Source organism: Coregonus lavaretus (genome assembly GCF_964263955.1).
Source record: "Coregonus lavaretus genome assembly, chromosome: 1".
In the NCBI taxonomy this organism is placed as follows: domain Eukaryota; kingdom Metazoa; phylum Chordata; class Actinopteri; order Salmoniformes; family Salmonidae; genus Coregonus; species Coregonus lavaretus.
In genome coordinates, this window is record NC_139988.1 from 69,021,178 (window position 1) to 69,165,356 (window position 144,179).

The following is a 144,179-nucleotide window of genomic DNA, read 5'->3' on the forward strand; positions in this document are numbered from 1 at the left end:
AGGGGATGCCGCCGTGAAATTCGAGGCATTATCAAGTGCTTGTCAAATTGTGAATGAGAGACCATTGGAGTATGTACAGCCTGTGCAGAAAACAAAGCAGAGCTCATGCCTTTCAAGCGACTTATTTCAAATCATTATTAGAGTCTCATCATGCAGCCTTACAATGTATTAAAAATCTAAACATATAGCCCAATGTTTGATGAACAACTAAAGTTACATTAATAACTCTAAACTAAGCATATAGGAGTACCTATTTATTTGTTGACCAATCAACACAGAATAGCTGCAAATCGTTTGGAGAAAATGTTTCTATTTTATTCAGCTTTGTTCAATTGTATTCATACTATAACATAACAAACTAATGACATGGAATTATAAGCAAATCTTGTCTGCTAAATGAACTAGTGTAGCCCACAGCCATTTGGCATAGCCACATCAGGACCTAACATAAGGACAACTCAGAGTATTGTATTATTTTCTTCTGAAATAGACTACATTTTCTTCATATCATGCTTCTTTAGACCTGTCTAAAATAAATAATGGATTTATTGTGAAGGTGTAGACTCTATTACATGGATTTATTAGACTTTTTTAAAATAGCTTGTAGGCTGTGTGGAAGCCAGGAGATGCAAAATGTGTTTATGTTAATTAACGGTCAATTACCGTGACACAGACAGTTATTTACTAGACAATCAACGGCTGATGAAATTTCGTGACCGCCCTAACCCCAACCCTGGAAACTACATTGCTGTTGATCCATCCTCAGTTCTCCTATTACAGCCATTAAACTCTGTCACTGTTTTAAAGTCACCATTGGCCTCATGGTGAAATCCCTGAGCGGTTTGCTTCCTCTCTGGCAACTCAGTTAGACAGGACGCCTGTATCTTTGTAGTGACTGGGTGTATTGATACACCATCCAAAGTGTAATTAATAACTTCACCATGCTCAAAGGGATATTCAATGTCAACATTTGTATTTTTACCCATCTACCAATAGGTGCCCTTCTTTGCAAGACATTGGAAAACCTCCCTGGTCTTTGGACGGAATCTGTGGTTGAAATTCACTGCTCAACTGAGGGACCTTACAGATAATTGTATGTGTGGGGTACAGAGACGGTCATGTTAAACACTATTATTGCAAACAGAGTCAGTGCATGCAACTTATGTGACTTGTTAAGGACATTTTTGCTTCTGAACGTATTTAGGCTTGCCATAACAAATGGGTTGGTTTAGCAACAAAACCTGCTGGTGCACACCTATGGGGCAAAACAGACAGGGTTGGCTTAAATTGTTGACAACATGTAAACAATATTTAATCTCCAATGTTTATTGAAAACATACATTTGCACAATGAGGACTTGTTGTCTCTCAAATACATCATTACAGTTGTTGGTTAGCTAGATAGCGATTTTAAGCCATATACATTTACATTTTAGTCATTTAGCAGACGCTCTTATCCAAAGCGACTAACAGTTAGTGAGTGCATACATTTTCATACTGGCCCCTGTGGGAAACGAACCCACAACCCTGGCGTTGCAAGCGCCATGCTCTACCAACTGAGCTACAGGGGACCCCAGCATTGACATTAAATCAGTCAAAATACCTCAATACATGGTATCAAGAACAAGATGAAATGAGCAATTTACATTCCCCACATGGCAGTTTGTCATTCTTGCTAGCAATCTGGCCATCTTGAATCACAACAACAAGCTGACTCCTGCCCCATGGAAGCGCACACATAGTTTTCGTGATGTTGACACTAGTCTACGCTTCACCTGACGCTGCTGCTGCTTCTTCTTCTTCGGTATATTGGCGAGCACACAATTTAATATGCATCTCGCCACCTACAATGCGGAATGGAAGCAGGATTCCCCGAAAAACTGAACCCGGACACAGACTAACCTACAGACTTTAAGTTAACACAAAGTTTGCTCAAAATAATAGCCTCTTACATAGGCTTCATTTTCTTTACTAGAGGGCGATTTTTACGGGACGCGATGGAAGAAGAGGTAAGTTTGGCATGCCTGTTCCACCATGGAAGCTTTGGTTCATGTCTGCTACAACTTTGAGGCAGGAGACACAGTTCATGTGGAGCGGTTGTAGGATTTTGAGCGCAATATAGGCTACTCGTGCTTTTTGATATAATTCGTTCATGCTCATTAATCTATACATGTATCTACACAGCCTCACGGCATGACATCGGTGAATAAATACCAACCGGCGGAGTTGAGAGTCAAAGAAGAGGAGGACCATGACGATTTAAATGACCAAAGTAAGAGTTGGTGGCTGGGGATTATTACTGGATAAGTGTTGTGGTAAAAATAAATCCTCAATAACTTTTTTTTCTTAATTTGCTATTTACTTTAGTCTTATGATGTTAAAGAGGAATCGAAAGATTAATTATGGGACAACCCACCTGGTTAATTGCATTTTGATTACTTAGAAAAAAGAAATCCAGGAATATTGGCAAAATAATTGGGCCACACTATTGCAAGGGTAGGTAATCCTGTTCCTGGAGTGCCTTCTTCTGTGGGTTTTATGGCGGACTAGATCCACAAATAGTATTGCTGCCACCAACTGGACATTTTTGAAACCAAAAAAATAAAAATAGAAATCCATACTTAGTGATTCTAACAATCCACCTTAATAAAAATAGTACATTGCCAAAACAAACAAAACTCCCACTTCTTCCTTTTAGTTCTCCATATCTCCCTTCTCAGGCTCTAGGACTTTAGAAGGTAATATGACTTTGCTAATATTCCATGTAACTCCTTTCCTGTGAAATCTTTCAGCCCAGGAACCGCTCTGCCGCAATCACAATGATTTCAATCTTCCTAGATCTTTTCTCCACCTTGGCAGTGCCATTTATCACCATTGTGATAAAGGCCACAAAGTCCACCTTTTTAACCTTTAAAATGTCAGGATCCTCTTGGTGTAATAATATAATAATATAATATGCCATTTAGCAGACGCTTTTATCCAAAGCGACTTACAGTCATGCGTGCATTCATTTTTTTTTTTGTGTGTATGGGTAGTCCCGGGGATCGAACCCACTACCTTGGCGTTACAAGCGCCGTGCTCTACCAGCTGAGCTGCTCTACCAGCCTGCAGTGAAGGCCTATCCACTACCATGGACTCTTCTGGTGCAACATTCAAACCCTCAACCCTTTTCACAGCTTCTGCATATGAAATGCTCTGTACAACCCTGACTTTGGCCACCTCATTCTCCTTTACCCTTGTGGGGCATTCAGAAGACGTGGCTTCATGATTCCCACCGCAATTACAACATTTTATAACACATAATATGATCTTTTCCACATCTTGTACATCTCGGCTTCTCCCTTCTGCAAAGACTTTCTACATGACCAAAAGCTTTACAATGTTCACACTGCATTGTTCTTGGGATAAATGCTCTAACTCTGTAGTTAATATACCCTAACCGCACTTCATTAGGGAGAGACTCCATTTAAAAAAACAAAAGAACAGATCAACTCTTTCCCCATTCACCACTCGATTCATCCGACGTGCTTCAATCACTCCAGGAATATTTTTAATATCTTCCTAATCTACTTCCCACGAAACGCCAGATATTACCTCCTTAAGGGGTGCCCTGGTCCGAAGCGACACACACAACACTTCAAACGTATCAAATCAATTAAGACAACGCATGTTCCTTCTGATCCGCAGAATCACAAAAAATCTAAACAAGCCTGCCTCTCGTGATCCTCACATCCTTCACTTTACCAAGCACTCTCTCCACCAGTTTGGATAACTAAAATGGTTTCTTCAAGATTGGTACTCTGCTCAGCTGCTCCTTATTACAAACCATACTCCTACTAGATACAAAGGGTCATTCATCACTTTACCCTACTTTGCTCAGTTTTCCATTATTCAGAACAATAGTCCAATTCTCCTTGATTCTACCGCCATTGTATTCAGATTCCACTTCTTCATCCGCTTCCACCATCTTCACCAACGACCCATGCAACCCTTCCTGGAGTGCCGCAGGTACTGCTGGGTTTTGTTCCAACTAGGCCCTAACCAGGGGTGCGTTCAGTTCGCTTGAGCGTTTGCTACGTTGCGGAACGTTTTGTACTGAACAACACGTTTGCTCCGTTCAGTGGGTGTGCTGGGGTGTGGCTTGAAGCAACGAGTGACGTATTTAAAGGGCAGCGGTGCATTTTGAACTCACAACCAAACCATTCCCGGTTTTTCAACTGGACGTTCAGTACAGCATGGCTTCCGTTCAATTGAACTTTCTATTACGTTTTTATGTACTGAACACAGCCCTGACCAACTGAGCTAATTGATCAGTTCAGTGATTGCCTAAATTCAACACACCTGGTCTTCCAGGTCAGTTAAATCAAAAACATGAAGTGCCTGCCGCACTCCAGGACCAGGGTTGCTTACCCCTGCACTATCTTCTTTCCCTCCCATTGAAGTACAGGTCCTTCTCTGAGAAGGGAATTTGAGAGCTACAGTATAAGGTTCTATCTGCAAAAATATGATTGACATAATTGGCTTTAATGTTCCGAACCTTCATTGGTTTGAATGTTGTCAGCAATTTCTTGTATTCTTTTGAACTTAACATGAATTGGGGGTATTTCGAGTACAATATAGGTAGAGAACATTGAACAGAACAAGGCTATGTCAATAACAATTCACTTGATTGATGAATTAAGGTCACTAATTAGTAAGGAACTCCCCACACCTTTAACAATGCGGAGGTTATGTACAGCTCCGCGTTGACATGATTGGGTGATGGAAGGCGGGGGCGGGAGGTCCTGTATAAACACAAACTCACTTCCTTGACAACTTCCTTGACAACAGCTCTGCGCTGCTCTGAGAAGCGCAAGAAGTATGAATGCCCTGACTTCTGCAGAGGCTGTATCACCATAAATGCTGCACGGCCAATGCAGACGTGGGATTGACCATGCAGCGCCTTTTACCATGCAAGGTCCAGAGAAATGCTGATTTTCTGTTCTACCTGATAATGAATTGTTCCCACCTGTTGTCCCAGGTCTAAATTAGTCCCCTACACTAACTTGAGCCTAGGAATAGGGAGTCTAGAGCCATGATTTGGATTGGTCACATGACAATTTATCATGTGGAGGATTTACTAAGATCTATTTCGTTAACTCAAGATCTTGTTTGTTTTTGTCAGGGCCAGGAGGGAGCCCAAACTCACACCCCGACAGTGGGAAGACTTCCTCGGAGTCAGGGGAAGCAGAATCAAATCAAATCCCAAATCAGGGAGACCGTACAACTGTTCTCTGTGCGGAAAGGGATTTTCCCAATTGGGACATCTGAAATTACACAATAAAACATACAGGAGAGAAACCCTATGGCTGTATTCAATGCGGGAAGAATTTCGCAAGGTCAGACTATTTAAAAACATGTGAAAATTCACAGTGGAGAAAAGCCATACAAATGCTCTGTGTGCGGGAAGGTATTTGCTAGGTCAGACATCTTAACCATACACAAGAGAGTTCACAATTCAGGACAGCGTGCCACCAAAGAGAAACTCTATCCCTGCTCTCAGTGCAGAAAGCGTTCTCTCAATTGGGAAACCTCAAATCGCATGAGTGCGCTGTGCATGCAGGAAAGAAGCCTTTCCACTGTCCTGAATGTGGAAAGGGTTTCTTACATTTTGGCAACATGCAAAAACACCAGCGGGTGCGCACCAGAGAGAAACCATACAAGTGCCCTGATTGTGGGACAGGTTTTTCCCAATCACAACACCTCAAAACACATCAGCAAATTCATAAAGGCGAGAAGCCTCACTTATGCACTGAATGTGGGAAGAGCTTTGCTAGGGCAGACTCTTTAATGGCACATCAGCGAGTGCACAGGGTAGACAACAAGCCTTATGGCTGTTCTGACCGTGGCAAAGCCTTCTCTTCATTCGGAAAATGTAACGCAGCATCAGAGAATTCACACCGGAGAGAAACCGTACCAGTACTCTCAGTGCGAGAGAAGCTTTGCTTTTTCAACAGATTTGAAAAATCATCTGAGGAGACACACTGGAATGAAACTATACTATTGCTCAGACTGGGAGAAGTTTCACAACGGCATCTTCCCTATAATCGCACCAGAAAATACACAACTGATAAAAGTCATGATCTCAGTGTGGTAGAAGTGTCTCTCTACATTGTCAAACACTAGCAAAATATGCACAGGATAGAAGACACGTTCTCAGATGTAAAGTTTCTCTACATTGTCAATCTTACACTGTGATTAGATTTTCCATCAGCTGTCAAAATGCTGCTGATTGGGAAACCTTGAGGAGGCTCACATTTTGCTTAGGAATACTAGAGGCACGATTTTCTCAAATATGGTTTAACCCTAGGTTAAAAACAGCGTGGAAATTGATGCCGTCTGCAATGTTTTTGTTGTGTTTTTAAAACAGTGACTTTTTGGTTAATTGGATGGTTGTTTTTACACAGAAACTACCTGAATTGTATTAGATGTTTTTTTACCCTGAAATCTCTTTAAAATGTTTACATGAATCTGTTTACTCAGTAGCTCCAGTTGTGTGAAAATGTGATTCTATATATGTTGATCATGACAAGCAAATAAAAATGACTATAGGGAACAAGAATCTCCTGCAAATTATGAAAACACTTTTTGTTGTATAACCTGCATTTGTCATAAGAGGGTCGGGACACATTACATTGCAATCACAAAACATCTGCAATGTCATAAGTTATATTGACAATAAACTTTAGTTGCAAACTCATTTGAAAATGTTACGCTTTTATTTAGTCCTCTGACTGTAGATCAGTTGGTAGCGATAAGAGCTTCTGCTAAATGGCTTATTGACTGGCTGCATCACTGCTTGATATGGCAATAGCACCCCATCGATTGCATGGCGCTACAGAGGGTTGTGCGGACAGCCAAGTACATCACTGTGGCTGAGCTCCCTGCCATCCAGGACCTCTATATCAGGTGGTGTGAAAAAAAAGGCCCGGAAAATTGTCAAAGACCCCAACCACCCAAGCCATAGACTATTTTCTCTGCTGCCGCTCCGCAAGAGGTGCCGGTGCATCAAGTCTGGCTCCAACAGGCTCTTGAACAGCTTCTACCCTCAAGCAATACGAAACGGACCGAGTTTACCTTGTATCTTTATTGACCTTTTATTTCATTATTTGCACTGTTTATATGCACAAACACTCACTCGGAAAATTGTCAAAGATTGATGAGGGAAAAAAACAATTTAATACATTTTAGAATAAGGCTGTAACCTAAAAAAAATTGTGGAAAAAGTCAAGGGGTCTGAATACTTTCCGAAGGCACTGTAAATATGGTATTGGAACTGACTTTTTAAATATTTTGTATGTATGCTTACTTATTTCTTATTCTTATTTCTTGTGTGCTTTTTTTGTAGTAATACATTTATTGATTATTGCATTGTTGGTTTTTGAGTTTGCAAGAAAGGCATTTCACTGTACTTGTGCATTTCACATTAAAACTTGAAACTATATTCTATTATTTGAAAAATGTACAGGGGCTTGGATCACATTTAGCAAGTTGAAATGACAGAATAACCGTTAAAAAAACTAAATCCATTGAATCTAAAATATTTGTATTATGATTACAGTACCCATGTTTCCATCCAACCATTTATATGTGAGTAAAGTACATGTTGGATAAAAAATAAAGAAAACGCATGTACTTTGAAAACAGCAAATTTGCCTAAACTTTTCAAATGTCGATTAAACAAAATATGCTATAAGGTTGAATATTTTTGGGTCGGTGAAACAGATCATGCGAACGGCAGTGGAGAAGCTTTTTTGCACAATTGTTGATGGAGTAACCATTATTTCGAAGTAAACTGCAGTCACACAATGCTATGCTGTGCATCTTGGACAGCCGGTAGTGGTCGCTATTTACCTGGCTATGTCTCGACTTGACAGCTCATGCAGCTTTAGCATTCTAATTACAGAGTTCTGATAATGGAATACCGAACGCCATACGTCTACACCTACATTTAAATGTCTACCGTGCCCAAAGTTGCCGCGTTCAAAACAACTGGGAACTCGGAAGAATACGAGGTCAAATCATGACGTCAGTGATCTTCAGGTCGTAAAGTCGGACCTCTAGAAAGAGGCCCGTGTTCCCGAGTTGGAATTCCGAGTTGGATGACCATTCAAATCGATTTTTGCCAGTCGGAGCTCATTTTTTTCAGAGTTCCCAGTTGTTTTGAACGCACTGAAGTCGGAAGTCGGAGATTTCCGAGTTCCCAGTTCCGAGTTCCCTGTTGTTTTGAACATGGCAAGTGTGTCTGGATTCACTTTTCCCACGCTATATATCGCAAATTCAACAATGAGTGGTTTGGAAGGAATCTGTGGCTTACTGCAAGCGTTACAAAGCAATCACTAGCCTGCTATTCAGTGGAGTGTGTGTGTGGTCCAAGTCTGGGTTTAAGGGTCTCTTTTCCACGCTTAAAAGGATAAACATTCAACACCATGGGCCATAAAAGGTTGAATACATTGGCCATGCTGTCAATCCAGCATGACTTCTGCAGCGTTCAAAACAACTGGAAACTGGGAAATCTCAGACTTCAGTGAGTTCAAGACAACTGGGAACTCGGGAAAAAACTAGCTTTGAATGGGAAAATACATTTTGATCGGTCATCCAATTACAAATTCCAAGTCGGGAACTCTGGCCTCTTTCTAGAGCTCCGACCTGAAGATCACTGACTTAATGATTTGACCTTGTTTTTTTTTCATCAGAGTTCCCAGTTGTCTTGAAAGCACCATAAATCCAGAGAATGCCAGACTTTGATGACATAATTTGCCCACGAAGGACTGCCGCGCCACCTTCCTGTTCAAGTGAGCACAGCACAACAAGGTGAGTCCAAAAATGTATTGTACTGTATTCTGCTCCATAAATGATGTAATATACCAGGGAGATATGTTTACTGTAGCTAAGAAAGTAACACTAAGTGTATGTTGTGTAGTAAGCTGTTAGTAGCCCATGTGCCTCACCCTAATAATTTGGTACCTTTTACCCTCATAACGTAGCCTACTGTTCTGACTTGGTGGTGCACATGTAGCCTATAGCCTGTTTTAGAGAAATGTAATCATCAAATATTGTAAGAGCTTCCATTGTCTGCTTATATACCCCCTTTATTTATCCTACGGTTCTGACTTAGTATACAGGGAGAATACTGTAAGAACGGCCCATGTTCTGAATTCTGTCGCTGTACATTTCAAAAGTGCTGAACAAATAGTTATATTGACTACGTCCGTCCTAGCTCGCTCATTAATGTCTTAATCGAAATTACGGATTGCCTCTTATCCGCTTGTCGTCCCCTTATGCCATAGTTTGTACATCTCAATTGTCAGTAGAAACCACATTTGTTTAAGCAAGACAGCCATATCAGCTATGTTTTTTTAAGAGGCAGTAAATGAGGCTGAATGAACTGTTTTGCTGCCAGACAAGGCTCCGCTGATAGCCAGGTGTAGCAGTGGTAAGGATTCACTTCATGGTGCTGAAAAGAAAGCTCCGCTGTTGGGACAGCTTTATGTAGGCCCTAACAGTTTGTGGGCACCGTTTGGCACCGTTATAGTGCAATTAATGTATTGTTTAATGTTGTGTAGTAGCTTTGCTGGCATGCATACATTTTTTGGGGTGAGTTTGCCCCACCAAGATTTACATGCAAAAATCTCTACTGGTCCAGAAGTGGTCAGCCAGATCTGAACACAATTAGATCACAAAGCAACCTGTCTGTTAAATGCGATCTTCATATTCTGATAGCAGAAGTCACATGTATGTGTCAAGTGTGTCTTTTGACCAATCGGATCCACTGTCGTTTGGACAGACATTGTACATCGGCTAGCACCCTCATTCAGCCCTTGAGCCAGTGGGTACGTTAAACTTGCTCCATTCAGATTGTAAAGGCGGCGGGTCTGGGGGTCGCTCCCTCAGAATTTTTTGGTCATCTATAGCTAATTTCCTGCATTTCTACACAATCTAATACGACAATATTCAGTTTCACTGGCATATAGTATGTTCTATGGATGGTCTTAAACTACAGTAATGTATGTCTGAGATTATATGAACATGATTGGGCATTCAAACATACAGTATCTGTATCCATTCATCATCATCAGTAGTGTCTCTAAGGTCTTCCTCACATTTTTGTTTTACATGTTTTGTGTCATCGGGAAAAGCTTATCAACCCTTGAGACAGTTTGGAAATCAACTTAAGAGGTTTGTCAGGCTGCCTTAAAATAGTTTCATTCTTTGAAGCTTCTGGCTTGTCCAGTGTTTGCTGCACAGATAGAATAAAGTGTTGCATCTGCAAAAGTTCACCTCATTGCCATCACAGACTGGTCTTCCCTGATTTCCTGACCCTGCTGAGACCCCTGTCACCATCTGATCCTGCTCAGATGAGGCATGACAAAGAATTACCTTGGTGTACATTTATACATTATATTATCCAAGAATAGAATCAATGGTTCAATTATTGAAATTACCATTATTCCCAGATCCCAGACTGTAGCCTACCCATCAACTCAAGATGAAATGTTGTATCCATTCATTCCCTGTCATAATATACTGCTAAATTCACCTGGGCTCCGTAGACTGGTCATCCCTGGCTGTCTGACTCTGCTGGGACCCCTGTCACCATTTGATCCTGCATGATGAGCAAAGTGTTGTGTACTGTCTGTACACCATGACAGTGAAGCTTGTAGAGCTGTTTATACCATGTCAGTGTGAAAAGTAGGGGGAAAAAGTATTTAGTCAGCCACCAATTGTGCAAGTTCTCCCACTTAAAAAGATGAGAGAGGCCTGTAATTTTCATCATAGGTACACGTCAACTATGACAGACAAATTGAGATTTTTTTTCTCCAGAAAATCACATTGTAGGATTTTTAATGAATTTATTTACAAATTATGGTGGAAAATAAGTATTTGGTCACCTACAAACAAGTAGGATTTCTGGCTCTCACAGACCTGTAACTTCTTCTTTAAGAGGCTCCTCTGTCCTCCACTCGTTACCTGTATTAATGGCACCTGTTTGAACTTGTTATCAGTATAAAAGACACCTGTCCACAACCTCAAACAGTCACACTCCAAACTCCACTATGGCCAAGACCAAAGAGCTGTCAAAGGACACCAGAAACAAAATTGTAGACCTGCACCAGGCTGGGAAGAATGAATCTGCAATAGGTAAGCAGCTTGGTTTGAAGAAATCAACTGTGGGAGCAATTATTAGGAAATGGAAGACATACAAGACCACTGATAATCTCCCTCGATCTGGGGCTCCACGCAAGATCTCACCCCGTGGGGTCAAAATGATCACAAGAACGGTGAGCAAAAATCCCAGAACCACACGGGGGGACCTAGTGAATGACCTGCAGAGAGCTGGGACCAAAGTAACAAAGCCTACCATCAGTAACACACTACGCCGCCAGGGACTCAAATCCTGCAGTGCCAGACGTGTCCCCCTGCTTAAGCCAGTACATGTCCAGGCCCATCTGAAGTTTGCTAGAGTGCATTTGGATGATCCAGAAGAGGATTGGGAGAATGTCATATGGTCAGATGAAACCAAAATAGAACTTTTTGGTAAAAACCCAACTCGTCGTGTTTGGAGGACAAATAATGCTGAGTTGCATCCAAAGAACACCATACCTACTGTGAAGCATGGGGGTGGAAACATCATGCTTTGGGGCTGTTTTTCTGCAAAGGGACCAGGATGACTGATCCATGTAAAGGAAAGAATGAATGGGGCCATGTATCGTGAGATTTTGAGTGAAAACCTACTTCCATCAGCAAGGGCATTGAAGATGAAATGTGGCTGGGTCTTTCAGCATGACAATTATCCCAAACACACCGCCCGGGCAACGAAGGAGTGGCTTCGTAAGAAGCATTTCAAGGTCCTGGAGTGGCCTAGCCAGTCTCCAGATCTCAACCCCATAGAAAATCTTTGGAGGGAGTTGAAAGTTCGTGTTGCCCAGCGACAGCCCCAAAACATCACTGCTCTAGAGGAGATCTGCATGGAGGAATGGGCCAAAATACCAGCAACAGTGTGTGAAAACCTTGTGAAGACTTACAGAAAACGTTTGACCTGTGTCATTGCCAACAAAGGGTATATAACAAAGTATTGAGAAACTTTTGTTATTGACCAAATACTTATTTTCCACCATAATATGCAAATAAATTCATTAAAAATCCTACAATGTGATTTTCTGGATTTTATTTTCTCATTTTGTCTGTCATAGTTGACATGTACCTATGATGAAAATTACAGGCCTCTCTCATCTTTTTAAGTAGGAGAACTTGCACAATTGGTGGCTGACTAAATACTTGTTTCCCCCCACTGTAGCTAGGGAAACTGACAGATCAATAATGTTACAATGCTATACTGACTGTGATTGGGGCAAAAATAAGATCTAATGTTAGCCAACTTTTGGCTAGCTCTAATGGTACATCAACTGGCAAAAACGAGCCAAGTTAATTTACTTCTGTTGAAATGGGACAAAACCAATGCTATGAAACATTTCCACACACACAACAGCTGCTACCTGACAGATAGCTAGAGGCTAAAGCTGAACTGGCTGTGGTAGCTGCTAGTTAGTTCATTCACTTCAGACAGAACTTCAGTCGAGAGGGGATGAAACACTAGCTAATGTTACATGTCAGTTACACTACTAGCTCAGCGCTGGGAATAAATACTTTTTTTCTGTTAAGTTAAATCAGCAGTTACCTTGCCAGCTACATCAGTCAAATAAACAGTAGCCAGTTTCTGCTCTGCTTGCTTTTACAACTTGGGGAAAAGCGCAACACACACAGACAACAGCTGCCTCTGTTCGCACTCTCGGTGGTGTCTGCATGGTCCTAAATCCTGCCGGTTGAAACCACCAAACAGCCTACCCGACCACTCCGAGGCATCCGCATGGTCCTAAAGCACACCAAAGTTATTTTTGTATCAAAATGCAATTATAAAACTGGGGGGTGATAAAAATGAAGTTTCAGAATGTGTGGGGGTCCCCCCGTCCCCAGTGAAAGTTGTGCCCCTGACATGGCACATCACGAAGCCGGTGAGGGAGGCGCTTCCTGCTCAAATCGAAGCCGGTTAGGGAAGGCGCGCCCTGCTCAAATCGAATGGTGAATCATGTCGGTCATATTGTGAACAATGCAGCATGGTGCATCGTTCAGAAAAATACAAAATGTTTCCATAAAATATATACTGAACAAAAATATAAATGCAACATGCAACAATTTCAACGATTCTACTGAGTTACAGTTCCTACAATGAAATCAGTCAATTGAAATATATTCATTAGCCCCTAATCTATGGATTTCACATGACTGGGCAGGGGCGCAGCCATGGGTGGGCCTGGGAGGGCATAGACCCACCCACTTGGGAGCCAGGTCCACGCACTGGGGAGCCAGGCCCAGCCAATCAGAATGAGTTTTCCAGACAAAAGGGCTTTATTACAGACAGAAATACTCAGTTTCATCAGCTGTCCAGGTGGCTGGTCTCAGATGATCCCGCAGGTGAAGAAGCCGGATGTTGAGGTCCTGGGCTGATGTGGTTACATGTGGTCTGCAGTTGTGAGGCCGGTTGGACATACTGCCAAATTCTCTAAAACGACGTTGGAATCGGCTTATGGTAGAGAAATTAACATTACATTTTCTGGCAACAGCTCTAGTGGACATTCCTGCTGAAAAATAGGGGTAGGGTTGCAGAGAATCGAAGGACCATGAATGTAATAAGAAACCTTAGCTGCTGGCTTAAGGCCAGTAGCAACCACTACAGAATGTCAGTCAGAACAAGGATGAGGCGGATGTCCAGGTTAAGGGGTGTTTAATGGAAGATGTCCACACTCACACACACACATCAAACACACCTCTGACCACTCATGGTTCATATAACTGAGAATCATGTCCAGTGATAACTGACATTAACTATGTGGTTCTGAAAGGAAAGCAGAGAAAGAAAACTTAGGCTATAGCACTGCTATAATATAAATGCCATGGCTGTATAAGCTAGCACAGGTAAGTATATATTAGCAAGGGCTATACACTACAGCAGGCATAAGGCCTAGTCACATGGCAATAGACTAAACAACCTATTGGACTTGTATAGAATAGAAAATAGCCTAAATGAGAAATGCAAATAAACGGCTAATCACTAACAGTCATGCTAAAATGCTCATGCATTTCAATGTGAAATGCTAACAGTAGTGCTAACTCTAGTGGGAGCGCGAGCTAGCTAACAAGGTAATTATACACAATAGACCACAAAATGTAGCTCCATATAATATGACACAGATCTCAAGACACTTACGTTTAGATGCACGCACAATTAAACATCAGACAAAGTGATTCAGTCCACAGGAGGAAACGTTCAGCAGGAGGGACACTGTGGAAATGCACATCAGGATTGGGAAAGCATATGCTGGGGTTATAGACTAACTGAAACTGAAGTCCCGGGAATCAAGGCCACTGATATTTGGTGTGACATTGACCAATAAGACACTAACAAAAGTGGGGGTCCTCTGAATGGGAGACTAGAGCTAACCAGAAGGGATGGCTAGAATCAGCTCACTGAAGCTGGCCGTTTTAACACCTGCAGTCAGCATGCCAATTGCACGCTCCCTCAAAACGTTTTAATTTGTGTTTATTTTCATTTTTAGGGTGTACTGTAGATCAGCTTTAATATTGCAGATAGATTGTGGCTTCCATCAGTGTAAATGTCTGCATCATTTCCAATACCCCATATATTTATTTGTAAATATATACAGTATATTTTCCTTTATTATTTTCCCCTAACCATACCATCCCTCCCCTCATTGGAGTAAACTAATGGACAACAACTCTTAGGCTTCTACTTCTAGCTTATACTGTACATACTGTAAACATTTTACAGACACAGTATATTTTACAATTGTTATCTTTTGTTTGTTTTTAGTCCCATCCTTCAGCTCCACTCAACCCCTCCCATCTATCTCTGAATACCTTCCAGTTTTGATTTCTATTTGCCATATATATTTCAACTGTGCTGTGATGTTTCACAAAAGTTCTGAACCTTTCTATTCTCATATATTCTGCATATTGTAAATAAAAAATAAAACATTTTGCTAAGAGTATCATTATATTATTGATCGATTGACTATCACTTTTTAAAATCACCCAGCAGTGCTATTTGCAGAGTTAGCTCCAGGTAGATGTTGCAATTCTTCAGCCATTCCTGAACCCGCGACCAAAAACAAGCTACATATGGACAGTACCAAAACAATCTGCAGAGCTGGAATGGTTGTATCCCCCATATATATAACATTCTATTGGTTGCAATAATTTTGTATAATAATTTTAATTTAAAAAAACTCAATGTTTTGAATCCAGCGTTGTTTTGTGTATCTGTTCATAAACCATGTGCCATGGAATCGGTACATTGAAAATCTCTTCACAATAATTTTGCAATCTGCATGGCACAGCTGTCAATTTGTTGGTCCTTAAATTAAACTGGTATACTTTTTTATTTATCATAATTTTCTTTAGCCAATTTTGGTCTTTAATGCAGGGCCGACAGACAATTACCTTACTTTCTCCCCCTTCCACTTACCTCTTCTATTTTTGCAGTAATGCTGCAATTAGTTGGTTGTAACTTTGAGTAGAGCAGACATTTCCATATATTTTTAGTGCTGCATGTGTGGCATAACGCCACCAGTCCTATTTATGATATCATTTACAAAGATTATACCATTTTTAAACATTTTCCCATAAATATTGTTTTTTAAAATAAATTAGTTTAATTTGTCTGGCTTGCCATTCCAAATCAAATTGAATATTTTTTGCTCATATAATTTAAAAAACAAGTCGCTAGGTGTAGGTAAGGCCATAAGCAAATAGGTAAACTGGTATATGACTAAAGAGTTATCAGGGTGATTTTTCCACAAATTGACAGGTATTTTCCGTTCCACAGTAGCAAGATCTTATCTATTTTTGCCAACTTTCTATTAAAATGTATTGTAATGAGATAATTTCTTTCTTTTGGGATATGAATACTGAGTAGGCCTGTGTCTACTTCACCATCAGACCATTTTATTGGTAAACTACACGGTAATGTAAAAGTTGTATTTTTTTTGTGATCCAATACGTAATATAGTACACTTATCATAATTTGGTTGTAATTCAGAGAGGTTAGAAACAGTATCTAGATCATCTATGAGGCTGTGGAGGGATCCAAATTGTAGATCTAAAAGAAAACATGAATCATCAGCGTACAATGACGTCTTTGTTTTTAAGCCCTGGATTTCTAGGATATTATTGTTGGATCTGATTTTAATAGCTAACATTTCGATGGCCATAATAAATAGATATGTCAATAGAAGACAACCTTGTTTTACTCCTCTTGACAGTTTAAAACTTTCTGAGAAGTAGGCATTATTTACTATTTTACACCTAGGGTTACTATACATAACTTTAACCCATTGTATAAGAGATTCTCCTAAATTGAAATATTCCAGGCATTTATATATAGATTCCAGTCGTACTTTATCAAAAGCCTTTTTAGAGTCAGTTCTGAATACCAGGCTTGGTTTCCCAGATTTTTCATAGTGTTCTATTGTTTCCGGTACTTGTCTTATATTATCTCCAATGTTTCGTCCATGTACAGTGCCTTGCAAAAGTATTCATCCCCCTTGGCATTTTTCCTATTTTGTTGCATTACAACCTGTAATTTAAATGGATTACTATTTTGATTGCATGTAATGGACATAAACAAAATATTCCAAATTGGTGAAGTGAAATGAAAAATATACCTTGTTTCATAAAATTCTAAAAAATAAATTATGGAAAACTGGTGCGTGCATATGTATTCACCCCCTTTGCTATGAAGCCCCTAAATAAGATCTGGTGCAACCAATTACCTTCAGAAGTCACATAATTAGTTAAATAAAGTCCACCTGTGTGCAATCTAAGTGTCACATGATTTGTCACATGATCTCAGTATATATACACCTGTTCTAAAAGGCCCCCCAGAGTCTGCAACACCACTAAGCAAGGGGCACCACCAAGCAAGCGGCACCATGAAGACCAAGGAGCTCTCCAAACAGGTCAGGGACAAAGTTGTGGAGAAGTACAGATCAGGGTTGGGTTACAAAACAATATCTGAAACTTTGAACATCCCACAGAGCACCATTGAATCCATTATTAAGAAACTGAAAGAATATGGCACCACAACAAACCTGCCAAGAGAGGGCCGCCAACCAAAACTCATGGACCAGGCAAGGAGGGCATTAATCAGAGAGGCAACAAAGACACCAAAGATAACCCTGAAGGAGCTGCAAAGCTCCACAGCGAAGATTGGAGTATCTGTCCATAGGACCACTTTAAGCCGTACACTCCACAGAGCTGGGCTTTACGGAAGAGTGGCCAAAAAAAAAGCCATTGCTTAAAGAAAGAAATAAGCAAACACGTTTAGTGTTCGCTGAAAGGCATGTGGGAGACTCCCCAAACATATGGAAGAAGGAACTCTGATTTTTGGCCATCAAGGAAAACACTATGTCTGGCGCAAACCCAACACCTCTCATCACCCCGAGAACACCATCCCCACAGTGAAGCATGGTGGTGGCAGCATCATGCTGTGGGGATGTTTTTCATCAGCAGGGACTGGGAAACTGGTCAGAATTGAAGGAATGATGGATGGCACTAAATACAGGGAAATTCTTGAGGGAAACCTGTTTCAGTCTTCCAGAGATTTGAGACTGGGACGGAGGTTCACCTTCCAGCAGGACAATGACCCTAAGCATACTGCTAAAGCAACACTCGAGTGGTTTAAGGGGAAACATTTAAATGTCTTGGAATGGCCTAGTCAAAGCCCAGACCTCAATCCAATTGAGAATCTGTGGTATGACTTAAAGATTGCTGTACACCAGCGGAACCCATCCAACTTGAAGGAGCTGGAGCAGTTTTGCCTTGAAGAATGGGCAAAAATACCAGTGGCTAGATGTGCCAAGCTTATAGAGACATACCCCAAGAGACTTGCAGCTGTAATTTCTGCAAAAGGTGGAATAGTTATATCAGATAATACCCTTTTAATTCGCGCTATGCACTTTGCTAGAACCTTTGCATCACAACACTGAAGGGTAAGGGGCCTCCAATTTTTTAAATGGACTGGATCTTTACATATACCACTTGGGTCCTGTTTCAGTAATAATGAAATCCGAGCGTGTTGAGTATCTGATGTTATAAACTGGGTGGTTTGAGCCCTGAATGCTGATTGGCTGACAGCCATGGTAATATCAGATACCACGGGTATGACAAAACATTTATTTTTCTGCTCTAATTACGTTGGTAACCAGTTTATAATAGCAATAAGGCACCTCTGGGGTTTGTGGTGTTTGGCCAATATACCACAACTAAGGGCTGTATCCAGGCACTCTGCATTGCGTCGTGCATAAGAACAGCCCTTAGCCGTGGTATATTGGCCATATACCACACCCCCTCGTTCCTTATTGCTTAAATATACCATTTTTATAGAAGTGGTTAAAACATACTAATAACGGTCCTCTGAGTACATCAAAACAGGTTTGGCATACCTCAACTGGTATGCCATCCAGCCCTGGAGTTTTACCGAACGTAAAGGCTTTAATTGCATCAAGAAGATCCTCCTCTGTAATTGGCCTTCACATGAGTCTTTCTGTACAGCTGTTAATGTTACATTATTAATTGGAAAATAATCCTTACAATTAACTTCGGTTAGTGGAGATGGAGGAGACTGAAATGAAAACATATGCTTAAAGTACTTCCCTTCCTCTTTCAAAATATTGTTTGGTGAATCATGAGTAACCACGTCATTTGTAACAAGTTTCAGTAAGTTCTTTTTGGTAGCATTTCTATGTTGAAGATTTTTTTTTAATTGTGAGTTTTTCCCCATATTCCATCCAGTTTGCTTCATTTTTATAATATATTACACTTGATCTTTCTTGAATAAGTTCCTCCATTTCTTTTAGTTTTCCCTCTAATGTATTATGTGCCTCCGTGGTGCTGTTTTATTGCTATCTATCTGTACTGTTAGTCCCTCTATTTCCTTTCTTAATATGGATTATTTTGACTTAAATTGATGTTGTTTTAAAAAATGAGTATTGAATTGCATGGCCTCTAAAGGCATACAATAAGGGGATCTGTTGTACCTATGTTATGTAGGAAAAAGTCCGTTATAAATGATTCTGTCCTGGTTAAAAACAAGTTGTCATCCAGTAGGCTTTAATTAAATTTCCAATATCCTCACCCACGTGGAAATTCTGTAAGAGTGATGTATATGCCAATTATTTGATGATCCAACCGCCAATTGCACGCTCCCTCAAAACTTAAGACATCTATGGCATTGTGTTATGTGACAAAACTGCACATTTTAGAGTGGCCTTTTATTGTCCCCAGCACAAGGTGCAACTGTGTAATGATCATGCCATTTAATCAGCCTCTTGATATGCCACATCTGTTAAGTGGATGGATTATCTTGACCAAGGAGAAATTCTCACTAACAGTGATGTAAACAAATTGGTGCACAAAATCTGAGAGAAATTAGCTTTTTGTGCCTATGAAAATGTCTGGGATCTTTTATTTCTGCTCATAAAACATGGGACCAACACTTTACATGTTGCGTTTATATTTTTGTTCAGTACGTTTAGAATTTTCAAACTAGTTTTCATTAGGAAGGTAAATAAACGTTTTGTCAAAGCAATCACTTTTGTATGTGAAAACACAGAATTCTACTCATTACTCCACGTGCTTAACCTACTTCACTTTTGTTTTGAGCCGACTTCGCCGTCAGCCAGGACAGGGCACCGGGCTCACGAGGCAGCCCGGTTCCAAAACTAATGCAATCAACGCCAACCCGGTTGATCCGGGCCTGGCCAGAGCCATTAATATAATCTCCTCTATGCTAGGTGTAGCTAACAGTGTTCAGCCAATCAGGTGACCCTTAACAAAGAGTCATGCCCTAGTCCGTTTGTACAAAGTGCAATGATTGGCTGGACGCCATACACTACATATGCCGGCTCACCTTCAAAGTTGGTAAAGGATAAAACTGAAGCCATTGCAGTCTGAATAGAACATGTTTAATGTACCAGCTGGCTCAAGGGCCGAATTAGTGTGCTAGCCGATGTAGCCTACAATGTGCGTCCAGATGATGGTGGACATTTTAAAAGACAGGTAAATAGCGACCACTGGCGGCTGACCAGGCTGTGTTGTTTGGTCCTCCCTTTAGGACTTGGAAAAGCTGTTTATTAGGCTACAAATTAAATACATTATGGTGAACTTCACAGGGGGGTGAAAGTGCACAGTGATGATCTTGATGCTCATTTCCAATAAATGTATTTATGTATACAGTTGCGTCCTAATATATTATTTCCCTTGCACTTTTCTTAAATAATTCCCCATTTCTTCTCAAATAAATTGAAAACATATCAGCTAACCACAATATGGCAATCGGAAGTCGACTGTGCAGTTGATGATGTGGCGCACAACCAGGCTGATGCAATGCAACGTCTTCAAACCATCAACCTACTGGATGTTTACTGCTGTAACGATCAGCCATGTATCTGTTATCTTTGTACAATGGATACAGATAAAGGCCATGATTTCTCATCTGCAGCAGAAATAAGGACTGAGAAACAGGTGAGAGGGGTGTGTAAAAAGCAGGAGTGCTGATCTAGGATCGAGTCCTACCTCTTTTTCCAACATGACTTAAAAGGAAAAACTGATCCTAGATCTGCACTCCTACTCTTAGATGGTTTGTGATTACGGGCCTGGAGCAATTTATAAATGTTGAACTGAAGTTAGGACATTCTGATCTGTTTTAAAGGAAACATTATAGTCTATGATGGTGGAAATCGCAACATGACTGGGTTGAGATTCATTCCAAAGTGCATTGCTGAGATGACAAGCAGGTTTTACAGGTGGTAGGCCTGCTGTGCATTTCCAGTCTATGATTGTATTATTTCTGTCTCCAGTTATGACACTCTCCTGTGTGATGCAATGAAATATGTAATCTACAAATTAAACAATAATCAGTGTAATATAAATTATGAAATGGAACCAGTATCATTCTATAAATAGCAGAAATTTAGATTAAGTTCTTATTTCACAAATAGCACCAACATATGAATAGAGTGACCTCTGTCGGCTGATTATTAAATGGAAATTAATAGCTAGACGTTTACGCTACCTGACTACATTACCCAGATATCCCCAAATCAATGTATCAACCAATGAATGTTGTCCATGTGCAACCGGTAGCTAGCTAGGTCAAATGGACATGTCTCTTTATCGAAAGAATAATAACAATATTGGACAGTGGTATAACAATAATGTAGTTAGCCATTGGGAGTAGCCAGTTACATACGAGATTTTCACTTAACTGACGTTACCTCGCTACAGTATTTGTACAAGGTAAAGTAGCTAGCTATTGTCACTCTTCATGTTTGTTGTTATTTCTACGCACGAACGCTAGTGTTTGTGCTAGCTAGCTTACGGTAACCTACTACAGTAGCTAGCTACCTTGCTAATTAGCTACGTTAGCTTGCTGTGCTCGGTTTTTTTGTCAGCTAACGTTAGCGATACACAACCCATAACTATCAATGAAGTATATGTTATGGTAGTCATTTCAATGTGTAGTCTGTTGACAATACTCCGGTGTGTAAGTTACGTCGTTACCAAGTAAAACTCAACGATGTAGCTAATTCACATCAACGCGGAGTTGAGTTTACTTGTTGGCTATCCGGGGTGTTGCAAATGTCATTATCATAACTAACTAACCTAGCCAGCTAGTTCACGTTAGCTAGTTGCCTATCCAGCTAGCTGAAAGTACCAGTAACTAGCTAACAAATAAACAACAAGTTAAGTAGCTAGCTAGCTAAACACATTTATTTAGTTTAGCGAAGGTCAAGGTGTCTTATATTTAACTTAACTAGCTAATAAGAAACCAAACTGTCTTCATCCGTTTAGTTGTTATTGATTTACCAGACGTAGCTACCTACTGTGCCGTTAAGTCCTTGGTAAAAGGCCAGGGTGACAGCTTTCCCTTAAATAGGTCGTTATCAATAAAACTTCACAATAAGGTGGAGACCCCCAGCGTCGCTAAAACCATTGACAACTGCGTGCGGATGAAGGGATTGTTAAATAAATGTTAACTATTTGGTTGTAATATCGTCACCTCTTGAAGAGCATGGTCAGAACTACCCATGTCCTATTATTCCATGCAAAACAATTGCGCACATTTAGCACTATCAGCAGAGCTATACCGCAAGTAACTGCTTTCATGGTCAGTAAACATAAATTGATAATGTAATTTCAGGGACTTGAGTGTAGCCTCACTACATCTCTCAATACTGATAACGTTTATACTTTGCAATCTACCTACTGTTAGCTGATAATGTTTCTACTTTGCAATCTACCAGTAGAAACTTTGCACAGTTGGTTAAACATATAGGTAAGTAGACCTAAAGTACTTTTTTTTTCCCAACCTACGTAACGTTACATGCTGACCACACTGCCCGCTTCGCGTGCGTTGCAAAATACATTTACACATACATGTTATTCAACCATTGCACCCACACTGCTCAGGAGCGTATGTGTAGCCAGGCTCTAACATAGATTTTGGTTATATTTGTAACATGCAGTGTTGCCAATTTAGCGACTTTGTCGCTATATCTAGCGAGTATTCAGACCCCCCTAGCGACACATAAAAAATAAAAAAATTCGACTAGCGACTTTTTCTGGTGTTATTGGAGACTGAGGTGAAAGCACGTATCGTTCTTACTCTTCTCAATTAGCAGCGGGTGTTGCCATGGGCCCCACACCCGTCCCAAAGCACTCACAGGCGGCCCAGTCCTCGCGCAGCAGCCACTCCCAGCTGCAATCAGAGCAGGAGCTGTTCATCCCTCCTGGTCCAGACTGCAAATTAATAGCGCATGCGGGAAGCAGTCGCTGGCTGATCCCGCCCTAGCTTACATTCAGGGCGGGATGTAAATGTAAAATGTTCTTTGTCTAAAATAAATCACTGCACAAAAATAAATCACACAGCTTCAGTCACTTACTCACCTCGTCCACTGTGTGTGTGCCTCTCTGTGACATAAGCTAAACATCTAGCTGGCTAGCTCATCATGTCTCAGTCTAAACTGTACACTAAAAAATACAGAAAGGAGTGGGAATCAAACCGGGAATTCAAAGGCTGGTTGAAGCCGTTTATTGGAGATGATACACGGGCATACTGCCTGTATTGTAAGGCTGATTTCTACGCCAAACTTAGTGATGTAAAAAAAACACATGACAACTCAAAAACATACTTAAAAGGCAAAGACTTATAACAGTTCCACCCAAAACAAGCTGCCATTTATGGTTTAAAAAATTGACTCTGCAAAAAAGGCTGAGGCCACCATGGCATTAGCTATCGCTGAACACTGTTCCATGCTGGCATGTGATCACATTGGAGAAGCATGTAGAGCTGCTTTCTCAGACTCCACTGCTACTACCCACTTCAAAATGCACAGGACAAAGTGTACAGAAATTATTAATGGTGTTCTAGCACCATACTTTCTGAAAAAGTTGGTCACAGATGTGGGTGACCAGCATTTCAGCCTCCTCCTCGATGAGTCCATGGATGTAAGTGTTTCTAAGTACCTGGGGGTTGTGATAAGGTACTTTAGTGACACCAAGCAGACAATTGTATCAACATTTCTGGGGCTTGTTGAGTTGGAGGGAGGAGATGCCAAATCTATAGCCCGTGCTGTTGTGGCTTTCCCCGAGAAGTGTTGTCTTAAAAAAGAGAAACTCTTGGGGATATGGACTGACAATGCCTCTGTTATGACGGGGATTAACAATGGGGTCCATAAAGTGCTGAAGGAGGAGTATGGCCTCAAAGATCTGGTTCTTATTCGCTGTGTGTGCCACTCGCTGCAGCTTGCTGTAAGTCATGCTTCCAATGACACCATCCCCCGTAGTGTGGAGTACTTGGTACGAGAGACTTATAACTGGTTTTCAGTGTCTCCAAAGCGCAGGGATGCCTACAAGGCCATATATGAAACCATCAACTGTGGGGAGAAACCTTTACAGATAACCAAGGTGTGTGCCACACGTTGGCTCTCCATTGAACCCGTGGTTTCACCACGCATTTTGGACCAGTGGGAGGAGCTTAGGCTGCATTTCGCAGTCACCAAGTCCAGTGAACACTGCTACATGGCTGAGGTTTTATACTCCATGTACAGTGATCCTCAAAACATATTGTATCTGACTTTTTTGAAGTCAGTGCTGGGTGAGGTACAGTTGGCTATCAAGTCTTTTGAGGGAGAGCAAGTAGATCCTCTTAAGCTACTTGACAGCTTGGTTAGCCTGATCAAGTCTGTGAACAGCAGGGTGCTGAATCCACTGGCAAATGTTGATGTACTCAAAGGGCCAATAGATGGATACATCAGTCCCAAACCGTACCTTGGTTACCTTTTTGAGTCAAAGGCAGCTGAGCTCCACCTTGCGCCTGAGGATGAAAAAAATGTCTGAAAGCGGTGTGTAGCCTTCACCATCTCCCTCACTAATGAGTTGAGGGTGAGACTGCTGGACAACATCGAAGCATTGCAGTACATGTCAGTTTTCAATGTGGAGGAAACTCTAAAGCACAATAAGAGCCCTGGAGAAATAGAAAAAATAGCCAAGCTCCTTGGCTACTCCCCTGCAGAGATAGACAAGATTGTCCAGCAATGGCATGCCATCCATCTTAGTAAATGGAATGAGACAAAAAACACACTCGGCTTCAGGAGTGAGATTTGGAAGTTGATATCAACCCGTTTCAAGAACTTGCCATGGCTGCCGTGTCTGTGTTGTCCTTGCCACACTTGAATGCTGAAGTCGAGAGAATATTCAGCCAGATGAGTGTGGTAAAAAGCAAACTTAGAAATCGGATGTCCTTGCAGACCCTTAACTCCATCCTGTACATTTGATATGGACTGAAGCTGTCTGGTGATGCTTGCTATGAGCACCAGCTGCCTGATAATGTTTTGCAGCTTTTTGGCACATCAGCTGCTTACTCATGTAAATCAGCTCCCTTAGTTGCTGAACCTGCCATAGAGAGCCTTGACCAAAATGACGATGACCCACTATTTCTGTGAGCCAGCACAGCCTGTGTGTGTGTGGAGGGGGGTCTGGAAAAAAACAAGAATTAGGGCCAGACTAGTTACCATCATTTTCTCACATTGCCATTGACAGTTTTTTCTATTGTCTCTTTTTGGTCCATTTAAATTGTTCATGTAGATTGTATACAAAAAAATGTTTAAAATGTTATGGTTAAAAATGTTCATGTTTTACTGTGACTTGTTGTAGGCTCCTAAGTGGACCATAAGGTTAAAAACCAAACCAAAGTTAAGAAAACGAAAAAAATAATTTAAAAAAACAAAGTAACTCCGCCAGAGTGTCTCTTTTGGGTCACTTTTGCTGGTCCCAAGCCCGGATAAAGGAGGAGGGTTGGAATTGTGACATAAAAAAAAACAAGAATCGACAGAAGGAAGTTCATTTGTAGTTCTAAACATATTTAGGGTGTTTTTTACTCTCCCACAACGTTATTCCTCTCTCCTACAGCGTCCATCACAATTACATGCACATGGACAATTATGCAAATTAGGTGATGACATCATTTAGCGACTTTTAGGACAGCCAATAGCTACTTTCCTTACTGAGGAGTTGGCAACACTGGTAACATGTCACCTAGACCGCACGCGCGCAAGTTGATTTTGTCCCCCCACACCAGAAGCGATCAGGACACACAGGTTAAAATTTCAAAACAAACTGAACCAGTTATATTAATTTCGGGACAGGTCGAAAAGCATTAAATATTTATGGCAATTTAGCTAGCTAGCTTGCTGTTGCTAGCTAATTTGTCCTGGGATATAAACATTGGGTTGTTATTTTACCTGAAATGCACAAGGTCCTCTACTCCAACAATTAATCCACAGATAAAACGGTAAAAGTTAGTTTTCTAGTAATCTCTCCTCCTTCAGACTTCTTCTTCTTTGGACTTTATATGGCGGTTAGCAACCAACTTTATGGTGCATTACCATAAAATAACGACCCAATTTTTATATCCCAGGACAAATTAGCTACAACAGCAAGCTAGCTAGCTAAATTGCCATAAATGTTTAATGCTTTTCGACCTGTCCCCAAATTAATATAGTTGGTTCAGAGTTTGTTTTGATATTTCAACCTGCATGTCCTGATCGTGTCTGGTGTGGGTGGAAAAATCAACATGCGCGTGATGGCGGACGCACGCGGTGTGGTCAGCATGTTAGGCCTACCCAACGAAGTTAGACAACATTATCCCCTTTTCATTGTTTTTAAGACTGTTTAATCACGATTGCTGCTGACAGACATGATAGGCTATATGTCAAATTGGCTAGCTAGCTAATAAGAGATAACGTCAATATAACAAGCTATCTTTCAGGGGACTAGATGGCTATATTTGCTTGCCGTCTATAGTGATGATGACAGTAGTCCGATTTACAGGACAAAACAATTTGTAACCTGCACTTGAATGCTGATGATACTGTTGTGTATGCAGTTGACTGGGCTCTATCTAAACTACTGTTTGCCTTCATTGTATTACAGAAAAACTTGATTGACCTGAAATTAGTATTGAATGCAGGTAAAACTAAGTATATGTTGTTCTCCAGAGCGCATAAAAATAACTGATTTAAGCATATGTACTTTGGAAGGTGTCAATATTAAATGTGTCCCTGCTTACAAATATCTGGGCATCTGGATAGATGAAATCTGTATTTTTAAAAGCACATTGATGAGTTAGTTAAGAAGCTGAGAATAAAAATGGGCTTATTCTATAGAAAGGTCCTGCCTCTCGCTAAATAGTACAAATCAGATTATTCAGTCAAAGTTCCTGTCGGTCCTAGACAATGGCGACATCATCTATGTGAACGCAGATGCCACTTCATTAAAGCTGTTAGATGCAGTTTATCGTAGCGCACTGTGCATTATTATGGGTCTCTGGGATGGCTAACTCTGGAAATTCCTTTGGTCTCTACTGAGTTAGGTAAATCAGCTTTTAGTTTTCTTTCTGCTTGCATTTTGTAATTATATTATAATGTGTGTATTTTCTGTAATTTCTGTAATTCAGGGCTCATCTGTAAAAGAGACCTTGGTCTCAGTATGACTACCTGATAAAATAAAGGTTAAATAAAAAAAAACGGTTTTAGCGGAGCAGGGGTTCTACTTGCTCCCCAGCAGCCAAATCAAACGCTCTGCACCGTATTGTGATGTTTTATTGATAACGACCTTTTAGCCTAGTTAACTAATTAATAGGTATAGGTTTTCTCAATGTTTTTTTTAATGGTGTGACCCTACCTTTCCCTATACCCCAGACATCGTGCTAAGCGTGTGTCCCTGCTCCTGTGACACATCTGGCCAACATGTCCATGTTCAGCACGGGCATCCTGGTGCTCACCTCTCCCCTCCACACCCTCCCCCTGCGCATTGCCCCTGTACTCAGCTCAGCTGCCCAGGTGGTGGAGCGCACCCTCTACGTCCATCTCCATCCGGGCCTGAACCTGGGTGCAGGCGGGGGCCAACCCAGGCCCGTCTTCATCCCGCCCGTGGTGGATCTGTCCAGCCTTATCACTGGGCTCTACAGCAATGCTGCCAACGTGTGCAGCCACCTGGACGTACGAGTGCTCCTCACCAACGTCCGCGCCCAGTCCAACAACTCCTCCAGCCCAGAGACAGGTGGGACAGTGGTAGCGGGTAACCCCTTCCCTTCCCCACAGCCCCTCTCCCACTCCCCCGAGGTGGTGCTAACAGACTTCGCCCTGCAGGACCCATGCCAGTCCCCGCTGGTGGCCCAGTGTCTGCAGAGGTACGCCGGCCACTGTTACGTCTGCTCGCCCGGCTTGGCCTCAGTGCTGCTCCACCCGCAGCTGCAGAATCTGGAGGAAGAGGTGGAGAAGGAAGAGAAGGAGGGCCAAAAGGAAGACTGGGATAGTAGGTCGGACCCCATGGAGACTTACGGTGAGGTGGTGGTAGGGGGAACGTTCGACCGCCTCCACGGGGCGCACAAGACGCTGCTGAACATCTCTTGCCTCTTGGCGAACAAGCGGTTCCTTATCGGGGTGTGTGACCAAGAACTTCTAAAAAGTAAGTGGAATGATGAGAAAGGACAATGGTTGCTGTGTAAACGAGTTTCTTTGGGCATTATTAGGTCTCCTTGTCTTCTATGCATACACAAGGTATTGTATTCCTTACCCCATAATGGGCTATATAATCAGATATTTTTTTAAAAGGATTGTCACTGTTAAGATGACTTTGAAATTCACTGTGCTCCAGGGTTTCTTCTGGATCAAAAAGGGTTTTAGGTGTTGGAAGGGGGTGCGGTCCGTCGGCGGTGCAACATTTTAGAGGCCCCCATCTTGACAATGTAGAGACATTTGTGAATTTTGAAGGCAATGTTCTGTTATTCAAATTCTTGGAGCTGAGAGAAGATTGTGCAGTTTTAAAGCTAATTTCCTATGCATTTTGCCATGGCTAATGCTGTGTTCTTTTGCTCAAACATAATACCAAAATCAATACTGCAATAGTTTCTATTTTGGGGATTGATACTTTATATCTGTTTTTAGTCGTTTAAGTTTACACTGAAAGCGTTTTCCCATCACAAAAATGTATGAATTTACAATGGCAGAAAAATCCCTGCACTCGACCTTGACATTGAAGACTGCGGATTTACGGATACTTTTGCACGATAGGGAAAGAAAATGTTTGATGTCCCCTCCCCTGCCATTTTCCTTGCCTCTTCTTCTTCGTCCTCTTCTTCCTCTTCCTCTTCCTCCACCTTCTCTTTCTCTTATCTTCCTCCGCCTATCCTCAGAGAAGGTGCTAAAGGAGCTAATTGAGCCCTACGCCCTGCGGGTGCAGCGTCTCCAAGAGTTCCTGCAGGATGTCAAGCCCTCACTGCAGTACGAGATCGTGCCCCTCTCAGACCCCTTTGGACCCTCCGTTATTGACGCCCAGCTGCAATGCATTGTGGTCAGCGAGGAGACCCGCAGGGGAGGCGAGGCTGTGAACAAGAAGCGCCTCGAAAATGTAAGTGCGCCTTTTACTCTGCAAAGTTATGGCCAGCCAGGTCTCCCTTGAAAAATAGGTATTTTGACCTCAATGGAACAACCTGATATAATAAACCGTGGCGGACCATGGATGGATATAATTTATATATTCTATAAGTCTCGTGATGTTGCGCCCTGGGTTTAGGAACTCTGTGAGTGGGCCCCTCGATACAGCACATGCTGAGGGATGGCTGGCTATGTATTGTTTGTGTTACGTCTGGCTGAATGTAGCCTATATATTCTCTTTGTTATGTCTGGCTTGGTCTCTGATGTCTTGTCATCAACTGTCTGCCCTATTAGGGTCTTCCAGGACTAGTGCTGCACGAGATCCAGCTTCTGAAGGATGCCCACCACACTGAGATGGAGGAGGAGAAGATCAGCTCCTCCAGCCTCCGCTCACGCCTCCTAGGGACCCTCCTCACAGACCCAAAAGTACACCCATTACCCCTCTTCCCTTCCAGCCTGCTCTGGGGTGTCACATACACCACACTAATTTATTTATACTGGGTATTTGAGAAAGAAAGGGGTATTGTGTACCCCTGAGAGTAGTTTCAGTTGCTGACACCGGCAAAACATAGGGCTACTTTCAGTCTTTTTTGTCTCTATGCAAAAGACAGGGTCTGCGTCCCAAATGGCACCCTATTCCCTATATCAGGGTTCCCCAACTGGCGGCCGGCGGGCCGAATTCCGCCCTCGGGTGGTTTTATTTGGCCCCCAAAGTTTTTATTTGTATTTTACTATTATTATTTTCATTGTGGGACATAAGACTAAAAACACCAGGAAATCAGCTCAAAGTGATTTAAATTTTGGAAATCTGTTCCCACGTATTTCCATGCATAATATAATGGCACGTGATTGTAGACAAATGTAAGCAAGGTTTGAAATGGTTGTTTTAGTCATATTATATATGTTTGTGCTTCTTGCGGTCAAATTGCAGTTTACTAATTATTTGTAATTATGTTCCGGCCCCCCGATCATCCGCTGAGAAAAAAATCGGCCCGCGGCTGAATCTAGTTGATGATCCCTGCCCTGTATAGTGCACTTCCTTTGACTAGGACTCTGGTCAAAAGTAGTGCAACATATAGGAAAAAAGGGGGCCATTAGGGATGCAACCACGGCTTTTTCATAACAAATGATAGTTACTACAGCAAGGTTACCAGGGTAGAGAAGGCTATATTCAGGGACTCTGTGTCTCTCCTCAAGCTGAAGAAACATGCTATTCATCCAGCCTCGCTAACCGCAAATTATCTTTCACAGTGGCAATTGCAGTCACACGATAGACTACTATTCACTGTAATTGCCAGTGAGTGCTTTGTCAAGTACATGGTTGGGATGCATAAGGTATCACAAGGCCTGATTTTCACAATTCAGTTTCTCTTTATCTCATTGTAGTCTAATTGGACGTGAGTGTTAAGTCAGTATATGATTGAATTATGTGTATAGTCAGGATCGTAGATGTATGATATGTCAGACATTTAGTGTGATTATTTACCACTTACACATAAGGCCCCATATGACTGCTAATGCATTTTGATGCCCCGTTCACCTTCACCCCTATTGCCGATCCCCTGTGAAGCAGGACAAGCCCCATCTCCCACTGGTGCCCTACGTGATTGGCCTGACTGGGGGCAGCGGCAGCGGGAAGAGCTCCATCGCCCGGCGGTTGGAGGCCCTGGGTGCGGTCCGCATCGACAGCGACCAGCTGGGCCACGAAACCTACCGGCCGGGGGAGGTTGCTTACAACAGGGTGCTGGAGGAGTTTGGATCAGGTGCGGGTGGGTCCTCCGTCCACATAGCTGACAAAAGCTGTCATCTTATTCTGTATAATGGAGAATTTATTTAACAGATATACTGTAATGCTTTACCCAAAGCATCTGTTTCAATGAATTACTCTTATCGTTTGCAGATCTTATTAATGAGGACAAAACTATCAACAGACGCGCACTAGGCAGGAAAGTTTTTGGAAACAAGGTAATGTTCGTGTATGGCATGTGTGAAATACAGCCCGATAATATTTGAGAAAACATAAAATGTGATAATATTTTATGCAAAAAGCATATACAATTATCTGTAAGGTCCCTCAGTCAAGCAGTGAATTTCAAACACAGATTCAACCACAAAGACCAGGGAGGTTTTCCAATGCCTTGCAAAGAAGGGCACCCATCGGTAGATGGGTAAAAATAAAAAAAACTGACATTGAATATCCCTTTAAGCATGGTGAAGTTATTAATTACACTTTGGATGTTGTATCAATACACCAAGCCACTACAAAGATACAGGCATCCTTCCAAACTCAGTTGCCGAAGAAAGAAACCGCTCAGTGATTTCACCATGACTTTGTTGACTTTAAAACAGTTAGAGTTTAATGGCTACGATAGGAGAAAACTCAGGATGGATCAACAACGTTGTAGTTACTCCACAATACTAACCTAAATGAGTGAAAAGAAGGAAGTCTGTACAGAATATCCAAAACATACATCCTGTTTGCAATAAGGCACTAAAGTAAAACTGCAAAAAAATGTTGCAAAGAAATGAACTGGGGCAAATCCAACACATAACTGAGTACCATATTTTCAAGCTTGGTGATGGCTGCAGCATGTTATGGGTATGCTTGTCACACAGCAAGGACTAGGGAGTTTTTTTAGGATAAAAATAAATGGAATAAAGCTAAGCACAGGCAAAACCCTAGAGGAAAACCTGGTTCAGTCTGCTTTCCAACAGACACTGGGAGACAAATTCACCTTTCAGCAGGACAATAACCTAAAACAAATATACAATGGAGTTGTTTACCAAGTCGACATAAAATGTTCCTGAGTAGCCTAGTTACAGTTTTGAATTAAATGGCAAGACTTGAAAATGGCTGTCAGTAATGATCAACAACCAACTTGACAGAGCTTGAAGAATTTTTTAAAGAATAATGTGCAAATATTGTCCCCATATCAATTTCTCAACCAATGAATGTTGTCCATGTCCAACTGGTAGCCATCTAGGCGTCTTTATCGAAAGAATAATAACAATATTGGACAGTGGTACTGCAATAATGTAGTTAGCCATTTGGAGTACCTAGCTACAGACGAGATCTTCACTTAAATGACGTTATCTCGCTGCAGTATTTGTACAAGGTAAAGTAGCTAGCTATTATCACTTCATGTTTGTTGTTATTTCTACGCACGAACGCTAGTGTCAGTACTAGCTAGTTTACGGCAACCTACCTTGCTAGTTAGCTAGCTTGCTCGGTGCTCAGTCTTTTAGTCAGCTAGAGATATACTTTAATGATAGCTATGGTTTGTGTATGTTATGGTAGTCATTTCAATGTGTAGTCTGCTGACAATACTCCGGGGTTTACGTCGTTAGCCAAGTAAAATTCAACTCCACGATGTAGCTACTTCACATCAACGCGGAGTTGAGCTTTACTTGTTGGCTATCTGTGGTGTTGCAAATGTTGTGATTATCATAGCTAACTAACGTAGCTAGCTAGCTAACGTTAGCTAGTTGGATATCCAGCTAGCTGCAAGTAACTAGCTAACAAATAAGCTAAACACATATTTCCTCAAATTGTCCTATTTCTTTAGCAACGGTCAAGGTGTCTTATAGTTAGCTTAGCTAACGTTAGCTAGCTAATAAGAAACCAAACTCTGTTTCTTCATCCGTTTAGTTGTTATTGATTTACTAGATGTAGCTACCTACTGTACCGTACCGTTAAGTCCTTGGTAAAAGTCCAGGGGGACAGCTTTCCCTTCAATAGGTTGTTATCAGTAAAACGTCACAATAAGGTGCAGAGCATTCGATTTACCTTCTGGGGGGCAAGGAGACCCCCAGCTCCGCTAAAACCATTGACAACTGCATGCCATTTTCAAGGGATTGTTAAATAAATGTTAACTATTTGGTTGTAATATCATCACCTCTTGAAGAGCATAGTCAGAACTTCACATTTCCGATTATTCCATGCAAAACAATTGCGCACATTTATACAGCAAGTATAAGTTATACAGCAAGTAACTGCTTTCACGATCAGTAAACATCAATTGATCATGTAATTTCAGATGCGTGAGGGTGCAGCCTCACGATACCGCTCAGTATTGGCCACCATTGATTTGATATTTGAGTGATTATAAAATAAAAGTGAACTACAGTGGATTCGGAAAGTATTCAGACCCCTTGACTTTTTCCACATTTTGTTATGTTACAGCCTTCTTCTTCTACTCATCAATCTACACACAAAACCCCATAATGACAAAGCAAAAACATTTTTCTTTACAAAAACGCAAATATCACATTTACACAAGTATTCAGACCATTTACTCAGTACATTATTGAAGCACCTTTGGCAGCGATTACAGCCTCAAGTTTTCTTGGATATGACGCCACAAGCTTGGCACACCTGTATTTGGGGAGTTTCTCCCATTTTTCTCTGCAGGTCCTCTCAAGATCTGTCAGGTTGGATGGGGAGCGTCGTTTCACAACTATTTTCAGGTCCCTCCAGAGATGTTTGATCGGGTTCAAGTCCGGGCTCTGGCTGAGCCACTCAAGGACATTCAACGAAGCCACTCCTGCGTTGTCTTGGCTGTGTACTTAGGGTCGTTCTCCTGTTGGAAGGTGAACCTTCGCCCCCAGTCTGAGGTCCTGAGCGCTCTGGAGCAGGTTTTCATCAAGGATCTTTCTGTACTTTGCTCCGATCATCTTTCCCCCGATCCTGACTAGTCTCCCAGTCCCTGCCGCTAAAAAACATCCCCACAGCATGATGCTGCCACCACCATGCTTCACCGTAGGGATGGTGCAAGGTTTCCTCCAGACGTGATGCTTGGCATTCAGGCCAAAGAGTTCACTCTTGGTTTCATCAGACCAGAGAACCTTTTACTGAGGAGTGGCTTCCGTTTGGCCACTCTACCATAAAGGCCTGATTGGTGGAGTGCTACAGAGATGGTTGTCCTTCTGGAAGGTTCTCCCATCTCCACAGAGGAACTCTGGAGCTCTGTCAAAGTGACCATCGGGTTCAGTTTGGCCAGGCGGCCAGCTCTAGGAAGAGTCTTGGTGGTTCTAAACTTTTTCCATTTAAAAATGATGGAGGCCACTGTGTTCTTGGGGACCTTCAATGCTGCAAAAATATTTTGGTACCCTTCGCCAGATCTGTGCCTCAACACAATCTTGTGTCGGTGCTCTACAGACAATTCCTTCGACCTCATCGCTTGGTTTTTGTTCTGACATGCACTGTCAACTGTGGGACCTAATATAGACAGGTGTTTGCCTTTCCAAATCATGCCCAATCAATGTAATTTACCACAGGTTGACATCAATCAAGTTGTAGAAGGATGATAAATGGAAACAGGATGCACCTGAGCTCAATTTCGAGTCTCATAGCAAAGGATCTGAATACTTACGGAAATAAGGTATGTCTGTTTTTTCTGTTTTAATAAATTAGCAAACATTTCTAAAAACCTGTTTTCATTTTTTCATTATGGGGTATTGTGTGTAGATTGAGGATTTGTATTTATTTAATACATTTTAGAATAAGGCTGTAATGTAACAAAATTTGGAAAAAGTCAAGGGGTCTGAATACTTTTTGATTGAACTGTATTTGATTCATTTTGAATTCAGGCTGCAACACAACAAAATGTGGAATAAGTCAAGGGGTCTGAATACTATCTGAAGGCGCTTAGTGGGCTTCTGTCCCAAAACATTGTTATCGGGCCTAAAATGTGTTCTCAGTTGGTCTCTAATGTGACATAATGGCATCGGCTTCTGTTAATCATTATATCAACTGATATCCTCACAGTATGTTTTAACAATATGTTATATATACTTGTTTTGTCTTGTAACAATTGTTATATATTTTTTATTTTATGCACATTAAGATTATTCTTGTATAATGAAAGCGCTTTACAAATGTAATATATGATTATTAATATTATTACTATTGTTGCAGGAGAGGTTGAAAGCCCTCACCGACATTGTGTGGCCGGAGATAGCTCTACTCGTCAAGGAAAGGATCCAACAGGCCAGAGAAGAAGGTATGTTGCTGATTGATATGTGTCAAAGTTGTGTGTGTGTGTGTATGTATGTATTTTTGTGTGTGTGTGTGCCTTCACCTGTGTGTACAGACAGTGGGTTTGTGTTCCCCTGTAGCTCAGTTTGTAGAGCATGGCGCTTGCAGCGCCAGGATAGTAGGGTTCTATTCCCGGGACCACCAGTACGTAAAATGTTAACACGCATGACTAAGTCACTTTGAATAAAAGCGTCTGCTAAATGGCATATATTATTAGTATTATATTATTCCCCCCAGGTAAACAGGTGTGTGTGGTGGACGCAGCTGTGCTGCTGGAGGCCGGCTGGACGGACATCGTGCACGAGGTCTGGGTCGCCATCATTCCTGAGGAAGAGGTAACCCACATCTGTACTGTGAACGTCTGAGAAATAACCTCATCGATACAGTGCCCTTTGCACATTTTTCATTGTGTTGCCTTACACAACCTGGGATTTAGGCACAGGGTTTTTCATAACTCCTCTACACAACCTTGTCCTCAATGTGAAAACAAACCAGAACATTTTTAATTGAAAATAGTGAACGAAATGGTGCAACGGTCTAATGCACTGCATCTCAGTGCTTGAGGCGTCACTACAGACCCCCTGGTTCGATTCCAGGCTGTATCACAACCGGCCGTGATTGGGAGTCCCATAGGGCGGTGCACAATTGGCCCAGCGTCGTCCGGGTTTGGCCGGTGTAGGCCGTCATTGTAAATAAGAATTTGTTCTTAACTGACTTGCCTAGTTAAATAAAGGTTAAATAAAAAATAAAATAAAAATTAAGCGGTGCTAGTTCAATTACATTAACATTTTACATTTGAGTAATTTAGCAGATGCTCTTATCACAGTCACCGCAAGTAGACCCTTGCATAACATCTAATGCTAAAAGACAAAACACTGATACAGACACTTTAATTTTTTATCCACCCCAACCCTCCTACCCTCCAGGCAGTGTCTCGGATCACTGCGAGGGACGGTGTCAGCCAAGAGGACGCTGTGCGGCGGCTGCAGAGCCAGTGGCCCAACGCGCGGCAGGTGGCGCAGGCCAACGTGGTGCTCTGCACTCTGTGGGAGCCCGAGATCACCCAGAGACAGGTAAGGAGGGGAGCGAGAGACCAGGGTCTTGTTCATTAGGAACCAAAAGGAAGAAAACAAGGAGGGACTGGTCCATTTTACATCGCAAAACATTTTGTTACTGTATGCCCTAATGAACATGACCAAGGGCAAAGCCAGACACACTGACGGGGAAAATGGCTTGATAAAGCACCTTCAAAACATTTTTACATTTTTAGTCATTTAGCAGACGCTCTTATCCAGAGCGACTTACAGTTAGTGAGTGCATAAATTTTTTCAAAACGTTCTGAAATGTTTACCATCCACGCATAAAGGCTTCTTGAATTTATTTATTTTTCATAGGAACGATCGTTTTTTATTTATGTATCTTAGGCTGCGTCCAGATTCTCCACCCTTCTTCTAAAGTGGGCACGCCACTTGCACACTTCCAATCAGGGATTAAAAAGTATTGGATTGGTGTAAACATTGGTTGGAGGGAGTTTCCACTAAAGCTTACCGTATGCTTCCAAGTCGAAACAGTTTGAATAAACAGTGGCTTGTGAAAATATTCACCACCCTTGGCATTCTTCCTATTTTGTTGCCTTACAACCTGGAATTAAAATTGATTTTTTGGGGGGTTTTATCATTTGATTTACACAACACGCCTACCACTTTGAAGATGCAAAATATTTTTTATTGTGAAACAAGAAATAAGACAAAAAAACTGAACTTGAGCGTGCATAACTATTCACCCCCCCAAAGTCGATAGAGCCACCTTTTACAGCAATTACAGCTACAAGTCTCTTGGGGTATGTCTCTATAAGCTTGGCACATCTGGCCACTGGGATTTTTTCCCATTCTTCAAGGCAAAACTGCTTCAGCTCCTTTAAGTTGGATGGGTTCCGCTGGTGTACAGCAATCTTTAAGTCATACCACAGATTCTCAATTGGATTGAGGTCTGGGCTTTGACTAGGCCATTCCAAGACATTTAAATGTTTCCCCTTAAACCACTCGAGTGTTGCTTTAGCAGTATGCTTAGGGTCATTGTCCTGCTGGAAGGTGAACCTCCGTCCCAGTCTCAAATCTCTGGAAGACTGAAACAGGTTTTCCACAATAATTTCCCTGTATTTAGCGCCATCCATCATTCCTTCAATTCTGACCAGTTTCCCATTCCCTGCCGATGAAAAACATCCCCACTGCATGATGCTGCCACCAACATGCCTCACTGTGGGGATGGTGTTCTCGGGGTGATGAGAGGTGTTGTGTTTGCGCCAGACATAGCGTTTTCCTTGATGGCCAAAAAGCTCAATTTTAGTCTCATCTGATCAGAGTCCCTTCTTCCATATGTTTGGGGAGTCTCCCACATGCCTTTTGGCGAACACCAAACGTGTTTGCTTATTTTTTTCTTTAAGCAATGGCTTTTTTCTGGCCACTCTTCTGTAAAGCCCAGCTCTGTGGAGTGTACAGCTTAAAGTGGTCCTATGGACAGATACTCCAATCTCCACTGTGGAGCTTTGCAGCTCCTTCAGGGTTATCTTTGGTCTCTTTGTTGCCTCTCTGATTAATGCCCTCCTTGCCTGGTCCGTGAGTTTTGGTGGGCGGCCCTCTCTTGGCAGGTTTGTTGTGGTGCCATATTCTTTCAATTTTTTAATAATGGATTTAATGGTGCTCCGTGGGATGTTCAAAGTTTTATAACCCAACCCTGATCTGTACTTCTCCACAACTTTGTCCCTGACCTGTTTGGAGAGCTCCTTGGTCTTCATGGTGCCGCTTGCTTGGTGGTGCCCCTTGCTTAGTGGTGTTGCAGATTCTGGGGTCTTTCAGAACAGGTGTATATATACTGAGATCATGTGACAGATCATGTGACACTTAGATTGCACACAGGTGGACTTTATTTAACTAATTATGTGACTTCTGAAGGTAATTTGTTTTACCAGATCTTATTTAGGGGCTTCATAGCAAAGGGGGTGAATACATATGCACAGACCACTTTTCCGTTATTTATTTTTTTATACTTTTTTGAAACAAATAATTATTTTCATTTCACGTCACCAATTTGGACTATTTTGTGTATGTCCATTACATGAAATCCAAATAAAAATCAATTTAAATTACAGGTTGTAATGCAACAAAATAGGAAAAATGCCAAGGGGGATGAATATTTTTGCAAGGCACTGTATTATGACAAAATGTTGTGACGTTTTGGTGTTCGGCCGGGGTTTTTTCAGCTCTTCGAGCACACAAATGTATTTCTTGAGGCAAGCCGGAGTTCGGTAGCCGAAGTCTACTTCCCTTCGTCAGTGATTGCTCGACATTAGGGATTCTTCATTGAAGTGTTTGTTGTCATTCAACAACAGATTACTAGTTTTCATGCATATTTTTTCACTTTAGAAATACTGCACTTAGTTAGATATGAAGTTGCGCGATTAAGACCTCTGTAAAAATTAATGACGGAGTTCTTGATTTATCTTTAGATTGATTCGGACTATTTTGAGGACGTGTTACTGTATGTTGTTGCTACGGCGTCTCAAGAGGGGAAAAACTAAAAAAAATGTTTTTCTTGTTTTTCAAGCAAATGTATTTTTAAGGCATTATACGAGGCACTGACGTTCACTTTGCGTAGCCGAGTTCTGCTAGGAGCAAACCGAACCTAGTATGCGGACGCCTTTAGGGGGTGAGTACTCGGACAAAACGAGTATCGTAACGGATGTGGAGTATTTTTAGTAATTATCCATGATCTGGATTTTTTTTGTTTCAGCCAGCACGCATCTCTCTCATTTCACCCAAATAGTGCGAAGGACTGTGTGCTCTAAATAACTGTCTAGTTCTGCTGTCTGTAAAGAAATTGGCTGTCGTAGGTTGATCCTGCTGCTACGATTGGATAGACCAAAGCTTTATCTCCATTCACTTACTCTTCATCGCTTGATATTTTACTGGTCACTCTTCCATGTTATGCTCCGATCACTTAGATTGCTACTGCCTGCTGCTGCTATGATAAATCAGCAAGCTATCAATGTGGATAATATCTAACAAGCGGAGGAAGGGTAGGAAAAAAAGATGAAAGGCTGATGCACATTCTCAAGGGTTAAAGTCCCCACGTTACTGCGACAGATTTCTGTCATGGATTTTGTAAAGGATTGGACTTGGTCAAACGTGCAGTTTAATACATGTACAAAATTATCCTCTTTCCTTAAAAGCAAGAAGGTCATGTCATTTTTACATGGAAGGGGAGGTTAACTTGGCCCTGCAGACTATCGATCTGAGATCGACTTAAGTTTCCGTCATGGGATTTTTTTTTTGTTGCTTTAACCCCTGCGTTCTGACTGAGTGACAGCAAACTCATCTACCCGCTGCAAGTTTTGAGAACACACACAAGTCCGCTTCTCCTGATCTGCAGCTTCCTTGGTTTATATGAAAGTGCAGGGAGACGATTTGGTATTGCCAACCTCTACTTAGGCATTTTAAAACTCTGTTTTTCCAATTACTAGGATCATCACTGTGAATTTACGGATACAAATACGAGTATGGCCAGATCGGCACACCCCTGGTTTCCACCATTGTTAAATCCATGACGGGATGGAAGTGCACACTTTGGGAAAAGAGTGAAGAATCGGGACACAGCTTACACATTAACGTTTCACAACCAAGTATTTTCATTATATGGCTTTCAGGGAGGATATAGATACCAGTCAATGCATTGTATAAACAAACCATTTCTCACGTCTTCTTTTGCATTTCAATCCCAGGTACGGAAGGCATGGGATCTCCTTCAGAAGCGGATCCAACAGAGATGGGAAGGAGCGAAGCCACCGTCCTGAGCCAGACCTCCATACACATACACCACCTCAACAGTGAACTGCACACACACCGACTGTAAAGCCCTGCAAGGGATGAGGGTGGCTCCAAAACGGCCAGGGTGCAATCATGTTAGGGACGTCTGCCTTAAAAGGAGCGCCACAACGGTTGCTTTGGTGTGCCATCGCAACCACAAACCCCCCACGGAGGATCTTACACCTGCAAAAGACGCTGGAGCCATACTTGCGAACATTAGAAAAATGTAAACAGTTTCTCCGTCTTAATGCACATCAGCCAATTAAAATCATTAATAGAACGCTACATTGTAGCTGGTCCCATCAGATAACCTGGCACACGTTAGCCCTATGTTAACCTCACCAGATGAGTGATTATTTTCTGGAACAAAATTCCTCATCAGCCTATCAAATATCTTAGACTTTATATCCAACAACCAATAGACATGTTGGTTGTTTAGCAACAAAACCGATATGCGCAATTATGGGGCAAAACAGACAGGGTTGGCTTAGATTGTTGACAACATGTAAACTACATTTTGTCTTCAATTTTTATTGGAAACATTAATATATTGCACAATGAGCACTTGTTGCCTCTCAAATACATTGTTACATCAAATTTCAGCCATATTAGCATAGACGTGACATCAGTCAAAACACCTCAAAACAAGACATGGTATCAAGAACAAGATAAAACTAGCTGAAATGAGCAAACAACATGGCAGCTTCTTGTTATTGTTGCTAGCTATCTGGCCATCCAGAATCACAACAACATAGACTTCTGCCCCATTGAAGTGTACGCATTGTTTTTGTGATGTTGTAAGCTAACCCGTCTATGGCATTTCTTAAAATACCCCGGTCACCAAAGGGATATTTTAAACCTACAAATTCAAGGTTTACTTTTGTTCCGTTGGTCTGTAACAAAATGTTGTGTGCCAATATTGCAGTGATACATCCTTGACTAGGCTACTAGTACTAACGTTAAACAAAATGTTCACATTTTCACATATGACAAAATCCAACATTTTTGCCTATCCATTTCACACACATTCATGTGCTTTCACAGCAGTAAAGATGTAGGAGGATTATACAACATGTACGTTTATATTCATACCTCTTTAAAGTGCAGTAATTTACCCTTACAGCTATGACTAATTGGTGGTGTGATCCACTAAGGCTGTAAGCCCAGAGACTGCAAGGTTTGACAGCCGTGAGTTCGAATCTCCCTCAGGGCAAGGTTTTTATTTAAGGAGAAAACGCTCCAATGTTGGTCCTCGAGTCAAATAAAGCATATGTGACAAAGTAGATTATTATAAAAATGCATATAAAATATAATCAATAGGGTAGCTTTTCAAACTGCATGCTCGAGGCCTGGAAGCGCAGCCCCTTTCTTTCACTGTGTATATTCACTGGATATATTCACTGCAGTATTAAGCCTAACATTGAGCTAATGAATTATGGCCTAATATGCATACACTTCTAACTTAGGCTACACATTTCGAGCCTGTCTGTGTTCATGGTTTTGATGCGCAATTACGCACCTGGCATCTTCGCTGCCTCGGCTATTCGTCTTCAATCTTGTGGATTCCCAGGAAAAGCCAAATTACAATTGCTTGTTGGACACTTATTTCGACTTATATTGATGAATAATAGCCTATCGTAGGAGAGATGCACGCTTGCTCTTGCTTGCTGAATGTAAAAAAAACTACGGCAATATACAAATGTATGCACTCACTACTTTAAGTCGCTCTGGATAAGAGCCTCTGCTAAAAGACTAAAATGTAAATGTTAAATAGGCTACAGCTTTAAGAACTGCCGGGGAGTTGGAAAGATGAGAGAGACATCTGCGTCAGAAGAAGTCCATATTTTCCAATGGTATCTTAGCACCGATACATCCTGACAAAATACAACTTATGAGTGGCTTGCTAATATACCTTTCTGGACCTTCTATACTGTCTAGAATAGACCCATAACTGAGCCAAATGGTTGCATAATCAGGCCTAGGCTGTATGCAGTTATTTCGGCATGAAACAAAACAGGACATTTGAGCGGTTATAAAAATGTGCCTATAGACCACAATTGTTTACTCACTTGATAACAATAATGCAGTCCTCATTGCTTTGTGTTGTAGCTTAGGTAGAATACTTTTCTTAAATGTAGGCCTAATCAATAGGGGAGCTTTGAGCAACTAGGCAAGCAATGACATGCTGTAAAAGATGTGCAGGCTAAACTGTGTTTGCTGTTGAATTGCTACATGTAAATACACGTTTTTGGAGTATTATTTGCAGTTGGCACTATGACAATGAACACACTCTGAAAGCACTGAATGGTCTGTGTTATGACCTTATCAATAAGCCTACAGCGTGCAGTAGGATGCGTTGATCAGATGATTGACAGGTGTACTGTAGAACGATAAACTTTCCTCTAGTGTGGACGCTCACTAACGTGGGTTCGAGTCCGGACTCGCGATAAACTTCAAATAACGTTACCGCAATACTGCCATCTGTAGGATGATAACGAGAGTGCTTGACTTTGTTAAGGACACTCTTATGGAAAAGGGTTTGTTCATGTCCATCTAGGTCAACATTTGCAATTGGCTGATGCAGAACTTCTTCCAGGAAATAAATACTGTCATCTGGTGTGCCAGGTTATCTGATGCGACCAGCTGCAATGTAATGTTCGATCACGTGCAAGTAAATCTACGATTTTAATTGGATGATGTGCATTGTGAGACGGAGGAACTGTTTAAATTTAAACTGTTTCTAATGTTCACAAGTATGGCCCCAGTGTGTCTGTCTGATCGACTTTTCACACACTCGTTTAAAAATTATTGTTTCTTTGTCAATTTACAATGCTTTCGCTGTGGGTGGATATAGTGGGAGACGAAACATGGCCAGAGAATTAGGGCTCGATTTCAATCCGTATCACAGAAGATCTGCGGTATAACGCAATTTAGATTTAAAGGTAATTTCCGATTGCGCCGACATATGTAGCATTTACCGTGAATGCAGTCTCTGCGAACGCGGGAAAAAACATTGCCTTTAAATTTAAATAGCGCTATACCGCAGATCTTCCGTGATACGGATTGAATCGAGTTCTTAATGTTACTACTTAGTGAATGAGTTTGTGCTTTGTCAGGTAAAGATTTGCTGTTTATATTTTAACAAACAAAAATGGTCCCTCACGACTTGGTTTTATATGAATGTCAACATGTTTAAACGGATCAAGCGGACATCAGACAATCCTTGGTATAATATACTCTAAAGACTAAACTGTACTGTAAATACTTATATTTCAGACACAAGAATGCATAAATCGAGTTAAATAGTGGTGGGCATTTTGACTGTTTTCTTTTGTACGGCTTAGGGTCAATCAAGTATTTTAAGTATAGCTTTAAGTCAAAAAAAAGTGTTGGGGGAAGAGTATAGTGAAAAATTGTTTGGGATGTTTATAAGGAATTGTGGAATAAAAATGTAGGAGTAATTTTGTGCTGTTTCTAGATTGAGAAAAGCTAAATTAAACATGATACTATCAACAGATAGTGACACTCAAATCAAATCAAATGTTATTTGCCACATGCGCCAAATACAACAGGTGTAGTAGTAGATATTACAGTGAAATGCTTACTTACAAGCCCTTAACCAACAATGCAGTTTTTTTTAAGAATAAAAAAAGTGTTAAGTAAAAAATTGAAAAATAGAAGCAAATAACTAAAGAGCAGCAGTAAAATAAAATAACAGTAGGGAGCCTATATACAGCGGGGTACCAGTACAGAGTCAATGTGCGGGGCCACCGGCTAGTTGGCTATACAGCACAAACAGATCTGGGACCAGTTTAGGAGTGTGTAGATACAGTGCCTTCAGAAAGTATTCGAACCCCTCGACTTATTCCACATCTTGTGTTACAGCCTGAATTCAAAATTGATAAAATATTTTTCTCACCCATCTACACACAATACCCCATAATGACAAAGTGAAAACGTATTTTTAGAAATTGTTGCACATTTATTGAAAATGAAATACAGAAAATAAATTTTACATAAGTATTCACACCCCTGAGTCAATACATGTTAGAATCACCTTTGGCAGAGATTACATCTGTGAGTCTTTTTTTGAGCCACCCTTGACATCCATGGACAGTTTAATGTATCTCAAGTCTAAAGTGGCTTTCTCATCTCTCCTACATCTTGCAATGATCTGAAATCATTGGAGATGTGCAAGCAACATGACCGACAGTGGTCAATCTATATCGGGGTCAAAAACAGAAAAAGCAATAAAAAAAATGTCATGAAAGGAGAAGGTACTTGCCCAATAAACGTTCACTTTCATTTTCCTTTGCAAAGGGTTTCTCTACAATGTCCTACTGAACACAAAATGGATACAACAATTGCTTTCGCTGGTCCAGTTCTTCCATCTCAGAGCAGTTCACAACAATTATACATTTTAGACCATGGTGGTCACCTTCTAGATTGCATTGTAGGCAGTGTTGGGGAGTAGTGAACTACATGTAGTTCAATTACTAATTAAACTATATTTTGCAATAGCTTGGTGGTATTTAAATTAAAATCTTGGTAGTGTTTTCAGCAGTTAATTACTTTTTTGCCATGTAGCTAACTACTGGAACTACACACTATTTATTTTGCTAAAATATGGGTGAAGTAGGCAATTTCCTTTCTTTTTCGGGCATCAGACCTAACGAATTCTCACTTGAAACAATGTTTTTGTGCTTAATAGGATAAATTACACATTCTGTTAACAAGAGTGATCAGTTCTTGCAATTTGTATTCTATGACATTTCTGATATGATAATTTTTCATGAAGTAGTTTGGATGTAGTGAACTACTTTTTCAAAGTAACTTTAGTTAAGTAACCTAGCTTAACTTCTTCCAGTGTGAAGTAATTGGTAGCTTGGTAAACTATATTTTCAGAGTAGCTTCTCCAACATTGATTGTAGGCTGCATCCCGATTCCCCACCCTTCTCCTAAAGTGTACACTTCCACACTTCCCATTATGGATTCAAAACATTGGATTGGTGTTATCATCGGCTACTAGGGAGTTTCCACCATTGTTAAATCTTTGGGGAAAACGGTGTAGAATTGGGATCCAGTCGTAGTTGTTTTGTGTTCTCATTCTACATTTCCACTGTAAGTTTGGCTGAGCACAGTGCCTCCCCCAGGTCGTTGGTGGCTCTGCACTTGTAAATCCCAGAGTCGGCAGGTCCCAGGTCAGTCAGGACCAGCTCACACATGCCATCGTACTCCACGGTAACCCTCGACGACGACTCTACGGGCCTCTCGTCCTTAAGCCACATCACCTCTGGCTCGGGGTAGCCTGTGACGGTGAGAGACCAGGGTTAAAATGACGAGCCACAGGGCGAGACAATGGTTCAAAGGGCGAGTGACGGGGATAGAGTTAAAATGGTGAGTGACAGGGAGACAAGGGTTCAAATGACGAGCGATGGAAAACTAAGGTTACAATAACAAGAGCATGATACAAGGGTTCAAATTAAACCGTTGTAGTTCACAAGGGTTATCCTGAGCAAGCCGATGGGAAGAATGCTTAGCTAGCGACAGAGTGCTGTCATTGATCGTGTGTGTAGCAAATGGGTTTCGAGCAGGGTTGAGGTCAAATCTAACTGAAGTCGCTCAAATCGGAATGATTTGATTTGAAAATGCCAAAATGGAAACACTTTTGAAAAATAGCTTCTCCTTTTCCATTTATTGAGAAGTCATTGGAAATAGATGACATTTTTTAAATGATTGAATTTCAGTTTATTTCCTGAATTGACTTTCAAATTCAAATTGGCCCCAACCACTGCTCTTGATTGAGCTTCCAACCAATCATACCCTGGATGCGGCATGCCAGGCGGGCAGTAGATCCCCGGGGCTGGCTGGTGTCCCTTAGGGCCTGCTGGAAGCGGGGTTCACTCTGCAGCTCCTGATCCAGGGACTGGATGGCCCGCTCTGCTTCCGGGCTCCAGCTAGCCTCTGGGTGGTGGGAGGAGAGAGGGAAAAGAATACTGTCACCTTCCAACAAAGGTTAATAAACACGAGCAACTACCATTGAGCGTACCACTTTTCAGATGTTGATTTAACATTAAAAAGGAAAAACACTGACATTGAGCCCTGGATGGTCAATGGACGTGTCTCTCTTACCCTCCCCAGAGCTTCCAGGAGAGTCAGGACTGTTGGTGAGGTTGGCCATCCTCTGCAGTGCTATTACAGCCTTGCCCGTTTTCTTTAGTTATGGAGAGGGATAAAACATCACTGAGAACCAAGCATCTGCCATTTGAATCAATGCGACGCCATTAACAGATCCCTTGTTGGTTCAGTCACTGCTGAGTTAGCCTGCTGGCCCAGTCTGTTTGTGCTTTAGCCCACTCATCTCTCTGTTTGTTCATAGTCATGCCAAAGATGTTTGTATGGCTAGACATGATAACGATTGAAGAGCTGGCTTCAGCACATACAGTATGGGGCCAGGGACGTGTTCATTAGGGCAGAAAACATTTGAAATAGAATGTGACATGTAGAATAGATTTGTGTAAGGTAATATGGATATACCTTCCATCTGCGCTTGGCCAAGAAACGTCTAATCTTGTCCTTCTTGAGGGACTTGGTGGGCCGGCGGACCAGTTGCGTAAAAGAGGCCATCCAGGGGTGGGTAAGGGCCTCATCACACAACAGCCTACCCCTGAAGACGGGGTCAGGGTTTGGGGAGGGGCAAGAGCACACCATTATACAATTTCTCTCTTTGTTTCACACTCAAGTGCAAGCACAACACAGATAACCTGCTCCAACTCCTGGAGCATTTTGTTAACCATTTCTTTGGATTTATACTCCACTAGATTTACTCCATAGAGGCTCTGTGACTTCACCACACACCGCACAGAGGTCTCCACACTGATAATTTGGGTGCATGCCAGAGTATGTAACTAAGCAAGTGTCAGTAATGTATTGCTAAGGAGAACATTTTGGTGGAGTATAAATCTAGCCTGACAGACTAAACGTGCAGGCACGCACGTACACATGTCCCCAGTGCATAAGACAATATGGATACCAGCCAGCAGTCATCCAGGCAGCCAACATCCTGACAGTAGGAGACAAACCTTGTGTCCTTCTTGAGCAGGGAGGTGATGAAGTCTTTAGCCTGGTCCGAGATGTCCTCGAAGCTTTCCTGGTCAAACTCATAGCAGGCGGCCGTCACCAGGCCCAGGGTTTCTGCGTCACTGTTACCTTGGAAGGGCAATTCACCGCTTAGCCTGGTAGGCAGCAGAGAAGCAGGGTCATACATGTATAAGTCAGCCTGCATCCATTGCCCATTTTTTTCTACAGTGTGCACTACTGAACACCGGACCATGGTGTGCTTGAATAGAAGCAAGTTGGTAGGCCTGTTCATAACTCACAAGATGAAACAGATGACTCCGATGCTCCACATGTCCGTGGCCAGCCCTACCGGCTCGTAGCTGATCACCTCCGGGGCCACAAACTCTGGCGTCCCATGCATCACCATCAGTGGAGTACCAGGCTCTGTATCGGAGAGGAAAACAAATGAGAAACATGTTGGTCAAGGTTATTACATTGATACTGGGCACGTTCCAGGTTCTCTTTATTGCAGTCTCAGGAGGCTGTGGTGTCATGTTAATGTGTTTTCTGAGATGTTAAACACTTCTCCAGGTGTTGTGAGATCTGGTTAATTGTGCAACGCGCCTGTAATAAAGACGACCTGTAACGTGCCCATTGCGTTTAAGATTTTTCATCCATCTCTGTACAGAGCGGATCAAATCAAAATTGAATAAACTCAAAGTGAATTTCACATCTAAATACAGTACGGTAGTAGGGGGGTAACTAGCCCCCTGGCTGTCACTGTTCTTACTGAACAAAACATTTCCTCTGTATCATCACAATTTTTGGAGATATTGCAACAAAATTATTTTGTGGTAAGTTGATCTAATTATTTGACATTAAAAAAAAAGTTGTAGATATGTTCCAATGAAGTTTTTTAAATATACAAGTAGGTAAAAAAACGCCCCTTTTCTAAAAACAACATTTCATGAAATAACTAAAACTATAAACTGTAGCCATTTATTTCCCTTTATAGTTTATTCGCCTAAGCATGACTTTCATCCACATACCAATTTTTTTCCAAACGTTGCTTTTTTGTGTCAGCAATTAGACATTGTTCTTAGCGATGCTAGCCAGTGTAGCTGCAGGATATGTGGACTACCCTTTCCCGTTTACTGACCTCTGCCCCCCTGCGATAGTGTGTGCCCAGCAGAGTATGTGAGCAGAGCGTGCCCAATTTGACTGGAGCATGGAGCGAGATTACCAAAGGTAATCCAGTAGCGCTCACTTCACAAGTGAGCTCAGGGCATGCCCGCCCCAGCATGTAGTCTACTGGTGTGCTGCAAATATCCCCTTGCTTTAGCTACCGTTAGAATGCAAATCAATTTATAACATTTTTGCCATGCTTTTTTCTGGATTTTTTTGTTGTTATTCTGTCTCGCACTGTTCAAATAAACCTACCATTAAAATTATAGACTGATCATTTCTTTGTCAGTGGGCAAACATACAAAATCAGCAGGGGATCAAATACTTTTTTCCTTCACTGTACATGTAGCCTATTTGAAATGATGTTAGCTTCTTACATTCAACTTTTCATGTTTTTTCAAATACTTTTCATTCAAATCCATATGGTTTGGTTTCAATACTTAACAAATTGGTTGGTCCAGGAAGTCACAAAAACAGATGGGTGTTGGTTATATTGTGATTTTAATTAATGAGTGAATTTAGAGCGGGAGTTCGTTCCTGTGAGCATGGAGCGGTTTTTAGCTGAGCTGTAGGAAAGGACATGGAGCGCCTAAGTGGTGTGCAAGCACTGCTCCATGAGCGATGAGCAGGATTTCCAACTGCTGAACTCTGCTCACATGCTTGAGTGCCCAATGGAGGCTGATGGGAGGATCTATAGGAGGATGGGCTCATTGTAATGGCTGGAATGGAATAAATGGAACTTATCAACATATGTAAAAACCACGTTTGATGCCTTTCCATTTATTCCATTCCAGCCATTACAATGAGTCTGTCCTCCTATAGCTCCTCCCACCAGCCTCCTCTGCGTGTGTCCATTTCATGGGCAAGCTGTTATCAAAAGGTAGCTGTTGACTTGAAGGGATAGTCCAGCGATGTTACATATCTAGATACAGTGCATTCGGAAAGTATTCAGACCCCTTCACTTTTTCCACATTTTACAGCCTTATTCTAAAATTGATTAAATAAATAAAAATTCCTCAATCTACACACAATACCCCATACTGACAAAGTGAAAATAGAAACAGAAATGTTTGCACATTTATTACAAATAAAAAACAGAAATACATTTTTTACATAAGTATTCAGACTCTTTGCTAGGATACTCGAAATTGTGCTCAGGTGCATCCTGCTTCCATTGATCATCCTTGAAATGTTTCTACAACTTGATTGGAGTCCACCTGTGGTAAATGCAATTGAATGGACATGATTTGGAGAGGCACACACCTGTCTATATAAGGTTCCACAGTTGACAGTGCATGTCAGAGCAAAAACTAAGCCACAAGGTTGACGGAATTGACTGTAGAGCTCCGAGACAGGATTGTGTCGATGCACAGATCTGGGTAAGGGTACCAAAACATTTCTGCAACATTGAAGGTGTCCAAGAACACAGTGGCCTTCATCATTCTTAAATGGAAGAAGTTTAGAACCACCAAGACTGGCCGCCCGGCCAAACTGAGCAATCAGGGGAGAAGGGCCTTGGTCAGGAAGGTGACCAAGAACCCGATGGTCACTGACAGAGCTCCAGAGTTCCTCTGTGGAGATGGGAGAACCTTCCTGAAGGACAACCATCTCTGCAGCACTCCACCAATCAAGCCTTTATGGTAGAGTGGCCAGACGGAAGCCACTCCTAAGTAAAAAGGCACATGACAGCCCACTCTGAGTTTGCCAAAAGGCACCTAAAGGACTCTGACCATGAGAAACAAGATTCTCTGGTCTGATGAAACCAAGATTTAATTATTTGCCCTGAATGCCAAGCGTCACATCTGGAGGAAACCAGACACCGCTCATCACCTGGCCAATACCATCCCTACGGTGAAGCATGGTGGTGGCAGCATTATGCTGTGGGGATGTTTTTCAGCAGCAGGGACTGGGAGACTAGTCAGGATCGAGGCAAAGATGAACGGAGCAAAGTACAGAGAGATCCTTGATGAAAACCTGCTCCAGAGCGTTTAGGACCTCAGACTGGGGCGAAGGTTCACCTTCCAACAGGACAACGACCCTAAGCACACAGCCAAGACAACGCAGGAGTTGAACCCGATCGAGCATCTCTGGAGGGACCTGAAAATAGCTGTACAGCAACGCTCCCCATCCAACCTGACAGAGCTTGAGAGGATCTGCAGAGAAGAATGGGAGAAACTCCCCAAATACAGGTGTGCCAAGCTTGTAGAGTCATACCCAAGAAGAGGCTGTAATTGCTGTCAAAGGTGTTTCAACAAAGTACTGAGTAAAGGGTCTGAATACTTATGTAAAATTTCAGTTTTTAATTTTTAATACATTTGCAAATGTTTCTAAAAACCTGTTTTTGCTTTGTCATTATGGGGTATTGTGTGTAGATTGATGAGGGAAACAAACAATTTAATCAATTTTAGAAAAAGGCTGTAACTTAACAAAATGTGGAGAAAAAGTCAAAGGGTCTGAATACTTTCCGAATGCACTGTATGTTTCATATTGAGATATTTGCAGTCCATAGACTGCTTTTAAAGTAAAGAAACAAATATAAACCTTGAATGTAATGTGCTCCCACATAAACATTTGAGATAAAATACACCTAAATGTAATTGTTGCTCATGTCTTCTCATGCTAAAAGGTGTCGTCTAATTTGAGTGTGTACAGGCTCATTCAACTACTGTAGATAGCTAAAGTTATACAATTCTAAAGAGCTGACATGACTCATCATTCTACTTATCAGAGGTACAGTGCGCAGAAAGTATTCATAACCCCTTGACTTATTCCACATTTTGTTGTGTCACAGTCGGAATTCAAAATTGATTAAAAAAAACATTTTCTCACCTATCTACACAAAATACCCCATAATGACAAAGTGAAAACATGTTTTTTATATCTAATTTACAAAAGTATGAGTCAATACTGTGTAGAATAACCATTTGTAGTGATTACAGCTGTGAGTCTCTCTGGGTAAGTCTCGAAGAGCTTTCCACACCTGGATTGTGCAACATTTGCCCATTATTCTTTTCAAAATTCTTCACGCTCTGTCGAATTGGTTGTTGATCATTGCTGGACAACCATTTTCAGATCTTGCCATAGATTTAAGTAGATTTATGTCAAAACTGTAACTCGGCCACTCAGGAACATTCACGGTCTTCTTGGTAAGCAACTCCAGCATATATTTGGCCTTATGTTTTAGGTTATTGTCCTGCTGAAAGGTGAATTCATCTCCCAGTGTATGGTGGAAAGCAGACTGAACCAGGTTTTCCTCTAGGATTTTACCTGTGCTTAGCTGCATTCTGTTTATTTTTTATCCTGAAAACACCCCAGTCCTTAACGATTACAAACATACCCATAACATGATGCAGCCACCACTATGCTTGAAAATATGGAGAGTGGTACTCAGTAATGTGTTGTATTGGATTTGCCCCAAACATAACTTTTTGTCCTGAATACAAAGTGTTAATTGCTTGCCACATTTCTTGCAGTATTACTTCAGTGCCTTGTTGCAAACAGGATGCATGTTTTGGAGAAAAAAATTATTCGGTACAGGCTTCCTTGTTTTCACTCTGTCAATTAGGTTAGTATTGTGGAGTAACTACAATGTGGTTGATCCATCCTCAGTTCTCTCTTATCATAGCCATTAAACTCTGTAAATGTTTTAAAGTCACCATTGGCCGCATGGTGAAATCCCTGAGCAGTTTCCTTCCTCTCTGGCAACAGAGTTAGGAAGGACACCTGTATCTTTGTAGTGACTGGGTGTATTGATACACCATCCAAAGTGTAATTAATAACTTCACCATGCTCAAAGGGATATTCAATGTCTGCTTCTTTTTACCCATCTACCAATAAGTGCCCTTCTTTGCGAGGCATTGGAAAACCTCCCTGGTCTTTGTAGTTTAATCTTTGTTTGAAATTCACTCCTCGACTGAGGGACCTTACAGATAATTGAATGTGTAGTATACAGAGATGAGGTAGTCTTTAAAAAAGTCCAGTTGAACACTATTATTGCACACAGAGTGAGTCCATGCAACGTATTATGTGACTAGTTAAGCACATTTTTACTCCTGAACTTACTTAGGCTTGCCATAACAAAGGGGTTGAAGACTTGACTTTTCATTTTTTATTATACTGAACAAATCAACATGCAACAATTTCAAAGATGTTACTGAGTTACAGTTCATATAAGGAAATCAGTCAATTGAAATACATTTTTTAGGCCCTAATCTATGGATTTCAAATGACTGGGAATATAGATACGCATCTGATGGTCACAGATACCTTAAAAATGAAGGGGTGTGGATCAGAAAACCAGTCAGTATCTGGTGTGACCACCATTTGTCTCATGCAGTGCGACACATCGCATAGAGTTAATCGGGCTGTTGACTGTAGCCTGTTGAATGTTGTCCCACTCCTCTTCAATGGCTGTGCGAAGTTGCTGGATATGGACAGGAACTGGAACGCGCTGTCGTACATGTTGATCCAGAGCATCCCAAACATGCTCAATTGGTGACATGTCTTGTAAGTATGCAGGCCATGGAAGAACTGGGACATTTTCAGCTTGCGACAGATCCTTGCGACATGGGGCTGTGCATTATCATGCTGAAACATGAGGTGATGGCGGTGGATAAATGGCACAACAATTGGCCTCAGGATCTCGTCACGGTATCTCTGTGCATTCAAATTGCCATCAATAAAATGCAATTGTGTTCATTGTCCGTAGCTTGCCCATACCATAACCCCACCGCCACCATGGGGCACTCTTTTCACAATGTTGACATCAGCAAACCGAGCGCCCACACGTCTGCCATCTGCCCGATACAGTTGAAACCGGGATTCATCCGTGAAGAGTACACTTCTCCAGCGTGCCAGTGGCCATTGAAGGTGAGCGTTTGCCCACTGAAGTCGGTTATGATGCCTAACTGCAGTCAGGTCAAGACCCTAGTGAGGATGACGAGCACGCAGATGAGCTTCCCTGAGACGGTTTCTGAAAGTTTGTGCAGAAATTCTTGTTTTGTGCAAACCCACAGTTTCATCAGCTGTCCGGGTGGCTGGTCTCAGACGATCCCGCTGGTGAAGAAGCCGGATGTCGAGGTCCTGGGCTGGCGTGGTTACACGTGGTCTGTGGTTGTGTGGCCGGTTGGACATACTGCCAAATTCTCTAAAACAACGTTGGAAGCGGCTTATGGTCGAGAAATGAACATTCAATTATCTGGCAACAGCTCTGGTGGACATTCCTGCAGTCAGCATGCCAATTGCAGCTCCCTCAAAACCTGAGACATTTGTGGCATTGTGTTGTGTGACAAAACTGCACATTTTAGAGTGGCCTTTTATTGTCCCCAGCACAAGGTGCACCTGTGTAATGATCATGTTGTTTAATCAGCTTCTTGATATGCCACACCTGTCAGGTGGATGGATTATCTTGGCAAAGGAGAAATGCTCACTAACATGGATGTAAACAAATTTGTGCACAAAATAAGAAATACGCTTTTTGTGCGTATGGAACATTTCTGGGATGTTTTATTTCAGCTCATGAAACATGGGACCAACACTTTACATGTGGCGTTTATATTTTTGTTCAGTGTAATTTGTAAAAAATAAAATAAAACATAATTCCACTTTGACATTATGGGGTATTGTATGTAGGCCAGGGCCAAAAATCTCTATGTAATCCATTTTAAATTCAGACTGTAAGACAACAAAATGTGGAAAAAGTCAAGGGGTGTGAATACTTTCTGAAGGTACTGTAGGTCTGTTCTACTCAATACTTATTTTGACCTGATTCTGAACATTCCACAACGTTGTGCCCTACTGCACATGGCCCTAGTATCTGCAGGACACTATGAAGACCCTTTTCACACTACTGAGTTGAGCTGAGCCAAGCTGTACTGTGCAAACAAAATATCTGATCCAGGAAAGTAGCAAAGTAACGTTCGGGTCAGCATGACAGTTTGAAAATACTATTAGACTCTACCCCAAACCCACTCACCTAGTTTGGCTGCCAGGCCAAAGTCGATGATCTTAATCCGCGTGCCCGTGGTGTCCACACACACAATGTTTTCTGGCTTGAGGTCCAAGTGGACAATGTTCTGCCGGTGGACGTACCGCATGCCCTCCAGGAGCTGTTGCATGTAGCGTGCGCTGGTGGGCTCCGTGTGCTCAAAGTTGTCATCCACGATACGCGCAAACAGTTCCCCGCCGGCGATGCTAGAGATATAGAAGGTGTAAGGAAGACCAAGGTCCTCATGTCAAACCAATCCACAGAACCTATAGCCCTAGAGGATTGGATAGGCCTCAATGATACAAGCCCTTTATCAGACTGATCCCTTGCATATTCAATGTAAACAATGTGAATCTCTCAACAGCAGTGTAGCCTGGTCCCAGATCTGTTTGTGTGGTTTTGCCAAGTCCAAACTTGGGCAATGACAACAACCGTAGGAGATCTAGTTACCAGACTACCAGCAGTGGCCCTCAATCCTATCTCCAGGAAAGTACAGAAGAGGAGAGAACCACACATTATATTGTAATGGCAACTCAGTAAAGACATCAATACAAATACAACATTCAAATTATTAATACATAACTAATCTAAATGATTGGACCTGGCTGTGCTTACTACTCCATCACCATGATGATTTCGGAGCGGGTGTCATAGGCCCCGAGGCACTGCACCAGCTTGGGGTGGTGGAGGCAGTTCATCAGCTCGATCTCCCTGCGCGCCGCAGCCTTCGCCTTGGAGCCATGGGCCCGGTAGAACTTCCCTGCACACACCTGACCTGTCTCCTTGTGACTCAGCCTGAAGACGTGGCCAAACTTCCCCCTGTTGAGGTTCCAATAGGCAGTTAGCAGGGTTGTGTTCATTAGGACACACAGTAGCAAAACGTTTAAGTGTTTTAAAATGCGTTGCCACAGAAAATGAAAATAGACAAGTTCATGGTCATATTCACTAGACACCAAAGAGAAGAAAACTGAACAAAACTGGGAGGGACTACCTGAACTTGTCCAATGAGAACACTCATTGTCGCTTTTCGTTTACTATGATGATCACAAATTAATACAACCCAGATAGTACTTCAGTTTGACAGTTTTGTTCCGTTTCATGCCAACTGAACATGACCCAGTTCAGCAATCAGTCAATATAGTGAGTGAGTGACCATCTAATGCTTACACTCCCAGCTTCTCATGCACATTGTAATGATCCTTGATTTTGTGCGTGGTGTCAATGGTGACAGTCACATACGATTGGGATTCCTCTTTTGACTCTACTTCAAAAGCACAGAATCATGATTAGTCAACAAGAACTACTGAATATTTGTAGTTGAATTCAACAGAATGTAGATATAAGACATTTCAAGGAAAAACCAATAGACAGAGACAACGAGTCAGATCAACAACTGTTTTAAGATCAAAACTGGTAGTAATCACCAAAGTCACTGTTTGGAGAAAATCAATATCCACCAACCTCTGGTGTCCATCTTGACACAGTCCGACTCCTCACTCGGCTCACTGACACCCGCTGAATTGTAGGCCCGAACACGAAAGCGGTACTCCCCCAGGGGCTCCACGACCGAGCGGACCCGGTACGAGGTGTTCTTGCAGCGGGTCGTCACCTCACTCCAGTCCTCAGGCTTCTCTGGGCCTTCTCGTCTCACCTCCACCACGTAGCCTGTGACGGCACTGCCCCCGTCGTAGCTGGGCCCCGACCAGGACAGGACCAGGGAGCGGGAGGAGAGCTGGGAGACCACAGGACTAGATGCCGGAGGGTGTGGCCGGTCTGAGAAGACAGGGAGACAAACACAGAGCCTGTGAGAATATGTTATCTTTCCTTTTGTAAGTACTGATCTGACATGACTGGTGTGGTGGATTTGGGTTCCTAAGGAAGGATGCCATTTGAAAGCATTGGAACAAGATCCAAGGTAGATGTGATATAGAATTGGAACAGGGCCCAAGGCAGATGTGGTTTCCTAATACTTTACTTCACTCATTAGTTCAGTCATGTTAGAGCAGTGAAGTTACCTCAATGTAGGAAAGAAGAAAGGAAGCCATTTAAAAGTATTGGAACAGGGCCCATGGTCAACTTTAGATGGAAGGCATTGAGCCCCCGAGAGATCAAATGCATAACCTCTTTTGACGTAGTCGAGGTCAGCAGCTGTGAGCTTTTCCTACTTCACCCTGAACAAGATTATTCAAGATGAGGACATCTTCCCCGAACCGTAGGGTTCGTTGACATTGAGTTTACTAGCAGGACTATTCTTGGAATTGTTACGTGTGAATAACCATCTCGTCTTGTTCTGATCAGAATTGAGGCTCATTGGTATTATGATGCGGTAATGCAATCTATCAGCATTAATTGTCATTTGGGAATAAGGCAGGGTCGTATTCATTAGTGTACACTGTAGCGAAATATTTTGCAACAAAAAACTAAAACAAACAGTTCTTATTGTTCAGCTAGTCCCTCTCTGTTTCAGAACATTTTCTTTCATTTGGTGCTTAATGAATACGACCCTGGTTTATTGAATTTAACTTTAGTTATCATGAACACGCCCCAGATACTCACCGATAACACTGAGGGTGACTGTGTGCTGAGCCGAGCCCCTGCGATTCTGCACCAATATAGTGTATGTACCCGCATCATCTGGACAAGCTTGAGATATCTCCACACAGCTGTCAGTGTCACTGCTCTCTACACGAGTCCTCGGCCTGCCTACAACCACCTGCATAGATGGAGAAGATTGAAGTTACCTAATAAATTCAGTCAAAGTACACATACAGGTACACAACACTTGTGATAAAACTATGGGGTGTGTGTGTGTGACCCCAAGCCAATTCAACACAGACCTGCTCTCTGTTGTAGATCCAGCAGGATGCCACAGGAAAACTACAGCTCCTGAAGGCACAGTGGAGTCTGGCCTGCCCTCCCACCCGCACATCCAACTGCTCTTGGGGGTCCAGAAACTCCAGCAGGGGACCTGGAAGAGGCAGAGACAACGAGTAGTTAACATTACATCACTAAGCTCAACTCTTTTTGCAAAGCATGCAAACTGCCGGTTTGAAGCATATTTCAAGTTGGGTAAAGTTTGACTTTTCTTGGTACTTTAAGTGTTCAGTGAAACCCATGCGAATAGGAGGGCCTTTGTCTTGATACTTGTTATTCTAAATCTGACTGGAAGACAAGCAGTTGTCAATGGATAAACTCACCCTTTTCAGTGGATACTCTTCTCTTTGGGGTGATATCTGAAAAGAAAAGTGTCACATTACATGGGTGATTGACTATGGGAAGATATCAATTACTTTTATTACTTTTTTTGGGGGGGGGGGGGGGGGTGGAAGATCGCAATTGCATACTACTCGCATCAACTCTCCTGTCTCATCTTCTCCTTCTTTGGGATTTGGTTGGCAGATCGCATCCAACTTTTAGGTGCATTATTCTAGGGCTGTTACGGTGAGGTATTACTGTCACACCAGCAGTTATGACGGCAGTCAAATTCCACGTTACGGTTTAGTCACGGTAATTAGGCTTCTCCAAGCTCTGATGCTGCTGATGGTCATTAGTAGCCTACCAAACTTGCTATCTGCCTGGTACTCAGCACTCTATTGTCCCTCTAATCACTCTGACATCAATGCAAATGTAATTGAAAATCTCATCAAACACTTAATGAGAGCCTATGAGCTCATGTTGTGCAACAACTCTATAGGCTATGCAATTGCATGAGAAAACAGAGTGAATGCCTCTTTTAAAAAGAGGAGGATCCCATCAGCTTTCTATAGGCTAGGCCTACTATATTTATTTCTCAACTTTCCTAATATAAGCACATTGCTACTCTTTACAACAGGAGTATAGCCTACCTGGCTGGCATGAAAATGAACCATGAGAAAACCGTCCTCTATTTGCTATTTAAGTGCATAGATTACGTTTATTTTTTTCAGCTGCCCCTGTTTCGAGACAGGTGCATGATAATGGTCCAACCTAAATCAAAACTAATTTCACACATATATATTATTTAGTAAACACTACCGGTCAAACGTTTTAGAACACCTACTCATTCAAGGGTTTTTCTTTATTTTTACTATTTTCTACATTGTAGAATAATAGTGAAGACATCAAAACTTTGAAATAACACATATGGAATCATGTAGTAACCAAAAAAAAGTGTTAAACAAATATATATATATATATATATATATATATATATATATATACAGTATATAATGTCATATTTGAGATTCTTCAAATAGCCACCCTTTGCCTTGATGACAGCTTTGCACACCCTTGGGATTCTCTCAACCAGGTTCACCTGGAATGCTTTTTCAACAGTCTTGAGTTCCCACATATGCTGAGCACTTGTTGGCTGCTTTTCCTTCACTATGCGGTACGACTCATCCCAAACCATCTCAATTTGGTTGAGGTCGGGGGATTGTGGAGGCCAGGCCATCTGATGCAGTACTCCATCACTCTCCTTCTTAGTAAAATAGCCCTTACACAACCTGGAGGTGTGTTGGGTCATTGTCCTGTTGAAAAACAAATTATAGTCCCACTAAGTCCAAACCAGATGGGATGGCGTATCGCTGCAGAATGCTGTGGTAGCCATGCTGGTTAAGTGTGCCTTGAATTCTAAATAAACCACTGACAGTGTCACCATCAAAGCACCCCCACACCATAACACCTCCTCCTCCATGCTTTACGGTGGGAAATACACATGCGGAGATCATCCGTTGACCCACACCTTCTTCTTATTGGTGTCCTTTAGTAGTGGTTTCTTTGCAGCAATTCGGTTTGCAACTGCACATGGGGACAAAGATTGTACTTTTTGGAGAAATGTCCTCTGGTCTGATGAAACAAAAATAGAACTGTTTGGCCATAATGACCATCATTGTGTTTGGAGGAAAAAGGGGTTGCTTGCAAGCCGAATAACACCATACCAAACGTGAAGCTCTGGGGTGGCAGCATCCTGCTGTGGGGGTGCTTTGCTGCAGGAGGGACTGGTGCACTTCACGAAATAGATGGCATCATGAGGAAGGAAAATTATGTGGATATATTGAAGCAACAACTCAAGACATCAGTCAGGAAGTTAAAGCTTGGTCGCAAATGGGTCTTCCAAATGGACAATGACACCATGCATACTTCCAAAGTTGGGGCAAAATGGCTTAAGGACAACAAGTCAAGGTATTGGAGATGCCATCACAAAGCCCTGACCTCAATCCTATAGAAAATGTGTGGGCAGAACTGAAAAAGCGTGTTTCGAGCAAGGAGGCCTACAAACCTGACTCAGTTACACCAGCTCTGTCAGGAGGAATGGGCCAAAATTCACCCAACTTATTGTGGGAAACTTGTGGAAGGCTACCCGAAACGTTTGACCCAAGTTAAAGATTTTAAAGGCAATGCTACCAAATACTAATTGAGTGTATGTAAACTTCTGACCCACTGGGAATGTGATGAAAGAAATAAAAGCTGAAATTAATCATTCTCTCTACTATTATTCTGACATAATAATAAAGTGATGATCCTAACTGACCTAAGACAGCGAATTTTTACTAGGATTAAATGTCAGGAATTGTGAAAAACTGAGTTTAAATGTATTTGGCTAAGGTGTATGTAAACTTCCGACTTCAACTGTATCTGGTAACGACTCTGCATCAAAACTCAGCATGACATAATGTCTTCTCCGTTTCCCCACTGAATCTACGTCTCATCAAGTGGCGGGCGTCACAGACACCAGGAATCTTCAATTTCAACTTCTCCTCATCAACACTTAATGCCACCCCCGTTATCATGCTCCAGAGAGCAAAGCACGTCACAAGTCTTGTCCCTAATCTCGTAATCTGGAGCGCCCTCTTCCTCTGGGTGGAGGAAACACAATAAATCATCATGAATCCACTCCAAGTCACATTCACCAACTCAATAGTCCCCCAACCTCTCCTCCACCCAACCTGACACCACATATGGATCAACCAAACAGCAAGGATCCATTCTCTTCGGCGATCCTCGCCGCAGGTAGTTCACCCTCATTCTCAACAAGTTCCATCTCTGAACTATTGGAGCACGTATCCCTGTTCTTGCATTTGACGCCAACCTTCCTCACCTCACTACTTCCCTCTACACTCAACTTCTTCTCAGCAGTCATCACTGCACCTGCCACCACATTGAATTCATCCTCACTCTTGTCCTGTCCCATTTCCTCCTCAAGCTCTTCCAAAAGTCCTGTGCGATCCTCCATTCCATATTCATTCAAAAATTGTCTCTCCTTTTTTTCATGTCCATCATCTTCTCCTTCACCAGATCTTTCAGAAGGCCTGTGCAATCCCCCACTCCATGTTTATTCATAACCCTTTCTTCCTTATTTCCTTTTCTGCCATCTTCTCCCTTCATCGTGTCCTTCTCAAAAACCATTGGATAAGAAAGCCAGAGGTCCCGTCCCTCTGAACTTCTCCACCAATGGGTTTTGAGAAGAAGACGAGGCGCGAGGAGTATGCAATTGAGATCTTCCCTTGGACAGGTAGGTATCAAACAGGATATCAAGAGTGGTTGAGGGTTGAACCAATTTGTTTGTGATGACTAATGATTGGCTGAAATCACTGAAATAGAACCAGCTGATAGTAATGAACTACACTAATAGGCTGGGTGAAAATGTTGCCATATTGATTCCACCCATTGAGAATGATAGAGGCCTCTAGTGGCCCAAAGGCTGTTTTAGCATGGGCAGCACCATTGAGGGTTTCCACGATGCTTCTGCCTTCTTAAAGTAGATTCCTATCGGTTGTAACCTCAATGGTGCTGCCCATGGTGTCACAGACGCTATAATGGCACATATATAAAGATGGGTCCTCTATCTAGCTCTATGATTCCACCTATCAAAGGAGTATGGACTATTCGTCAGTTGGAATTCAGCCAGAGAGAAAGACGTGAAGCGAGAGGGTTTAGTCCACCAACATTTTTTTCATGAAAATTAGACCACAAAGCGAATACATTTTGTATGGAGGTCAATGAAAGTGTCAAATCTGGTCAACAATAAATTAATTGCTAATTTGATCTAATATGTTTTTTAATGATAAAATCAAATCAAATTTTATTGGCCACATGCGCCGAATACAACAGGTGTAGACATTACAGTGAAATGCTTACTTATTAGGTTGTTACTAATGCATTGATAAGTGGACACGTGGCATTTCAACAACAAAAACAACATTTTATCTGAGTTATGCCTGCGTATCTGCCCTCTAATTGGTTAGAATGGTCCCACCTGATCCCGCCTGCCTTCCATTTTTGAGGACACGTATTTCCATCTTGTCAGTATAATAGATCATCTTTGATTCGCCATATGTGAGAAAACCCCTTGAATTTCCCCGTACAAAAACTCTGACACCCAGTTCAAATGCTTTTTACATGCCTCCCTCTTTCCTTCCATGCCTCCCTCTTTCCTTCCAGCAACTTCTCGTTTTTGAAAACGGACTGTGGCATCGATATGAGTCAGAAACATTTATTTAACTGTCAAAATTAACTACAAAGTGTAAATAGGGTATTTTTGGTCAAAAAGTCAGTCTCGTCCAAAACTGAGATTTGCGAGATGATAGGAAGAAATTGTATGTCACGGAATGAAGGGTACCTCAACAGTTTTCCTTGGGTTGGGTTTATTTCAATCCTGCCCACAGCTGGCAGCACCCAAGTAATCATCAATTCAGAGTGTATCTGCAAGCGACCTAATCTTAATGCCCATGGTCAATTTGGTTTGACATTCAATATCCCTATGGGGCTAGTTAGGAACCATCAGTAAAAAAAATAAGACTTATAAACCTCAAAACAACTATAAACTGTAGAAATGAATATACAAATATTGAAAGCATTTAATGAGACAACTAAAAGATGTGCAAACCAGCTGGCTGAAGCTAATTGGTGAAAGAAGTTGGCTAGCACTAGCTAGCCTAGGTGACTTCAAGACACAAGACCTGGTTAGACTGTTTCAAGTTATATAGAAGGATGAGTGACTGTAACTGTGTACTGTTTTGGCAAAGTCAATGTACAAATGCTTGCCAACTGCGAACACACACACACAAGAGACACCCACATTAAAGCCCCCCCCCCCCACTCTCATTTGGCTTCAGTCATGTCCGCTGCATTTCTTAATGACCAAGCCGAAAAACGAGGCTAAATCAGGACGTTCAGCCCCCTTTTAAATTGTCACTGACCTGACATTATTGGATAAATAAAGGGGTGGTTTCCCCTGCACTGCTTTCAACCAATCAGTGACTAGAGAGAGTGAGGAAGGAGGAAACAATGAGGGGTGGAAAGAAAGAAAGGATAGAAGGAAGAAACTAACAAAATATATAATGTAGAGGGTACAAAGTTGAAGATAAATAGGATTTGAAATGAACGGTGTGAATTGTACCTATCCCCTTCTCGTCTCTGTGGGTACTTGTGTGTTGAGGAGTGGAGGAGGCTCTTGTACTTCTACTCTCCACTTCCTTGTCTGAGGACTGACTGGGGAACTTCTTGTCACTAGTCTTGGCGATTGTTTCTTTTTCTGTTCCATTGTTTTGTGAAGACAATAGATAAAGAGGTAGACAGAAGCTTTATGTAGAACATTGATATACTGGTTTCAGAGGCTCCAGAGGTGAAAAAAAAAAAAAAAAGGGTGCCAATTATCTACCCTCCTTCCGAAACGTGCATTTGCAAACTCCCTTTAATGGATTTTTCAATTGTGGAAATTCACTCCAGCTAATGCTTACACCATCCAAAGCTTTTAAATCCATGACAGTCAGTGTGCAAGTGCACACTTCAGGAAAAGGATATAGAATTGGGATGCAGCCTTAGAGTGCGTGCTGGTCATCTAAAAAGTATTTCCTTTGTTATGAAAGATAAAATATGACATGTTGTCGCCAGGAACCTGAGGGTTGCCCTCTCACCTTCGTGTAACCAGGAAAAGCTGAGGGGCTGACTTCCTGTGATAATACCTTGAATTGTGAAGTCACTTCCCTCCTCCGCTGTGCGGTCCTGCAGAGGCTCTGTGAAGTGAGGTGCCTTCCGTGGACAGATGACGGTTAGTTTATTTTCTGGAACACAAGAGGCCCCATCGAGCAGTACCCACCAAATACATGTAAATAAACACCATAGACCAACACACCACATCCTAGGCAAATGTAAGGATAATAAATAGTGTCACATGCTATTCACACCTGGAAGCGGGAGGGTCATTCCAAGAATGAAGTGCCTTTCATGTCAGTAGCTAGGTTTCCATCCAATTGGCGACAGATTTTCAGCAAATATTCTAAAATCTGCATAAAAAATACAGTATTTGCACATTTTCCCACCAGAGGTGTGTTTTCTATCAAACAGACTTGCGGATAAAAAGCTGTGTGTGTTGACGTAGTATAAAAATACTTAAAGATTCCATGTACCGAATACAAAACAGAAGCTCAGTGTGTTTCCATCACATTTTCAACTCTACTGATGGTTTTGTCACAAAAACTGTTGAGATAAATAGCACACTTGCCCAATTTGGTTTTGGCACATGCTCTATAAACAGTTCGCTGATAAAGTCGACAGGGTAGGACGGTAGGTTACATGATGAGATATGGATTAGAGTGTTGGCGCAAAATTGGTTTGTTGCAGTCTAACGCTATCTAAATGCTTGAGTTGAGTAGTGCTATTCACTGGTACATTTCCACATCTGTCCAGTAACCTCTTTACATACCGCACAGAGGAGTAATTTATTACTGGCTCATTGTCTATAGGGCACTAAAAGCCAGGCTGAAATGTAGTTTCCTCTGGTTAGGCTTTAAATATCTTATCACTCCTCTATCTTAGACATATAGGCTGTGAGAACTGGTTACTACAACCTGTTATTGTACTATTTTTCTAAGGAAGTGGAGCCAATTACACTTATCTCTTATTAGTAGTTTACCTCCCCCAAGAAGGTGGTATAACTCTTTGTGTAGATGAAGTATATAAAGACTGTGTGATTGTAAAATCTTTGAGATCCTTTCCGGTATATCCTGAGAGTTCTTTTCCGCTATATCCTGGAAGTTACTCTCCGGGTTCATCCTGAGAGTGATCTTCCTTACAATCGCTTGAATAATAATAATTCCTCGAACGAGTTTCCTCAATAAGAGCAATATCATTTTTATTTGATAATTGGCAGCCAAGCACTGATCATCATGTCACCAGCACTGAAATAATGCTTTCAATATTTATTTGAATTTTGCATGAAGCTCATCACTGTGCACTTAACCAGTGAGCTGGTTCTACTCTTTCTGCCCATTTTCTGGTGTTTTGTGGTGGAAAACTAAGTATACATGCCAACATTGAGCATAACACGCCAACCCTATTACCCATAGATAGGTAGGCTAGAAATGTTTTGTTAAGCTTGCGTTCAATTGCACACAACAAGCTTCCCCCTCCATTCAGTCACAAGAGCATTAGTGAGGTCGGGCACTGACATTGGGCGATTAGGCCTGGCTCACAGTCAGTGTTCCAAATCATCCCAAAGGTGTTCGATGGGGTTGAGGTCAGGGCTCTGTGCAGGCCAGTCAAGTTCTTCCATACCGATCTTGACAAACCATTTCTTTATGGACCTCGCTTTGTGCACGGGGGCATTGTCATGATGAAACAGGAAAGGGCCTTCCCCAAACTGTTTCCACAAAGTTGGAAGCACAGAATCGTCTAAAATGTAATTGTATGCTGTAGCGTTAAGATTTCCCTTCACTGGAACTAAGGGGCCTAGCCCGAACCATGAAAGACAGCCCCAGACCATCATTCCTCCTCCATCATTCCTCCTCCATCATTCCTCCTCCGGGGCGGCAGGTAGCTTAGTGGTTAAGAGCGTTGTGCCAGTAACCGAAAGGTTGCTGGTTCTAATTCCCGAGCCAACTAGGTGAAAAATCTGTCGATGTGCCCTTGAGCAAGGCACTTAACCCTAATTGCTCCTGTAAGTCGCTCTGGATAAGAGCGTCTGCTAAATGACTAAAATGTAAAATGTAAATGTAATCAAACTTTACAGTTGGCATTCTGCATTGGGGCAGGTAGCGTTCTCCTGGCATCCGCCAAAACCCAGATTCGTCCGTCGGACTGCCAGATAATGAAGCGTGATTCATCACTCCAGAGAACGCATTTCCACTGCTCCAGAGTCCAATGGCGGCGAGCTTTAAACCACACCAGCCGACGCTTGGCATTGCGCATGGTGATCTTAGGCTTGTGTGCGGCTGCTCGGCCATGGAAACCCATTTCATGAAGCTCCCGACGAACAGTTCTTGTGTTGACATTGCTTCCAGAGGCAGTTTGGAACTTGGTAGTGAGTGTAGCAACCGAGGACAGACCATTTTTACGTGCTGCGGGCTTCAGAACTCGCCGGTCCCGTTCTGTGAGCTTGTGTGGCCTACCACTTCGCGGCTGAGCCGTTGTTGCTCCTCGACATTTCCACTTCACAATAACAGCACTTATAGTTGACCAGGGCAGAAATTTGACGAACTGACTTGTTGGAAAGGTGGCATTCTATGATAGTGCCATGTTGAAAGTCACTGAGCTCTTTAGTAAGGACATTCTACTGCCAACGTTTGTCTATGAAGATTGCACAGCTGTGTGCTCGATTTTATACACCTGTCAGCAACAGGTGTGGCTGAAATAGCCGAATCCATTAATTTGAAGGGATGTCCACATACTTTTGTATATATAGTGTATTTCGAAAAAATGTAATTTCAAACCTTATTCGTACCGTTTTGTTGAGTAGGAAATACGTCATATAACATATTTCATATTTTTATAATATTTGTACTGTGTACTTGAGCTTGTGTCCTCAAAAGTACAACGAAGCAATTTGTAACTATTTTTACCAGAAAGGTGAGATTTTAACCTTTCTTGGAGTATGCAGCATTACTAGTTATTGTTTAAGGCCCTCTCATGATAAATAATGACTTTTGGGGATTACGTAGATTACATGTTCGATTACATTCAGTTACATTTAAGATTAACTGTTACGGTCAACCCTGTTACGGTCAGGATGTTACTTTTCATATTTTTCATTTTTCTTAATTTAACCTCTGGAGATAAGAAAACATGTTTGTTATGAAGTTCAACATGTGCTCTTTATGACGGAATGTTAAAATGAGGTGAAATAAACAGTTATCTTTTACAAAACTACACTACCCAAAAGACACTCTATTCCTGGAATGACACGGGAACTTTGGAATTTGAATTCCAAATTATCCCACTCACTCTTTAATGGTGACATTACTGCCCAAGCCAGGGCTAACTCTAAAGGACTTCCTGTTAGTTCGTATTGTGGGCTGAGAGAGGAGAAAAGCTAACACTAATAAAAAAATACGTTCTAGAACATTTAAACTAATAATAATAACCATCAAAGTAATACAAATACAGCAGTTCACTCAATAGTATGATTCGATAAAATGTTAACTTCTTGTAAGTTAGAGTAACAATTCGTCTTGCGCTAACGGCAGTACACCTGCACACAGTAGCGGCATCAAACACCTTAATGCATAACTAGCTCCCCAGGTTGTAAGTAAAACTACCTCAGAATACTAACAAGTCTAGCAGATCTTTAGCATTTAAAATAATAATAATTTCCTATCATTCTAGTCCTCCCTTTTATAATCAAGTTAGGCCACCCACTATGAAAATCCCCCAGACATTAACCGTAATCCACCATCTCCACTCATTTCAAAGCGATCGAGTGTGGTTATAACACTACCCACACTCCACCGTCTTCACTCATTTCGGAGCAATTAAGTGTGGTTTCTCTGAACCGCCCTCTATCGAGTTGACTAATTTCAAAGCGAAAGGCTATGGTCAGAACTTGTTCACCTGATTTACTTAACAAAAGGCATATCTCAATAGGTGGTCCAGGTATCCTCATGTCATTGCACAAATGGGGGGGTGGGCCTTTCCTCTTTCGCTCTCTTTTGGTCCTCTATTGTTCCTTAAGCAAGCGGGGAGGCCGATGACATCAGAGCACACTATCAGACCAACTCCTTGAATGGCCTACTCCTTGAAGTTTGCAGTTGTGTCTAAAAAACACTATTTTGCTCAAAATAATTGTTTTTACCCTTAAATGTGTGTACATTACTGTATTTATACGTGGGATATTGTTTTTCAACAGAAACAGTTCTGGAGTGCTTCTTTAACTCTGGGGTTTGAGGACATATGGAATCAATACATTTGTGTTTTTTTATAAATGTTCGTTGGGTAGATCAGCAGGGAAAGACAAACAAATGTAATCCTTTTTAGATTTAAATATAAGGCAGCTTCGCTGGCTTGAACCCCTAATGAAGGTTGTATTCTGCATTGTATCTAGTGTTATTTATTTTACGTCACCAATGTTTTGGCAAAAGGCTCATGCATTCAACACATGTAATAATTATAACCGGAATTATTTGAACATTTTATAAGGTGCAGTTGCATAGATAACACAAATACATTTGACCATGTTGATATTGTCAAATCAACAAAACAAAAAAGAGCCTTCTGGCCATACAGTAAGGTAGGATAATAACAGAGAACATACAGCACTAGTCTAGGGGCTTGCTTACCTCGAGAGTCATGCAAACACCTCTGAATCATATGCTAATTAGGTTTAGGATGATCAGTGAGGGTCAGTTGCTCAAATGTCCTAAACAGAGTTCTTGTTCTTCAGGGCAAAGAGTTCAATCAATGAGATTCACATAGGACCAATGCCCAAAAACTCCCACATACAGTTGAAGTCGGAAGTTTACATGCACTTAGGTTGCAGTCATTAAAACTCGTTTTTTCAACCACTCCACACATTTCTTGTTAACAAACTATAGTTTTGGCAAGTCGGTTAGGACATCTACTTTGTGCATGACACAAGTCATTTTTCCAACAATTGTTTACAGACAGATTATTTCACTTATAATTCACTGTATCACAATTCCAGTGGGTCAGAAGTTTACATACACTAAGTTGACTGTGCCTTTAAACAGCTTGGAAAATTCCAGAAAATGATGTCATGGCTTTAGAAGCTTCTGATAGGCTAATTGACATCATTTTATCAACGTTGCAGTCGTCGGGTGAGGTTGTGTCTCTCTCTGGTGGGAGGTAAGCTTGGCTTATATAGCTTATATAAGCTTATATGGCTTATATGGTGTCGAGTAAAGCTTAAACTATGTATTTAGATTGTAGTTAGGTATTGTAGGTAGTCATCGTAGGTTATTGTAGTTATCGTAGGTTATTGTATGTAAGTATTGTAAGTATTGTATTCGGCTGAGCCCGTTGAAGCACGAGGCTAGCTAACCCACTACCTAGACTAGCTAGCGGGTAGCTACTGGTAACTATTAGCAACTGTGGATAGTTGTTTCACGCTTAAGAGTACCTGTAATTACGCCAGCTAGCTGCCTACCATTCAGCTGTTATTCTAACCTCATTGTCTGAAGTGTTAACGTTAGGTAGTAAGTAGCTACTGTACTCGAAATGTAGCTAGCTTGTTGCTACCTGGATAGCTACTAAACAATAGCTGGAACGACCTAGCAAACAGACGCGAACTGGCTGAGTCGATTCAGTGGCTAGCTTTGCACTTGGCTAGCTAACAGTAGCTGCTAGGGGTAAGTTATAACCTACATTTGTGTTTTGTTTTTACATACTGGTAACCAGAGTCGTTCAAGGGAATTCGGGACATGGGTGACTAGTTAACGTTAGCTTGGCTCTCTCTGTGTGTTCGTGCCGTGGGAAGAGTTTTTTTTTTCGTTGGCAGAAAGCAATGGCTAGCTAGTATGCTAACTATTCTAGCTCTGTCAGAAGGAATGGGCCAAAATTCACCCAACTTATTGTGGGAAGCTTGTGGAAGGCTACCCGACACGTTTGACCCAAGTTAAACAATTTAAAGGCAATGCTACCAAATACTAATTGAGTGTATGTAAACTTCTGACCCACTGGGAATGTGATGAAATAAATAAAAGCTGAAATAAATAATTCTCTCTACTAGTATTCTGACATTTTTAAAATAAAGTGATGATCCTAACTGACCTAAGACAGTGAATTTTTACTAGGATTAAATGTCAGGAATTGTGAAAAAAAGAGTTTAAATGCATTTGGCTAAGGTGTATGTAAACTTCCGACTTCAACTGTAACTACAAAATGATGGCTAAAATGATCACTGCCATTGCTACGATAAAGCACTATGCTATTTTTAAAGAAGGTCTGAGTCCCATTCTTCTAGAGCCAGAAATATCTGATTGATGACAACAGTAAACCTGATTCCATTGATTTAAAATAGTTCAAACGGATTCCTTACCTGTTGATATAGTTCCCTGCTTGCTGCTACCCCCCTGAGCAGTGCCCCGATCCTCCAGCCCATTCTTGATCCCTTTCAACACAAACTGAGGGGCGGCAGGCTTAAAGTCCATCCGAAAAGTGGACACAAACGTCTTCTTGGGGCCCATGTTGCCCTTGTCCATCTTTGCCAGGTGAAAATGGCCAAATCTGAAGAGGCAACCATTCAATGTTAAGCAGACACGACAAGTTTCCAGATTTGCTGTCTATCAACTACCCCTTTTTCGCCCTCTCCTCTTATCGGCTGTCTCCTTTTATTATTTTTGATTTCTCTCACACTCTCACACATCGCTTTGCAGAGATAGGGAAAGTGAAAGAAAGTCTCAAATGTTCATTTTGGTTCACAGTTCACACCTCATCTGGCATTGCTTTCACACTGGCTACAGCCCACTGGCTAGCTCTCAACCCCACCACAGGAAACCACTATATTTATCATGTCCAATTATATGGCTGGCCAGTGGCCCGCCTCACCCTCCCACAACACAACAGACAGAGAGAGAATAGGCACACACACACAACAAAAACAAACAGAGAAAGGAGAGAGATAGAGAGACACATGGAGAGAAATGAACAGAGAGAGTTCACCTACTTGGTTATGTCCTTCAACAAACACAGTCACCAATTGCCTCTGCCAAGCACACCTAGACAACTGTCGCAATAAACCACATACACACAAAACACACACCACTCATTGCGCTCCTCCGTGGCTTGTTGTTTGGCAATCTCTACGCCACTAATGACATCACAGGAATCTAGGAGAGCAAGTAGGACAGCTTTTTTTATTTGTCTAAACTATTGTGTCAAACCACACTACAAATAATAATCTCCACTCTAGCTGAATGAATCTTACAGCTAGAGATTTCCCAAAGGGATAGAATGTTGTGGATAGAATTGAGGTATAGGTACTGTAGGTACAGTTGGTGATATAGGTTCACTTGAATATGTTCACTTGCTTTTGGAAATCCCATTCAGGCTTGCTGTTTCTGGGCATGTCTTGTTGTGTCTGTCTTTCAAGGTGTGTTCCAGGGTTTACAGCAGTTTTGCCAGATTGGGCGGTTTTACAAACAATTGGGCAGTTTTACAAACAATTGTTTTGTCATTGGGCTGGCAAAATGTTTAGTTTTTTGTGCATTGGGCAGGAAAGTGTCAATAGAACCTGGCAACACTGGTTCACAGTTGTAGTATGGCCCTCTGCCTGCTAGCTGGGGCCATTGCTAGGCCCATCTTCTCACATGCATATGTTAAGGACTGTGTGAAGAAGCCACTCTCATCATGGGAAGGCTCATTGTTTACTTCCCCTTATAAATGGTTTGGAGTGTTCATATTTTTATATTTAGTTTATGTGACAAAACAAGCAGTGTAGAGAGTCATTGTACAATCTAAACCGCTCTGAAATATATTTTACATAACCAAAAATATTGTATTTTCAGCTGTTTGAAGCTGGTGTACAAAACCGAACGTAAAAGAAGCAAAAACGTAACTTAAGAACGGGGAGCATAGAAATACCGCACATAGAACAGATCTACTGCTTGTTAGACTTTAAATGAGAATTACAGATCTATAACAAACATTTCAATGTGAATTTGGTCAGGTTGCCCAAAAATGTACATATTGCCACTAATGTTTGGTGAAGTTACATTTTGGCCATTTCAGTTTCATATTTGAATGCAGTAATTTAGGCCTACCCGTTTGCAATCCTCCAAGTCCATGTGATGTTCATTTGCACATGAACACTCGCTACACTGACGATAAATATATTTAACCTTTATTTGTAGGTCCATGTCTGTCATTTGTGTGTAATGGGAGCATGCGCAGGTGCGCGGCTCATTAGTAATAGGCCTACGTGTTGCCGCCTGTTGGCCTACAGAACTATTATTACGAAGCGTATATTCATTTATTGAAAGTGTTCCCGCTTTGAGATTAAGACAGGAATGTTTAAGATGTCTATTTAGGCAGGAAATGTAACTTTTGGTGAATAGAGCTCCGTGGGTATGGTCCAGAGGGAGGGGCCATCTGTACATACAGTATGTACCTGTTTCAACAATGTTCTTTAGTTATGTTCTAGCTCATGCATGTGAGCTTTGTGGGGAGGCTGTCCATAGCCTGAAGGTATTGTATACTCCAACTTGCTATAGTTGGTTTGGCAGGGCAGGCCTGATTGGTGTTTAGATTTAGTTTTTTATATCAGATTATCAAAACTAATTATATGAGAGTCTGATTCACGGCTGGCTCGCTCATTAGGCAGGATTAGGCGGCCGCCTACGGCAGCAGATTAACGAGGGCGGCATTTTCTGAGCTAAACTGACCAAGACGCACCTCCAACAACAACACGTAAAACCTCACATAATTCTGCCCCGAAACAATAACAATCTCTCTCAACCAGTGGCATAAGGGCTTTTTAGGTGAGTGTTGATGCCACTCTGTGATAAGTAGTGCCCACTTTGTCAAAGGCAGGGGCGCAAAATATTTTGCTTGTCCATTCCCAGCGTGCCTATCCAACAACTTTCCGTCAAAAAAATTATCTAACATAAAGCAGATATAGGATATGGTAGAAAGAGTATGTGGCCTTTTCTGTAGCCTACGGGCTAGAGATAAAATGTATGACAGTGTAATGAGATGGACACTTTAAATCATGGAGGTTTCTCCGATCAAATAGCCTAACCTAAATTGCGCCCAATCAAATAAAAAATGTGTTATGTTAACAAACAACATATCCTAAAAACAGGACAGGTTAAAGTAAAATGGACAATATGGAATGGACAATCACAACTGTTGTCCAGGAGTTTCACCCTATTGACATGATCTGGGGTTCAAGTTTGTATCCGTCAATTATTGACAAGCTGACCATAGCGAAAAAGAAAATACTGTGTAAACACATTGCAAATAGACTCACGATAACTCCTGATAAAGTTGGGTAGCTGATATTCAAAGCTTAAATAGCCAAATTGATTAGTCACAGGAATCAGGACTAATAAAGCCAATGCAACGGCCTACTTTACAAATGGTGGGCCTACCACATGGATGGGCATTCATAAAATTCCATTGTGGGCCGATATGATAGGCTACACCCCAGTAAGCACGAGCCGAAGTCTTTTGAACATCTTTTTTTGGTCCTGTCCAGACCAGACATATTTTTGTTTTCTTTTACAAACTGTAGGCTTTCCACATACAGTGGGGAGAACAAGTATTTGATACACTGCCGATTTTGCAGGTTTTCCTACTTACAAAGCATGTAGAGGTCTGTAATTTTTATCATAGGTACACTTCAACTGTGAGAGACGGAATCTAAAATAAAAATCCAGAAAATCACATTATGATTTTTAAGTAATTAATTTGCATTTTATTGTATGACATAAGTATTTGATCACCTACCAACCAGTAAGAATTCTGGCTCTCACAGACCTGTTAGTTTTTCTTTAAGAAGCCCTCCTGTTCTCCACTCATTACCTCTATTAACTGCACCTGTTTGAACTTGTTACCTGTATAAAAGACACCTGTCCACACACTCAATCAAACAGACTCTAACCTCTCCACAATGGCCAAGACCAGAGAGCTGTGTAAGGACATCAGGGATAAAATTGTAGACCTGCACAAGGCTGGGATGGGCTACAGGACAATAGGCAAGCAGCTTGGTGTGAAGGCAACAACTGTTGGCGCAATTATTAGAAAATGGAAGAAGTTCAAGATGACGGTCAATCACCCTCGGTCTGGGGCTCCATGCAAGATCTCACCTTGTGGGGCATCACTGATCATGAGGAAGGTGAGGGATCAGCCCAGAACTACACGGCAGGACCTGGTCAATGACCTGAAGAGAGCTGGGACCACAGTCTCAAAGAAAACCATTAGTAACACAATACGCCGTCATGGATTAAAATCCTGCAGCGCAAGCAAGGTCCCCCTGCTCAAGCCAGGGCATGTCCAGGCCCGTCTGAAGTTTGCCAATGACCATCTGGATGATCCAGAGGAGGAATGGGAGAAGGTCATGTGGTCTGATGAGACGAAAATATAGCTTTTTGGTCTAAACTCCACTCGCCGTGTTTGGAGGAAGAAGAAAGATGAGTACAACCCCAAGAACACCATCCCAACCGTGAAGCATGGAGGTGGAAACATCATTCTTTGGGGATGCTTTTCTGCAAAGGGGACAGAATGACTGCACCATATTGAGGGGAGGATGGATGGGGCCATGTATCGCGAGATCTTGGCCAACAACCTCCTTCCCTCAGTAAGAGCATTGAAGATGGGTCGTGGCTGGGTCTTCCAGCATGACAACGACCCTAAACACACAGCCAGGGCAACTAAGGAGTGGCTCCGTAAGAAGCATCTCAAGGTCCTGGAGTGGCCTAGCCAGTCTCCAGACCTGAACCCAATAGAAAATCTTTGGAGGGAGCTGAAAGTCCGTATTGCCCAGTGACAGCCCCGAAACCTGAAGGATCTGGAGAAGGTCTGTATGGAGGAGTGGGCCAGAATCCCTGCTGCAGTGTGTGCAAACCTGGTCAAGACCTACAGGAAACGTATGATCTCTGTAATTGCAAACAAAGGTACCAAATATTAAGTTCTGCTTTTCTGATGTATCAAATACTTATGTCATGCAATAAAATGCTAATTAATTACTTAAAAATCATACAATGTGATTTTCTGGATTTTTGTTTTAGTTTCCGTCTCTCACAGTTGAAGTGTACCTATGATAAAAATTACAGACCTCTACATGCTTTGTAAGTAGGAAAACCTGCAAAATCGGCAGTGTATCAAATACTTGTTCTCCCCACTGTAGATGGGCATTCATAAAATTCCATTTCAGGCAACACTGTAGGCTACACCTCAGTAAGCACGGGCCAATGCTTTTTGGACGTTTCTTTTGGTGCAGTCCTGACCGGCCTTGATTTCCACATCCACTGACATTGGGTTTTGGTCCAGTCCGGACCAAATCTGAACCAATCATAGACCGAAAATGAACCTAATTTCAATGTCCAGAAAATACAAATTTTTAAACGTCTGGAAAATATGCCTTTTCAACCTCCTGGAAAACATATATTTTCAACATCTGGAAAATACGTATTTTCACCTTTCATTCAGAACCTAAATTGAACCTAACTTCAACATCTGGAAAATACGTCATTTTTTGGTCTCGCCTAGGGTGGCAGAACTGCAAGGACCAGCCCTGATCTGATTTTCAATGTAAATATGTTGTAGATGTTCTGTAAATATTCTGCCTTACTACAACTTAACCTGGAACCACTTTTTCACTGTTAATAAACTGAACTCTATTTTGCACCTGATCCTGCTGCCTTCTGATACTTACTGCTCCAACATACAGTCCCTACTACAGACATGTTTTAGCAGTCAGAGAACCCAATAGTATTACAATACTGAAGGAGTGGTCTCATTCACAGTCTCATACATTATAGTGGACATTATAGTATTAATTTGCATTTCATTGGGAGTCACCTGGTCAAATATGTGATTTAGTGATACTGCAGGTATGGGCTCATTTCTACTGGATACCTCAGTGTCATTCAATCTCTTTATACACTTTGTTGTCTCTAACCAGCAGTCAGTGAATTATTTGATTTATTTAATATATTTGATTTTTAAGCGATAACCTCTACAATTATCTGTAATAGTTACCATAGTTTCTCATGGAATAATGTTGTCAACAACCTTTAAATAAATAATAATGGCGGGTTGGAGTTTACAGTAATAACAACAAAATCATCATGCATTATTACAAATGGATTTAATGTAGGAATAAAGAGCAACGAGAGGACAAGATGGGAAAATAGAATAACAACATGACACTGTGGGCTACACACTTAAATAGTTCCGTATGGTGAGGCTGGTGGTCATGTTCAGAAGCATCTGAAATGGTTTAGCAGGAAAACATGTTGGCTAGTGAAGAAGCATGGTGATTGGTGGGCCATGAGAAGGCTGTGTGAGTTAAATCATTTCAAGATGGCCACCCTTGTTACTATCTGATCTCTATTGTGAAGAAAAGTTAGTACACCATGAAATCAGGAAGATAGAACTGTTTTGAAGCCATGATGTGTTTTCAGTGCCAATAAAGTGGTTAAAACTACACAGTAGGTAAAAGGTTGCAATTACGTCATTATGACGTCTTCATGGTCAAGTTGTATACTGGTTGTTTGAGGATATCTTATCAATGACTTTTTAGCAACCAGAAAATTATATTTCTTAATCTGGTTTTAACCTGGATATCTGACGAGATAACAACCATAGTATGACGTCTTGATATCATCACGAAAAATATGCATGGCCTATCCATAATGTAGAATTGGAAATCCTATGGTTATTTAGAATTTGATTGATTGATTGATTTATTGAGGAAAAAAGATGCACTGAGTACAACCCAGGGGATAACATGTTAATAAAGCGATTCCACTTGTTTCTAACGTGGTCCCCAATGGAATACACACAATGCAGACAAAATAATGATTCTAACCTGATCTATTTCTATGGGCCTCATTGGTTGCGTTTACACAGGGTGCCCAAATCTGATATTTGGACCAATTTTTGTTAAAAGATCTGATCGGTCAAAAGACCAATAATTGGGAAAAGATCAGAATTGGGCTGCCTGTGAAAACGCAGCCACAGAGTTCACGGTAATTGTCAGAATTACATAAAGGGGATACAATTAGCATTCAAAGCTCCACCCCTTCCTCGTTCTACACACTAATCATTATCAGAAGGAAATCACTCAGTTGACGAATTCCAAGGAATTCCATACAGGAAAAGCACAGACCGAGAAGGTCAATGTTTTCTCTCTTTGAGTGGGTATTCCAAATATGTTAATGCTTGTGCATCCTGTTCCCACACTTTCCATATACACGTTTCAGTGGGACTGGGACCTTGACAAAATACTCCTGAAATTCCTCAACAAGCAGGTAAAGGGTGAAGCTGCATCAAGACACTGATCTTGGGTCAGTTTTTTAACCATTTCCCCCACTAATGGTTAAGGTTAGGTTGGGAAGCTAATTCTAGATCTTTATCTAGTGGAATCTTGACCCCGGAGCCAACAAGCGTCAATGTTTCTGGGAGTGAGGCTATTGCCTAAAATTACTTAAAAAAGACGTTGAAAATATGTCTTTGTCTGACGTTGAAGTCACGTTCATTTTCAATTCTAAGTGAAAGTTGAAAATACATATTTTACAGAAGTTGAAAATACATATTTTACGGATGTTGAAAAGTTGACTCTGCCAGACGTTAAACACATGTATTTGTCTGACGTTGAAGTCAAGTTCATTTTCAGTTCTAAGTGAAAGTTGAAAAGTAATCATATATGAACCTTGAAAATAAGTATTTTTGGGTCGTCATTTCTTCGGCTACATTTCAACCATACATCATTTCACTTACATCTACATTTAAAATCATGATGTTACATTCATACAGTTGAAGTCGGAAGTTTACGTACACCTTAGCCAAATACATTTAAACTTAGTTTTTCACAATTCCAGACATTTAATCCTAGTAAAAATTCCCTGTCTTATGTCAGTTAGGATCACCACTTTATTTTAAGAATGTGAAATGTCAGAATAATAGTAGAGAGAATGATTTATTTCAGCTTTTATTTATTTAATCACATTCCCAGTGGGTCAGAAGTTTGCATACACTTAATTAGTATTTGGTAGCATTGCCTTTAAATTGTTTAACTTGGGTCAAACGTTTCGGGTAGCCTTCCACAAGCTTCCCACAAAGAATTTTGGCCCATTCCTCCTGACAGAGCTGGTGTAACTGAGTCAGGTTTGTAGGCCTCCTTGCTCACAAATGCTTTTTCAGTTCTGCCCATACATTTTCTATAGGATTGAGGTCAGGGCTTTGTGATGGCCACTCCAATACCTTGACTTTGTTGTCCTTAAGCCATTTTGCCACAACTTCGGAAGTATGTTTGGGGTCATTGTCCATTTGGAAGACCCATTTGCGACCAAGCTTTAACTTCCTGACTGATGTCTTGAGTTGTTGCTTCAATATATCCACATAATTTTCCTTCCTCATGATGCCATCTATTTTGTGAAGTGCACCAGTCCCTCCTGCAGCAAAGCACCCCCACAGCATGATGCTGCCACCCCCATGCTTCACGGTTGGGATGGTCATTATGGGCAAACAGTTCTATTTTTATTTCATCAGACCAGAGGAAATTTCTCCAAAAAGTAAGATCTTTGTCCCCATGTGCAGTTGCAAACCGTAGTCTGACTTTTTTATGGTCGTTTTGGAGCAGTGGCTTCTTCCTTGCTGAGCGGCCTTTCAGGTTATGTCGATATAGGACTCGTTTTACTTTGGATATAGATACTTTTGTACCTGTTTCCTCCAGCATCTTCACAAGGTCCTTTGCTGTTGTTCTGGGATTGATTTGCACTTTTCGGTCCAAAGTACGTTCATTTCTAGGAGACAGAACGCGTCTCATTCCTGGGCGGTATGACGGCTGCGTGCTCCCATGGTGTTTATACTTGCATACTATTGTCTGTACAGATGAACGTGGTACCTTCAGGCATTTGGAAATTGCTCCCAAGGATGAACAAGACTTGTGGAGGTCTACAATTTTTTTTCTGAGGATTTGGCTGATTCCCTTTGATTTTCCCATGATGTCAAGCAAAGAGGCACTGAGTTTGAAGGTAGGCCTTAAAATATATCCACAGGTACACCTCCAATTGACTCAAATGATGTCAATTAGCCTATCAGAAGCTTCTAAAGCCATGACATAATTTTCTGGAATTTCCAAGCTGTTTAAAGGCACAGTCAACTTAGTGTATGTAATATTCTGACCCACTGGAATTGTGTTACAGTGAATTATAAGTGAAATAATCTGTCTGTAAACAATTGTTGGAAAAATGACTTGTGTCATGCACAAAGTAGATGTCCTAACCGACTTGCCAAAACTATAGTTTGTTAACAATAAATTTGTGGAGTGGTTGAAAAACGAGTTTTAATGACTCCAACCTAAGTGTATGTAAACTTTCGACTTCAACTGTACGTTTTATTTTCAAATAAAATATCAAAATAGAGTAAAATGGAGATTAAGTACAGAATAGTTATTATTGCTACCATCTGTCACTTGCACTTACCTTAGCCTTTTCAAAAGCTTCAGAATTGGCAGTGAACATGTTCAATGTTTTCTGACACCACCAACAGAACTCTTTAACTTCTCAGTAAGGGTTACAGAAACTTTTTACTTTCTATGACTGTGATATATGGTTGTTTATCTACCTTAGTTGTATGCACTGACTAAGTGGCTCTTGATCTAGCAATAATGGAATCTCAGACAAAGTAGCCACCAACAGAATTGGTATGTAGTGTCTGTTTACTTTGTGGAAAGAATTTCATAATTTTCCCTCAAGTTATTTCTTTCACCGGGGACTGTAAACAGTGAGGCTCAAGTCCAAACGCGGAAGTTGAGTCATAGGCTCTCTTCCTTTTCCCCTGAAAACCATATGTCTCCAATTTTTGCTAAATGCTGAGGGTGGGTCCGCACTGGATCAAATCTGAACCAATCATAGACGTCTTTGTTTGGGCCAAAACAAGGCCGGCCTCAACCGGACTGGACCAAATCTGAACCGATCATAGTCAGGCGGCAGGTAGCTCAGTGGTTAAGAGCGTTGTGATAGTAACCGAAAGGTCGCTGGTTCTAATCCCCGAGCCGACTAGGTGAAAAATCTGTCGATGTGCCCTTGAGCAAGGCACTTAACCCTAATTGCTCCTGTAAGTCGCTCTGGATAAGAGCGTCTGCTAAATGCCTAAAACAAACAAAACAAAACAAAACATGTTTGTGCCAAATCAAGACAGGTCTAGATGGACCAAAAATCTAAGTCTGTAGACGTTGAAATCAAGGCCAGGGCAGACGGAACAAATATCAACCAATAGTGCTCACTAGGGGTACGTCATTGCCTTTTTGTCTGTGAAAAGTAGGCTATAACTCAAGTCAACTATTGTTGGATGAGTTCCACACGTGAAAAGACAGAACTTTTGTGTGTTTTTTGTCAGACAATCATCATCATGACTCCATCAGTAATTCTCGGGCACAAAATCCCAGTGTGCCGAAGGCTTAAGGCCAGAGTTTCCCTAACCTGGTCCTCGGGACCCCAAGGGGTGCACGTTTTGGTTTTTGCCCTAATGCTACACAGCTGATTTAAATGATCAAAGCTTGATGATTAGTTGATTTTTTGAATCAGCTGTGTAGTGCTAGGGCAAAAACCAAAACGTGCACCCCTTGGGGTCATGACTACCGAGTTTGGCAAACCCTGATTTAGGCGACAGTAGGATAACGCCCTCCTCTTCAGAAGTGACATAGTTTTATTATGAGCACTTAATTTGAGGTCCTTTTAAGTCAACATTTGGGAAAGGACAGAAGTGGGATTTGTGATTTTAGATAATGAGTCATTGACAAGTTTCCAACCATTACACAAACCACTCCCAAACCAAACAAAAACCAAACATAAAGCTTAAACTCTCAAGGAATGAGCCAGTGAAAAATTGTGGGAACGTGAGGTCTGATTTAAGATGTTTATGTTAAAGGGTCCTATGATTATCCATAATTTGAAGACCGTGAGAACTAAAAGGGCTTCTACTCTAGTTTGGTTTGCTGTAAGGGTTGGTGTGAGGTGTGACCCAGGTACAGTGCAGGATAGATAGAAGGCAGTAGGCAGAGATGGCGAAACAAGGATATTTTCTGATGGTCCCGAAGCCAGCATACAAAATACAAGACTTTACACGAAAAAGAAAGGCGGAGCAAATAAGACTCCAAAAAAAACAGGCTGACACCAAAATACGAAATACTAACTGTGACTGAAATAATAACTAAACAGGGAGAACACTTCACACGTACCTGTCCATACGTCCCGCGATCAGACACTGATTAGTACTGCTTGGCATAGTGAAACTAGCAGAGAAAGCTGAGCAAGGGAACACAGGGAAGTGAGGGCATAAATACACAGGTGAACAGGTAGACACAGATGACACCAATAGGATCATGATTAGTCCAGACTGTGAGTGAGGAGGTGCCTAAGGTTGTCGGAGGATGACAGCTAGTGGGTCGCTCCGGAACTGCGACCCCCTCCTGTAACAGTTTGCGAAATATAGGATATGTTAGACTTGTGTGAGAGCCAGTTTCCAAAATAATCGTCTTTATCTTGTCATTGTGTCACGCCTGAATTCCACTGTCAGACAAATTAGGACATGCAGAAATATTACGGTGCATTTGGAAAGTATTCAGACCCCTTGACGTATTCGACATTTTGTTACGTTACAGCCTTATTCTAAAATGGATTAAATCGTTTTTTCCCCCTCATCAATCTACACACATGATCACAAAGCGAAAACAGGTTTTCAGAAATCTTTGGAAATGTATTTAAAAAACTACAACAGAAACACCTTATTTACGTAAGTATTCAGACCCCTTGCTATGAGACTCGAAATTGAGCTCAGGTGCATCCTGTTTCCATTGATCATCCTTGAGATGTTTCTACAACTTGATTGGAATCCACCTGTGGTAAATTCAATTGATTGGACATCATTTGGAAAGGCACACACCTGTCTATATAAGGTCCCACAGTTGACAGTGCATGTCAGAGCAAAAACCAAGCTATGAGGTCGAAGGAATTGTCCGCAGAGCTCCGGCACAGGATTGTGTCGAGGGACAGATCTGGGGAAGGATACCAAAAATGTCTGCAGCATTGAAGGTCCCCAAGAACACAGTGGCGTCCATCATTCTTAAATGACAGAAGTTTAAAACCACCAAGACTCTTCCTAGAGCTGGCCGCCCGGCCAAACTGAGCAATCAGGGGAGAATGGCCTTGGTCAGGGAGGTGACCAAGAACCCGATGGTCACTCTGACAGAGCTCCAGAGTTCCTCTGTGGAGATGGGAGAACCTTCCAGAAGGACAACCATCTCTGCAGCACTCCACCAATCAGACCTTTATGGTAGAGTGGCCAAACGGAAGCCACTCCTCAGTAAAAGGCACGAGACAGCCCGCTTGGAGTTTGCCAAAAGGCACCTAAAGGACTAAACCTGGCACCATCCCTACGGTGAAGCATGGTGGTGGCAGCATTATGCTGTAGGGATGTTTATCAGCAGTAGGGACTGGGAGACTAGTCAGGACTAGTCGGATCGACGGAAAGATGAACAGAGCAAAGCACAGAGATCCTTGATGAAAACCTGCTCCAGAGTGCTCAGGACCTCAGACTGGGGTGAAAGTTCACCTTCCAACAGGACAACGACCCTAAGCACACAGCCAAGACAACGCAGGAGTGGCTTTGGGACAAGTCTCTGAATGTCCTTGAGTGACCCACCCAGAGCCCGGACTTGAACCCGATCAAACATCTCTAGAAAGACCTGAAAATAGCTGTGCAGCGACGCTCCCCATCCAACCTGACAGAGCTTGAGAGAATCTGCAGAGAAGAATGGGAGAAACTCCCCAAATACAGGTGTGCCAAGCTTGTAGCGTCAAACCTGTAATCGCTGCCAAATGTGCTTCAACAACGTACTGAGTAAAGGGTCTGAATACTTATGTAAATGTAATATTTCCGTTTTTTAATTTTTAATAAATTTGCAAATATTTCTATAATAATTTGATAATTATATTATTTTATACTAATACAACTGCTCAGAGAAAGAGATTTTGTTAAAGTAGTAATAAAACAAATCTAAAAAAGCTAGGGGTCAAAATTATTGACACTCCTGTTTTCAATACTCCGGCACCCTCCCCTTACGAAGATAACGGCACAGAGTGTCACGATCGTTCATGATCGAGAAGGACCAAGGCGCAGCGTGATATGCATTCATATTTATTTACGTACTGAACACACGACAAAACAACAAACGAAACGTGAAGTCCAAGGTAGACAAATAACATACCTCACACGGAACAAGATCCCACAACTAACTGGTGCCAACAGGCTGCCTAAGTATTGTCCCCAATCAGAGACAACGAGCAACAGCTGCCTCTGATTGGGAACCACACAGGCCAACATAGATCTACCCATACTAGAATCTAACATAGACATTCAACATAGCCAAACCAAACACAGAAAATAAACACCCTGACTCTACAAATACAAGTCCCTTGAGTCAGGGCGTGACAGTACCCCCCCCCCCCCCCCCCCCCCCCCCAAAGGTGCGGACTCCGACCGCGCCACATAAACCTAACAGGGTAGGGGCCAGGTAGGCATTCCGCCTCGGAGGCGAATCCGGCTCCGGGTGTGACCACCACTTACTCTCCACCTCCCCGTTGCGCCCCTGGTCTGGTCTGGACCTCGGCGCGCTGCTTCCCCTCTCCTTCCTCCCACGAAGTACCAAGCCCTGTCTGGACCCTGGTGTGGGAGACCCCGAACCTGGAGAGGGGCTGACGTCTGGGTCTGGACTGGAACCGCTGACTGGAGCTGGACCCGACGACGGTGGATCGAACTGCTCTGGCTCCGGGGTGGAGCCGCTGACCGGAACTGGATCTGGCACCGGTGGAGCGGACTGCTCTGGCTCCGGAGTGGAGCCGCTGACCGGAGCTGAACTGGACCCCTGTGGAGCGGATTGCTCTGGCTCCGGAGTGGAGCAGCTGACCGGTGCCGGACCAGGCACCGGTGGAACTGGCACGGGCCGTGCCGGACTGGACACACGCACCACTGGCTTGGTGCGGGGAGCAGGCACGGGCCGGACTGGGCTGATGACGCGCACCCCTGGCTTGGTGCGGGGAGCAGGAACGGGCTGGACTGGGCTGACGACGCGCACCACTGGCTTGGTGCGGGGAGCAGGAACAGGCCGGACCGGGCTGGCGACGCGCACCACTGGCTTGGTGCGAGGGACAGGCACAGGTCGGACCGGGCTGGCGACGCGCACCACTGGCTTGGTGCGAGGGGCAGGAACAGGCCGGGCCGGGCTGGCGACGCGCACCACTGACTTGGTGCGAGGGACAGGAACAGGTCAGACCGGGCTGGTGACACACACCACTGACTTGGTGCGAGGGGCAGGAACAGGCCGGGCCGGGCTGGTGACGCGCACCACTGGCTTGGTGCGAGGGGCAGGAACAGGCCGGGCCGGGCTGGCGACGCGCACTACTGACTTGGTGCGAGGTACAGGAACAGGCCGGACCGGGCTGCCGACGCGCACCACTGGCTTGATGCGAGGAGCAGGAACGGGCCGAACCGTACTGGGAACAAACACCACTGGCTTAGTGCGGGAAGCAGGAACGGGCCGGACCGGACTGGCGACACGCACCACTTGATTGGTGCGAGGAGCGGGACTGGGTTCCTTCATTAACCCCCGCTCCTTCTGCTGCCTAACCAGCTCCTCTCGCCGTGCCTCTACACTTTCCTTCTGCTCCCTCTGAACCAATGGCCCCCCTAATCTGGTGGCCTCCTCTGCTAACCAGCGGAACCGCCCTGTCGCGGCCTCCTGCTGCCTCGTCGTCCACGGCGTGAGCCCCCCCCCAAATGTTTTGGGGGGCTTGTCTCTCCACCGTGATCAGGGCCTCCATACTTCTTGCCAGCCTCTCTCTCATCTCCTCCCAAGTCCATCCTCTCTCCTCGTCACGCTGCTTGATCCAGGATTGGTGGGATCTTCTGTCACGATCGTTCATGAACGAGAAGGACCAAGGCGCAGCGTGATATGCATTCATATTTATTTACGTACTGAACACACGACAAAACAACAAACGAAACGTGAAGTCCAAGGTAGACAAATAACATACCTCACACGGAACAAGATCCCACAACTAACTGGTGCCAACAGGCTGTCTAAGTATGGTCCCCAATCAGAGACAACGAGCAACAGCTGCCTCTGATTGGGAACCACACAGGCAACATAGATCTACCCATACTAGAATCTAACATAGACATTCAACATAGCCAAACCAAACACAGAAAATACACACCCTGACTCTACAAATACAAGTCCCTTGAGTCAGGGCGTGACACAGAGCCTTTCTCTAAAATATTTTATGGGATTGCTGAACACATTCGGAGGGATTTTAGACCATTCCTCCATACAGCATCTTTCCAGATCGTTGAAATCATTCGTCTGCGCTTATGGACTGCCCTCTTCAATTCAAACCACAGGTTTCAATGGAGTTCAAGTCAGCAGACTAAGACGGCCATTGCAAAATGTTGATTTTGTGGTCAATTAACCATTTCTTTGTGGATTTTGATGTGTGCTTGGGGTTATTGTCTTGCTAGAAGATCCACTTGCAGCTAATGTTCAGCCTCCAGGCAGAGGAAACCAGGTTTTTAGCTAAAATGTCTTACTTGGTAGAGTTCATGATGCCGTTGACCTTAATAAGGGCCCTAGGACCAGTGGGAAAAGAACTGCCCCATAGCATCAAAGATCCACCACCATATTTCACAGTAGGTATGAGGTACTTTTCTGCATGCATCAGTCTTTCGACGCCAAACCCACCACTGGTGTGCATAGCGAAAGAGCTGTATTTTCGTGTCATCTGACCATAGCACCTGCTCCAATCCAAGTGCCAATGTCTGAAAAACCTATGGTTTGAATTGAAGAGGGCAGTCCATAAGCGCAGATGAAGGATATCAAGGGTCTGGAAAGATTATGTATGGAGGAATGGTTGGTCTAAGATCCCTCCCAATGTGTTCTCCAATCTCATAAAACATTTTAGAAAAAGGCTCAGTGCCATTATCCTCGCAAGGGGAGGGTGCCGAAGTATAGAAAACGAGGGTGCCAATAATTTTGACCCCTATCTGTTTTAGAAATGTTTTTATTACTTCTTAAACAAAATGTTTATTTTCTGAGCAATTGTATTAATATAAAATAATATAATTGTCAATTTTTGAGGGAGCATATATTTATTTATTTATTTTATACAGTCTTTTTTGCTCATCTTTATCAAGGGTGACAAACATGTTGGACCTGACTGTATGTGATCTCTTATACTCACACATGCATGAACACACATTCACACACAGATATGTAATTGCTCATGTAAAATAATACAATTGTAAAAATCTCTTTGTCACCCATTTCAAAAAGCAATGAGTAGTGACATTGAAATATACATTTTAGCAATTGATGCAGTGCTCATCAGTCAGTCATAAGTACTATCGTATGTAATCATTGTACTGTAAGTCACTTTGGATAAAAGGGTATAAATGGCATATACACTACATATACAACAGTATGTGGACACCCCTTCAAATTAGTGGATTCGGATATTTCAGCCACACCCCCAACGGGTGTATAAAATCGAGCACACAGCCATGCAATGTCCATAAACAAACACTTGCAGTAGAATGGCCTTACTGAAGAGCTCAGTGACTTTCAATGTGGCATCGTCATAGGATGCCACCTTTCCAACAAGTCAGTTTGTCAAATTTCTGCCCTGCTAGAGCTTCCCCGGTCAACTGTAAGTGCTGTGAAGTGGAAATGTCTAGGAGCAACAACGGCTCAGCCGCGAAGTGGTAGGCCACACAAGCTCACAGAACAGGGCCGAGTGCTGAAGCGCATAGCGGGTAAAAATCGTCTGTCCTTGGTTGCAACACTCACTACCGAGTTCCAAACTGCCTCTGGAAGCAACGTCAGCACAATAACTGTTCCTTGGGAGCTTCATGAAATGGGTTTCCATGGCTGAGCAGTCGCACACAAGCCTAAGATCACCATGCGCAATGCTAAGCGTTGGCTGGCGTGGTGTAAAGCTTGCCGCCATTGTACTCGTCGTCATCCGACTGACAAATCTGGGTTTGGCCAATGCCAGGATAACGCTACCTGCCCGAATGCATAGTGCCAACTGTAGAGTTTGGTGGAGGAGGAATACTGGTCTTGGGCTGTTTTTTATGGTTTGGGCTAGGCCCCTTAGTACCCGTGAAGATAAATCTTAACGCTACAGCATACAATGACATTCTAGACAATTCTGTGCTTCCAACTTTGTGGCAACAGTTTGGGGAAGGCTCTTTCCTGTTTCAGCATGACAATGCCCTCGTGCACAAAGCGAGGTCCATACAGAAATGGTAAGTCGAGATTGGTGTGGAAGAACTTGACTGGCCTGTACAGAGCCCTTACCTCAACCCCATCAAACACCTTTGGGATGAATTGGAACATCAACTGCGAGCCAGGCCTAATCACCCAACATCAGTGCCCGACCTCACTAATGCACTTGGGACTGAATGGAAGCAAGTCCCTGCAGCAATGGTCCAACATCTAGTGGAAAGCCTTCCCAGAAGAGTGGAGGCTGTTATAGCAGCAATGGGGGGACCAACTCCATATTAATGCCCATGATTTTGGAATTAGATGTTCGACGAGCAGGTGTCACGATACTTTTAGTCATGTAGTGTTTTAAGAATACAATGAAGTACAAAATCGACATATTTCTTTCTTTTAATTGGAAAAGCCTCACTCCACAATGAATGATGGACTGTGACAATCCTCCATACCCTCTGCTCCCTAATACTGGTGGGGGAGCAGAGGCAAGTTGTTCCTCTCTTCCAGCAGGTCGCGGGGCTGCAACATGTTGCGGCAGCCGCTCCAGCTCCAGGTGTAGGTGGAGAAGGTGTCAGAGAAGGCATTGTGGTCCAGCGGGCTGTGGTAGCTCTGCAGCGAGCCCCAGGAGTCCCAGGTGTCCCGCTGCTTGTACTGGCTCAGCGTCTCCAGGTAGGTGTTCAAGCCCTCTTTGGACTAGGGTGAGAGAGGGATGGAGGGAGGGAGGGAGGGAGGGAGGGAGGGAGGGAGATAAATAAATAAATAAATAAATAAATATTTATATATGGAAAGAGAAATAGAGGGATACAGAGCTGGAGGAGAGAGAGAGAGCGAAGTAGCGAGTAACTCACTTTAAATCAGGCCTTTCCAAGCAGAGATATTGCTTGTACAGTAGTCCTACGTTGTAGTCACACATGTATTACATAGCACATAGCACATTGTTACACAAAAAATGGCAGGGATGGAGAGAAGAAAGAGGCATCTTTGCTGAGAACATTTGGAAAGAGGAGAAGACTCAAACACTGCCATTTCTAACTGAAATACTGCAAAGGTATTGACTAAAATGGCAAATGTATGATGTTGTTGTTATAGTGTGAGCTGGAGCACCTTGTGGCGTATCTGGTTGATGTTGTCATAGGTCAGACGCTCTCTGTCCTTCACTTGCAGGTCCACCTTGATCTTGACCGGAGTGATCATGTCCTTAGTCTCCTTTCCTGGGTGCTTGATTGATAACTGTGGGAGGGAGGGATGTAGAAAGAGGGAGGGACGGAAGGAGGGCGAGAGAGTGAGCGAGATAGAGGGAGATGAGTAACCCACAATCAAAATGAAATACAATTTGATTTGTCATATTCTTCGTAGACTAACAGTGACATGCTTACGTACGGGTCCTTTTCCAACAATGCAAAGTTAAAGATATATTTTATTTATTTAAAAAATAAATAGTGACACAAGGAATAAATACACGGGGAATAACTAATAAAAATAAAGAGTAAAAATCATATGGCTGTATACAGTATAGGGAGTAGAAAATAACATGGCGATGTGCAGGGGCATGAGGTAATTGAGGTAGCTACGTACTGTACAAATAGGTAGCTAGGCATAAAGTGACTAGGCAACAGGATAGATAGTAGCAGCAGCGTATGTGGTGAGTGTGAAAGTGTTTGTGTGTTTGAGTGTATGTTTGGCATCAGTAAGCATGTGTGTGCATGTTTTGTGTGTTGGGGTGTATGTAGTGTGTGTGTATGTGTTTGTTGGGGTGTTAGTGTACAGTAAGTATGTGTGAGTTTGTGGGGAAAGTCCAGTGTGTGTGCAATGTCAGTGCAAGAGAGTTAGTGAAAAAAAGGGTCAATGCAGGTAGTCCGGGTAGCCATTTGATTAGCTATTTAGCAGTCTTGTTTAGAAGTCTTATTGCTTGGGGGTAGAAGCTGTTCAGGGTCCTGTTGGTTCCAGACTTTGTGCATGTGACGAGTACTGAGTATACAAAGAGGCAGGACGCAGACGCAGGAATAAACAAGGTCAAGGTTTACTCAAAGAATGACAAAGAGAATAAACAAAGATACATGACACGAAGCAAAACAATCACACACAACATCCTACAGAACAGTCCAGGGCTAAATAGGGGTAGTGATGAGATGATGAGGTGCAGGTGCGCTGAAGGTGATTAGGGTGCGTTGGGTTTCCATTCCGGTGTTGCCGAGGTGGTGCGCTCAGACCGGTGGCTCTCTGTGTGGACGACGTCATCGATGCACTTATTACTTAAGCCGGTGACTAATGTGGTAAACTCCTCAATGCCATTTGATGAATCCCAAAACATATTCCAGTCTGTGCTAGCAAAATAGTCCTGTAGCTTGGCATACGCTTCATCGGACCACTTCCGAATTGAGCGTGTCACTGGTACTTCCTGTTTGAGTTTTTGCTTGTAAGCAGGAAATCAGGTGGATGGAGTTATGGTCAGAATAGAGTTGTATGTGTTGTATGTGTCTCTGTGTAGAGTAAAGGTGATCTAGAGTTTTTTCCCCTCTAGTTGCATAGGTGACATGCTGGTAGAAACAAGGTAAAACAGATTTCAGTTTTCCTGCATTAAAATCACCAGCCACTAGGAGTGCTGCCTCTGGATGAGCATTTTCTTGTTGGCTTATGGTCCTATATAGCTCGTTGAGTGCGGTCTTAGTGCCAGCATCGGTTTGTGGTGGTAAATAGACAGCTACGAAAAATATAGATGAAAACTATTTTGGTAAATAGTATGGTCTACACAGCGTATCATAAGGTATTCTAACTCAGGCGAGCAGAACCTAGAGACTTCCTTAATATTAGAGATCGTGCACCAGCTGTTGTTAAGAAAGAGACACGCCCTTGAGTTTACGAGACGCTGCAGTTCTGTCCTGCAGATGCATAGAAAAACCAGCTTGATTTATATTAACCATGTCCTCGTTCAGACAGGACTTTGTGAAGTATAGGATATTACAGTTCTTCAGGTCCCATTGATAGGATAGTCTCGAATGGAACTCGTCTAGTTTGTTCTCCAGTAGAATCTGTTTATTTAATCACCGCTGTAGTTTCGTCAGGGTTCCCCCACGTCGGCTTCTATATCGTCGTCTTTTCTTATTCGGGGACAATATACTAAACTTCCCCTACTATTCTCCATTTATTTTTAGATTCATAAATAGGGATAATAATTAATTAATTGCTGATTCAGAACTTAATTAAGATAAGATGCCAGGGAAGACAACATCTAGATAAAGTTTGGTTCCATAAATGAAAAAATAAGTATAAAATATTCAACACAGTATGCAATACAGGGGTGATCCAGATGCATTTTCAGTCAATTCAGGTTGTTATTGTAAAAGAGAATCGATTTATTCTCGATGACTTACCTGGCTAAATAAAGGCGCAAGTAACTAAAATAAAGTAAACCCGAATTGACTGAATTGAAATGGAATTGTCCCCAACCCTTCTGTCCCCCTAGCTCATACCTGTCTGATGCGCCCTTCGATCTCCACGGTCTTCCAGGTCTTGGCAGAGGGGGCACTTCCCTGGGTCGCCACCCGCTTGCCCACCGTGACCTTTGAGTTGACGTTCAGGCTGGGCCGCTTGGAGTACGGGCTGGTACTGGGAGCTGAGAGAGTCACACACACAACGCAGTGACTCGGATTCAATTCAATTCAGTAATCCAATGTTGCCAAAGACATTGATGAATTGCAAGCTTTGGGGAAACTCACCTTGACCAATGTGTAGCATCTACATGGATGCTACACACACAGTGTTAAATTGAAAGATAGATAAGGAGCACAGGAGGCTGCTGAGGGGAGGACGGCTCATAATAATGGCCGGAACGGAGCAAATGGAATGGCTTCAAACACATGGAAACCATGTGTTTGATGTAATTGATACCGTTCTACTTATTCCGCTCCAGCCATTGCCACAAGCCCGTCCTCCCCAATTAAGGTGCCACCAACCTCCTGTGGTAAGGAGGGGAAGTAATATACACACAATAAAACCAGGAACTGAAATTATGTTTCTCAAACACTGGTCAAATGTTGTTCAGACGTTACACAAACATTGCCCAGACGTTGCTCACCGTCGGGTTTGATGTACTTCATCAGCTGCTTGGGCTGCAGGCCCACCAGGTGGGCCCCCTTGGCATAGTAGGTGATCACGTGACCCCTGCTCTTGTCTTGCTGCGGCGCCACCTTCAACACATGACGCAGCGACTTCTTATGGTAATACCTGGTTGGAGACAGAGAGGCCACGAAAAAGGCCTTTTGATTGATGAGCTTATTTCTGCATGTTGGGACACCATTTTGAATGCCGCAAAAATCACCTGTAAAAACTACCTAGACTCAGAGAACGAGAACTTAAACTGACAATATTTGCTTTTGGGGCTTTGATCTTCGTATTTTGTCAAAGGCAACATTTTACTCAAATGATTTACTCAAATATTTATTCTCATAATAAACCTCACAATTATTGCATACATTTAGTGTTTAGCTTGTGCCTGACCAGAAGTACTGCTAGTGTATATTATCAGAGAACGAACGTTTGTATTTTACCGAACTATCTCCCCAGTGGCACTGCTGGGAATGAGGCCCGCATTCAGCATCTGATTCAAGGCTTTGTAGAACACAGAGTCTGACTGATCCACACTCTGAGATGGGTCAGGGGACTCCGCTACAGGGAGAGAGAGGGAGCGAAAGAGAGAGAATGGAGAGAGAGAGAGAGAGGGAGAGATTGAGGGAGGAGGAGTAGAGGGAGTAGTTGGCACCTGTTTCATGGCTTGAAAAAATTATGTCATTGTGAGCATGTACACGCCATCTAAAATCGGTCAAAATATACACCTCTCTTTCTTACAGGCTTTTTACCTTTTATACACCTGGCGAACTTCTGACTGTCTGTCATCACACACAGAAAGTCTTGAAAACCTACCTCACCATCTCCTAGAAACAAATCACATTTGAATTATTGTTCCTTAAATTAAAATTACAGATAGCGTTCATACGTTCTACTAGGGATGACAATTTGAAAGAACGTCTGTGTTGGAGTACTCTCATCTAAATAATTGTGAGTACTCCAGTACTCGCATGTTAGCGTGAAACAGGGCTGAAGGCAAAAAATTATCCTATTGGATGTTCCAATTAAGCCTATGGCTGTTCTGATACACAACTGAACATGTAATTTAACATAATTACTGCACTTGACATACTCCACACACATTTAAAAGTTTGAAATGTTCTCTGTGCTTATACATTTTACCTGATAAATAGCTGCATTTGTACATTTTGAGTACTTGTATTTGTTAATAAGCAATTGAGTACAAACCTTAAATCGAGTACTCGCACCCACCCCATATTCTACCTGAAAGGCTAGTTTGGAGAGCATTTTTTGTTCCTAAATACATTTAAAATGTATTGGAAAACAGGTTATAAAGGCATTTCACATTCCATGGAACATGTTAGAATTGCAAACGGAATGTTTTCATCTTGTGTGAAATTTCCAGTAGCATAATTCCTTGATCCTGCCTTGGGATACATTGCAGGTGTATGTCCTTGTGCGTGACCTCACCGTCATAGTCGGCCCTATGTAGGGCAGCCTCAGTCTGCTCGGGGCTGAGTCTCATGTTCACTGTGTCCAATAGGGAGGAGAGACCCACTGCGTCAATGCAGCCATGACTGTTGGTGACAAACAGCTCAAAGACAGCCTGGAACGCTATGGGATAGGATAGAATAGGAAAGGATTAACTTGATTGTCCCCGAGGAGAAAATAAAGGGTTTTATAACAAACTCCTTCTTGTTGAAATTCTATTATTTTTCCCTCTGTGCTACTGAAATTAACTAACCTTCTTTTCATTTCTAATTCTTCGACAGGCATTCATAGTGATTGACACTCATTTAAAGTATTGTGTTTGTCTTTTTTCATTATTGGTGTCACAAGGTAATGTCATGTCACCTTCAACTTGTGCGTCCGACAGTGGCTCCTCTGCAACCATGGTGGCCAAGTCCTTGAGCTGACCAATACCCCTGTTGGTCAGAGCCATGGTGTGATACTGCAATTCTAAAACATCTTTATACTCCGTAATACTGGCTCAGCACTGTTGGCATACTTGATCAATTAATCTCTTCTCGATTCTTCGCATCCTCTCTCCTCGTCTCCTTATCAAAACGCCTTGGAGGAAAAGGTCAGAGAGGAGGGACCTTGGACCTTCTCCTCCAATACGATTGACAAGGAGGTGAGGAAATAAGATTGTAATTTGAAAATCTTTGAATTATAAAATAGACTACACTATACACTGAGTGTACAAAACATTAAGGACACTTTCCTAATATTGAGTTTCACCCCCCCCCTTTTGGCCATCAGAACAGCCTGAATTCGTCGGAGCATGGACTCTACAAGGTGTCGAAAGCATTCCACAGAGATGCTGGCCAATGTTCCTTCCAGAAATTATAAGCACTGAGCAAATTTCAGGTCTGCTGAGCGCTAACTTGAGCGAGATTACTGTGAACACTGAGGCTGTACCCGCTTTAAGTTACAGTTTCAGACAGTGGTCAAGTAGGCTACTGTGGCTATTTGATCATAATGTAGGCCTACCAGAGTGGCCTACCGTGGCTATTTGATCATAATGTAGGCCTACCAGAGTGGCCTACCATCAAAAACAATGGAGAAAATGCATCCTATAACATTTTAACATGGAAATAGCTGTTCTATCAATTTGTGGTGTTCAATGTAGGCCTACATTCCATGAGACTTTTGAAAAACCATGCAGGGCTTGACATTAACCTGTTTATCCACTTGTCCTTCAGAGAAGGAGGTGACTGAAAATGTTGTTGTGTTGTTTGATGCAAGAAATAACTTTACAAAATAAAATGTATTATTATTCCCATACCATTATCACAGAGAATCAGACAAATTATGATACCCTCTGCCTATTGGCTACTTAGCTTATTCAAGACCGTCTCAAAATACAACACTGCCCCGTTAAGATAAAAGCAAGCTCTTTACCCGACTTGCTTTTCAAAGATGTCTAGAAATGTACACGTTTTATGCTCTTGTAGGAAGTAATCACTCCCACATTGCTGACTACAAATGATCTGTAACTGGGTTAATAACTCACTAACTAGCAAAGGATATGAACAAAATGTGCACACGTGGCTACATGCAGCTCTCGCTTTGATCTCAAAACAAGCGCATCTACTCACGACTGCTCATGCTATAAAAACAGTCCAGTTCAAAGTGAATGGCATATATCCATATATGGCAATGGTCTATTTGCATATAGGCCAACTGCAGCTCTGATCGGTTATGCTGCACCGGTCTGAGTAGAGTACGGGCTGAGTCCTGTGTGTCAATGCAATAGAATCCTATGCCGATGCATTCTGCCTACAACAACATCTCTTGCATAGTTAGTTTTGCATACTATGCCTTACATAATTAGTTTTGTTTCGGTATGTTGCATTGAAAGTTGCTAATATTGCGTTGATTCAATCACAATTTCCACAGTAAAGGGAAACGTTGATAGTGTTAATTAACTAAAGGGGGAAAGTCCAGAAAGTTGAGTGAAGTTCAATCTCGTGCTTCTCTGCGCGGGCTGATATTTCTTCAGCGCTGCAGCTTAGAGGGAACATTGATGCTGGCCCATGTTGACTCCAATGCTTCCCACAGTTGTGTGAAGTTGGCTGAATGTCCTTTAGGTGGTGGACCATTCTTGATACACACAGGAAACTGTTAAGCGTGAAAAACCCATCAGCATGCAGTTCTTGACACAAACCGGTGCGCCTGGCACCTCCTGCCATACCCCGTTCAAAGGCACTTAAATCTTATGTCTTGCCCATTCACCCTCTGAATGGCACACATACACAATCCATGTCTCAATTGTCTCAAGGCTTAAAAATCCTTCTTTAACCTGTCTCCTCCCCTTCATCTACAATGATTGAAGTGGATTGGCATCAATAAGGGATCATAGCTTTCACCTGGATTCACCTGGTCAGTCTATGTCATGAAAAGAGTAGGTGTCCTTAACGTTTTCTACGATGCTCGTCTGATTCATGTTGTTCAGATAAAAAATCTGAAGGAGAAAACAATGTGTACTCACAGAGAATCCAGGACTTCCTTTAAGTCTGAGGTTATCCCACTGGGGTCCATGTCTCTGCTGCCCTGACCCACATGTTTTCGGGTGCCCTAGAAATACAAATGATAAGTAAATTATTTAGGAAGTGTTTCATGAAAAAGTATTATTATATCAATAGCCTTTTTGTATTCATGTTTATTTTTGTTTTTCTCCAGTAGAATATGTTTGTCTTATTATATCAATAGCTTATTTTTGTCTTAATTACTTTTTCACTAATAGAATAAAAAAGGCTAAATGATGGGCAATGAATGTTACTAGCCTAACCTTCATCCTGCCTGCTGGGGTCTCTCTCATTGTGACAGGTATTGGATGGTCAATACTTCTCAGATAAGCTCAAATAGGGTGTTGACCCTGCAGGAAGGACAATTGGAGAGTTAGTGCAGTGATGGGAGTATTATATGATATCAAAACCATGACGCCACAACCAGACCTACATCATAGAGATCCTACTAAATTACGTGTTCTTATTCCTAATTATATTACCTAAAAAAGACGTTCAAAATAAACCTACCATCTCAAATGAAAACGCTGAAATAAACAATGAAATTATCACATTGGTTGCTTATAGCCCTACTAACTATCACGTTGAGAGTAGAATGAATTGTTTCCAACATCAGTTCCCAAAGCACCACTTCTAGAAACCATCGAAGTGACTCAGGTTCTCACACCATTTCCTTTGCGCTAATTTTTGGGGCACAAGTGTCATGGGTTAACTATGACGTCCGCATCAGTGACGTTTCTTCTTTATTCGACAAAATTGTAGAAATCCCAATTACTCGGTCTCGCACCTGCCGTTTTACCTTGAAAATATATTTCCTCAACAACAACAAAAAAGTGCTACAAAAGCATAATACCGTATCCAATGTAGGTTAATTGTCCTGTCATGGCAAAGGCTTTTTATTTTATTTAGTTCTCATCAATAGGCTATAACACTTGATAGTCAAACTATCATCGCTGTAGAATAAGTATCTCAGACCCTTTGCATAAACCTTGTTCAATAGCATTCATCCGATGCGTAATTTGTTCAGGTCTGGCTCCCAATTTCAGAAAATGAGAATAGGATTATTCTAGATATTCAGTGGAGACATTCACCATTCCCATCCTTTGTTGGCCGCTAATGCCCTTAAATTTAGAATAATAATTTAGCCTACGGGGTAAGATTATTCAATGAAACGAGACGCTTTCAATCGGCTATTTATGTTTACATTTCAGTTCTTGATCAGAATTTAATAAAAAAAATTCCAGTGTCACCAAAATGATAAGAATAGGCTGCATTAAGTTCCTTTTCGTTTTCTTCAATACTTGGTTCTGGGTAAATATAAAATTCCATTTGTTTTTACATTTTGTATATCTGAATAAATATATATAGCCTACCATTAGTCTTTACCATGAATCTTAATAAAGCAGGTTAAAATGAACCTATATGATATGGTGAAAATGTTCAAATAACTCACCCAAAAATGAATTGAGAAATAATGCATTTACTGTATACAGTGAGGGAAAAAAGTATTTGATCCCCTGCTGATTTTGTAAGTTTGCCCACTGACAAAGAAATGATCAGTCTATAATTTTAATGGTAGGTATATTTGAACAGTGAGAGACAGAATAATGTCACGAATTCCGCCGAGGCTGCTCCTCCTCCTTGTTCGGGCAGGCTTCGGCGTTCGTCGTCCCCGGAGTACTAGCTGCTACCGTTTGATGTTATCTGTGTTTGTTTGGTCTTGTCTGATTAGTGCACCTGTTCCATATCTCGTATCGATTATGTCACCTATAAGTTTCCTTTGGTTTTGTTTGTAGTTGTGTGTTTTTGTACGCCTGTCCGTTGGTGTAGGTTATTTGTTTTCTTGTTGTTAGTGCTTTTCGCACTTTACGCACTGTTTTGCGTATTCGCTCGCCTCCTGTTTGTTGAGGCCCGTTGGATTTGTATTTTGCTCCTGTGACTATTAAAGTCGGATCAACTAAGCTTCTGTGTCCTGCGCCTGACTCCAACACCGCATCCACATCAGCCCCTTGACAGAACAACACACCATACAATGGAGTCAGCAGGAGCAGCGGCGTCGACCGAGTCGCTGGAGGATCGGGTCAGCTGCCAGGACGCCATGATCCAGCAACTCGGCTCCGCCATGCAGGAGGTAATGAACACCCTGCGCCGATGGGAAAGGGGAGGCGTGCCCACACCTCCTCCTACATTACCACCACCATCGGCCAGCCCCACCAACCAGCTCCGGAATCCAGTGGGATTCGGCTCTCGCTCCCGAGGGAGTATGATGGCACCGCAGCCGGGTGTCAGGGGTTCCTCCTTCAGGTGGAACTCTACCTGGCCACCATACACCCGGCGCCCTCGGGATACGAGAGCGTTTCCGCCCTCATCTCCTGTCTCTCCGGCAAGGCGTTGGAGTGGGCCAACGCCGAATGGAGGGGAATAGACGCTGCCACCATCAGCTACACAGAGTTCTCCCGCCGCTTCAGGGCAGTTTTCGATCACCCTCCTGAGGGTAAAGCGGCGGGGGAGCGTCTGTTCCACCTCCGACAGGGGAAGAGGAGCGCACAGGAGTTCGCCCTGGATTTCCGGACTCTAGCGGCGGATGCGGGGTGGAATGAGAGGGCCCTCATCGATCACTATCGGTGTAGCCTGCGTGAGGACGTTCGTCGAGAGCTGGCCTGCAGGGACACCAATCTGTCCTTCGACCAGCTAGTGGACATGTCCATCCGTCTGGATACCCTGCTGGCCACCCGCGGACGTCCCGAGATGGGGCCATCCATTCCATCCCCCAGCACCGCCGAGCCCAATGGAGCTCGGGGGTGCTGGCGCTAGAGAGAGTAGGAGAGAGAACCCGAGGGGGGCCATCCCCTGCACCAGCTGTGGCCGTAGAGGACACACTGCGGCTAGGTGCTGGGGAGGGTCTCCAAGGAATCGAGGCAACGGGTCGTGCACTGGGGAGTCATTTCAGGTGAGTAGGCGCCCCACTCACCCAGAGCTCTCTGTTGTTCACTTGTGTATACCTGTGGTATTTCCTCAGGTTGCATCTCATTCCCAGCATAAGGCGCTAGTCGATTCAGGCGCAGCTGGGAATTTTATTGATTGGAAATTTTGTTCTAAGTTAGGGATTCCCCTCCTGCCCGTTGATGCACCCTTTCCTGTCCATGCCCTAGATAGCCGCCCGTTGGGATCTGGGTTGATTAGGGAGGTCACAGCGCCACTAAAGATGAAGACGCAGGGGGGTCATGAGGAGATTATTCAGTTGTACCTCACTGACTCTCCTGCGTATCCCGTGGTGCTGGGGCTTCCTTGGTTAATCACCCATGACCCCACCATTTCGTGGCAACAGAGGGCTCTCAAGGAATGGTCTGGCCAGTGTGTTGGGCGATGTTTAGGTGTTTCCGTTGGGGCGACCACGGTGGAGAGTCCGAACCAAGTGCCCGCAATGCACATTCCCCCTGAGTATGAGGATTTGGCACTCGTGTTCATCAAGACGAGGGCGACGCGATTGCCACCTCATAGACAGGGAGATTGTGCGATAAACCTCCAGACAGGTGCGGCACTTCCGCAGAGCCATGTGTATCCTCTGTCTCAAGAGGAGACGGCGGCTATGGAAACATACATAGCTGAGTCCCTGAGACAAGGATACATACGGCCCTCCACTTCCCCTGCGTCCTCGAGTTTCTTTTTTGTGAAGAAGAAGGATGGAGGTTTGCGCCCGTGTATTGATTATCGTAGTCTCAATCAGATCACTGTGAAATACAGTTACCCTCTACCTCTGATTGCGAGTATGACTGAATCATTACGCGGAGCGCGTTTCTTCACAAAACTGGATCTCAGGAGCGCTTATAACTTGGTGCGCATTAGGGAGGGAGATGAATGGAAGACGGCATTTAGTACCACCTCAGGTCATTATGAGTATCTTGTCATGCCATACGGGTTAATGAATGCTCCTTCAGTCTTCCAATCATTTGTGGACGAGATCTTCCGGGACCTGCATGGGCAGGGAATGGTAGTGTACATTGACGACATCCTAGTGTACTCTGCTACATGAGCCGAGCATGTAGCCCTGGTGCGCCGAGTGTTGGGTAGGCTGTTGGAGCATGACTTGTATGTCAAGGCAGAGAAATGTCTGTTTTTCCAGGAGTCCATCTCCTTCTTGGGTCATCGGTTGTCCGCGTCAGGGGTGAAGATGGAGATTGACCGGGTGTCAGCCGTGTGTAACTGGCAAACCCCAACCACTGTTAAAGAGGTGCAGCAGTTTTGGGGTTTTGCCAATTACTACCGGAGGTTTATCCGGGGTTTTGGACAGGTAGCAGCTCCCATTACTTCCCTGCTGAAGGGGGGCCCAGTGCGTTTGCAGTGGTCGGCTGAAGCGGACAGGGCGTTTCGTAAACTGAAGGACCTGTTCACTTCGGCTCCGGTGCTGGCGCACCCGGACCCCACTTTAGCGTTCCAGGTAGAGGTGGACGCGTCAGAGGCCGGAATTGGGGCAGTACTGTCGCAACGCTCCGGCACGCCTCCTAAGCTCCGTCCCTGCGCTTTTTATTCTAAAAAGCTCAGCCCGGCGGAGCGTAATTATGACGTAGGGGACAGGGAGCTGTTAGCCGTGGTTCAAGCCCTAAAGGTGTGGAGGCATTGGCTTGAGGGGGCTCAACACCCTTTTCTCATTCTGACTGACCATCGTAACCTGGAGTACATCCGGGCAGCGAGGAGATTGAACCCTCGTCAGGCTAGGTGGAACATGTTCCTGACCCGGTTCGTTTTTAAGATCACTTACATCCCAGGGTCCCAGAACAGTAAGGCAGACGCCCTGTCCCGGCGGTATGACGCAGAGGAGAGGTCCATTGAGCTCACTCCCATACTGCCGGAGTCTTGTCTGGTGGCACCGGTGGTATGGGAGGTCGATGCGGAAATTGAGCGGGCGTTACGCACCGACCCTACCGACCCTACTAATTGCAAAAGGGTTTTCTAATGATCAATTAGCCTTTTAAAATGATAAACTTGGATTAGCAAACACAACGTGCCATTGGAACACAGGACTGATGGTTGCTGATAATGGGCCTCTGTACGCCTATGTAGATATTCCATAAAAAATCAGCCGTTTCCAGCTACAATAGCCATTTACAACATTAACAATGTATACACTGTATTTCTGATAAATTTGATGTTATTTTTATGGACCAAAAAATTGCTTTTCTTTCGAAAACAAGGACATTTCTAAGTGACCCCAAAGTTTTGAACGGTAGTGTACATATATGGACGAGCGATGTCAGAGCGGCATGGACTAACATACAGTAGAATAGTATAGAATACAGTATACACATATGAGGTGAGTAATGAAAGATATGTAAAGATTATTAAAGCGATTATGATACCGTAGAATAGTATAGAATACAGTACATACATATGAGATGAGTAATGCCAGATACAGTGCCTTGCAAAAGTATTCATCCCCCTTGCCGTTTTTCGTATTTTGTTGCATTACAACCTGTAATTTAAATTGACTTTATTTGGATTTCATGTAATGGACATACACAAAATAGTCAAAATTGGTGAAGTGAAAAAAATAAAAAAATAAACTTGTTTTAAAAGATTCAAAAAAATGAATAACGGAAAAGTGGTGCGTGCATATGTATTCACCCCCTTTGCTATGAAGCCCCTAAATAAGATCTGGTGCAACCAATTACCTTCAGAAGTCACATAATTAGTTAAATAAAATCCACCTGTGTGCAATCTAAGTGTCACATGATCTGTCACATGATCTCAGTTTATATATACACCTGTTCTGAAAGGCCCCAGAGTCTGCAACACCACTAAGCAAGGGGCACCACCAAGCAAGCGGCACCATGAAGACCAAGGAGCTCTCCAAACAGGTCAGAGACAAAGTTGTGGAGAAGTACAGATCAGGGTTGGGTTACAAAAAAATATCAGAAACTTTGAACATCCTACGGAGCACCATTAAATCCATTATTAAAAAATGGAAAGAATATGGCACCACAACAAACCTGCCAAGAGAGGGCCGCCCACCAAAACTCACGGACGAGGCAAGGAGGGCATTAATCAGAGAGGCAACAAAGAGACCAAAGATAACACTGAAGGAGCTGCAAAGCTCCACAGCGGAGATTGGAGTATCTGTCCATAGGATCACTTTAAGCCGTACACTCCACAGAGCTGGGCTTTACGGAATAGTGGCCATATAAAAGCAATAAATAAGAAATAAATAAGCAAACACGTTTGGTGTTCGCCAAAAGGCATGTGGGAGACTCCTCAAACATATGGAAGAAGGTACTCTGGTAAAATGAGACTAAAATTGAGCATTTTGGCCCTCAAGGAAAACGCTATGTCTGGCGCAAACCCAACACTTCTCATCACCCCGAGAACACCATCCCCACAGTGAAGCATGGTGGTGGCAGCATCATGCTGTGGGGATGTTTTTCATCGGCAGGGACTGGGAAACTGGTCAGAATTGAAGGAATGATGGATGGCGCTAAATACAGGGAAATTCTTGAGGGAAACCTGTTTCAGTCTTCCAGAGATTTGAGACTGATACGGAGGTTCACCTTCCAGCAGGACAATTTTGTAAAATATATTTTATTTACTTGACCTTTATTTAACTAGGTAAGTCAGTTAAGAACAAATTATTATTTACAATGACGGCTTACACCGGCCAAACCCGGACGACGCTGGGCCAATTGTGCACCACCCTATGAGACTCGGGAGACAATGACCCTAAGCATACTGCTAAAGCAACACTCAAATGGTTTAAGGGGAAACATTTAAATGTCTTGGAATGGCCTAGTCAAAACACAGACCTCAATCCAATTGAGAATCTGTGGTATGACTTAAAGATTGCTGTATACCAGCAGAACCCATCCAACTTGAAGGAGCTGGAGCAGTTTTGCCGTGAAGAATGGGCAAAAATCCCAGTGGCTAGATGTGTCAAGCTTATAGAGACAAACCCCAAGAGACTTGCAGCTGTAATTGCTGCAAAAGGTGGCTCTACAAAGTATTGACTTTAGGGGGGTGAATAGTTATGCACACTCAAGTTCTGTTTTTTTGTCTTATTTCTTGTTTTTCACAATAAAAAATATTTTGCATCTTCAAAGTGGTAGGCATGTTGTGTAAATCAAATGATACAAGCCCCCCCAAAAAATCAAATTTAATTCCAGGTTGTAAGGCAACAAAATAGGGAAAATGCCAAGGGGGGTGAATACTTTCGCAAGCCACTGTATGTAAACATTATTAAAGTGGCTAGTGTCCCATTTCTTAAAGTTGCCAGGGATTTCTAGTCTATGTCTATAGGCAGCAGCCTCTAATGTGCTAGTGATGTCCATTTAACAGTCTGATGGCCTTGAGATTGAAGCTGTTTTTCAGTCTCTCTGTCCCAGCTTTGATGCACCTGTACTGACCTCGCCTTCTGGATGATAATGGATTGACAGGCAGTGGCTCGGGTGGTTGATGTCCTTGATTATCTTTTTGGGCTTCCTGTGACATCGGGTGCTGTAGGTGTCCTGGAGCGCGGGTAGTTTGCCCCCGGTAATGTGTTGTGCAGACCGCACCACCCTCTGGAGAGCCTTGCGGTTGTGGGCGGTGCAGTTGCCGTACCAGTCGGTGATACAGCCTGACAGGATGCTCTCAATTGTGCATCTGTAAAGGATTGTGAGGGTTTTAGGTGCCAAGCCAAATTTATTTAACCTCCTGAGGTTGAAGAGGCTCTGTTGCACCTTCTTCACCACACTGTCTGTGTGGGTGGTCCATTTCAGTTTGTCAGTGATGTGTACGCCAAGGAACTTGAAACTTTCCACCTTCTCCACTACAGTCCCGTTGATGTGGATGGGGGGTGCACCCTCTGCTGTTTCCTGAAGTCCACGATCATCACCTTTGTTTTGTTGACGTTGAGTGAGAGGTTATTTTCCTGGCACCACACTCCCAGAGTCCTCACCTCCTCACCTCCTCCATGTAGGCTGTCTTGTCATTGTTGGTAATCAAGCCTGTTGTGTCGTCTGCAAACTTGATGATTGAGTTGGAGGCGTGCTTGGCCACGCAGTCATGGGTGAACAGGGAGTACAGGAGTGGGCTGATCACGCACCCTTGTGGGGCCCCAGTGTTGAGGATCAGCGAAGTGGAGGTGTTGTTTCCTACCTTCACCACCTGGGGTGGCCCGTCAGGAAGTCCAGGACCCAGTTGCAGAGGGCGGGGTTCAGACCCAGGGCCTCGTGCTTAATGATGAGCTTGGAGGGTACTATGGTGTTGAATGCTGATTTATAATCAATGAACAGCATTCTTATATAGGTATTCCTCTTGTCCAGATGGGATAGGGCAGTGTGCAGAGTGATGGCGATTGCATCGTCTTTGGATCTATTGGGACGGTTAGCAAATTGAAGTGGGTCTAGAGTGGCAGGTAAGGTAGAGATGATATGATCCTTGACTAGTCTCTCAAAGCACTTCATGGTGACAGAGGTGAGTGCTACGGGGCGATAGTCGTTTAGTTCAGTTACCTTTGCTTTCTTGGGTACAGGAACAATGGTGGCCATCTTAAACCATGTGGGGACAGCAGACTGGGATAAGGAGAGATTGAATATGTTCATAAATGTACTCCTGAGTGGCGCAGTGGTCTAAGGCACTGCATCGCAGTGCTAACTGTGCCACTAGAGATCCTGGTTCGAATCCAGGCTCTGTCGCAGCCGGCCGCGACCGGGAGACTCATGGGCGGCGCACAATTGGCCCAGCGTCGTCCAGGGTAGGGGAGGGAATGGCCGGCAGGGATGTAGCTCAGTTGATAGAGCATGGCGTTTGCAACGCCAGAGTTGTGGGTTCGTTTCCCACGGGGGGCCAGTATAATTTTTATTTTTTATTTTTATTTTTTTTATATATATATGTATTCACTAACTGTAAGTCGCTCTGGATAAGAGCGTCTGCTAAATGACTAAAATGTAAATGTATAAACACACCAGCCAGCTGGTCTGAGCATGCTCTGAGGACGTGGCTAGGGATGCCGTCTGGGCCGGCAGCCTTGCGAGATTTAACACTTTTAAATGCTTTACTCACGTCAGCCATAGAGAAGGAGAGGCCACAGTCCTTGGTAGCAGGCCACGTCGGTGGCACTGTGCTATCCTCAAAGCGGGCGAAGGTGTTTAGCTTGTCCGTAAGCAAGACGTCGGTCTCGGCGACGTGGCTGGTTTTCCATTTGCAGTCCGTGATTGTCTGTAGACCCTGCCACATACGTCTTGTGTCTGAGCCGTTGAATTGCGACTCCACTTTGTCTCTATACTGACGTTTTGCTTGTTTGATTGCCTTGCGGAGTGAATAACTACACTGTTTGTATTCTGCCATATTCCTAGTCACCTTGCCATGGTTAAATGCGGTGGTTCGCGCCTTCAGATTCGCGCGAATGCTGCCATCTATCCACGGTTTCTGGTTAGGGTAGGTTTTAACAGTGGGTAACAGTGGGTATCTCCTATGCACTTCCTGATATACTCAGTTACCATATCGGTGTATTCGTCTAAATTATTTTCGCAAGCTACCCGGAACATATCCCAGTCCGCGTGATCTAAACAATCCTGTGGATTCTGGTTGGTCAGACCAGCATTGAATAGTCCTTAGCACGGGTACTTCCTGTTTGAGTTTCTGCCTATAGGAAGTGAGAAGCAAAATGGAGGGCGGGGGAGGGCCTTGTAAGTATCGCAGAAGTTTGAATAACAGTGGTCCAGAGTTTTAGCAGCGCGAGTACTACAGTCGATATGTTGATAGAACTTCAGCAGCCTAGTCCTCAAATTTGCTTTGTTTAGATCCCCAGCTACAATAAATGCAGCCTCAGGATATGTGGTTTCCAGTTTGCATAAAGTCCAGTGAAGGTCTTTGAGAGCCGTCGTGGTATTGGCTTGAGGGGGGATATAAACGGCCGTGGCTATAACAGAGGAAAATTATCTTGGGAGATAATACGGTCGGCATTGATTGTGAGGTATTCTAGGTCGGGTGAACAAAAGGAATTGAGTTCCTGTATGTTACTACAATTACACCATAAGTCGTTAATCATAAAATATAAAAAATATGCCATTTAGCAGACGCTTTTATCCAAAGCGACTTACAGTCATGCGTGCATACATTTTTTTGTGTATGGGTGGTCCCGGGGATCGAACCCACTACCTTGGCGTTACAAGCGCCGTGCTCTACCAGTTGAGCTACAGAATCATGAAACACACCTCCGCCCTTCTGCTTCCCGGAGAGATATTTATTCTGTGCGATGAACTGAGAATCCCTCTGGCTGGACCGATACCGACAGAGTATCCCGAGAGAGCCATGTTTCCGTGAAACAAAGTATGTTACAGGCCCTGATGTCTCTCTGGAAAGAAATCCTTGGCCTGAGCTCATCAACTTTGTTATTCAAAGACTGAACATTAGCGAGTAATATACTTGGAAGCAGTGGGTGGTGTGCGTGCCTCCTAAGTTGAACCAGCAGGCTGCCTCGAGTGCCTCTCCTCCACCGTCGATGTTTTGGGTCGGCCTCTGGAATCAGTTCAATTGCTCTGGGGAGAGCGAACAAAGGATCTCACCCCGTGGGGTCAAAATGATCACAGAACCACACGGGGGGACCTAGTGAATGACCTGCAGAGAGCTGGGACCAAAGTAACAAAGCCTACCATCAGTAACACACTACGCGGCCAGGGACTCAAATCCTGCAGTGCAAGACGTGTCCCCCTGCTTAAGCCAGTACATGTCCAGGCCCGTCTGAAGTTTGCTAGAGTGCATTTGGATGATCCAGAAGAGGATTGGGAGAATGTCATATGGTCAGATGAAACCAAAATATCACTTTTTGGTAAAAACTCAACTCGTCGTGTTTGGAGGACAAAGAATGCTGAGTTGCATCCAAAGAACACCATACCTACTGTGAAGCATGAGGGTGGAAACATCATGCTTTGGGGCTGTTTTTCTGCAAAGGGACCAGGACGACTGATCCGTGTAAAGGAAAGAATGAATGGGGCCATGTATCGTGAGATTTTGAGTGAAAACCTCCTTCCATCAGCAAGGGCATTGAAGATGAAACGTGGCTGGGTCTTTCAGCACGACAATGATCCCAAACACACCGCCCGGGCAACGAAGGAGTGGCTTCGTAAGAAGCATTTCAAGGTCCTGGAGTGGCCTAGCCAGTCTCCAGATCTCAACCCCATAGAAAATCTTTGGAGGGAGTTGAAAGTCCGTGTTGCCCAGCGACAGCCCCAAAACATCACTGCTCTAGAGGAGATCTGCATGGAGGAATGGGCCAAAATACCAGCAACAGTGTGTGAAAACCTTGTGAAGACTTACAGAAAACGTTTGACCTGTGTCATTGCCAACAAAGGGTATATAACAAAGTATTGAGAAACTTTTGTTATTGACCAAATACTTATTTTCCACCATAATTTGCAAAGAAATTCATTTAAAAATCCTACAATGTGATTTCCTGGATTTTTTTTTCTCATTTTGTCTGTCATAGTTGACGTGTACCTATGATGAAAATTACAGGCCTCTCTCATCTTTTTAAGTGGGAGAACTTGCACAATTGGTGGCTGACTAAATACTGTTTTCCCCCACTGTATGTCACACACACATACAGTACCAGTCAAAAGTTTGGACACACCTACTCATTCAAGGGTTTTTCTTTATTTTTACTATTTTTTACATTGTAGAATAATAGTGAAGACATCAAAACTATGAAATAACACATATGGAATCATGTAGTAACCAAAGAAGTGTTAAACAAATCAAAATATATTTTATATTTGAGATTCTTCAAATAGCCACCCTTTGCCTTGATGACAGCTTTGCACACTCTTGGCATTCTCTCAACCAGCTTCATAAGGTAGTCACCTGGAATGCATTTTAATTAACCTTGAATCAGTAGGTGTGTCCAAACTTTTGACTGGTAGTGTACATCACACACACACACACACATACACACACACACACACACGCACACACAGAGAGAGAGAGAGAGAGAGCCATCATAATGTAAAGTGATTGATGATAGTGACTGTATGATCCTTAGGGTTGTGTCCAAACCATCAGACAATACCTGGGGAAGAACCTGGTATGGGTGGCTGCTGCCTGTATTGGTCTGGGGGTTGTGGAGGTAAACAAATGGCAATATGTCCATCATGTTCTATTATGACAGTATAAGACATGTATTATTGAATCACTTTCACAGTCAGGCAAATGTAGAACTCGTGTGTCAATACATTCCCATTCAACTGACTAATTTGTTGTGTCCCCTTAGGTCTTGGGAGCCTTGCTCAGAATGTGTCTATTTCAAAACTTGAGACAAAGAAGCTATGAAAAAATTAACTGAAAAATTATCCCATCATGACGAATTCCACACACCTGCTACTGTTAGTAAGATGCTGATACTGTGTTTGCTTGTTAACTATTGGATTTTTTGTAAACTTACATTTACATTACATTTTTTTACATTTACCATGCATTAAATGGTTAGTTATATGAAGTTATTAAGATGATTTATTAAACATATTGTATCTTGTTAGGATACATCTCAGGCGAGCTTTCTGGCCACATATATTTTACCCTGTCATTGGAAACTTTTTTAGCTTGAAATGTATTCTTTGTTGGGAATAAAGTTTATTTGATGATGTTATGCTTTTATTTTTATTTAATTTTTTATTTACAGCCAACAACATAAACATAAAAAAGATGAGATATAGCTGCCTAAAATACTGACCACTGAGTGTCAAAAATGACACTACTGTAGAAAGAACTACAACTCCCAGAAACCCTTACAGGAAATAAATCAGTCTAGAATTTATGTCTGACTCAGGACGAACTGAAGCATTAAATCTGAGGTAGAGGCACGAGTTGAAGTTTGCAAAAGTGGCTTGATAGGGAATGATAACCTTACTCATCAAAACTACACGTCAAAGTAAAGGTAAGATATGTTGATATTATTGTGTCGTTTGTGCAGATGCAAGCTGAAACTATTTTCACTGGTGCCTCGTTCTCAGATTAATGCTAGCTAACTAATTTAGCTAGCTCTCGAAACCCTTTTTCTCCATATGTAGCACAGGAGGTTGATGGAACCTTAATTGGGGAGGACGAGCTGGAGGTAATGGCTGGAGCACATGGTTTCCATGTGTTTGATGCCATTCCTTTTTCTCCATTCCAGCCATTATTATGAGCCGTCCTTCCCAGCCTCAGCAGCCTCCACTGATATGTAGCTAGTGTTTTCAGCTGTTACATTCGCCTGAATTTAGCTCCACATAAACTACATTTCTGACGCTGTGTTTTCAGAAACTACAATTCCGATGCTGTGTTAACGTTTAGAGAAGTAAATCTTCGCTTTCAAACCGGTTTTTGAAACATGCTGATATGCCCCATATCTTTCATATCAGTGAGAAAGAATATTTCAAATAAATAGTTACTGTAGTAGTTTTGAACAGATCCACAAGCATTGTGTGCCTCCAGTTGATGAGCTACATTTCCTCCCCAGTTACGCTTACACACTGGTGTTCAGAGCACGCTAGATAGCTAATTAGCACAGGTGACCACCTATGTCTTCAGTAAACAAGCAATGTGATATGGCAGTGTGGGAACCCTAACCATATAAAGGTGTGTAGTAATTTAACCTTTTTGAATTTTATTATTTCTTGCTGATATGAAAGATGTTTCCAAAAACGTACCACTTCCCCCGTCAGAAGATACTATAGTCTATGAATGGGCTAGCTAACATGCTAATTACATCTGGATCACAGACTAGACTAGTCAAATGTATTTATCTATCATTTTATCTTTACATAACTAGCAAGCTGACCTTCTGCAGCAGACAATTGTGTAGGCTAAGTTTGTATGTTAGATTTGTCACTGTCTGGTGACTGACTAAATCAGGAATACTCTAAAAGGGAAGGTCTTAGTTACTAGCTACATTCAAACACAGTCTAACTCTTTGTCTTTCTAACTTACTTTCCAGAGAAGTTATTTTCCCTCTTTTGCCGTTTGCAAAGCAACATGTCTGAGGAATTACTACAGAGGGTGAGAGACCTGGAAGGAGAGGTGGAGAGACTGAAGGCACAGCTGAGAGAAACGGTCAAGGAAGGAACTGGGGATGAGATGGAGGTGTCAACCAACTCTGATGGAAAGAAGGATAGCAGCAAGCCTGATGCTGGTGGCAGGAAAAAGGGTGAAAAAAGGAGTCGGGACCGACCGTTTGATTTCTCTGCCCATCCTCGGCGCCATGTTGCACTCCGCTTGGCCTACCTGGGCTGGGCCTATCAGGGCTTTGCTGTCCAGGAGAACACTGACAACACTGTGGAAGCCCGGCTCTTCGAGGCTCTTCTGAAGACTCGACTGATCCAGGATCGCCAGAGTTCTAACTATCACCGTTGTGGCCGCACTGACAAAGGAGTCAGTGCCTTTTCCCAGGTCAGATAACTTGGCCTACTACACCTCCAACAATAACATGCTAATAGTTCTTGAAAACATTGGAGCAATAGCGGGCAACTTCTCCCAACCCAACTCTGTTACGTTAAATAATATGGACAAGTAGGTATCTTGTAGCTCAATTGGTAGAGCACGGCGCTTGCAACGCCAGTGTTGTGGGTTCGATTCCCACGGGGGCCAGTATAAAAAAATGTATGCATTCACTAACTGTAAGTCGCTCTGGATAAGAGCGTCTGCTAAATGACAAAAATGTAAATGTAAGTTTGCAATGCCTGAGGTTAAGCTTGCAAGGCTATATGGTTGCTACCTGGCAATGCATGGACATAAACATGTATATTGTAAGAAATTCCCAACTCCCATTTGGTTTTTGCCTTAACCGTTTTCTTTTTTTCTTGACGTAGGTCATGTCCATAGACTTGCGCTCCACTCAGTTTTGTGGAGGCCTAGGAGTGACCCTCCCGTCCAATGTCGATGCTGGTGTCAAGAACAAAGCGGACGTGGCGGAGCTACCGTATGTGAAGATGCTGAACAGAGTCCTGCCCCAGGACATCAGGATTCTTGACTGGTCACCTGCTGCGGAGGGCTTCAGTGCGCGCTTCGACTGTCAGTCTAGGACTTACCGGTACTACTTCCCACGCGGGGCTCTGGATGTAGCGTTGATGGCAGAGGCTGCCAAACAGTGAGTGGTGCGAAATTATCCAGCACTTCAATTGAAGACAAGTCAAATAGACAATGAGCCATATTGTCTTGTTTACCCTAGATTATTTCTAGGGCAGGTTGCAAAGCTTAGGCCTTCTAAACAATATTGGCTATTGATCCTAAAAATGTCAAATGATACTGACTGAAGCTAAATTATTTAGTCAGATTGGCAGAGCTAGGCTGGGGCAACCCTCCCTGCTTGATAAAAAGCAGGGGAAACACTTCCATTGCTATGTTCTCAACACCACAGTTTGAAATCACAAGTCATTTTAGAAGCTGAACTGAAAGCCCCGCATCTTCTCCTTACTCATTGGTCTCCAGCTACGAGGGCACTCACGACTTCCGCAACCTGTGCAAGATGGACGTGGGCAACGGAGTGCTGCAGTTCCAGAGGACCATCCTGTCTGCCACGGTCCAGCCTGTCCATCAAACTTCCCCTACTATGCCCACTACCACAGACCCATACGACCTCTTCATATTTGAGATCAAAGGACTGGCCTTCCTCTATCACCAGGTCAGAGAATACTCCCAGACTCATTGGACATACACATTTTGGTCTGTGACGTATTGCATATGGATTATATATGAATGTTTTGACACTTGTTTTAGCACTTTGGGTTTTTGAAAATTGCGTTACAAATAAAATGTTTTATTAAAATCTGTTATCACCCAGCACTACCTCCATGCTATACTGTCTGTTGTTCTTCCCACTAGGTGCGCTGCATGATGGCAGTGCTGCTGCTGATTGGCCAGAAGCTGGAGGCCCTAGAGATAGTGGATCAACTCCTGGATGTGAAGACGAATCCCAGGAAACCTCAATATAGGTGAGTTGGTCTAGGCATTGCTATCCAGAGACTCTTCCAAACACTCACTAGAAAAGCAAATAACACATCTATTTTGGACAGCAAGACAAGTCATTAAAAAAACATGTCCGCCATAGCTTTGTCGTGTCCGTTAGGCACCAAACGGAAAAAACCCTCACAAATCTGAACATGTCCAAAACGTGTCATTTTCCATTGTAAAACATTTTTGCCTTAGTGTGCCCTCATGAGCACAACCCAGTACAAAAGCGAGTGGTCTTTCTATTTTTCATTCAGCATGGCGGTGGACTTTCCCCTGGTGCTGTTCAACTGCCATTTTGTGGGGTTGAGCTGGCGCAGGGAGGCTGAGGAGGCAAAACACGCCCTGGCCACGCTGCAGCAACACTGGACCCAGACAGCAGTAAAGACCCAGGTCATCCACGGCATGATCCAAGGTCTAGAGAGCACAGGTCCGTCAATCCTTCATTGAAATCTAATCCAACTTTATTAATCCCCATCCTATTGTCTACCACTGCATAGAGGGAGACTATAGTGTGTGGTGCAAGTGAAGTATAAAGGCTACAGGTAATCAAATTGTATTTGTCACATACGCTGAATACAACAGGTGTAGACCTTACAGTGAAATGCTTACTTACAAGCCCTTAACCAACAATGCAGTTTTAAGAAAAATAAGTGTTAAGTAAAAATAAAAGAAGAAAAATAGAAACAAAACAAATTATTAAAGAGCAGCAGTAAAATAACAGTAGCGAGGCTATATATAGGGGGTACCAGTACAGAGTCAATGTGCGGGGGCACAGGTTAGTCGAGGTAATATGTACATGTAGGTAGAGGTAAAGTGACTATGCATAGAGAACTGACAAAATAAAGGAAACGCCAACATAGTGTCTTAATAGGGCGTTGGGCCACAACGAGCCAGAACCGCTTCAATGCACCTTGTCATAGACTCTGCAAGTGTCTGGAACTCTATTGGAGGGATGCTAAACCATTATTCTATGGGAAATTCCAAGGTGGTGGAAAACGCTGACTCGGGTGCCGCTCCAGAATCATCCATAAGTGTTCAATTGGATTGAGATCTGGTGATTGAGACTCCCATGGCATATGGTTTGCATTGTTTTCATACTCATCAAACCATTCAGTGACCATTCATGCCCTGTGGATGGGGGTATAGCCATGGTATCCAAAATAATGGCCTGCCCAGCACTTTTATCAGTGGACGCTGCTGAAGGGAGAATGGCTCATAATAATGGCCGGAACGGAGCAAATGGAAAGGCATCAAACACCTGGAAACCATGTGTTTGACGTATTTGATACAGTCCACTGATTCCGCTCCAGTCAATACCACGAGCCTGTTCTCCCCAATTAAGGCGCCACCAACCTCCTGTGAATTGTATTTATGTATTATTATTTATTTTTTAATAAATACATGACCCCAATCATGATGGAATGGTAATTGGTTCATTAACTCAGGAACCATACTTGTGTGGAAGCACCTGCTTTCAATATACACTGCTAAAAAAAATAAAGGGAACACTTAAACAACACATCCTAGATCTGAATGAATGAAATAATCTTATTAAATACTTTTTTCTTTACATAGTTGAATGTGCTGACAACAAAATCACACAAATTATCAATGGAAATCAAATGTATCAACCCATGGAGGTCTGGATTTGGAGTCGCCCTCAAAATTAAAGTGGAAAACCACACTACAGGCTGATCCAACTTTGATGTAATGTCCTTAAAACAAGTCAAAATGAGGCTCAGTAGTGTATGTGGCCTCCACGTGCCTGTATGACCTCCCTACAACGCCTGGGCATGCTCCTGATGAGGTGGCGGATGGTCTCCTGAGGGATCTCCTCCCAGACCTGGACTAAAGCATCCGCCAACTCCTGGACAGTCTGTGGTGCAACGTGGCGTTGGTGGATGGAGCGAGACATGATGTCCCAGATGTGCTCAATTGGATTCAGGTCTGGGGAACGGGCGGGCCAGTCCATAGCATCAATGCCTTCCTCTTGCAGGAACTGCTGACACACTCCAGCCACATGAGGTCTAGCATTGTCTTGCATTAGGAGGAACCCAGGGCCAACCGCACCAGCATATGGTCTCACAAGGGGTCTGAGGATCTCATCTCAGTACCTAATGGCAGTCAGGCTACCTCTGGCGAGCACATGGAGGGCTGTGCGGCCCCCCAAAGAAATGCCACCCCACACCATGACTTACCCACCGCCAAACCGGTCATGCTGGAGGATGTTGCAGGCAGCAGAACGTTCTCCACGGCGTCTCCAGACTCTGTCACGTCTGTCACGTGCTCAGTGTGAACCTGCTTTCATCTGTGAAGAGCACAGGGCGCCAGTGGCGAATTTGCCAATCTTGGTGTTCTCTGGCAAATGCCAAACGTCCTGCACGGTGTTGGGCTGTAAGCACAACCCCCACCTGTGGACGTCGGGCCCTCATACCACCCTCATGGAGTCTGTTTCTGACCGTTTGAGCAGACACATGCACATTTGTGGCCTGCTGGAGGTCATTTTGCAGGACTCTGGCAGTGCTCCTCCTGCTCCTCCTTGCACAAAGGCGGAGGTAGCGGTCCTGCTGCTGGGTTGTTGCCCTCCTACGGCCTCCTCCACGTCTCCTGATGTACTGGCCTGTCTCCTGGTAGCGCCTCCATGCTCTGGACACTACGCTGACAGACACAGCAAACCTTCTTGCCACAGCTCGCATTGATGTGCCATCCTGGATGAGCTGCACTACCTGAGCCACTTGTGTGGGTTGTAGACTCCGTCTCATGCTACCACTAGAGTGAAAGCACCGCCAGCATTCAAAAGTGACCAAAACATCAGCCAGGAAGCATAGGAACTGAGAAGTGGTCTGTGGTCACCACCTGCAGAACCACTTCTTTATTGGGGGTGTCTTGCTAATTGCCTATAATTTCCACCTGTTGTCTATTCCATTTGCACAACAGCATGTGACATGTATTGTCAATCAGTGTTGCTTCCTAAGTGGACAGTTTGATTTCACAGAAGTGTGATTGACTTGGAGTTACATTGTGTTGTTTAAGTGTTCCCTTTGTTTTTTGAGCAGTGTACTTTGTATCTCTCATTTACTCAAGACTTTCCGTTATTTTGGCAGTTACCTGTATGATCAAGTGCTAGTTGTATTATACTCAGGGGTTACATTGGGATTTTATATGTGGGGATGTGTAATGGAACAACAGATTTTCTCCATCAACAGGTGGGACCTCCTCTCCCCATTGCTGGCTGATGGAAGGTACCAAACAGAGGACCTATCGGCCCTTGCTTGAGCGTCCACGCTGCGAGAGCCTGGAGTCCAGGATAGAACACTTTGTTAAAAGAGGCAGGCTTGAACGAGAAGAAGGGGAAAATGGTGATGAAACGGTACACAAGGGCAAAAGGTCGAAGCACTCGCACAACGCCTCAGTCCGTCTGTCCTCCCCGACGTGTCATCGTCCTTCTGACCCCAGCGCCAATCCGAAACCACAAGATTGACACCTGCTAGAGAAATTGGACTTGTCATATAATATTGACTGAATTCTTAATGCTGTTATTTTACTTTTAGCTTTTTTTATGGAGCGGAGAAACAATTGTAGGTTTATTTGTTAGTCTCTGGAATAAATCAATTTGAGATTCATCCTAAAGGGTTGAATTTTACTCAAATATAGATGTGCCTCATTTAAAGTGTGTAATGTAAAACTTGGATAGGGAAATAAAATAACCTTTAATCATTGAAGATTTGTCAAGTTTCATGGCCCACCCATAGAATTAGCAATTATAATGAATTATAGTAATTTAGGATCTCTGTTCCCACCAAGGAAGCTCAAGTCGAGACATTTGTCACAATCAGGAGGAACCTTTCGTAGAATTCGAGTGAATACTGGGAGTTTATTATCGATGCACTGAGGTAAACTAGCTAGCGAGCTAAAGAAAGTTATTTCACCGGATGTATAAATCTGAAGCATCCGGTTGACATTTCCACTCACCACCAAATATGGTGATGAGAGGAAGTCCTATGGCTGGCAGTGGGAGAAGATGGTGTGAGATGGATTTTGACCAACATTATGCAAATATTCTCATCTATTAAACATTTGATCTCAATAGCTCTGCCACCTTTCACCGCAGGTGCGGAAGTGCGACATCGGCGGATGCGGTGGATTTTGACGCATCCAATGAAAAACCCAGGTATCTCTAGTCAAAACGACACCAATTGTGTGCTACTCTATGTACCTAGAACATCTATACTCTCAGAACCGAGATTCTGTAGTTGTTGGCTAAGAAAAGAAGCAGGGCACATCAACACAAAGTGATCCTCCAAATTAGATTTTACAAGGTCAAGGTACACATCAATTATGTTATCACTGAACCAATTTCCATTGCTTATTGTATCAAAATCCTCAGCTGTTAATGAAGACAGTTTCTTCTGAGTTGGCTTAGGAATGCCTTTATTTTGAGAAGAATCACGTTCCTTGCAGTTGACAGTGCATAAGTGAATGACTTATTTCGACCAAAGTGGAGAACCTCTACACTACTTATCCGGTCATATGTGGTCCCTTGTGGCTCAGTTTGTAGAGCATGGCCCTTGCAACGTCAGGGTTGTGGGTTTGATTCCCACAGGGGACCAGTACGAAGGAAAAAGTATGCACTCTCTACTGTAAGTCGCTCTGGTTAAGAGCGTCTGTGCGAAATTATTAAAATGTAAATGTTTAATGCAATGAGACAAAGTGTCTGCAGCAATTTGTTGAGTAATTAAAATATATAGCCCACTGACGACTTTGATGTCTCAGTGCAGTTTAAGTGCCAAAGATGGTCATGACATTTTATACAATTTCACAAATGGGTATTCGTCTGAAAATGTGACTGCTGGAAAATGTATATGTATGTTTGCTAAATATGCAAGGTAGTGTAAAGCTACTAGGTAATTTGATCCTAGCCATGTCCATTTTTACAAGCAAAGTCTGTGGGGCATGGGTTACATAAAAGCTTGAATGTTGAGATCCTTTTAAATTCTTAGATATATTACATCCACTGCTCTGTAGAATTTTTGCTAATTTATTTATTTTTTAAATCCCGGAAATATCACATTTACATAAGTATTCAGACCCTTTACTCAGTACTTTGTTGAAGCACCTTTGGCAGCAATTACAGCATCGGGTCTTCTTGGGTATGATGCTACAAGCTTGGCACACCTGTATTTGGAGTTTCTCCCATTCTTCACTGCAGATCCTCTCAAGCGCTGTCAGGTTGGATGGGGAGGTTTGCTGCATAGCAATTTTCAGGTCTCTCCAGAGATGTTTGATCGGGTTCAAGTCCGGGCTCTGGCTGGGCCACTCAAGGACATTCAGAGACTTGTCCCAAAGCCACTCCTGTATTGTCTTGGCTGTGTGCTTATGGTCGTTGTCCTGTTGGAAGGTGAACCATCGCCCCAGTCTGAGGTCCTGAGCTCTCTAGAGCAGGTTTTCATCAAGGATCTCTCTGTACTTTGCTCCGTTCATCTTTGTCTCGATCCTGACAAGTCTCCCCAGTCCCTGCCGCTGAAAAACATCCCAACAGCATGATGCTGCCACCACTAGGCTTCACCGTAGGGATGGTGCCAGGTTTCCTCCAGATGTGACGCTTGGCATTCAGGCCAAAGAGTTCAATCATGGTTTCATCAGACCAGAGAATCTTGTTTCTCATGGCCTGAGAGTCTTTAGGTGCCTTTTGGCAAACTCCAAGCGGGCTGTCATGTGCCTTTTACTGAGGAGTGGCTTCCGTCTGGTCACTACCATAAAGGCCTGATTGGTGTAGTGCTGCAGAGATGGTTGTCCTTCTGGAAGGTTATCCCATCTCCATAGAAGAGCTCTGTCAAAGTGACCATCGGGTTCTTGGTCACCTCCCTAACCAAGGCCCTTTTTCCCTCGATTTCTCAGTTTGGCCGGGCGACCAGCTCTAGCAAGAGTCTTGGTGGTTCCAAACTTCTTCCATTTAAGAATGATTGAGGCCACTGTGTTCTTGGGGACCTTCAATGCTGCAGACATACCCTTCCCCAGATCTGTGCCTCGACACAATCCTGTCTCGGAGCTCTGCAGACAATTCCTTCGACCTCATGGCTTGGTTTTTGCTCTGACATGCACTGTCAACTGTGGGACTTTATATAGACAGGTGTGTGCCTTTCCAAATCATGTCCAATCAATTGAATTTACCACAAGTGGACTCCAAGTTGAAGAAACATCTCAAGGATGATCAATGGAAACAAGATGCACCTGAGCTCCACTTTGAGTCTCATAGCAAAGGGTCTGAATACACAATGCTGCACTGTGCTTGGCCATATCATGCCAGAGTCTGATTCACCCCTCAGTAAAACAAATAACCTTAAAAGGATATACTTGTAAAACATGAACCCCTTGATAACCGTACATTGGCCATCTTCATTCTCACGTTTTTCTTTCAGTAATTGCAGTGATTTGATTTAATCAGAATTCCCAAAGTTGTTTTTGTACGTTGTTCAGATGTTCTGTTTCTCAACACTGATGTATCTAGTCCAATGCCACTTCTGTTCTGAGCGGCCAAACATCTGAGGTCGGGATTGGCTGTTAATTCCCTGTGCAGCTTACATGGGGCAGTATTATGTAATGACAATGCAAGTTGCTCCCTCTCTGGAGCTCGAAAGGGTCTTCATAACATCTTCATCTGAATGTATGATATCGCCTGAATATAAGACATGGAAATCTAGTGCATTCAGTGTCCAGAACAGGAAAAAAATGTTGCTCGCATGAAGAATGGCCACAGCATCCATTTATTTTTAAATGTTTTTTTATATATCCTTTTCTGAGCGACTGAAAATTTATATTGAAAATGTACTACATAGGAAGGATTGTTCTCTTTAATCTTTCCTGGAAATAGGCCTACCCAGGAGAACTTGTGGTAACACTTCATTTTAAGGGGTCCTTATTACACTGTAACAAGTATTGTAATAATTATAATTCATAGTTCACTGTAATAACATATAACTGATAGTAATTGCAGTCTGCAATTACAGAGATGTAACAGCTAATGCTTGTTACCATGCTTGTTACAAATGTAAAAGTTTCCGATAGCATCCCAATACACCATAAACAGGTCAACATTCACAAGGCCGCAGGGCCAGATGGATTACCAGGATGTGTACTCAGAGCATGCGCTGACCAACTGGCAAGTGTCTTCACTGACATTTTCAACCTGTCCCTGACCGAGCCTGTAATACCTACATGTTTCAAGCAGACAACCATAGTCCCTGTGCCCAAGAACGCCAAGGTAACCTGCCTAAATGACTACCGACCCGTAGAACTCCCGTTTGTAGCCATGAAGTGCTTTGAAAGGCTGGTCATGGCTCACATCAACACAATCATCCCAGAAACCCTAGACCCACTCCAATTCGCATACCGCCCCAACAGATCTATAGATGAAGCAATCTCTATTGCACTCCACACTGCCCTTTCCCACCTGAACAAAAGGAACACCTACAGTACATACTACCTAAATTACCTCGACTAACCTGTACCCCCGCACATTGACTCGGTACCGGTACCCCCTGTATATAGCCTCGTTATTGTTTTTTATTTTTTACTTTAGTTTATTTAGTAAATATATTCTTAACTCTTATTTTTCTTAACTTCATTTGTTGGTTAAGGGCATGTGACAAATACAATTTTATTTTATTTATTTCACACTGCACAAACCACGTGATAAGTGTTAGCCAATTGAAAACCGACTACCTCATTGATACAACTGCAATAAAGATCTGGAGTCTGGTGCCCAGGCCCAATGGCAAAAACGGGTTCACAAACGGTTCACATAAAAAAATACTTTAAATTGTTAACGGTGCATTTGACAATTGGTAAATTACTTTAACCATCAATTAAACCTAATTAGACACATTCATAAACAGTTATGGTTAAAATTGTGAGATAGTCATTTGTGCTTGCCAAATTGTAAGCCTATTAAGCTTGGTTGAATAATGGTTTATAAATGCACTTAAAATGGTCATAAGACAAACTCTTATTCCGTCATGTAACCTTGCAAGGGTTTCACTGTTGAGGAACGTTCTCACTTTTGGATGGGATGCATTGATGCAATTATTTATTCAAGGAATTAAGGCATCATGTCAAGATCTGCCCATCTGCGCAACACGCTTGAAATAAAGATGACCTCGAAGGTGTAACACAGTGTTTTGGGTTTCTTTTGCTGTGTGACCCATTCCTCACCATATTTATGTGTCACTGTGTGTGTTACATCTGTTCTTGTTCCACATTTTCCTAAGAATTTTGACACTACGATTAGTGACACTCTAGATCCAAACTGTTACAGACCTATATCCATCCTACCCTGCCTTTCGAAAGTATTTGAAAGCCAAGTTAACAAACAGATCACCAACCATTTCGAATCCCACCGTACCTTCTCCACTATGCAATCTGGTTTCCGAGCTGGTCATGGGTGCACCTCAGCCACGCTCAAGGTCCTAAACGATATAATAATCGCGATCGATAAAAGACAGTACTGTGCAGTCGTCTTCATTGACCTGGCCAAGGCTTTTGACTCTGTCAATCACCGCATCCTTATTGGCAGACTAAATAGCCTTGGTTTCTCAAATGACTGCCTCGCCTGGTTCACCAACTACTTCTCAGATAGAGTTCAATGTGTCAAATCGGAGGGTCTGTTGTCTGGACCTCTGGCAGTCTCTATGGGGGTGCCACAGGGTTCAGTTCTCGGGCCGACTCTATTCTCTGTGTATATCAATGATGTCGCTCTTGCTGCTGGTGACTCTCAGATCCTCCTCTACGCAGACGACACCATTTTGTATACATCTGGCCCTTCATTGGACACTGTGTTAACAAACCTCCAAACGAACTTCAATGCCATACAACACTCCTTCCGTGGCCTCCAACTGCTCTTAAACGCTAGTAAAACTAAATGCATGTTCTTCAATTGAATGCTGCTTGCACCCGCCCGCCCGCCCATCTATAAATCACTTCTAGGTAAATCCCCGCCTTATCTTAACTCATTGGTCACCATAGCAACACCCACCCGTAGTATGCGGTCCAGCAGGTATATCTCACTGGTCAACCCCAAAGCCAACACCTCTGGATGCCATTCCTTCTAGTTCTCTGCTGCAAATGACTGGAACGAACTGCAAAAATCTCTGAAGCTGGAGACACTTATCTCCCTCACTAACTTTAAGCATCAGTTGTCAGAGCAGCTTACCGATTACTGCACATGTACACAGCCCATCTATAATTAGCCCACCCAACTACCTCATCCCCATATTGTTATTAATTTTGCTCATTTGCACCCCAGTATCTCTATTTGCACATCTTCTGAACATCTATCACTCAAGTGTTAATACTAAATTGTAATTATTTTGCACTATGGCCTATTTATTGCCTTACCTCCATAACTTACTACATTTGCACACACTGTATATAGATTTATTATTATATAGTTATTGACTGTACGTTTTGTTTATTCCATATGTAACTCTGTGTTGTTTTTTATCGCACTGCTTTGCTTTATCTTGGCCAGGTCGCAGTTGTAAATGAGAACTTGTTCTCAACTGGCTTACCTGGTTAAATAAAGGTGAAATATATATATATATTTTTTTTTTTAATGGTTCTTCTCATTGGCCATTGCAAAGTTTTGGCAACTTCCTCCCAAAATTGGAAATCAAATGTTTCATTATACTGCATGACGGCATGTATTGCCATTGAAATAACATGATAATCCAAACATTTATTTTTTCCCCTTTCCAAGTCTTAACTCTCTGGTGCTCCCCAACATCACGACCATCCCCATATAATTTATTTGTCAAATTTGGTGGTTCAACAGCATTTATAATCTGTTGTGTCAAATTATTCTGATCTATGCCTTTATCAGTACGGTCAACTCCACAGTTAAGTCTATCACCACAGACAACAGCATCACTATCAGTACGGTCATCTCCTACTATGGCCCTAGGTCCACCCTTTACTACTCCTTCCTGTGACTCAATTAATTCATGCACTTGATTACACCAGTGTCTGGCACAGACTCCACCACTGTACATAGTTCTTGCCTCACCACCTTACGCTACCTGCCTACTCCTTCCTTTTAGCTGCATAACACAGCGCATAGGCCTATATCGCCATTCTCATCTTTCCACAGCCACTTAAGCCACCTGACACTAATACTTTCTGTGTTTTTTGTAGCAGTTGGCCATTGCAGAATTTGGGCAATTTCCTTCCAAAATGCATTATCAATGTTTTCATTGTGCTGCATAACAGAATGAATTGCAAATGAAATAGCAGGATAATCCAGAGGTATCTGTGTCCTCTCTTTCAGTGTCTGAGCATGCCCTGACCTTACCCTGCTGCCTGCCCCCTTCTCCCCCTGACCTTACCCTGCTGCCTGCCCCCTTCTCCCCCCTGACCTTACCCTGCTGCCTGCCCCCTTCTCCCCCTGACCTTACCCTGCTTCATGCCCCCTTCTCCCCCTGACCTTACCCTGCTGCCTGCCCCCTTCTCCCCCTGACCTTACCCTGCTTCCTGCCCCCTTCTCCCCCTGACCTTACCCTGCTTCCTGCCCCCTTCTCCCCCTTCTCCCCCTGACCTTACCCTGCTTCCTGCCCCTTTCTCCCCCTGACCTTACCCTGCTTCCTGCCCCCTTCTCCCCTGACCACTCCCTGACCGTACCCTGCTGCCTGCCCCCTTCTCCCCCTGACCTTACCCTGCTTCCTGCCCCCTTCTCCCCCTGACCTTACCCTGCTTCCTGCCTCTTTCTCCCCCTGACCACTCCCTGACCTTACCCTGCTTCCTGCCCCCTCCAGTCCCTCCACCAAAACCAGACCTCCCCCCTAATGGGTATCCACTAGAAGTGGGGGCCCTGGAGATCTGGACAACCTTGCTTCCTCATGAAATCATTGTGAGGAATTTAAAAACCTAATTTGTGGTCTGGACAGTGCATAAATGCTGAGAAAATAAGGAGACACTCTGTATTATTCAGAGCCCCATGAAATTACAGCATGTATACATTCTACATACCCTACTGAGTATTGCCTACTAGAATAAGTTTTGCTCTATAAGCCAATATGTATTCCGTATACATTGATTTGCATTGTGGCCTATGGAATGTGTGGAGTAAAAGGCCAGCAACACTCCATAGTATTCAGAGCCCCATGAAATGACACCATATACCTTCTACAGACCCTACTGAGTATTCCCTACAATACTTTTACTGCGGCACCTAGAATAGTTTTTGCTCTGTAAGCCAATATGTTTTCCATATACAGTGACTTGCTTTGGGGGCATTTATTTGACCTTTAAACATGTTTTAAAACCCTAATTTAATTCAAATGTCACTTAAATATGAACAAATATGAATAATTGTTAATGTTTAGACAATTATTTTTCATGTACCATGAATAAATACAGGCTGTTGACACTTTTCTACTATTACGTGAAGGACTTTTATTTTGAACATTTCCTAATTCCGTGACCCGGACGTACTTTTTTATTGTTGCGGACGAGACACTGATCTGATGTGGGTTAGTTATACAAATCTTTGACCTAACGTAACCAAACACTGTCAACTTTCGTCAAGCTGGGCTTGTATTGCACTGAAATCGTCGACAACTGTATGCTTAATGTCTGTGACCGAGATGGCAGTGGCTGTACAGACTTATTGGAGAAAATAGGTATGGTTTTGAAAACGTTTTATCCAACAAGAACAAGGCTAGTTAACAACTAACGTCAGCTAGCGAGCTAACGTTATAGCTAGCTAGCTGCAGTGCAGTCTCTTGGACCAGATTGCCCTAACGTTACCCCCTGCATACTTTTTCATTGAGAGAAAGGACTGCTGAGATCAAAAGTAAGTTAATAAAATATATGTTTACTGATTAATCACAATTTCTAAACTTGCTCACATCCATGTTCATCTGATCACATCCATGGTTATCTGCAACGAACGTTAGGCTAACTTCAAATGTAACGTTAGCTTATGTTATGCAAACAAGGTAAAGGTAATTGCTGTGTCACGTCTGTAATGTTAGCCATGAGAAGGTATTTCAACTATCCACATCACATATGCAATGAACAGCATGCAATAGTCAGTTCAAGTGAAGCCCTGATACATTCGCTTGCTAGCTAATATTCAACATTAATTAAAATTCATGTAATGAAAGGTCTGCTAAATGACGAAAATATAATGTAAATGAAAGCAAATAGTTCATTTAAAGTGACATTAGACCTAACCACAATGAATCTGTAACGTGAGGTGTATTTATTCCAGAAAGCAACTTCCTGTCTCATGTGTTACCAGTAGGGGGCGTTTTGACCCCAGGAAGAGTCGCTGCTACTTTTGCAACAGCTACAGCAGCGTTTCCCAAACTTGGTCCTGGGGACCCCAAGGGGTGCACGTTTTGGTTGTTGGCCTATCACTACACCGCTTATTCAAATAATCAAAGCTGGATGATAAGTTGACTATTTTAATCAGCTGTGTAGTGCTAGGGCAAAAACCAAAACGTGCACCCCTTGGGGTCCCGAGGACCGAGTTTGGCAAATGCTGAGCTACAGGCAGACCCGTCGCCAGACCTCAGTCTTAAGGGGGGCATATGGAATTCATGGGAGGGCAGGGCACAATTATTATTAGCCTACAGTACATATATTTAATAATAAATTCCCTCAAGTGGGGGGGGCACAAGCATTTTTGGGTGTGGGTGTGGCTACGGGTGTGGCTACAGGGTTGCCATAAAGTAATAAACCCCACCTATTTCTACAATTTATCTTCATAAAATGTGATTTCAAACCTAACCACAATGCTAAACTTATGCCTAACCTTAAATTAATACCAAAAAGCAATTTTGACTTTGTGGCTGTGGTAACTAGTGGAAATCCAGCTACAATGCCTTCAGAAAGTATTCATGCCCCTTGACTTATTCCACATTTTGTTGTGTTACAGCCTGAATTCAAAATTGATTAAAAAATACATCTCACCCATCCACACACACAATACCCCATAATGACAAAGTGAAAACATGTTTTTAGACATTTTGACAAATTTATTGAAAATGAAATACAGAAATTTAATTTACATTAAATAGGCAATACTTTGTAGAAGCACCTTTGGTGGCGATTACAGCTTTGAGTCATCTTGGGTATGTTTGTATCAGCTTTGCACATCTGGATTTGGATATTTTCTCCTATTCTTCCCTGCAGATCTTCTCAAGCTCTGTTAAGTTAGATGGGGAGCGGCAGTGAACAGCAATCTTCGTCTTTCCACAGATTTTCAATGGGATTCAAGTCTGGGCTTTAGCTGGGCCACTGAAGGACTGTCACATTCTTGTTCTGAAGCCATTCCAGCATTGCGTTGACTGCATGCTTGGGGTCATTTTCCTGTTGGAATGTATATCTTCGCCCCAGTCTAAGGCGTTTGCCCTCTGAAGCAGGTTCTCATCAAGGATTTGCCTGTATTTGGCTGCATTCATTGTTCCCTCTATCCAGTTTCCTAGTCCCTGCCGCTGAAAAGCATCCCCATAGCATGATGCTGCCACCATCATTCTTCACGGTAGGGATGGTGTTAGATGGTTGATGAGCTGTGCCTGGTTTTCTCCAGACATTTCCTTTTAATTTTTTTGTCTTATCAGACCACATAATCTTTTGCCTTATGCTCTCGTCGTGCTTTTTTCTCAGCAGTGGCTTCCGTCTGGCTACTATTCCATGAGGCCCAGATTGGTGAAGTGCTGTAGAGACTGTTGTCCTTCTGGCAGGTTCTCCTATCTCAGCCAAGGAACTCTGTAGTTCTGTCAGTGGTTCTTGGTCAACTCACTGAACGAGGTCCTTCTTGACCGGTTGCTCAGTTTGGTCGGTCGGACGGCAGGCTCTAGGCAGAGTCCCGATGATGGAGACCACTGTGCTGTTGTAAACTTTCAACACTCTAGAAATTGTTTTGTGCCCTTCCCCAGATAAATGCCTCATCACAGTTCTATCTCAGCGATCTATGGATAGTTCCTTGGACTTCATGGTATAGTTTCTTCTCTGACATGCACTGTCAACTGTGGGAGCTTATGTAGACAGGTGTTTCTTTCTAAATCATGTCCAAACAATTGAATTGGCCATAGGTGGACTCCAAGTTGTAGTGACATCTCAAGGATGGTAATTGGATGCATCTGAGCTCAATTTGGAGTAACATAGCAAAGGGGCTGTGAATACTTATGTAAATTAGATATTTCTGTATTTAATTGTCAAAAAATGTGCAATTTTTTAAAAACATTTTCACTTTGTCATTATGGGGTATTGTGTGTAGATGGGTGAGGAAAACAAATCAATGTAATCCATTTTGAATTCAGGCTGTAACACAACAAAATGTGGAATAAGTCAAGGGGTATGAATACTTTCTGTAATGGGGATCCTAATAAAATAAAAATGTTGACCCTTGTTTTGATGCAGATTATGCACATTAGCCTTCATGTTGATCAACTCAGTCTGACACAGGCCTGTCTGGGGTCTCCAACTCCAGTCCTGGACAGCTACTGGGTGTGCAGTTGCTCTCGACAACCAAACACATTAACAAGGCATTCTGCCTTATCCCAAGGTTTCTCAGCTATAAGCACAGTTTACCAGTGGGACCATGTGAACTACAATCCCAATGCTCTGTTTTAACGTTTAGAAACGTCAATAATCATCGCTTGCGATACGGTTTTCGAAACATGGAACTTATCTTTCATATCAGCGAGAAATAATCGTTCAAATAAAAAATATATACTTATTTACATTTACATTTTAGTCATTTAGCAGACGCTCTTAACCAGAGAGACTTACAGTTAGTGAGTGCATACATGTTTTTATTTTATTTTATTTTTTATACTTGCCCCCCGTAGTAGGTTTGCACATATCCATATGGCTGTGTGCCTCCAGCCGACGAACTACACTTCCACTACACTTCCTCCCTAGTTACGCTTACACACAGGGTTTCGAGCATGCTAGATAGATAATTAGCACAGGTGGTCAATTCTGTCTTCTGTCTGCCTTCCGTAAAAACAAGCGCTGTAACACGGAGAAATGGCCGTGTGGGAACACTAACCCTATAAAGGTGTGTAGTAATTTGACCTTTTGTTTTTTGAACATGATTTCTCGCGGATATGAACGGTACGTTCCTTATGTTTCCAAAACCATACACAAGCGATGCGCGTTAACGCTCAGAATAAGCTTCGGGGCTCTTAACAAAACACCCCGGCCAAAAGATACACTATGTATACAGAAGTATGTGGTCACCCCTTCAAATTAGTGGATTCGGCTATTTCAGCCACACCCGTTGCTGATAGGTGTATAAAATTGAGCACACAGCCATGCAATCTCCATAGACAAACATTGGCAGTAGAATGGCCTTACTGAGGAGTTCAGTGACTTTCAATGTGGCACCGTCATACAGTAGGATGCCACCTTTCCAACAAGTCAGTTCGTCAAATTTCTGCCCTGCTAAAGCTGCCCCGGTCAACTGTAAGTGCTGTTATTGTGAAGTGGAAACAACAACAGCTCAGCCGCAAAGTGGTACTCCACACAAGCTCACAGAACAGGACCGCAGAGTGCTGAAGCGCGTAAAAATCATCTGTCCTCGGTTGCAACACTCACTACCGAGTTCCAAACTGCCTCTGGAAGCAACGTCAGCACAAGAACTGTTCGGGAACTTCATGAAATGGGTTTCCATGGCCGAGCAGCCGCACACAAGCCTAAGATCACCATGCGCAATGCCAAGCGTCGGCTGGAGTGGTGTAAAGCTCGCCGCAATTGGACTCTGGAGCAGTGGAAACGCGTTCTCTGGAGTGATGAATCACGCTTCACCGTCTGGCAGGCTGATGGACGAATCTGGGTTTGGCGGATGCCAGGAGAACACTACCTGCCCCAATGCATAGTGCCAACTGTGAAGTTTGGTGGAGGAGGAATAATGGTCTGGGGCTGTTTTTCATGGTTCCGTCTAGGCCCCTTAGTTCCAGTCAAGGGAAATCTTAACGCTACAGCATACAATGACATTCTAGATAATTCTGTGCTTCCAACTTTGTTGCAACAGTTTGGGGAAGGCCCTTTCCTGTTTCAGCATGACAGTGCCCCCGTGCACAAAGTGAGGTCCATACAGAAATGGTTTGTCGAGATCGGTGTGGAAGAACTTGACTGGCCTGCACAGAGGCCTGACCTCAACCCCATCGAAGCCGACTGCGAGCCAGACCTAATCGCCCAACATCAGTGCCCGACCTCACTAATGCTCTTGTGGCTGAATGGAAGCAAGTCCCTGCAGCAATGTTCCAACGTCTAGTGGAAAGCCATCCCAGAAGAGTGTAGGCTGTTATAGCAGCAAAGGGGGGACCAACTCCATATTAATCCTAACCTAAAGTGTCCGGTTTCACCAAAGAAACGTTTCCCATCAACAAAAACATATCTATAATCTCTAGGAACACTACGTACCAGTCGTCAGGTTAAATGTGTCCCTCGCTATCAAAAACACGTTAATTTTTTTTTTTTTATCCAAGGTCTTCTGTTCAAACGATTTAGTCTGGCTGACACCTAACTCGAAGTCCTCCTGACTTCAGTCTGTGAAGTTGATGTTGTCTACACTATGCGTCGATATTGAAGGGGGCTGTGCTTTTTACTGGTTGGTTCTCCTCTGTCTTTCTCACTCATACACCAACATGGACAGCCACACTAATGCCTCTTTGTGTTTCCGGTGGACAAAGTCAATAGTAGGCTAATCGTTTTCCAGCTTGCTAACAGTCATCAAAATGAAAGCTAAACAGTCAGGGAGCATTGGAAATTCCAAAGGCGATGGATAGAGGACAATTTCTTAGCACATTTTGACGGCTAGGAAATATAATACATTTTCAGTGCGGCCCTCCAGACCTCTGTGAAGACCGAATGCGGGGCAAATGAGTTTGACACCCCTGCTCTAGATGCTGATTTTTGGTCTGTTTTAGCGTTTTTCACACTAATGGTTAAGGTTAGCATTGGGTGAGGGGAAGCTGATCCTAGTTCTGTACCTAGGGGAAACTTGACCCCGGAGTGTGTGCAGGCTTTTGGTCCAGCACTAACAACACTGGCTTTGAGTAAAGCCAGTGTGTCTATGTATGCGGATGACTCAACACTATACACGTCAGCTACTACAGCGACTGAAATGACTGCAATGCTTAACAAAGAGCTGCAGTTAGTTTCAGAATGGTTGGCAAGGAATGTTAGTCCTAAATATTTCAAAAACTAAAAGCATTGTATTTGGGACAAATCATTCACTAAACCTCAACTCAATCTTGTAATGAACAATGTGGAAATTGAGCAAGTTGAGGTGACTAAACTGCTTGGAGTAACCCTGGATTGTAAACTGTCATGGTCAAAGCATATTGATACAACAGTAGCTAAGATGGGGAGAAGTATGTCCATAATTAAGCGCTGCTCTGCCTTCTTAACAATACTATCAACAAGGCAGGTCCTACAGGCCCTAGTTTTGTCGCACCTAGACTACTGTTCAGTAGTGTGGTCAGGTGCCACAAAGAGGGACTTAGGAAAATTGCAATTGGCTCAGAACAGGGCAGCATGGCTGGCCCTTGGATGTACACAGAGAGCTAACATTAATAATATGCATGTCAATCTCTCCTGGCTCAAAGTGGAGGAGAGATTGACTTCATCACTACTTGTATTTGTGAGAGGAATTGACATGTTGAATGCACCAAGCTGTTTGTTTGAACTACTGGCACACAGCTCGCACACCCATGCATACCCCACAAGACATGCCACCAGAGGTCTCTTCACAGTCCCCAAGTCCAGAACAGACTATGGGAGGCGCACAGTACTACATAGAGCCATGACTACATGGAACTCTATGATGATGCAAGCAGAAGAATCAGATTTAAAAAATACAGATAAAAATACACCTTATGGAACAGCGGGGACTGTGAAGAAACAAACGCAGGCACAGACACATGCATACACACGCATGATATTATACACACACGTACACATGGATTTTGTGTTGTAGATATGTGGTAGTATAGTAGCATGCCTGAGGGCATACACTTAATGTGTTGTGAAATCTGTTGTGAATGTATTGTAATGTTTTCAAAATTGTATAACTGCCTACATTTTGCTGGACCCCAGCTGCCAAGGCAGCAGCTAATGGGGATCCATAATAAATACAAATACCTACTCTGACCTATCTTCATGTTTCTGTAGGATGTTTTTGGTGGGGTTGACGGGAGGAATCGCCTCAGGGAAGAGCACTGTGTCCTCTCTGCTGCGAGAGCTTGGCTGCCCCATCATCGATGCCGATGTGGTGGCTAGAAAAGGTACAGGCTATGGGGCTGAAAGGGATTTTTTTCCTCTCACGCGCACGCATGCGCGCGCACACACAAAATTGGGTCCATTTTGACATTCCACACACTTGTATTTGCATACATTTTAAAACCATTGTGCAGTTTAAAGTCATTGCACAATTTACTTGAGCGTGCCCCAATTATTTGTATTGATCACTATGCCATGAAGAGGAGGCTGGTGGGAGGAGCTATAGGAGTACAGGCTCATTGTAAAGACTGGAATGGAATTAATGGAACGGTATCAAACAAACCACATATTTGACTCCATTCCAATTATTCTATTCCAGCCATTACAATGAGCCCGTCCTTCTATAGCTTCTCCCACCAGCCTCCTCTGATGTCATGCCATTGTGTATCAGTCGTATTCAATCCAGACTCATTTTGAAAGAACTGTCCTGTTGACATATTTAAAGGGTATGTTTTGACAACACTAGGGTTGAATAGCAGGAACCAGGTTACCAAGAGTTACTGGGATTTCCGGCCCTAACCCACTCCCTTTTCTCGGGATAAGTAACTGTGAGGAACCGGTAAATTACACTGAACAAAAATAAACGCAACCATGTAAAGTGTTGGTCCCATGTTTCATGAGCTGAAATAAAATATCCCAGAAATGTTCCAGATGCACAAAAAGCTTATTTCTCTAAAATGTTGTGCACAAATTTGTTTACATCCCTGTTAGTGAGCATTTCTCCATTGCCAAGATAATCCATCCACCTGACAGGTGTGGCATATCAAGAAGCTGATGAAATAGCATGTTCATTACACAGGTGCACCTTGCGCTAGGGACAATAGAAGGCCACTCTAAAATGTGATGTTTTGTCACACAACACAATGCCACAAATGTCTCAAGTTTTGAGGGAGCGTTCAATTGCATGCTCCCTCAAAACTTGAGACATCTGTGGCATTGTGTTGTGTGACAAAACTGCACATTTTGTGGCCATTTATTGTCCCCAGCACAAGGTGCACCTGTGTAATGATCATGCTGTTTCATCAGCTTCTTGATATGCCACACCTGTCAGGTGGATGGATTATCTTGGCAGAGGGGAAATTCTCACTAACAGGGATGTAAACAAATTTGTGCACAACATTTGAGAGAAATACGCTTTTTGTGCGTATGGAACATTTCTGGGATCTTTTATTTTAGCTCATGAAACATGGGACCAACACTATATATTTTTGTTCAGTATAAATAAAAATCATAGCCTACCTCTTTCAGGTAATAAATTAGACTTATATTTAGCTAATGAATGATGGGTTATGCGTAAGCTTCTAACTTATATCCTCTGTCTCTTGCGCAATACACACCTGCGCTCTGCTGGCGTCTCTCCTTAAAAAACGCTCCTTCCCACTGGGCACACACTGGTTGAAACAACGTTTTTTCCACGTCATTTCAATGCCATTACATTGAACCAACGTGGAATAGACGTTGAATTGACGTCTGTGCTAAGTGCGTTAGCTCTTGGAGTCCCAGGAAAAGCTAGACTAGAATAGCTTGCTGGACATTTTTTAATATTTTGCATTTCGTATACTAATAGACTATTAGAGGAATGCAAGGTCTTGTTTGCTGAATGTTAAATACAGCAGCCAATAGAACTCACGGGGAGTTTGAAAGAAGAGAGAACACACGCGATGGTGGTAGGCTATAGAAGTTAGGCCTATTTATTCAGACCATAATCATTCAATCTTCGTGAAAGCCGTCTGCATCTTATTCCAGTCCTATATTATTCAAGCATGTCATTACAATTATGAAGATACAGTGGGGAAAAAAAGTATTTAGTCAACCACCAATTGTGCAAGTTCTCCCACTTAAAAAGATGAGAGAGGCCTGTAATTTTCATCATAGGTACACGTCAACTATGACAGACAAATTGAGAAGAAAAAAATCCAGAAAATCACATTGTAGGATTTTTAATGAATTTATTAGCAAATTATGGTGGAAAATAAGTATTTGGTCACCTACAAACAAGCAAGATTTCTGGCTCTCACAGACCTGTAACTTCTTCTTTAAGAGGCTCCTCTGTCCTCCACTCGTTACCTGTATTAATGGCACCTGTTTGAACTTATCAGTATAAAAGACACCTGTCCACAACCTCAAACAGTCACACTCCAAACTCCACTATGGCCAAGACCAAAGAGCTGTCAAAGGACACCAGAAGCAAAATTGTAGACCTGCACCAGGCTGGGAAGACTGAATCTGCAATAGGTAAGCAGTTTGGTTTGAAGAAATCAACTGTGGGAGCAATTATTAGGAAATGGAAGACATACAAGACCACTGATAATCTCCCTCGATCTGGGGCTCCACGCAAGATCTCACCCCGTGGGGTCAAAATGATCACAAGAACGGTGAGCAAAAATCCCAGAACCACACGGGGGGACCTAGTGAATGACCTGCAGAGAGCTGGGACCAAAGTAACAAAGCCTACCATCAGTAACACACTACGCCGCCAGGGACTCAAATCCTGCAGTGCCAGACGTGTCCCCCTGCTTAAGCCAGTACATGTCCAGGCCCGTCTGAAGTTTGCTAGAGTGCATTTGGATGATCCAGAAGAGGATTGGGAGAATGTCATATGGTCAGATGAAACCAAAATATAACCTTTTGGTAAAAACTCAACTCGTCGTGTTTGGAGGACAAATAATGCTGAGTTGCATCCAAAGAACACCATACCTACTGTGAAGCATGGGGGTGGAAACATCATGCTTTGGGGCTGTTTTTCTGCAAAGGGACCAGGACGACTGATCCGTGTAAAAGAAAGAATGAATGGGGCCATGCATCGTGAGATTTTGAGTGAAAACCTCCTTCCATCAGCAAGGGCATTGAAGATGAAACGTGGCTGGGTCTTTCAGCATGACAATGATCCCAAACACACCGCCCGGGCAACGAAGGAGTGGCTTCGTAAGAAGCATTTCAAGGTCCTGGAGTGGCCTAGCCAGTCTCCAGATCTCAACCCCATAGAAAATCTTTGGAGGGAGTTGAAAGTCCGTGTTGCCCAGCGACAGCCCCAAAACATCACTGCTCTAGAGGAGATCTGCATGGAGGAATGGGCCAAAATAACAGCAACAGGGTTTGAAAACCTTGTGAAGACTTACAGAAAACGTTTGACCTGTGTCATTGCCAACAAAGGGTATATAACAAAGTATTGAGAAACTTTTGTTATTGACCAAATACTTATTTTCCACCATAATTTGCAAATAAATTCATTAAAAATCCTACAATGTGATTTTTCTGGAATTTCTTTTCTCATTTTGTCTATCATAGTTGACGTGTACCTATGATGAAAATTACAGGCCTCTCTCATCTTTTTAAGTGGGAGAACTTGCACAATTGGTGGCTGACTAAATACTTTTTTCCCCCACTGTTAGTACAACAAAACGTATTTCATTTAGCTGTAGGTTTTATTATGAAAGGTTGCCTATAAATGCGTAAATCAAATCAAATTTTATTGGCCACATGCGCCGAATACAACAGGTGTAGACATTACAGTGAAATGCTTACTTACAGCCCTTAACCAACAATGCATTTATTTTTTAATAAAAAAGTTAAATAAAACAACAACAAAAAGGTGTTGAGGGGAAAAAAAGAGCAGAAGTAAAATAAAATAACAGTAGGGAGGCTATATATACAGTGCGGTACCGGTGCAGAGTCAATGTGCGGGGGCACTGGCTAGTTGAGGTAATATGTACATGTCGGTAGAGTTAAAGTGACTATGCATAAATAATTAACAGAGTAGCAGCAGCGTAAAAAGTGCAAATAGTCCGGGTAGGCTCTATTATATTTCACAATTTAAATCAAATTCGCTAGCCTATAATTGTAACTTTGTAGGCTGCATGTCCTGCACTAGAATCGCATGGTTTGAACGAGATGCGTAATTCCAGTCCATGTAATACAGGACAGTAATAGTCTACACTCAAAAAGATTGGCCTACTGGAGCTTGTTTAATTCATTTACCCAAGAGAGCATAGCTACATCTATGGGCTTTTATGTTTTTCTGTCGTGCATAATGTGCGGTAGCCTATATATCATAGGCTATGTATTGGATAACGGCAAAATCATTTGAGCTTTTTTGGGCATGGGCTTATAAAATATATTCTAATGTGTGGCTCATCAGGCTCAGGTAGCATCAGGCTTGAATTTTCATGTCGTTAAAAGCTCTAATCAAATCCAGACATATTTATATGCTTTAGAATGACACTTCCTGTTTTGGCGGGAAATACTGGGTTACCCGGGAGAAAAATAGTTTATTCTCGGAATGGAACATTTTGTAAAATACAGGGAAAATATTCAACCCTAGACAACACAGGCTTCTTTATATTGGATGACTGGGAGAAAGCAGCGAAAAGGGTTGTCATATTCATTAGGCACCAAATGAGGGGGAAAAACTGACTGAGACAGTGAGTTACTACCAGGACTTGTCAATTAAGAAAAACACATTTTTGTTTTCCAATGCAAATGTTTGAGAACACATTCCGTTGCGTGCCTTAATGGACATGACTCATGTCTTAAATCAGGTTAACCTAACCGTGTCCTGTGTCTTTGCCAGTGGTGGAGCCCCACAGTCCGGCCTACTGCCGGATCGTGAAGCACTTTGGCCCCGAGATCCTGCTGGAAAATGGGGAGATCGACCGGCAGAAGCTGGGTCAGCTCATCTTCGCCAGCGAGGACAAGCGGCGCCTGCTTAACTCCATCACCCACCCCGAGATCCACAAGGCCATGCTCAAACAGATCTTCTTCTTCTTCCTCCGAGGTTAGCTAACTAAGTGTAAAAAATAAAAAAAATTGGGTGGTCTTACCATCTACAGTAAATGTATCATATATTGTAAAGACACTGAATTACTTATGTCACAATACTCATATGAAAAAGTGTAAGGAATTCTTAATGGGACATATGGAGAATAAACCATGGAACACCTAACATTGTAACTTTCCATAGAGGGTGGATTGGAGGAGTCACAGCCATAGTGTTCAGTGGAGCGGTCCACAGCTCTGGTGTGAGGGCTCTATTGTAGTGCTGCTCTTCTTTACCCTCCAGGTTATCGCTACGTGGTGCTAGACGTGCCCCTGCTCTTTGAGACGCGGCGTCTCACACGCTTCCTCAACCACACTGTGGTGGTGTACTGGTAAGACCAACTACGGCTCTCCGACCTTTAGTTTCTAAAAGTTTGAACCTGCTTTAAGATTTCAACCTAATATATGATGTGCTCTAGCTTGGAAAATAAACGTGACAATATCTGTTTGCTTCCAACCTTTTAGGACTGTTTTCCTCAAGAAATGTGTTCTGCTTCATGTTTACTTTCCTTCCCATTACATTTTGAGTATTGCGATACTGAGTATCATGACAACTATTGCAGCATGGCGCTTTGGTGTCAGTGTGCTGCGCTCAGAGTTCAGGTAAATTGAACGCTGGCCTCGCGCTGTGCCTGACCAAGCGGGGCGCTCTGCGGCTTGCGCCGATCAAGTGAACGGGCCTTTTAGGTTTCCTAAACCTAGACCAGAGGTGCGTTCAACAAGGGAAAGTACTGTTTCCAAGAGACCATTCCCTTAATGTCAAACAGAACTTACCCAGAACCTGGTCACCATGACCTCAGAATATTCAAAATGAAATGTTCTAGACACGTTTCATGAGAATGTTGCAACAACATTCCTGTGTCCAGTTTTCTGAGGGTTATGAGAATATTCCATCAAAGAATATTCCATGGATACATGAAAGTTCTTGCAGCGTTCCAATGAAATGTGTCTAGAACATTAATATTGAATATTCTGAGATCACAGTGACCACGTTCTGCGTAAGTACTGTTTAATATTTAGGGAATATTCTCCTAACTAATGCCAAAACTTGCTAAATAGGTTTTCAGGACGTTTTTGCTAACATACATAGAATGTTCCCCTAACTAACTGAAAACTGGACACTCAAAACATCTGGGGAATATTACGGGTAAAATAAAATGTTATTTGTCACATGCGCCGAATGCTTGTGTTCCTAGCGCCAACAGTTCAGTAGTATCTAACAATTCACAACAATACACACAAATCTAAAAGTAAAAGAATGGAATTAAGAAATATATAAATATTAGGACGAGCAATGTCGGAGTGGCACTGACTAAAATACAGTAGAATAGAATACAGGATATACATATGAAAGGAGTAAAGCAGTATGTAAACATTATTAAAGTGACCAGTGATTCCATGTCTATGTATATGGGGCAGCAGCCTCTAAGGTGCAGGATTGAGTAACCGGTGGTAGCCGGCTAGTGATGGCTATTTAACAGTCTGATGGCCTTGAGATAGAACCTGTTTTTCAGTCTCTCGGTCCCAGCTTTGATGCACCTGTACTGACTTCGCCTTCTGTATGGTAGCGGGGTGAACAGGCTGTGGCTCAGGTGGTTGATGTCCTTGATGATCTTTTTGGCCTTCCTGTGACATCGGGTGCTCTAGGTGTCCTGGAGGGCAGGCAGTGTGCCCGCGGTGATGCGTTGGGCAGACCGCACCAACCTCTGGAGAGTCCTGCGTTTGTGGGTGGTGTAGTTGCTGTACCAGGCGGTGATGCAGTCCGACAGGATGCTCTCAATTGGGCATCTGTAAAAGATTGTGAGGGTCTTAGGGGCCAAGCCGAATTGCGATGGTGATTGCATCGTCTGTGGATCTATTGGGGCAGTATGCAAATTGAAGTGGGTCTAGGGTGTCAGGTAAGGTAGAGGTGATATGATCCTTAACTAGCCTCTCAAAGGACTTCATGATGACAGAAGTGAGTGCTACAGGGCGATAGTCATTTAGTTCAGTTATCTTTGCTTTCTTGGGTACAGGAACAATGGTGGCCATCTTGTAGGGACAGCAAACTGGGATAGGGAGAGATTGAATATGTCCGTAAACACACCAGCCAGCTGGTCTGCGCATGCTCTGAGGATGTGGCTAGGGATGCCGTCTCGACCGGCAGCCTTGCGAGGGTTAACATGCTTAAATGTCTTACTCACGTCGGCCACGGAGTACGAGAGCCCACCATCCTTGGGAGCGGGCCGCGTCGGTGGCACTGTGTTATCCTCAAAGCAGGCGAAGAAGGTGTTTAGCTTGTCCGGGAGCATCTTGTCCGGGACCATATTTCCAGTCACCTTGCCATGGTTAAATGCGGTGGCCATCTATCCACGGTTTCTGGTTTGGGTAGGTTTTAATAGTCACAGTGGGAACAACATCCCCTATACACTTCCTGATGAACTCAGTCACCGTGTCTGTGTATAAGTCAATGTTATTCTCAGAGGCTACCCGGAACATATCCCAGTCCGCGTGATCAAAACAATCTTGAAGCATGGATTCCGACTGGTCAGACCAGCGTTGAATAGACCTTAGCACGGGTACTTCCTGTTTGAGTTTCTGCCTATAGGAAGGGATGAGCAAAATTGATTTGTGATCTGATTTGGCTCTCCCTTCAGCAAATCAGATCACAAATCAATTTTACTCATCCCTTCCTATAGGCAGAAACTCAATCAAAATTGATTCGTGATCTGATTTGCCGAAGGGAGTGCGGGGGAGGGCCTCGTAGGCATCCCAGAAGGGGGAGTAGCGGTGGTCGAGCGTTTTTCCAGCACGAGTACTACAGTCAATGTGTTGATAGATCTTCGGTAGCGTTTTCCTCAAATTTGCTTTGTTAAAATCCCCAGCTATAATAAATGCGGCCTCAGGATATGTGGTTTCCAGTTTGCACAAAGTGCAGTGTAGTTCCTTGAGGGCCGTTGTGGTATCGGCTTGAGGGGGAATATACACAGCTCTGACTATAACCAAAGAGAATTCTCTTGGGAGGTAATACATTCTGCATTTGATTGTGAGGTATTCTAGGTCGGGTGAACAAAAGGACTTGAGTTTCTGTACATTATCACAATCACACCATGAGTAGTTAATCATGAAACATACACCACCGCCTTTCTCCTTCCCGGAGAGTTCTTTATTCCTGTCTGCGCAATGTACTTAGAACCCAGCTGGCTGTATGGACGGGGACAGTATATCCGGAGAGGGCCATGATTCCGTGAAACAGAGTATGTTACTGTCCCTGATGTCTCTGGAAAGAGATCCTCGCCCTGAGCTCATCTACTATATTGTCCAGAGACTTAACATTAGTGAGTGATATACTCGGAAGTGGTGGATGGTGTGCCCGCCTCCTGAGTCGGATTAGAAGTCCATTCCGAATACGTCTTCTCCCCCGGCGGCGTCTTAGAGCAGCCTCTGGGATAAGTTCAATTGCCCTGGGGGGTATGAACAAAGGATCCAATTTGGGAAAGTCGTATTCCTGGTCGTAATGCTAGTGAGTTACCGGCGCTCTGATATCCAAAAGTTATTTCCGGCTGTATGTAATAACACAAAAAACTTTCTGGGCTAATAATGTAAGAAATAACAACAACAAAAAAATACTGCAAAGTTGCTTAGGAGCTAGAAGCAGAGCTGCCATGTCTGTCGGCGTCATCTTAATGGTAGCAATTAAAAGGGAACAGTTTGAAGATTATGGGAAAATTAGTAGACTAAAGGGTGAGGACACAACAGTTCACCTGACACGACTGAATCCAAACATTCCACTGTTGATTTTGTACATTTTACATTGACTGTACTTTTCACCACATTTGTTGATAACGAAATCTGAAAATACTCATTCAGTAATATTCTGGAAAATTTGGAGTAGGTGCAACATAAGACCAAACGATTCCAAGGGTTTGAGTGAGAGGTCTAACTGGTGTTTCCAAATGGCCACACACCTCTCCAAAGTGTGCACAGTTCCAAAGTAATTTCAATGCACCTTTATGACTCAAAGAATAGTCATAAAGGTGATCTTTTTTTAGCTCTCTTAGCTATGACAATGAGGAACTAGAGCAAGCACACTTGTAGTTATTTTGTTTGGAACACAGTCCTGCATCCCCGCCTTTATACAATTACTGTTGTTTACGCAATCCAAAAACGGTCCTTTATAAATCGTAATCTGGGTCAGGTGGGCATAATTGTAAAGCTTGTTCTATTGCCAACATTACTAGCAAAATTATAAAAAACTATCTTAGTGTTAGGCTTTCACAAGGCAATTCAGAGAAGCAGATTGTAATTTTGGTGCGCATAGAACAGAGTCATGATGACATCAAAGCGGTATTTATTATAATCCTCAATGTCAAATTTTTGTAATTTACAGCATTTCCCTCACCCAGACAACAGAAAATAGCTCAAGTTGCCCAATTAGCTGGAGGGATGGGGGCAACTTATTGTCGTGCAGTGCTCAAGTTCAGAACGGCTGTCGGTCAAAACCCATACAGAGCGGAGATGCTGAGCTCTGATGTCATGTATATCATGTTACTGTACAGCCACTGCATTCCAATTTAGGTGCTTATCATTGTCCAAATCTGCCAGTGTAAAGGGTTAAACATGTTCTCTTTTCCTGATCCAGTGACCCGGCCACCCAGCTGTCACGCCTCATGAACCGGGACGGGCTGACCCAGGAGCAGGCGGAGCAGCGTGTGGCCGCCCAGATGCCCTTAAACGAGAAGCGGGGATTAGCCAGTCACGTGGTGGAAAACTCGGGCAGCCGCGAGGACACCCAGCGCCAGGTGCTGCGGCTGCACACCAAGCTGGAGGACTCCATGGAGTTCCTGCTGGCCAGGGCCATCGCCATAGCAACCGCCGCCGGCCTGGGCGGACTACTTCTCTACGCCGCCAAATTGCTGGCGTCTTAACGAATGAAGAGAGAGATTGACGAGAGGCGTCTTCCTATGGCAATGCAGTGTTGAATTGTGATTGAGACTGTGGCACTCTCACCACTGGCCCGGCACGTGTGGTGAGAGGTCCAATGGTCGGCTATGTGTTATGGCTTAAGTTGAAAGTTCGCAAGCAGTTTGTACTTAGAAAGTGGTCTAGTAACGTGAGATGTTTGCTTGTGTAAATTCCTTGTTGCTCTTTGAATGCTACAGGAAACCGTGAACACTTAGGTTTCCTTGGTTTGCATTTTAAAAGCCAAGAAGTTATTTGTGAAAATATTTTTGGAGGAATTGTTCAGCATGGACTGAGAAGCAATACTGGTGATGTAAGAATGTTTTTAGCTCATTGTGCCTATTTGTTTTACATTTTAAAGAGATAGTTCACTCAAATTTGCACATTTACCCTTAGTGAGTGGTCTATGGACCTGGAGAGTCAGCAACCGAAGATTTGGATTTTTCAAATAAAATAAAATGTTATTGGTCGCGTACACAGTTTTTAGCAAGTGCTATAGCGAGTGCAGCGAAATTCTTATGTTGCTAGTTCCTATCAATCAATGCAGTAAATTTCAACAAGCACACAATAATCCCAAATTAAAAAAAATATTGTAACAGATGTAGTACAGCAGTAGATATAGAAATAGTATGTTAATATTATTAAAGTGACCAGTGTTCAATGACTAGGTAGTAGTCCCTAAAGTGCAGGTTAGAGTACCCGGTGGTGGCCAGCTAGTGATAGTGACTGAGGGGCAGAGTAGGGTACTGGGAGGATGGCACGGTACTGGGCGGAGGCCGTCTAGTAGTGGCTTTTTAACAGTCTGATGGCCTGGGGATAGAAGCTGTTTATCAGTTTTGATTCACCTGTACTGTCTTTGCCTTCTAGATGGTAGTGGAGTGAACAGGCCGTGGCTCGGTGGCTGAGGTCCTTGACGATCTTCTTGGCCTTCCTGTGACACCGGGTGCTGTAGATGTCTTGGAGGGCAGGCAGTGTGCCCCCGATGGTGCATTGGGCTGACCACACCACCCTCTTTAGAGCCCTGCGGTTGCTGACGGTACAATTGCCATACCAGGCGGTGACACAGCCTGACAGGATGCTCTCAATGGTGCATCTGTAGAAGTTTGTGAGGGACTTAGGGGTTGAAGAGGCGCTGTTGCGCATTCTTCACCACACTGTTGGTGTGAAGGGATAATTTCAGGTCCTCAGTAATGTGCACACCAAGCAAGGCACCGCTCTGCCAAGGCACTCACCTCCTCCCTGTAGGCTGTCTCCTCATTGTTGGTAATCAGGCCTACCACTTTTGTGTCATCAGCAAACTTGACGATTGAGTTGGAGACGTGCGTGGCCACGCATTCATGGGTGAACAGGGAGTACAGGAGGAGGCTGAGCACGCACCCCTGTGGGGCCGCCGTGTTGACGAACAGTGAGGCAAAGGTGTTGTTGCCTACCTTCACCACCTGGGGTTGGCCCATTAGGAAGTTCAGGACCCAGTTGCACAGGGAGGGGTTCAGACCCAGGGCCCTGATCTTAGTGATGAGCTTGGAGAGCACTATGGTATTGAAGGCTGAGCTGTAGTCGATGAACAGCATTCTTACACAAGTGGGATATAGGGCGGTGTGCAGTGCAATGGCGATTGCGTCGTCCGTGGATCTGTTGGGGCGGTATGCAAATGGTAGTGGGTCAAGGTTGTCAGGTAAAATGGAGGTCCTTAACTAGCCTCTCAAAGCACTTCATGATTACAGTCAGTGCTACAGGGCGATAGTCATTTAATTCAGTTACCTTCGCTTTCTTGGGCACAGGAACGATGGCGGACATCTTGAAGCAAGTGGGGAAAACAGACTGTGCTATTGAGAGATTAAATATGTCCGTGAACACTCCAGCCAACTGGTCTGCGCATGCTCTGAGGACGCGGCTTGGGATGCCGTCTGTGCATGCAGCCTTGCGAGGGTTAACACGCTTAAATGTCTTACTCACGTCAGCCATGGAGATGGGAAGCACATAGTCCTCTGTACTGACGTTTTGACTCTTTTATTGCCTTACGGAGGTCATACAGTGGCTTGCGAAAGTATTCACCCCCCTTGGCATTTTTCCTATTTTGTTGCCTTACAACCTGGAATTAAAATTGAATTTTTGTGGGGGTGTATCATTTGATTTACACAACATGCCTACCACTTTGAAGATACAAAATATTATATACAGTGGGGGGAAAAAGTATTTAGTCAGCCACCAATTGTGCATGTTCTCCCACTTAAAAAGATGAGAGAGGCCTGTAATTTTCATCATAGGTACATGTCAACTATGACAGACAAAATGAGAAAGAAAATTCCAGAAAATCACATTGTAGGATTTTTAATGAATTTATTTGCAAATTATGATGGAAAATAAGTATTTGGTCAATAACAAAAGTTTCTCAATACTTTGTTATATACCCTTTGTTGGCAATGACACAGGTCAAACGTTTTCCTTAAGTCTTCACAAGGTTTTCACACACTGTTGCTGGTATTTTGGCCCATTCCTCCATGCAGATCTCCTCTAGAGCAGTGATGTTTTGGGGCTGTCGCTGGGCAACACGGACTTTCAACTCCCTCCAAAGATTTTCTATGGGGTTGAGATCTGGAGACTGGCTAGGCCACTCCAGGACCTTGAAATGCTTCTTACGAAGCCACTCCTTCGTTGCCCGGGCGGTGTGTTTGGGATCATTGTCATGCTGAAAGACCCAGCCACGTTTCATTTTCAATGCCCTTGCTGATGGAAGGAGGTTTTCACTCAAAATCTCATGATACATGGCCCCATTCATTCTTTCCTTTACACGGATCAGTCGTCCTGGTCCCTTTGCAGAAAAACAGCCCCAAAGCATGATGTTTCCACCCCCATGCTTCACAGTAGGTATGGTGTTCTTTGGATGCAACTCAGCATTATTTGTCCTCCAAACACGACGAGTTGAGTTTTTACCAAAAAGTTCTATTTTGGTTTCATCTGACCATATGACATTCTCCCAATCCTCTTCTGGATCATCCAAATGCACTCTAGCAAACTTCAGATGGGCCTGGACATGTACTGACTTAAGCAGGGGGACACGTCTAGCACTGCAGGATTTGAGTCCCTGGCGGCGTAGTGTGTTACTGATGGTAGGCTTTGTTACTTTGGTCCCAGCTCTCTGCAGGTCATTCACTAGGTCCCCCCGTGTGGTTCTGGGATTTTTGCTCACCGTTCTTGTGATCATTTTGACCCCACGGGGTGAGATCTTGCGTGGAGCCCCAGATCGAGGGAGATTATCAGTGGTCTTGTATGTCTTCCATTTCCTAATAATTGCTCCCACAGTTGATTTCTTCAAACCAAGCTGCTTACCTATTGCAGATTCAGTCTTCCCAGCCTGGTGCAGGTCTACAATTTTGTTTCTGGTGTCCTTTGACAGCTCTTTGGTCTTGGCCATAGTGGAGTTTGGAGTGTGACTGTTTGAGGTTGTGGACAGGTGTCTTTTATACTGATAACAAGTTCAAACAGGTGCCATTAATACAGGTAACGAGTGGAGGACAGAGGAGCCTCTTAAAGAAGAAGTTACAGGTCTGTGAGAGTCAGAAATCTTGCTTGTTTGTAGGTGACCAAATACTTATTTTCCACCATAATTTGCAAATAAATTCATTAAAAATCCTACAATGTGATTTTCTGGATATTTTTTTCTCAATTTGTCTGTCATAGTTGACGTGTACCTATGATGAAAATTACAGGCCTCTCTCATCTTTTTAAGTGGGAGAACTTGCACAATTGGTGGCTGACTAAATACTTTTTTTCCCCCACTGTATAATATAACTATTCACCCCCCCAATGTCAGTACTTTTTGTAGAGCCACCTTTTGCAGCAATTACGGCTAAAAGTGGTCCTATGGACAGATAACCCCGAAGGAGCTCCACAGCGGAGATTGGGGTATCTTTGGTGTCTTTGTTGCCTCTTTGATTAATGCCCTCCTAGCCTGGTCCGTGAGTTTTGGTGGGCTGCCCTCTCTTGGCAGGTTTGTTGTGGTGCCATATTATTTCCATTTTTTAATAATGGATTTAATGGTGCTCTGTGGGATGTTCAAAGTTTCAGATATTTTTTTATAACCCAACCCTGATCTGTACTTCTCCACAACTTTGTCCCTGACCTGTTTGGAGAGCTCCTTGGTCTTCATGGTGCCGCTTGCTTGGCGGTGCCCCTTGCTTAGTGGTATTGCAGACTCTAGGGCCTTTCAGAACAGGTGTGTGTGTATATATATATATATATATATATATATATATATATATATATATATACTGAGATCATGTGACACTTAGATTGCACACTGGTGGACTTTATTTAACTAATTATGTGACTTCTGAAGGTAATTGGTTGCACCAGATCTTATTTAGGGGCTTCATAGGAAAGGGGGTGAATACATATGCACGCACCACTTTTCCGTATTTTTTAAAAAGTGATTTTTTTTATTTATTTCACTTCACCAATTGGACTATTTTGTGTATGTCCATTACATGAAATCCAAATAAAAATCCATTTAAATTACAGGTTGTAATGCAAAAAAATAGGAAAAACGCCAAGGTGGATGAATACTTTTGCAAGGCACTGTAGTTGGTTTGTTTGTACACATCTATTTTACCAGTCACCTTGCTGTGGTTAAATGCGGTGGTTTGCGCTTTCAGTTTTGCACGAATGCTGCCATCAATCCACTGTTTTTGGTTTGGATACATTCTAATTGTCACAGTAGGAACAATATATCCGGAGAGAGCCACGATTCCATAAAGCAGAGTATGTTACAGTCCCTTAAGTCTCTCTGGAAGAAGATCATTGCCCTGAGCTCATCTATTTTATTGTCCAGGAACTGATTGTTGAAGAGTAATATACTCTGAAGCGGTGGGTGGTATGCCTGTTTCCTGAGTCTGACTAAATCCCCACTTCTCCTCCTTCGGCGGGGATGTTTTGGAGTATCACCCGGAATGGAGTTGCCTCGGGCAGTTCAAACAAAGGGTCCAGGAAGTGCAATTTATGGTGAGTGACCGCCAATCTAATATCCAAAAGTGATTTTCAGCTGTAGGTAATAGTACTAGAAACATTCTGAGAAAATAATGTAAGAAATAACACAAAAAAACTAAAATACTGCAAAGTTGTCTAGGAGCTATAAGCAGGGCGACCATGTCTGTTGGCGCCATCTTGAAAGTTGTTTACTTAGCGTTAACGGTGTTGGACACAAAGCAATGGGAATGGTAGGGAATCGGAATGAAGTGACTGAGTTGATTTAGGCATGCTTGGATCATGCTACCATGGCTCCTATAATCCTATTGTTTTGCATGCAACAATGCTAATGCTAATCTGTGAGAATGTAAACTCCCAGGTTCCATAGATTACTTCCTGTTTATCAATAAAATTTGGTAAATTAGTGATTTAGGATAAACATCATTTTAAGAATGTGGTAACTATGTAATATGGGTAAACTAACCCTTTAAAATATTTTATTGACTATATGTGATGTCGCTAAAATGAAGACAGGTGATGTATTCGACAATCCACTTTTCACACTAAAGAGTTTTCTGAACGGTCGGCGGAATGAAGATGAAGACTTCCTTGATGCCACTGTCTTTTTCAACACTTGAAGCTACAGTA

General features: G+C 42.9%; 5 protein-coding genes across 19 annotated transcripts; 3 read left to right on the forward strand and 2 right to left on the reverse strand.

The window, feature by feature from the left end:
- Positions 1 to 21,276: 21,276 nt before the first annotated feature.
- coasy (CoA synthase) lies at positions 21,277 to 43,320 on the forward strand. 6 transcript variants are annotated; one of them, XM_084171438.1, is made up of 11 exons: positions 21,277 to 21,413; positions 26,610 to 27,048; positions 27,377 to 28,145; positions 28,873 to 29,087; positions 29,408 to 29,539; positions 30,684 to 30,882; positions 31,014 to 31,078; positions 35,031 to 35,115; positions 35,388 to 35,485; positions 36,077 to 36,223; positions 39,928 to 43,320. In XM_084171438.1, exons 3-11 carry the CDS (start codon positions 27,425 to 27,427, stop codon positions 39,997 to 39,999), a joined length of 1,734 nt encoding a protein of 577 aa, XP_084027564.1. In that variant the 5' UTR covers positions 21,277 to 21,413; positions 26,610 to 27,048; positions 27,377 to 27,424; the 3' UTR covers positions 40,000 to 43,320. The 6 variants fall into 6 exon arrangements, with proteins under 6 accessions (XP_084027564.1, XP_084027563.1, XP_084027562.1 ...); XM_084171437.1 differs by lacking the exon at positions 26,610 to 27,048; XM_084171436.1 differs by lacking the exon at positions 21,277 to 21,413 and having other exon boundaries at positions 26,498 to 27,048.
- Positions 43,321 to 43,971: 651 nt separating this feature from the next.
- On the reverse strand, positions 43,972 to 70,225 carry LOC311137054 (myosin light chain kinase, smooth muscle-like). Of its 9 annotated transcripts, XM_084171371.1 has the most exons (18): positions 69,493 to 69,573; positions 67,775 to 67,872; positions 63,410 to 63,508; positions 63,188 to 63,286; positions 62,623 to 62,757; positions 57,440 to 57,475; positions 57,080 to 57,210; positions 56,799 to 56,955; positions 55,704 to 56,015; positions 55,410 to 55,506; positions 54,858 to 55,061; positions 54,231 to 54,448; positions 47,392 to 47,515; positions 47,095 to 47,247; positions 46,550 to 46,679; positions 46,145 to 46,226; positions 45,836 to 45,976; positions 43,972 to 45,320 (listed from the first exon to the last, which is right to left on the reverse strand). In XM_084171371.1, exons 3-18 carry the CDS (start codon positions 63,426 to 63,428, stop codon positions 45,121 to 45,123), a joined length of 2,238 nt encoding a protein of 745 aa, XP_084027497.1. In that variant the 5' UTR covers positions 63,429 to 63,508; positions 67,775 to 67,872; positions 69,493 to 69,573; the 3' UTR covers positions 43,972 to 45,120. The 9 variants fall into 9 exon arrangements, 8 of the variants coding, with proteins under 8 accessions (XP_084027497.1, XP_084027493.1, XP_084027496.1 ...); XM_084171367.1 differs by lacking the exons at positions 63,410 to 63,508; positions 67,775 to 67,872 and adding an exon at positions 70,120 to 70,220 and having other exon boundaries at positions 55,410 to 55,503; positions 69,493 to 69,680; XM_084171370.1 differs by lacking the exon at positions 67,775 to 67,872 and having other exon boundaries at positions 69,493 to 69,579.
- Positions 70,226 to 86,916: 16,691 nt separating this feature from the next.
- On the reverse strand, positions 86,917 to 92,482 carry LOC311133834 (EF-hand calcium-binding domain-containing protein 3-like; the record flags this gene model as incomplete). The annotated part of the gene is made up of 7 exons (XM_084167430.1): positions 86,917 to 87,147; positions 87,559 to 87,684; positions 89,925 to 90,067; positions 90,530 to 90,678; positions 91,002 to 91,119; positions 92,011 to 92,154; positions 92,395 to 92,482. The coding sequence occupies 7 exons, from the start codon at positions 92,480 to 92,482 to the stop codon at positions 86,917 to 86,919; spliced, it is 999 nt and encodes a 332-aa protein (XP_084023556.1).
- A 14,854-nt stretch (positions 92,483 to 107,336) lies between these two features.
- pus3 (pseudouridylate synthase 3) lies at positions 107,337 to 114,043 on the forward strand. The gene is given in 8 exon segments (XM_084145089.1): positions 107,337 to 107,469; positions 108,508 to 108,959; positions 109,379 to 109,656; positions 109,998 to 110,190; positions 110,391 to 110,500; positions 110,774 to 110,946; positions 113,726 to 113,932; positions 113,935 to 114,043. Coding segments are annotated over 8 exon segments (1,488 nt in total). The 5' UTR covers positions 107,337 to 107,429; the 3' UTR covers positions 113,970 to 114,043.
- Positions 114,044 to 122,008: 7,965 nt separating this feature from the next.
- Positions 122,009 to 139,141, forward strand: dcakd (dephospho-CoA kinase domain containing). Of its 2 annotated transcripts, none has more exons than XM_084159289.1 (5): positions 122,009 to 122,364; positions 128,703 to 128,815; positions 133,381 to 133,584; positions 133,870 to 133,957; positions 138,247 to 139,141. In XM_084159289.1, exons 2-5 carry the CDS (start codon positions 128,704 to 128,706, stop codon positions 138,530 to 138,532), a joined length of 690 nt encoding a protein of 229 aa, XP_084015415.1. In that variant the 5' UTR covers positions 122,009 to 122,364; position 128,703; the 3' UTR covers positions 138,533 to 139,141. The 2 variants fall into 2 exon arrangements, with proteins under 2 accessions (XP_084015415.1, XP_084015416.1); XM_084159290.1 differs by having other exon boundaries at positions 122,018 to 122,191.
- Positions 139,142 to 144,179: the final 5,038 nt, after the last annotated feature.

What these genes read in the sequence shown, in the direction of transcription:
- coasy (XM_084171438.1), top strand. Translation starts at nt 27,425, where the DNA reads ATGTCCATGTTCAGCACGGGCATCCTGGTGCTCACCTCTCCCCTCCAC. An exon ending in GGAAAGTTTTTGGAAACAAG is followed by an intron (nt 31,079 to 35,030) that starts GTAATGTTCGTG and finishes CTATTGTTGCAG; the next exon opens with GAGAGGTTGAAAGCCCTCAC. An exon ending in CCGAGATCACCCAGAGACAG is followed by an intron (nt 36,224 to 39,927) that starts GTAAGGAGGGGA and finishes TTTCAATCCCAG; the next exon opens with GTACGGAAGGCATGGGATCT.
- LOC311137054 (XM_084171365.1), bottom strand. Translation starts at nt 69,655, where the DNA reads ATGGACAAGGGCAACATGGGCCCCAAGAAGACGTTTGTGTCCACTTTT. An exon ending in GCAGGGAACTATATCAACAG is followed by an intron (nt 63,287 to 69,492) that starts GTAAGGAATCCG and finishes CTTGTGTTCCAG; the next exon opens with AAAATAAACTAACCGTCATC. An exon ending in TGGCCAAGCGCAGATGGAAG is followed by an intron (nt 46,227 to 46,549) that starts GTATATCCATAT and finishes CCATAACTAAAG; the next exon opens with AAAACGGGCAAGGCTGTAAT.
- dcakd (XM_084159289.1), top strand. Translation starts at nt 128,704, where the DNA reads ATGTTTTTGGTGGGGTTGACGGGAGGAATCGCCTCAGGGAAGAGCACT. An exon ending in CGATGTGGTGGCTAGAAAAG is followed by an intron (nt 128,816 to 133,380) that starts GTACAGGCTATG and finishes TGTCTTTGCCAG; the next exon opens with TGGTGGAGCCCCACAGTCCG. An exon ending in CACACTGTGGTGGTGTACTG is followed by an intron (nt 133,958 to 138,246) that starts GTAAGACCAACT and finishes TTCCTGATCCAG; the next exon opens with TGACCCGGCCACCCAGCTGT.